This window comes from Podarcis bocagei, assembly GCF_964188305.1.
Source record: "Podarcis bocagei genome assembly, chromosome: 1".
NCBI lineage: Eukaryota > Metazoa > Chordata > Lepidosauria > Squamata > Lacertidae > Podarcis > Podarcis bocagei.
In genome coordinates this window covers 138,597,972-138,730,664 of record NC_138125.1, presented here as the reverse complement: position 1 = coordinate 138,730,664, position 132,693 = coordinate 138,597,972, and the positions used below count along the sequence as shown (strand labels likewise).

The following is a 132,693-nucleotide window of genomic DNA, read 5'->3' as shown; positions in this document are numbered from 1 at the left end:
CCCTCTTTTGGAGGGGGGGAGAGTATTAAAAATGCAACAATGATGCGGTGAAATATGGTATTTCTATTGCACTCTTCGAAGAGCAAGTTACAATTGCTAATAAAATAGGTAAAACAAAACGTAATGCATCAGCAAGCATTAACAATATAAAATGGTAGCAAGATAAGTAAACTTCATAGCAGTAGGCATAGAGGCAAAGGCCTGGGTGGTGGTTTTAAATTGGTGCAAAAACTTAGCACTGTACAGACAGGATATTCTGAATTTGGGGTGCCTGACCCCTTGTGATGTTCACTGGCCACTCCGATTTCAGCTTCTTCTGCGGTTTCTCCTATCGTTGTTAAATATGATGATGTGACTGGCAACTACAAAACTTACTCTGCACCCTCAGCAGACGTTACCTCCACAACAGCTAAGCCTCTTTTTTAAAGGGATGGAAGGATTTATAGACCTACAAGCATGGGAGAAGCTGCACTCACACGGATAAGTGAGAATTTCAAGGGGGTCCAGCACAAGTAATATAATACATGTTGAGTAAATTTATAGAATAAATGTCGTAGTTTGTAGCCATACCATTATAAGCAACCACAATACATTCTTTTGTTAACAAGGGTTGGGGAACAACTGCAGGAGGATCTGCAACAACTTTGGTGTGGGAGTGTCTGAAGCTTTATCGGGCTCCTGTATGCTTATTCTCTGTATCCTGTACTAGGTACCTGGACACCAACTTGTGGTCCAACTATAAATATGTTAAACTCCAGCACTTGCACCGGGACATCAAAGATGCTCTGTGCAGCTTCTTCTACTCTACATACTCTCACATAAGACCAGGAGAGATAAAGACTTTAAAAAACTGAAGCCTCATCTTTCTAAATGTTTGTTTCCATTTTCAGAACTCTGAAATCAAAACAGTGAGCTACAATATGGAGCAGTGGTGCTTCAATCTGCTGCTTTAAAAAGATTTGCCTTATGCTTAGTTGGAATTATTAAATGTGAACTGTCTTTGGGGAGGTGTATTATAAAGTGATGGAAATAACTTCTGCCATGCTGACAGCAGAATATGTGGTAAGAGTAGGTAATTTTCACTGCCAAGGGGGAGGAAACTGGCAGCATGGTTTCTGCGTGTTTGGTGGTTTATTAAAAATGTCTCCACTGTGAAATACTCTGAAGCATGTTCTGCTGTGCTTGTCAGATCAGATGTGCAGTTTAAACAAAGGGCTCCTGGTGTCAGAAGTTATTTGTTACAGGCATGAAAGTGACCAAGCAACAAAATTGACTCAATTTCTAAAGGGTTTCCCCCAAAGTGTAAGAGAGAATTGTTTGCTTTTTTAGGGAGTTGGGTCAGCACTTCTGTCTCCTTTAGGAAAACCTTTAATTTGCCTGGAGAAAGAATCATTTTGGGTATATGCTCAGTGTGGGTGTCAGGGGTTTAGGAGCAGAGGCAAGGGCAAGGGAGGAAACAGAGAGCGAAGGGGAGGAGGCAGAAGAAAGGATGAGTGATGACGACGACCCGAGATCTCCGAGTCTTTCCAGTGAATCAGAGGATTCACAGAAAGGAGCACCAGTGGCCAGGGCAAGGGGGGAGTTTAGGGGGGCACCCCAGGAAGATAGAGCCAGAGGGGACTCAGAGGAGAGCAGTTGGAAATCGGGACCAGCGTCACCGCTAGGGAGCAGGGAGGAGGAAGGGAGCCAGGGGGCAAGCGCTGGCAGCTCACCACAGGAGGGGGGGCATGAGTCAGGAGTGGCCACACCTCCATCGGGGAGCGAAGAAACGGTTAAGCGGAAAGTGGAAGGTTGGGCGCGCGCGCCAAGTTCAAATGCAGAGGAAGGCGGCGCAGTAAGCAGCCCGGAAAGGGAGCCAGGTCCTAAAGCCAGGCGCAAGGAGGCAGGAGGGTCCGGGTCAGCGTCAGAAGAATCCCGGAAGGAAGAAACCCCGGGGGGCAGAGGGACCCAGAGGAGAACAGTCAGGCGGAAAAGGTGGAGCAGGGCTAGGATATTAAGTTGGTGCACAAGGGGCGGAGAATCAGACGGAGCTTCGCCGATCTAGCTACTAGACGTAGAGTTGCACGCAGCAGCTTGAAAATGGGAACTGTAACTCAATAAAGACTTTTACTTAATGATCGCTGGCTAGCGTGATCCTCTGTGAGCTAGGATCTTCGAGCAGCTCTGACAGTAAGCTCCGTCTCCCAAGTGTGGGCATCTACAGCCTCGAGGAGGGGAGAGAAGCAGGTGCCTACCAGCTAGCTCACGAACGGCAGCCGACATGACGGCTGAGCAGCAGATAGAGGAACTCAGAAAAGCAGTGTCACAACTGACTGCAGAGGCTCTCGCATCCCGGAAGAGAGAGGAGGAGGCAGCTGCCGCCTGCAGGGATCTCCAAGTCAGGTTAGACGTGCTTACAAAGCAGACACCCAGACAGGAGGGAATTGGGTTGGCGAGACGTACAGGCGGTCTGGTCTCTCACTTCGATGGGAACCTGCAACAGTATCCCAACTTTAGAGCAGATGTACTGTGCGCACTGCAACTGCTGAATAAAGACTTTAGAGATGAGCAAGAGAAGGTGGGATTCATCATGTCCCATTTGCATGGGGATGCTAAAGCATGGCTGCGCAATCTATGGAGAGATAAGGATCCGGCGCTCCGAGATGCGGATGCCTTTATTAAAGCGATGGATGGGTGTTTTTTATCAAGCATTGACGTGGATCTTGCCCGGAAGGAGGTGCATGGACTAAGGCAAGGGAGGGCCAGCGTAAGGCAATATCATGCCCGCTTTTTCGCTTTGGTCAGTGCCCTGGAATGGGACAGAGATTCGGCCCCTGTGAGAGACCTCTTTTGGGAGGGGCTGCACAGCTCGATTAAAGATGAGATCGCGAGGGGGGAGCGACCCCGGACCACCCAGGAGGTCGTTCAGAGGGCACTGGCAGTGGGGGTGCGGCTGGAAGAACGTCCGTGGAGCAGGGACGAAGGGCGTGGAGGGCGCGAACCAGCCAGGGGCTCCTCCTTCCTTCCCAGAGACGCAGCGCGGGCGCAATCCACGCCTCCACCAGGAGGAGGAGCGGAACCTATGGAGGTGGGAGGTGCAAGGGCTCAGTCAGCAACCAGAGCCCTAGCACCGGCAGCAGTGAAAGCGAAGCCTCCTAGAGGGAACAGGAAGTGTTACGTCTGTGAGGAGCCAGGGCACATGGCGAAAGAGTGTCCCCAGAGGCCCCACAAGCTCACTGCAGCCTCAGCAATGGTGACTGCAGCGACGCAGCAAGGTGGACCACAGCAGGGAAACGACGCAGTCTGGCTGGAGGAAGAGGCACTGGGGCCCAGCCAGACGTGTTAGTGCCGCAGTCCCCAGAAATTTTACAGCCCGTGAACCCCCTCCCGCCCAAACCAGTAGTGAGGCTCACCGCATCTCTCCAGCTGCCCAATGGCATCACCATGGACGTGCCAATCACCGTGGACTCGGGCAGCAACGCGGACTTTATAGGGCAGGACTTTGTCGACAAACACGCTATACAGTTGCTGCCGGCCACACTGCCCCTGCAGGTTGTCACGGTGGATGGCAGGGAGCTGCTAGGGGGGCAGGTGGTGAAGCAGACGCCACCGATGGTGATGCGACTTGGGAATCACAGAGAAGTCATCAGCTTCAATGTCACTCAGCTATCGGATACGCCCATTGTATTGGGAATGAGTTGGCTGGACAAGCACAGCCCCACGCTGGCTTGGTACCAGAGGCAGCTGATCTTCGGCTCTTCCTTTTGTGCTGAACACTGCATCGTGCCCCGGCAGGAAGGAGAGGAAGAGGAGTCACAGCTGCTGCTAGGCACGCTGCAAGCGATTCCCCACAAGTACGCAGAATTTTTGGAAGTTTTCTGCGAAAAGGAGGCGGACAGACTACCCCCTCACAGACCATATGACTGCAAAATTGACCTGCTGCCGGGGGCGGCGCTGCCTAAAAGGAAACTGTATTCCATGTCAGAGGACGAACTGCAAGAACTCAAGGAGTTCATAGATCATAATTTGGAGCGCGGTTTCATCCGAGAGTCCAAGGCAGCAGGGGGCAGTCCTGTATTCTTTGTTAAAAAGCGAGACACGCCCCAAAAAAGACTGGTCGTGGACTATCGCATTTTGAACAGTGGGACCAAGCCATCGGACTTCCCCATGCCCCGAATCGACGACCTCCTAGCGAAGGTGCGGAAGGGAAAAGTGTTCACCAAGTTGGACCTGCGAGGGGCGTACAACCTCATTCGCATGCGGGAAGGAGATGAGTGGAAGACGGCCATGTTCACGCCACTGGGGACCTACGAGTATAGAGTTATGCCTTTTGGATTGCAAAATGGCTCCCACGTTTTTCAAGCTTTCATGCATCACGTGTTGGCGGGACTTCTCTACAAGACGTGCGTCTGTTTCTTAGATGACATCCTGATCTTTTCGGAATCGCAGCAGGAGCATGACGGGCACGTCAAGGAAGTGCTGAGCAGGCTAAAGCAACATAGGCTCTACGCCAAGCTGGAGAAGTGCCAATTTGACGTGACGGAGGTGGACTTTCTGGGCTACAAGCTGTCTGACAAGGGGCTCGCCATGGACAGCGCCAAGGTTCGAGCGGTGTTGGATTGGAAGAGTCCACGCAACCGGAAGGAGGTCCAACGGTTTGTCGGCTTCGCGAACTTCTATCGCAAGTTTATCAAAGGCTTCGCTATGCAGACAGCGGCCATCATAGACACGCTTAGCTCCAAGAAAAAGAAGTTCGTTTGGACAGAGCAGGCGGAGCAGTCCTTTCAGGCGCTCAAGCGTCTCTTCGCGTCGGAAGAGCAGCTGCTTCATGTCAACCCCAGCAGGCCGATGAGGGTGGAGACAGACGCCTCGGACAGAGCCGTGGGGGCGGTCCTGCTGCAGAAGGACCAGCAGGGGGTGTGGCGACCGGGAGCGTTTTACTCCAGGAAGCTCAGCAAGTCCGAGCAGAACTACACCATCTGGGACAGGGAGTTGCTGGCCATTCATGCAGCGTTCAAAGCGTGGAGGCACTTCCTGATCGGCGCCAAGCACACGGTGCAGGTTTGCACGGACCACAAGAATCTGGAGCACTGGCGCACGGCGCAGTTCCTAAACCAGAGGCAGATACGTTGGGCTGAGTTCTTTGCGAACTTCGACTTCCGCATAGAGTATGTCCCGGGGGACACTAACATCATGGCGGACGCCCTCTCCCGTAAGCCACAGTATCTGGAGGACGCAACGCCAGCGGCCGCCATGCACATCTTCGCACCAACAGTGTGGGCGTGCGCCGCGGCCACCGTGGACCTGGAGGCGGTGCGACGAGCGTTGCAGGATGACTCCTTCGCGCAAACAAAGATGGCAGAGGTGCAAAGGGGCAAGGCTGCGGCCGACGGTTTCCAGCTACGAGATGGATTGCTCATCCGTAAAGGGGCCATCTACGTGCCGGGAGACGACCTTCGCGCCAAGGTGCTGCAGCAGCTGCACGGCGCGCCCACGGCCGGGCACTTTGGCAAGGAGAAGACGGTGGAATTAGTAGCCAGGGATTTCTGGTGGCCTGGAATGAGAGGGGAGGTCGCAGACTACGTGGCGAGGTGCGACACCTGCCAGAGGGCCAAGCCAGTGCACAGACCGCCGGCCGGACTGTTGGAACCGCTGCAAACTCCGGTCGAACCTTGGGAGAGGGTGGCTCTGGACTTTGTCACAGATCTGCCCAGCTCGAGAGGCAAGACGGCAGTGCTGGTGGTGGTGGACCTGTTTTCCAAGATGGCACATTTCATTCCGTGTGCGAAGGTGGCCACGGCGGAGCAAACCGCCAAACTGTTCATAGACCACGTGTTCAAGGTTCACGGTCTGCCACGGTCTATTCTGTCCGACCGGGGGCGGCAGTTCATCTCGAATTTCTGGCAGAAGCTGATGGGCTTCCTGAACGTCAAGATCAACCTGGCGTCGGCGAGACACCCGCAGACCAACGGGCAAGCGGAGCGGGTCAATGCCATCATGCAGCAGTACCTGAGATGTTATGCAAATCAACAGCCTGCGACGTGGGTGGATTACCTGCCGCTTGCCGAGTTCGCCTACAACAACACGAAGCACGTGTCCACGGGGGTCACGCCGTTCTTCGCCAACAATGGGAGGCACCCCAGAACCTTCCCGGGACTGGAAAGAATGGGGGAGGGGGAGCCGCAGACAGCAGATGCGTTCGCGTCGGAGCTGCAGGAAGTCCACGATCAGCTGAGGCGCCACCTGGAGCTGGCCAAACACGCATACAAGGTACAAGCGGACAAGCACAGAAGGGTTGGCGAAGAGCTCCACGTGGGAGACTGGGTCTGGTTAGCAGCCCACGCAGTGCCGGCCAGGTCGTTGGCCAAGAAGAAACTAGGGCATAAACAACTGGGGCCCTACCAAGTCGAAGAGCAGGTCAACCCGGTAGCTTTCAGACTGGCACTTCCGGAGGGTTCCAGAATGCATCCGGTGTTCCACAGATCGGTGCTCACTCCCTACAAGGCACCGCACAGGTTCCAAGAACCCGGAACGGCGCCGAGTCCGGTCAGAGACAGAACAGGGCACGCGGGAGTGGCACAGAAGGAGCGCATCAACGAAGTCACGGAGATTTTGGACTCCAGATGGGGGGAGGAGGGGGTAGAATACTTTCTCGCCAAGGAGGGCACCCCGGCCAGTGCGAACAGCTGGGTGCCGGGCTACGCTTTGGACGAACCTCTACTCAAAGACGAGTTTCACGCCCTCTTCCCACATAGACCAATGCCAGCAGACTTTTTCGACGACTGGCTTTTCACGCCCACGCTTTCGGCCAGCACTTTCCGGGGGTTCGACTCGGACGAGGACCCGACACAAGACGTACGTTCCCCGGAGGGGTCACCCTCGGGATCTGCATCAGAACCCTCATATTGGTGGGACGATCGACCAGAGGAGCAGTTCCGCAGAAAGTGGCTGGAATGCCCAGGACGAGCAACGCCGCCAGGAGGAAGTGAGGGAGAGACGGACATGGACGTTTTCGGGGACGACCCTGGTTTCGAGCACGGCGGCACAGAGATGGAAGCGGAGGTGACCGTCGTCGACGGGAGCAGGGAGGAAGACCCGGGAGCCTTCAGATGGAGGTCCGCCACGGGAAGCGAACGATATCCGACATTCGTCCCTTTGCAACAGCAGCACCCAGTTCCAGCACCGGAAGGAGGGGAGGGGGGAATGGGGGGCTTCGAGGGGGGGATGGATGTCAGGGGTTTAGGAGCAGAGGCAAGGGCAAGGGAGGAAACAGAGAGCGAAGGGGAGGAGGCAGAAGAAAGGATGAGTGATGACGACGACCCGAGATCTCCGAGTCTTTCCAGTGAATCAGAGGATTCACAGAAAGGAGCACCAGTGGCCAGGGCAAGGGGGGAGTTTAGGGGGGCACCCCAGGAAGATAGAGCCAGAGGGGACTCAGAGGAGAGCAGTTGGAAATCGGGACCAGCGTCACCGCTAGGGAGCAGGGAGGAGGAAGGGAGCCAGGGGGCAAGCGCTGGCAGCTCACCACAGGAGGGAGGGCATGAGTCAGGAGTGGCCACACCTCCATCGGGGAGCGAAGAAACGGTTAAGCGGAAAGTGGAAGGTTGGGCGCGCGCGCCAAGTTCAAATGCAGAGGAAGGCGGCGCAGTAAGCAGCCCGGAAAGGGAGCCAGGTCCTAAAGCCAGGCGCAAGGAGGCAGGAGGGTCCGGGTCAGCGTCAGAAGAATCCCGGAAGGAAGAAACCCCGGGGGGCAGAGGGACCCAGAGGAGAACAGTCAGGCGGAAAAGGTGGAGCAGGGCTAGGATATTAAGTTGGTGCACAAGGGGCGGAGAATCAGACGGAGCTTCGCCGATCTAGCTACTAGACGTAGAGTTGCACGCAGCAGCTTGAAAATGGGAACTGTAACTCAATAAAGACTTTTACTTAATGATCGCTGGCTAGCGTGATCCTCTGTGAGCTAGGATCTTCGAGCAGCTCTGACAGTGGGTATGTTCACCTGGGTAATTCACTTTAATCTAAATAGACAGGAGCTTTTGATTTTACTTTACTTTCTATACCAAAAACAAAGTCAATAGCTGGCGAGCTAAAGCTTTTTAATTTTTAATTTAGCCAATGGCAAGTGTTGAAGAGATGGTGCTGTCCAGCTCATCTAACACTCGGTGTAGTTGAGATGCAATGGTAGATGAGAATGAACTGCAGCTGCTGGAGAAAAACCCTTCATAGGCTCTTGTTAGACAGGTGTGGTGTAATCTAGAGCCCCAAGTTACGCTGGCCGTATTCAAGTGAAGTAGAACAAAACTTGGAACAGAAGAGCACCCACCTCCCTGCCTCTTGGCTCATTTCAAGTTGTGCTGTAGTTGGCTAGAGGGACACAACCTGTTCAAGCAGCACTGCCTAACAAGTTGCTCCTTTGGAAGTGCACAGCTAAAACAAAGACTTCTGTAATCATACTTGGGGGGAACCTCTGTTGGAGGTGGTGGGACTTGAATGAATCTCTCTGAAAGCAAGGTTCAACATGGCCCAGCCTACGGAGGGAATGCTTTGGGCTATTTGTGACCCTGCAACTATGCGGTTGTATGAACTGGCTTTGGGTGACAAATGAAGGTAGGAAAATGTGCTTGGTGGTTTCTCCTGTTGGCATCCATCTGTCTCAAGGGACAATGGAGTGTGCCTCCAGGGGTGAAGTCAAATGGCTGCATTTGCAGCACTGAGTGACCTCCCCAGGGCACAAGCCTTGGCAGTGTGTATGGAGGTCTTGTGCTGCCCAGACAAACAGACCCCTCTCTGCCTCACTAATGTGGCCCAAAGGAAAGCAGGACAATAGATGTGGCACCAGCTTGGTGCCAAACATACTGAACTGGTGGCCTGCATTGATTAAAAAATAAACTGCTTTTTAGGACAGTTTTACTAGGAGCAAATACAGTCATCCCCTTACTTGCGCACGATTGAGTCACATGCGACTGCATACATGCAGCATTGTGAAATAAATACTGCAATTCTAACCTGAAATGGTGGGTTAGAGCTGGAAAGTCCTTGTGACCCCCAAGGAGACACTCCTCAGAGGCCGTAGAGTATGCCAGTGAGCCAAAAGTCCAGAAAAAAAGACTCCAAGGGCTCCAAAATGGTGTGCGGATGCTCTCACTGCTGCCACACTCTCCCACTCAACGACGGGGACTTCTTGGAAGATGGTGGACCAGAGAGAGCTCACTCTGAGACACTCCCACGCTACCCAACAAATCCCGGTACCCCCACAAATGGAACTGTGCTAAAAACGCCAACAATGAGACTGGGGTCAGCAAGTTTTACCTCGCCTGGGCCGGTTCACTCCAGAGATCCCTCTCTGGGCTGGATTGCGCACACACCTGAGCACACGTCCGTGTGATTTCCAGTGTCTGCGCAGATGCAATTTCTGGTGCCGCAGAAGCGAGTCCCCACATCGTGCTGCGCCGGTTTAGCGCAGCGCACGGGGACTTGCCGAGCAGGCAGCTTGGTTTGGGGGTGGCTCATGGGCCAATTAACCCCCGTGGGCTGCTTGTGGCCTATGGGGCTTAGGTTGCCTACCCCTGAATGAGGCAGAAAAAAGGAGGTGAAAACAACCTGTCCTCTTGGAGGAAAAAGAGGAAGTCCAGCCACAAAGTGGCTTCAGCGCCAGCCATGCAAACGGTAGGAAGGGGCAAGGCAGTCTCCCTCCCTGCCCACCGCTTCCCTTTCCCACTCTGGACCCAACATCCCTGCCACCAATCAACCAAACCTTTAAACAGCTGTTGGGTGGGAAGCTGCAGTGGGTTCCCACTTTCGCTTATGCACACAGGGCCCGTAACATACGCCCCGTCCCCCGGGAAGTTTCCTGTTGTCAGAGAATGGCTAGGTGACAAACAGTGGTGGGAGGCATCAGCTGAGGAACCACCAAGGGAAACCCCAGAAGAGGAAGGCTCAGAGCCCAGGGATTGGAGATTGCACACAGGAGAGTTCAAGGAGTGGAATGCTGTTGGGTCAACAGGATTTAGTGAGCAGGGCAAGTTGGTGACAGCGAGGCTGAAGCAGAGGAGGGCAGGCAAGAGGCTGCAGAAGACGACAGGAAGCCCGCCTCTCCTGTTAGTATTTGTAATGTATTTCACAAAGTAAAGATTTATATTCAACCATTTATGTATTCAAGTATTTTTGATCACAAATACCTAACATCTACTCCGCCCCCGCCCCTTGTCTCAAAGGAGACGCAGAGTGATGCGTAGGCCAGAACAAAGATTAGAGATGCCCAGATGCAGTTTGAGACTGCTTGGAAACATCTGGCAGAGAGGAGCCTTAGAGGGGGTAGAAGGTGGGGACAATCAGTCTTGGCAAGACCTACTCAGAGTGTTGTTGAGTTTATGTTTGTTGCCTTGAGTAAAGTTAACTTCACTAACAACTGGCTCTGCTTCTTCTGGCCTGCATCAGACTCCAGCCCTGACACCTGCAGTAAAGACTGCAAACAGCAATTTTCATGATAGCAACATTAACAGTATTGCAAGCTATACTGTGTAACAAAAGCTGTATTACAGTATTAGCATTTTGTTGTTGTAATCATGGCAGTCTTGGGTTCTGTATGTTTTTAGCCTTGTGTTTCATGTTGTGACTGAAGACGGTTAAGATCTCGGGGAGTACTGTTGCCAAATGCCTTAAAAATAGGGTCAGAATCACTGGGCGTAGAGCATCAACATTCAACACCAGCCCCTCTTGTTGCCCTAAAGCAAAACCTTTCCATACCATCACCTCCTCCCCTGACTAGTTCAAATGGTCTAGATCAGAATGGGGCAAGAGTAGAGAAAAGGCCATCAAGGTAGGCTAAAGATGCCTCACCCCCATGATAAATTCAGGGTGGGCTTTCTTCACCTGTTTCACAAGACAAGCGTCTTGTAGCAATAAAGGCTAAGAGAGAGAATTTCATTTGCTGTATGAATTAGTGATTCCAGTTTCAATTTTCACTCAGCCACAAAACTCATTGGGCAGCCTTAGGCCAGTTGCCACCTATCAGCCTAATCTATCTTACAATGAGGGAGGTAATGAGCAGGGGAGACATGACTGGTGATGTTTTGAAACATAAAAAGCTCAAAAAATATAAAGGAGATGTATTTTTATGTTGGGATAGATCCACGCTTGCACCAATGGTGCTATACAGCACCTGTACTTCAGTGCCTAGAAATGGGATGTAGAAGAGCTCCATGTTCCAGTTCCAGGGATGAGCTACACAATTCAAAGAAGAGAGAGACAACTAGACACACAGCTGGATTGTAAATCTTTTTATTAAAAGAGTTGTCTCCCACAGTAGTTAAAGCTTTGGCACTTACAGTATAAAAAATAATCACTGATCATAATTATACCAAATTCCTCTGTCAATGGTGTACTAAGTTTCTTTAATATATTTTCCTGTTAAAAAAACACTGAGGGGGAGGGGAGGGAGCAGGGAAAGGAAGAACAATGTTGATAAATAACAGTACGAGATACAAACATACCGCTAGGGAAAGAAATTAGGATAATTTAGAAAGATTAGGATTGTGCATATTTTTAGATATCACAGTGATGGGGTTTGCAGTCCCTATTGGTAGCTGCGCAATTAGATGAACACAGAACTTTGGATTTTCATTCATTCCCTATGGCAGGAGCGCCCCTCCCCTTAATCCCTTATGGATACTGGTTGCTGAGCAAATTATGAGTTAGTATGAGTTGTCTTCAGGGAAAATACTGAATGGTATTGAAACACTGAGCAAAAGAGAAGACAGTATACAACTATCCTTTGTGAAAAGAAGTCTTGAGACACTCCAAGAGTGGCCTCCCTTGGAGAAGCTGTGAGTTGAGCAAAGCCGAGAAAGGCACTCGGGCCACCCTAAGCAGACCTGCTTTCCTCTAGCAGCATTCTAGAGTGGATGGTCTTGGCAAGAAAGACTTTCCTTGGCTGATGTTAGTCTCCTTGTCGATTTGGCGTCTCTGCTTGTAGATGCAAAGGGTAGAAGCACTCAATGGGGCAGTGAACATTCTGCTGGAAGAAAGGAGGAGGAAGGAAATCAGCTCAACAGGTCTAGAAGGTGGAAAGTATCTTGCTCAGCCAAAATACTTGCATCTGTTGACATTTCACAATGCAAACCCTTAACAGAGGAATTGTGAGGTGGAGGGATGGGCAGCAGTTCTGCTGAAGGGAATGGAAATGTTCCTGCTCCATTGCATTCATCAAAGTGATGGCTGTATTGGTTTCCCTTCCTTCTGCTGCTAACCTGGACATGTCCAATAAACACACTCACTCTTGACACAAACTGCATTCCAGTCTTGTTTCATACCATATCATACCGTAGGATATTGTGGGAACTGGAACCCTGTGGCAGTCAGACTAGGAACGTTTGATTAGTCATCACATGAAAGTGGTTTAGAACTGTTTTAGGCTGGCCATGCAGATGACTAACTTATTCTAAATATTTTGGTGTTGGACTAAAAGCACTTGATTCTGAAGCTCCGCATCTGATCAGTCTCTTAGATTAGAAACTGCTGGGTGACCCATGAAGTTAACAGAAGTTGCCTGTCTGTAGTGGAAGACTCCCAGGAATTTGCATTCTTAGTAACAATGGTGAGCAGTGCTGAACAGCCACTGCTGTCAGATGAATGGGGCTTCTATACTTACAGTATTTGAAGTATGTTGCTGTCTCTGTGAGTACTGTGAATAGGTGTGACCAGGAGAACCTTCAGGTGAGAGCGCAGCACCTGGCCGACGGCAATTGTCACAACGCCAGCCCTTTAAATAAACAAACACTTCATTTTAGCATGAGATTCTGAATGGAAGATGCCATATATATCACATTTCAATTTTGTCCCTGAAGAAAAGTGGCATACACAATTGTTTCCTTTCATATCCTACAAAAGCTATCTGAATGAAAGACATGTTAGGAGACAGGAACAGCACTGTGTCACCTAGGCAGCTCTAAACAGCTCATCCACAGTGCTGCAAAAGTACTTGTTCTGAAAGTGGCATTAGTATTGGTAAATCAGACTTTGTATACTGAGCATGCTTGTAAAACCAGGCAAAAATGCATAATGTCACATGTTTATATCTGCTTTAGGCTCCCCTTTAACAATTTCATTTGTAGTGCTTGTTACTGTAGAGTCACTTAAAATGTAATGAACTCTGAACCTGAGTGGGCATTAGCCACAAAATATGTCCAGATTCTGCAAGTATGTCATATTCCCTCCTGCCTCCCCCCCCCTCTCTCTCTCACACACACACCATGCTGCCTGTTATAAGTCACAGCACTGGTATTAGAATGCTTACCTGCTGTCCTCCATAGCAAGTACAGGAGCAGATGGCCCCAAGATATTCCTTCTGCCACTGCTCTCCTACATGGTACATTTTGCCCTCATCATAGCAAGTTGCTTCATCTACAAAAAAAGCCAAGGAACAAGCAATTATTTTAATTGGCATGTACTTTGCCACTTGGAGGGCAAAACATCTCAGGTTAAATCCACCTGAACAGTGCCAACCTATACCAGGAAGATTCTTAAGACAATTTAGGAGGTTATCTCCAGTGTGGTATTCATCAACAGGTTGGCAGGATTTTGTTCAGGTTTTCTCCTACCTGCCAGCCTGTGGAAAAGAGGAGGAGGGAAGAAAACCTAGTTGAGTACTGTTGATTTATGGCCACCAGCACTGGCAGTAGGGCCATGAGTTGCCAGTGCTTTCCTGTAAGAGGGAGCACCTAAACTGGGCAGAAGCTTTATCCTGATGGCAGGAACACATTTTTCTTGCCTTTTGTGGTATAAAGAATGAACAACCCTGTGCAGAACACCCTCATTGTCAGTTAAACACTCCTGCAAGAAGAATTGTCCCAGAGGACAGGAATCGGACCCCAACTTTTCATTTTAATTCAGAAAAATAAATCACTAGAGGTGAATTCTGAAAAATAAATCACCAGAGGTGGCATTTAACTATGCTTAACTCAGAGTAGATCCATAAGTTTGGCCCACTAATTTCAATGGATCTACTCTGAGTGAAACCCAGTTGAATAGCACCCTAGATTTCGCTTCTAGGTTATTTTGGGGACAAGCACGAGAAGCAGGAATGTTGTTTTATACATCAAGAAAGGTAATGTCCATACATACGAGGTTCGCATTTGAATTCTCCCTTTCCATTCCCAAGGCAAGTGCAGCTCATCATCTGTCCGTTCTCTCCTTGCCGGTCCCACTTCTCACCAATCTTATAGTTCACAGCGTTGTCATGACACCACTCTGAAGGAACCAAAGAAACGACAGATCAATAAAGTGATGCTGAATCCACACTGAGCCCTGTTTGACAGTGTGTTGGTCACTTGATGTATTCTGGGGCTTAGGGTCCCATAGACAAAAGCCTCAGGTTTGTAGAAGGAGCTCTTGACAAAGAACAATATTTCAACGATAAAGAGCTCCTATCCACTCAACTGGCAGCTAGGCACAGCTTGGAAGTAAAAAGGGGGCTGACATGTTTAGTATCCATAAAAAATAATTCCTCTGTTATTGTTCCCAGGTAACAGTCCCCGCCTATCCAAAAAATAATTCTAGGGTGTTTCAGCCACATCCACCTGCTGTTGGTCTCCTCATTACTGTGATTGCTACATGAGGCTGCTTAAACCATCACTTATTCCAGGGTGAGCTAGAAGCAGTTGATCTTGCTAAGGGTTGAGCAGTGCTTCACCACTGGAACATATCATGAACATATTTAGAAAGTGAATTGGCTGTTAAGAGAGTTGTTAAGATTATTTTAGAAAGCTCTAATGCTGCTAGGATACATATGACAAGGCTGGGAATGAGGGCTATAACTTGCAATATGATCAAGACATAGTATTTAGGTTTTATCAAATTGTCTTCAGGTTATCAGGATTTATTTAGTTGTTGATTTGGCTGTCAGTATCTGTAAATGTGAAGCACACACAGAAGAAGCAATGTTCAATTAGGTGTCTTATTTTATCGGGGGGGGGACGTAAGAATATAAGTGATTGGCATCAGGGTAGTCAGCTGGTAAAGTCCTGCAGCAAACAAAATACTGAACTTTAATTGGAAAAAAACTGGTGTATATCAGAATTAATGACAGCTCTAGCTGGATTATGTTTTATGGGTTTAAATCCAACAAATAGCAGGGTCACTTATATTTCACAGTTAATAATTCCAGTCCAGCGCAGGGCCAACTGAAAGTTTTTCCCTCAGCTTTTGTTAAGGGCAGATATTTAAACATCTCCTGAAACGATGGGCATTGCGGGTGTTTTTTGAATGTACTGGACACAGTAGAACATATTCTTTTATACTGTCCATTGTACAACCAGCTACGCAAATGTGTGCTATCCCCTTTTCTGGGTTGTCTAACATCACAGCACAATGAAAATGGTGGTGTGTTAACCAGGGCATTTGGGTGTCCCCTAGTTTGCCTTGTATTTCTTGTGTCAATGTGGGTTTGTTTTTGTAGAAGCCTGCTAGGCGGTATAAGCCTTTGGCTTGCCAGGTTTTTATCTGGAGGTTTTGTGCTGCGTGGTGGAATAGTGAGTGGTGAGCCAGGGGGTTTAGTGGGGCTGGGGTTGGGGACAGTTTACCTGCTTCTTCCTTCCATGCTTTAAGCATTGTCTGTGTGAACCTGTTTAGCGTTGTGGGGATATGTTTGGGAGGAATGGGTATGCCACGGTGGGGGTATTTTCGATTACGTCTCTCTCCAGGTGTATCCATTGTTTTGTTTCGTCTTCTGGAATGCATGGGATTATGTGGTGCACTTGGTTGGCGTTGTAGTATAGTTCTGTGCTGGGGATTCCTCACCACCCTTCTGAGGGGGGGCGAGGTGTAGGTATTTGGGGTTTATTGCCTCAAATTTTAGAAATAGAGCCAAATGAATTCAAGAAGCTACTCACTTGAAGAGTCACATCTGAAGTGTCCACTGCCAAGGCCTAAACATTGGCACCAGAGTTTAAATCCAGTTTCAGACATTCTTTCCCATTCCTCCCCAACAGAGTAGAAGGAGCCAGTGAATGTATCATAACATGAGTCATCTGTTGGTTGGTTTGATGTTCCAGGAACTGGAAAGGACACAGAATGAAAAGTAGTATGACAACATGCAGTACTTCTTAGCAAACAATCCCCCCCCACACACACACTCAAAAGGGTGCCAGTAAGAATGAAGTCTCCATGCAGCGATAAATAGCACAAAAATCTATCTTAATTATCTTTGTTCAGATAATGATCTGGATTTCATTGCTTAAACAGGCTTCCTCTCCCACTAAGATTATTTGAATATATAACTCAGAGGAAGCAAAAGAACAGGCAGAAATGTATGCTGAAAGACACACAATTGAAAGAGGAGTTTGAGAGCTAAAATGGTGCAGTGGTTAGATTGCAGTAGCGGGGGGAACAGGGTTCAAATCCCCGGTCAGCCATGAAGCTGGCCAGGGTCACTTTCTCTCTAACTAACCTCCCTGGGAGGTTAAACTGGCATGTGGCACGGAGACCCCTATGCATGCCATCCTGAACTCCATGAAGGATTAGTGTGATACAAGTGTGAATCCAACCAAACAAGGACACCATAGTTATCAGCGATCCTAAACCAAGGTTATTACACAAAAGAAGAGTGGAGCCCTTCCCCCAAAGTGCTTCCTTTCTACTTACCGACATTGCCCACTGTGACCACCTCTTCAAGGACTTTGTGCCTTCTCCTATTTTTAATTGCCTCCACTATGATGTTGTAGGTGGCACCTCTAGTAAGACCAGTGAGTGTAGCACTTGACGATGTGCCAGGAACTCTGAGCTACAATTTGAGAAGATGTAGAAACATGTTGAATTTTGCTTTCTTGAAGAATGAGACACTGGCTCTGAAATGGCTGTATATCAAGTCGATTCTCTAGAGAGCAGGGTTCTGGGGTCCAATCCAATGAGGATATGGCTTCTCTTTACCCAAATAGAGATGAGACAAGTCTCCCTTATTCCAGCACCTTTCCCCCTTCTTTTACAGATGCAGTGATGTGGCTACCTAGATCTACTCAAGTTGTCAAGAACAGGGTGAGATTTGAGCAGTCAATTTACTGCTTGGCCACTTTTTGATGCCACCTTCATGGTGAGGAGCTGCCACAAAGTCTTCTTCCTGTGCAGCTCTAGTCATGTTGAAAGAGGAGCTCACAGTAAGTCTCTTTCCCACGCCAGCATTTGCCCCAGTTTTTTGCAGGAGTGATAAGCCCATCCTGTTTTTGACAAGGCATTTCCTATCCAATAGGACAGAGATGAGGAACCGGAGTGGCCCCACCAGATATTGCTGGACTCCAATTTCTATCAGCTCCAGCCAGCATGGCAAGTAGTTAGTTATGACAAGTGTCATAATCCAGCAACTTCTGGAGAATCACAGGCTCCTCATTTCTGCCTTAGACCAAAAAAAACCCCTCTTCACAACCATGGATTCCCATCTGTAGCAGCAAAAGCATGTTACTTTTGAAGTATTCAACACATTTCTCCGGTATCTTAGCTCTCATTTCTTCTATCTGTTCTGTAGTCTCTGTTCCCTATAGCTCTACCATTACCCTAGCAGACTAATTAGCTGCCTGCAATGACTCATTAAATGACCTATTTTCCATTACTGCACCTTATGCCAGGAATTTCCTCCCTAAATGTGTATTAATGCCATTTCTCTGCTTTCCTTCTCCTTCATCCTCAGGACCACAAAACCTCAAGGACTGCCTCTCCCCATATGAACCAACCTAGACCCTGTGGTCATCATCTGAGGTCCTTCTTTGTGTGCCTCCTCAGAGGGTGGCGACACAAGAACGGGCCTTTTCTGTCATGGCTCCCCATTGGTGGAATGCTTTCCTCAGGGAGGCTTGCCTGGTGCTTTGCTTACTTATTTTGAGGCAAAAACATTCCACTTCTCCCAGGCCTCCCATTAAACCACCTATTGCCTTTTAAACTGGGGGGGTATTGTTTTTGTTTGTTATGACATGTATTTTTGTGTTTTTATATTGTAAACCGCCCTGTGAACTTCAGTAGAAGGGTGGTATAGACAGAAGATTCCACCTAAACATTAGGAAGAACTTCCTGACAGTAAGAATCATAGAATCCTAGAGTTGGAAGAGACCACAAGGGCCATCGAGTCCAACCCCCTGCCAAGCAGGAAACTAGAAGAGCAAGAAGAGCTGTTGGACAGTGGAATTTGCTGCCAAGGAGTGTGGTGGAGTCTCCTTCTTTGGAGGTCTTTAAGCAGAGGCTTGACAACCATATGTCAGGAGTGCTCTGATGGTGTTTCCTGCTTGGCAGGGGGTTGGACTCGATGGCCCTTGTGGTCTCTTCCAACTCTAGGATTCTATGATTCTATGATTCTATTCTATGAAATTTAAATAGTAGTAGTAGTAATATCCAACTGAGATTAAAGTACGTGTAACTTCAATGGGTACATTTAACCATTACCTTTAGCATGCCATCCCTGTTTTCATCACTGTCTCTATTAGATTGCAAATTCCTTGAGAATGGGGTCTTGAAGACAGTTTGCCTATGAAACTTGGTAAAGTGCCAGTGAGGGCGTTATCTAAACAAGCACAACAGCAACAACACTTTTCCAGAATTACCACTACATTTTAGTAATTAACAAAACCAAGTTACCTCTACAGGCTCTTCCTCGGCACCAACAGGTTGACAAGAGATAATGTATTCCGTGGTCTCTGAATAGGGCGTCCAAGAAATGGTTGTCTGAGAAACTGCTTCCTGGGGCCTCGTGTGATTATTCTTGGGCAGAAGGTTGTGGGGATAATAAGCATGTTCATCCACGTCTGGTAGGTCTCCAGGCTGCACATGTGGCCTACGCCCCACTGGGGTGGTAGCAGTCGTAGGGGTCCGAGACCCATATACTTCCACAATGACTTGTTGGCCTGGCTTGCTCAATATAGTCTGCTGACCAGAAGTCCCTGGAAGTTGGATACCATTTCCATTATCATGCGGGTTGTTGGTGAGATAAGGCGTGTTCTCCACAGTGCTGGGCACATCCAGGTTCTCTGACACACCGTGGCCAGAGTGTGGCAGCGTTACCAGCTGGGGAAGCTCATCTAGCCAAAGAGAGGTTAGAAGCAGTCAAAGCCAGGTTCTCCAGCCCCCTTCAGCAAGCGCTGCTTTCATTAGGAAACAAACTAAGCAGCTGCTCCATAAAACACTGCCTAATTCAAGCAATTAAACGTTAGCAGCATTCTCAAGGGTCCTGAAAAGTCATCATGCAGTTTCTCTACAGAGGCTACTTAGAGCACTTCAGCCAGAAGGCAAAAGCATGTGCCCACAGAACTCAAGATGAGCCAAAGTGATGACAATTTTTGTACCTTTGAGACGATCCCCTATGAAGCAAAAGAACCTTCTTGCCACAAATGATCTTTTGCTGAATGAATGAATGAATGAATGAATGGCAGGACATTTCTATCCTGCCACTCTTCCACCATGGAAGGCAGTGTGTACATGACTCTCACCAGGCTGCATTACGTACCCTCACATTATGCCCTGGGACCACTATATTCAGTTCCTTTGATGTAATGTCAGCTAAAGGCGAGAAATATTATATACTACATTACTCCTTACACCTATTTCCAAAATCATTTAGCTTAGGATGATAACACCTGAACTCCCCTCTACTTTACAACTACTTACCACCCACTTCAAAGGTGAATCTGGTTTGAAACTAACAGAGTTATGTCAATCACCCATGACTGAAGCTCTTGACTCCCTTTCTTCTGAGAAAAAGCAACTCTTGTGTCTTAATAATGTATGAACAAGTCACTCAGACCCGCATGCATCAACTGATATCTACTAGGCAATATAGATTTCTCCTTTTGAATCTATAAAAAGCTAGATGGTTTACAATCCAGTTCAAATCAAGCATTTGTAGGTTCCACTGATTTACAATTAAGGAGAGTTAAGCAAGTGCTTACCTCTCACCAATCAAATTAAATGTTGAGGATGCAACCCCATATACTATTGAATGTTGTGAAGCTTAATTTTGAGCAGACATGTTTAATTTGGATTGGAGTGTACCTCAGTTTCTAACAGATTCAGATGTAAGCAGCAATATTAAATCAACCATCTTAAAAGTAGGAAACAGGAAAGACAAAAAGTGAAAGGAGGTTTGTCAACCGCAGCCAAATCTATTAAACTGCATTAGTACTTTGCAGGTCAGGATTACCAACTTATCTGAATATATACCGTATTTTTCGCCCCATAGGACGCACTTTTTCCCCTCCAAAAATGAAGGGGAAATGTGTGTGCGTCTTATGGGGTGAATGCAGGCTTTCGCTGAAACCTGGAGAGCGAGAGGCGTCGGTGCGCACCGACCCCTCTCGCTCTCCAGGCTTCAGGAAGCTATCCGCAAGCCTCGCGCGCCCGGCGGGAGGTCCCACCGGGCGCGCGAGGCTTGTGGGTGGCAGCCTGTTCTGGGGGCTGGGGTCGGGGGAAGCTCGGGCTTACCCCGCGCCAGCCCTGTGCCGGGGGGGGGGATAATTTTCCCCCCCTTTATTTCCCCTCAAAAAAATCTAGGTGCGTCCTATGGGGCGAAAAATACGGTATATACAGATTGATGAGTGTCTCCACTTGTGTCCACATATATAAAGGAAATTTTAAGCAATGATGTGCCATCAGTTGTGTGGCAATGGCATTAACTGAAATTCAAAACAGAACTGCACCTAGCTTCTCTTTCGGGCTCAGTAAGATTGAAGGTGTTTTACCTGTTTTTGTCCTTCCAATCAATGGTTCACTCTTCTGATTATTTTTCACAGCAAATACATAGATGACATATTCTGTTCCTGGCTCCAGACCTGACAAAGGATTGGCAGAAACCCATTTTTAAAAGGAAGCAGTATTCAAAAGAAGGAGTATTCAAGGTCTGCACAACAGCTTGCAGTGCAATCTTATGCATGCTTACTCAAAAATAAGCCTCGTTGTTTTTCATGGAGCTTACTACCAGGTAAGTGTTTATAGGTTTCTAGTTTTGTACTCTATACACACACTGCTCCCATGTACTACCATCTAGTTATTATTCAGATAGGCATTTATCTTGCCAGGATACGGTTTTGCTTGTTTAACTTCTTATATTTTAATATGGTTTCTCTGTTTTTCTTGTTTTATTACTTTCATCTCTCTGTTATTTAATACTGTTCATCTGTTGTCCTGTTAAGTTCAGATTTTGTAAATGCAGTCACAGTGGAAAGGTGGGATATACATGTTTCTAAATAGATAGATAGATACAGGCAGGCTTCTAAAGGTTAGAAGTGCTAATAAGGTTCATATTCTGAAACAACTGAACGAAAGTGGTCTATTGGCCTGCTACATTTTAGCATGGCCAGGATACGGTCCCAGACTGTTGCTATGCATGTAGGAGTAGGCTTAGTTCTCAACTGCTCCTATTCAGGTCTTTGGGACAAAATGCACAAGTTACAACGGGCAAAACTGTTGAGTCAGGGTCAAAAGTTGTCATTACCAAACCCCCAACCCACCAGGGATGGTCAAGCAAGGAACAGGCTTACCCCACCTCTCAGCTGAGCAGCTGACTTCTCTGGGGAGGGGTACATACCTGTAATGGTGGCCTCCGTAGTGCCAGGGCGGGGACGGGGAAGCACTTCCCTAGGCTGCCCCCCAGCCTGCTCATATTTGATGATGTATCCTGTGATCTTGGCCCGGGGTGGCTGCCAAGTGAGCAGCAGGGAGTTGCTTGTGGTTGTAAGGAAGCGGAGGTTGGAGGGGGCGTCAATGGCTAAGGAACAAATAAAACCATTGAGTGCATGTATTTTAATGTGACATCATATCCCTCAAGGGGGAAATACAGTTTCCATATGTTTCAGCTACAAGTCTGAGAATATTCTGCTTCTTCCCCAAAGCCGAAGCGGCGGGAAGAGAATCATTGCTGTAACATGCCACAGATGATTTACATGATCAAAGGAAAGGAAACCACCATTTCAGTTAATATGAGTTTTTATAAACTACCATTACCAGTGGAAGCATCAATCACTACTGGGGAGCTGCGAGCATTGCCGTTCAGGGTGTAGATGTAAATCTTGTAGTCAGTGCCGGGCTGCAAGCCTGTGATTCAAAGTGAAATATTAAAAATAAAATAAACCTTCCTCATATAAAGTACTGTTCTGAACAGCATTGCACCTCAAGTCAATAAAAACATGTTAGCAAGGGCTTCCAAGGAGGTTGGCTGACAAGCCCTAAGGGTGGCATCACCATGAATGGCGGGGATGGGAATTAGGGCCTATTGTGCTGCTTCCTATTGAAGGTGAGCAGAGTTTTTGTCGCAGACATCCCTGCTGCATTCTGAAATCATACTGAAAAGTAGTGGAGGTATGGAAAGGAAGAGCCAAGGAGACTCAAGACTCGGAGCCTGGGCGCAGATGGGAGGATGGGCAGTCACAGAGGTGGTGTGAAGAAGTTCACATACCAGTGATAGTGTAGGGTTTAACATCAGGGCCAATTGTTCGTTGAACGGGATTTTGACCATTTGCTGGGACAGCATCAATATGGAAACCAGTGATTGCCTCAGTCTTGGTACGCCAGACGACTGTGATGGTCCTCTCTGTGACATCTGTGACACGTGCCCTACGGGGAGGGCTGACATCTGCACATACACACAAACACCAAAAGTCAGGCAACTGTCCGTTAGCACAACAGTCTGCTAGTACCACAGTCATACACAGCTGTTTGGAAGACTGAAGGCTGCAGACACACTATACCTTTAAAGCACACTCTACACATATTTCTTCTCTCAAAGAATTTTGGGCACTGTAGTGAAGGGTTGCTGGGAACTGTAATTGTGTGAGGGGTAAACTACAACAGTCAGGATTCTTTGGAGTGGAGGATAGTGCTTCAAATGTGCTTTAAAGGTAAAGGGTGCATTGCAGTCTTGCAAACATGCATTGAGGCAAATTCCACTAAAAGGCCGCTTTAGAACTACCACTTATTTATACCTCCAAACCCAATCTGCCTAGTTCTCACTCAGGATTAGAACCAGTGATTCTAGGAACCCATTTCCAGGCACTCCCAAAAAATAGGAGAAGAGGGATATGACCAATCTAGAATAGCATCTTGTATTCCAACAATGACCTCAAGTCCAACTGTCTGTGGAAAGGAAAGAAGCAGGACACAACCAGGGCAAGAGCCCCATTGGTGCTCCCCAATGACTTCTATTTGGAAACCTGCTGCCTCCAACCCTCCGACAGCCATCATGACTAGCAACTGTTGATAGATGTCTTTAAAAGAGGATTATTCATGGACTTAGTTGGTGGGCCTCACAGCAGATTGTGGTAGGAAATTTGCTATTTGTGGTGTGATCTTCCTTTGGTCTCCCCTGGGTTTTTCAACGCTCAGCCTTATTTGATGGTCCTGGGTTCTAATACTGGGCAATTGCGGGGACTTATCTATCCTCTTTCGTCACACCATGCATAATTTTATGCACCTCTATCATGTTCTCCCACTTCCCACTTATTTGCCTTTTCTCGAAACTGAAAAAGCTCCAAATGTTTTTGCCTTTGAATCAGGGACTCTATGGTATCAGGGATCAGGGACGCTATTTTGAAATGTTGAGTAACTTACTCTCTAGGGTAGTGACCACTCCCTGGGCAGGTCTGCTGGTCAGAGAGTCCTTCAGAGCATAGATGCTGACTTCGTATTTGGTTGCCACCTAGATGTAACAAAACCATGGACTGTTAAGAGATTTACATCCTTCAGGAGGTCACAAAAAGCTGACGCATAAGCCACTTCAGTAAGCCTGCACTTTGTTTATATTCTCTAATCCAATGCATTGTGAAGTGTTGGGAGCCTTACTGAGCAATCAGAAAATCAGATGGAGCCAAATATTCAGATGACACAAAGAAACGAGCCTTTTTCAGTGACTTGCATTCCTTGGTAATTACCTTTTATCTGCTCTTTTGGAGAATTTCATATTCCACATGTAGAGCTTTTTTCTGGGGGAATTCAAGGGTATGCAGTACTAGCCCTCACCCACCCCCAAATGTTAAAACTATGTCACTTACTGTAACAACTTCATGGTGAGAAGCACCACCTTCTTTCAAAAAAACAAAACCCCACTGTCCCTATGCATCTTTTATGAGATCTATAGAATGAAAGTTACACACGGCAACAGTGACTGCAGTCCCAGGGCCTGTCAGGAGATAGACCCATATCTCTCTGTCTTCAGTGGAAACCCCTTTTGGAGGAAGGGGAGGCGGTTTCAGTGCCTATGCTGCTTGCTGTAATGTATTTATTATTTGCTTCATTCAAATGCAGTTATGAGAGAGCGCTGAATGTGTAGTCAAGCTCAGTAGAGGTTGAACTTCTGCCCCAAATAATGTTGTGGCTTCAAAACAATTATAACCAAATGCATTTAAAAAGAAGAATTTTACCACAAGTGGTGGTCATGTAAATTAATCCAGGAATTATGGGAATTAAGGGGGGGAAATACTTAAGAGAACATTTCCCAAGAAACCAGAAGTTTTTCTTCTGGGAATACGTAACAGAAGTCCCCAAGAATACTAAAAGGATTGGAAAATGTTTGTAGAGTATTTAAAAAAATCAGTGTAAACAAGTGAACAGATTAGCAGGACTTGAAAAAATTCAGCAGTGTAAGAGGAAGTAGGAGAAAATTAGTACAAAGAGTAGAATTCTGGTAACTAAGAATACGCAGAAGAGAGAGAAAAGAAAAGATACCAGAGAAGGAGAGGAAGGGAAGTCCTTAGGTGTTTTGCGTTGTGTCCTTGGTTTGTAGTGGTTTTGTTTTCATTTTTTCCATTTATTCTTTACTTATTCTTTTTGAACTGTATGTAAAAACACAAATAAAAAATCCTTTCAAAAAAATAAAAGAAGAATTACCATGAGTCCTGAGACAACAGCCGATGTGCTATCTGGAGAGAGGTTAATTTCTTTCATTGGCCCGTTCTTATCCTTGGGATTCACTCTGATGCGGTATCCAGTAAGCTGAACATTAGGTGCAGTCCAGGTGACTGTCAGGCTGGTTGGAGCAACCTGAAGAAACTTCAGGTTCATAGGAGGTGGGATTGCTGTCAAATTTAGGATTAAAATTTTAGATTACTTCGGGAGTAGTAATGAGTACAGAAATGGCTAGCCCTGCTGTGAAGTCACCGGTATCATTTCAGGTGACTGCAGTTTGGATGATGTGATCAGGTATCTTTAAAAAATCTAATAGAAAGGAAGTTTCAAAATCCAGGTGCCTTGAACAAGACAAATATGTACTGAAATATTTTTATACATGGATCATCAGTAATGGAAGATAGTTGCTGGAAAAACAGGGACCAACTAAACTACAAAGTCATCTTTAAACAATGCTGCCACAATTTAACTGAATAATACACACACACACAGGTGTGGAGGTGATTGGTGCTGTTTTCTAATGTCCCTGGTTACAGATTTAGAATTTTAAAGAGTGGTTATAGGTATAACCAGGCAGCACTCTGCTGTGCCTGCCCCAAAACAGGGTCAATTATGTGATTTTGGAAATATCATGATGATTTTATAGAATCAACAATAATCAAGATTATATGACGGTAACACGTTGCAGAGACATTTATTGACTAGGCTGACAAAGGATAATGCCCAAAATCAGTCAAATTCTGTGCTCAAATGTTGTGTGCGAGTACTAGTGAAATTAAAAGGATGTGCAAGGAAGGACTGTGGGCATAGGCTGCAATGGTGATCAAACTGGTGAGAAAGGAAGAAGGAGAAGGGCAAATGGAAGTGTCATAGGGGACCTTCAGAACCCCTGCCCAAGGCTTTTTTTAAAAGTGAAAGCTAATCACCTTTTCTTTTATCAAAGGTAATCTTTTTAAGGGAGGAAAAGGCTACACGTCCCTTGATTCCAAAGTCAGTGTGTGTGTGTGTGTGTGTGTTGCTTCTGATATCCTTCATCTTCCATGCAAAAGAAGCCCATGTCTCTGTGTCCCCACACCAAAGGCGTTCCCCCGAACTGGGGGTCTCATAGATGAGAAACCAGCAGCACTTGGAAACTATTCTGGCCAGCCAGGCAACGAAGGCAGCAGCTGCCCTGGCCACCGGGGGGCGGCATTGCTATGTGTGTACCTGTGGACTGGGTCCCAATCAGAGGTAGGCTCTCCAAGCCATTGTGCAAGGCAACGATGCGGACAGTGTACTCAGAACCAGGCCTGAGGCCATGCAACTCTGCAGTGTCGTCTTCGCCATCTGGAGCAGGGAATAGCTCATGGATTCCATCCTCAGGGGTTGAGTAGGTCACCCTGTACCTGGTGACTTGCCCCTGTGGGCTTTCCCAAGCAATTTTGATGGAATCGACATCCACCTCAGTGAATGTCAGTCCTTTAGGGCGATCAATGTCTGTTAGGCAAATTAATGATGAAAGATTAAGTGGAGGGGAAGGGTGGGGAAGCAGGTTTGGGGAGCACAAAGCACTTTGTTATAGGCATGCAAAGCAATCTTCTATTTCTCCACATCCCGAAATAGAAACTATTTATTTATTTATTTTATTTTGCAGCCTGCAGAGCCATTTACAGCAGCACAATGGAGGTGTAGCAGTTAAGACTTGTACCATGTTTTTCAGCTGTATGTTATGCTATTGCAAACAGCAATCAGCATAAAGCACAAGCTTTTTGGGAATCGAATGGCTGGTAGTCACAACAGCACACCTCTGATGGTTTCAGCTGATCTGACCATTGCATTGATGCTTTTGCTGCAACCCAGAAAACCGGACAGGCAGAAGCAAGGAAGGAGCCTGGAATCTGGCAAGCTCAATTCAGAAAATAGCCTTGGCTAAAGACCCTCCTCAAATACTGTTCCCACAGACCTGCAACTATTTTTGCTAGCCCAGAACCTCTTTGATGTGTTTCCCAAAAGCGCTCTACACCAGCCAGATCAGAGAATCAAGCTGATCATTGTCTTGTACTGCTGTAAGTGACTGCAGAAAGGCCTCAAGGTAGCTATTTCAACAAATTAACATCCACATATCAATTTGTCAAAAAACACACACCATTCTTGCAAATTATTGCCATAAGCATAGATAATATGCATACGAAGCTTTATCTTTAAATTAAAGATAGTATTTGGCAGACCAGGATGTTACTTTTGATGTAACAATTTCAGCGTATTAGTGATTCTGTTTCCATGACTGAAAACAGCCTGTTGGTGTCCAATGGAGCCCTGCTTTCCTCTCCTTCCCTAAGCAGGAAACAGAAGATCTGCTCACACTGCCCATGTCTTCCTTATGAGCCTCCCAGATGCATCTGGCTGGACAAGATGGACCTTTGGTGTGATCTAGCTGTGCTCTTCATAGATTATTATCCAATCCTCCCCCTGCTTGTTCAGTATGTACAGGCAAAGGAAGGAAGGCTGGATGGGGATATGGAAGGTGCACATAGACTTCCCATTCTCCTGTGAATACATTGAGTGGGGGGGGGGGACACAAATAGAGCTATGTTGATCCCACACAGCCGGAGCGCTTGGACAGGGAAAGATCATACCCTGACTGTATTACTGTGGGCAAGACTGCCCTGATTTGTCAGGGCACAGAGCACATGGCAAGCAGTAAAACTCACCAGCTGATGAATTCACCAGGAAGTATTTGTGCCTCAATGTGCATTGCTAGTGTGCAGATTTACTTCAGGGTTGAAAATGCTGGATTGTGCTCCACGCAGAGAGAGAGCTAGTCTCCTCCTTCACTTTGTTTTTCATCAAAATTTGATATGCAGATTTCTAACTTTGAATTTATGCTTTCAAGTGACTTAAATTAATTTCACTGTTATTGCTTATTTACCTTCCCACAGGCTGCTGACAGGAATCAAGAAAAGAAATAAGCAACCTCAGCATTAGTATCTTTGTCAGATAGTATGTAAAAGGAGTTTGTAATCTCCTGCTGTCACCTTTACTATCTTACCATAGAAAGTACAATATTTCGCACACATTTAAAAGCAATTAAGAGTCAAGGTTTTTCATTTTTTGCATTGACCATTTTTAGCCATACTCAAAGCACATCTTCTGAGACTGGGGTGAGCAACTGAGTTTTAGCAGCCTCTCTAGGTTGTATCAGTGGGAATGATGCTGTTTTCTGTGTTTTGCACTGATTTCTGAAAGTAGATATGTCCAGTGAATTCAAGCATTCAGAGACACTGTGTTCCTGCTGTAAAACTCAGAAAATGCAAAATACATACTTGTAACAGCTGTCTCAACCAGAGGCTGGCTTTCTCCATTTTGACCTTGGGCGTAGACACTAACTACATACTCAATTGTAGGTTGCAGTCCATCAATTGTAACTTCAGTTTGATCTGCAACAAAAGGCCAATAAAACATTAATCAGGAATGAAATGTTATTTATGGATGGCCTCATTCTGTCACAACTGAGACCCTTGTGCAAGTATTCATTTGTGCTCCAAGTGGAAAGGCGACTTGCTCTAGATTAACACAAATAGTTCCAGATCAAAAGATGCTTTGTTAATGGATTCCACACTCAAATTTCTTCAGAATGAAAAATGCAGAAATTCTTTGCTCTATAAGCCAGTTCCAATGAAATATATTGTACACTGGGGGCTTTTAAACAAACATTTGCAAGGAGGAAATCAGATGTCTAATTAAAGGTGAATAACAATATTTGCAATCTTGACAAAAATACTCTTAGGATGTTGCCAACACATCTCAAGACCATGATGCTTGTCCACTGCTGCAGACTTGTTCTGTCATTCTAGAAGAGGTATACTAAACACCAGGTTGGTCCAGAAGATGTTACCTTTATGTACAGTGCCTTAGTCTCACGTGCCTATTAAATGGACTACAACTCCCATCACCCTCAGCCAGCATGCTAGAGGGGCACCAAGTTGGGCGAAGCTGTTCTAGAACTAAATGCATGAGCCAGAACAAACCTGAGCAGAGCCTCAGGTTTGGGCTCCTCCTCCTGTTTCTCCTAATCGGAGTAGAACTTGATTTGTATGAATGGGGGAAGAATCAGCGTCTGTAATAAACCATGATTCCTAGGTTCACACACATCAGTGCGATGGAAGGAGAAGAGAGGCACGCCTCCCTGAAGCTCATTCCAGCTTGTGCATAGAGCATTATACCATAATTTAGCATTAGATGCAAACACACCTAGGTACGTGGAACTAACTGCGTGGTTCTTTAGGTCCTGGCCATTGTGCCACGTTTTGCCTCAGTCATGTACACAATTCTGATTTTAGCGAGTTATCTCAGCCCTTTGTGGAATTCCATGGAACATTTTCGTAACTGAGGAAGACATTGCTATTCTGCCAAGGCTTCTTATGACCTGTAGGCTTTTAATTTTTTTTATTTCTGTTCATGCTAGTGCATTCTGAAAAAGCACAAGAGAGAGAAGCTGGCCTATGGGGAAGGTGCAGTGGTGACCCAACATTTTGGCTTCCTAGTAAGTCAGGCTTAGATTATGGACTTTTCCTTCCCTAGGGTGTCCCTCTCTGAGTTTTCTGTATGCCCTGTTCTTACCTGCAGAGAGAACTCTGGTTTTTGTGGGACCGTGGTTATCTTTGGGAACAGCTGTCACTCTGTAACCAGTAACTGGGGAAGAAGAAGGCTGCCATCGCACAGTTATGCTGCTGTCCTGAACATCAGTCACTTGTAGCTGGGATGGTGTATCAATCTCTGCACATAAAAGAATTAAAATCATTCATCTCTACACTACACCAGTGTGGTGTAGTGGTTAAGAGCAGTAGTCTCGTAATCTGGAGAACCGGGTTAGCGTCTCCGCTCCTCCACATGCAGCTGCTGGGTGATCTTGGGCCAGTCACACTTCTTTGAAGTCTCTCAGCCCCACTCACCTCACAGAGGGTTTGTTGTGGGGGAGGAAGGGAAATGAGAATGTTAGCTGCTTTGAGACTCCTGAAGGGGAGTGAAAGGCGGGATATCAAATCCAAACTCTTGTTCTTCTTCCTCTCTCATTGGTTTCTGTGACAGACCTTAGAGAAGACTGACCACCTTGTGTTCAGCAGAAGTGTAGCCATGTTGGTCCTCCAAGGGCTAAAGTAACTCAGTTAGAAGACATTTCTCAACGACACTAAATAATATTCTGAATTTCATATGGAACCTGCAGTGATAACACCAGAGCCTTGTTTCTCCATGATGTGGTCTTGGGGAACAAGCATTCAAAAACTGTAGATAAGAAAGTTGGGGTGAAGAAAGTGGGAGAGGGGGAAATCAGCAGAAAGCGCTATTTGAAAGTGTTAACATTTTAGTCTGCAAGCTAGATCTTGGGATTTTTACAGATAAGGGGAATTAAATAATGGGATATATATACATTACTCCTTCTCCGAGTTTTCTTCACACACAAAAATGTTATGGCAAATTTGAACCTGTGTGCCAACTATGATAATCATTATAGGCCTTTATCTTCCCCATCAGAAGGGAGGTGGGTGGCTACGCCCAAAACAGCTCTATTATGGACCCCAACTCTGGAACACTCTTTCCACGGGAAGCCTGCCTCAGGCTTGGCCTGTTCAGTTTTAGGTACCAGGCTAAGATTTTATTTAACCTATAACTGAATGATTCAACAGCTATTGCTCCTGAGACTTTATTTGTTACTTTATCATTTTAGCTTTTGCACTGATGCTTAATTTGTCATTTTATACTGGTGCTGCTAAATTTTAAATATTTTATGTGATTTATTTGTTCCACTTTACTTCATTTTATGCTACCTTATGTTATATTTTTAGAAGGGTCCTTTTTCTGAGAACTTCATTTTTGAGAAGGTGGGGTATAAATCTTTCAAAAATGCATATTAACAAAATTAATATATATGGTTGAGCATAATATTGCTTTAATCCACAGCTGTGTTAGCCACTTTTGGGATCAAGCATAATCCTTAAAACCATGGATTGACACCATAAGGGACCTAAATTTTTGCTCCTCTGCCAAATCACTGGTGCTGCGCTTTCCTTTGGCTCCACCCACTCAACCTCACCTATCCCATGTTACCCTCTCCCATGCTCTACAATAATTGAATAGAGCCTCCACATGACCACAACATAGTGAAATATCACATGTGGAAGAAGACAAGGGGCCACTGTTGCCCTTCTCCTTTGGTGATTGGTCTTCCAGATGCATTTGACTGGCCAGTGTTGGAAACGAGCACTAAACTAGATGAATAAGAATGCCAACATTTACTGCCTGCCACATTTGCAACGTATTTGGATTCAAACAAATGGAAAGCACTGTTGTGTTACCATCCTGATGTAAATCAAGGAGTTGTAGAAGCCATAGTTTTTGCCAGCAATCTCAAGCTCATCAAAAAGCAAGATGCAAGTGTTTTAAATGGGTTAGAAGTCTTTTTGCAAGATGGACAGAATTCTTGAATTAAGCCAGTGGGGTGAATAATTTGGTTTGTTCTCCCACCCTTTAAAAAGAAGAAGAAGAAGAAGAAGTGAGCAGATGGAATAAATAGTTCTTCAATGTCCATTTGTCCTGGTCTTACCTATTCTGTAGTCGACAGTGACTGGTTTGCTGCTGGCAGGACTGTCTCCACGTCCAGTGACTGCATACACAGTGATGGTATAGTCTGTTCCAGGCTTAAGTCCGGGGATCGTCGCAGTGGAGACATGTCCAGGTACAGTGAACTCTTGAACAGGCCCACTGCCACCTATGAGCAATAGCACAAGATGGTCAAAAGCTCACAGCTCTTGTTAAAATGACGATGGTGGTAGTACATAGAATCATGTAATGCGGGGTTGGAAGGGGCCATGAGGTTCATCTAGTCCAGGGGTCTGCAACCCGCGGCTCCGGAGCTGCATGTGGCTCTTTTACACCTTTGCCGCGGCTCCGGGGCGGATACTAGCGAGGGGAGGAGGCGCATTGTGCACCCCGACACTCCCCACTGTGGCGGGCGCTGTACTGGCTGTGACATCGCATGGGGGCGGTGCGTACGTTAGTCACGCACCATCCCGACGTCACCTTCCCGCCCGCCCGCTACATTGTAAGGGGCATGTACGCTGGTCACTGCATTGAAAGGGGGCATGTACGCTGGTCACTGTTTTGAAGGGGAGTGAAGAACGCACACACACAAAAAGGTAACTTGTTAATTTAACGTTTATTTCTATGAGGAGGAGTAATTCTGAGGGGTCAAACAAAGAAATAATAAAAAAGTGACAAAAAAGTTATTTTTATAATGACGAGTTTTGCGGCTCCCAGTTTTTTTTCCTTCGGAAACGGGTCCAAGTGGCTCTTTTTGTCTTAAAGGTTGCAGACCCCTGATCTAGTCCAACCCCCTGCAATTCAGGATTATTTTGCCCAAACCCACCACCCTGAGATCAAGTGTCCACCAAATGAGCTATCCTGCCAACACCTAGGAGCCGAGGGGTCTTGGCGCCCCCTAAAATATTTGAGGGGGCTTCCCCTCTGAAGTTGATGGGCATTGCCATTCAAATGGTGTGTCTGTGCACCACATCAAGTGATCAAGTATTTTATTCAGTTTGGCATTCCTGTCCCGGGTGATGACCTAGCCGGTGGGGCCAGTGGGAGTGACATGCAGATCAAATTTAATAACTAAATTTGCAAATGGTCTTTATCCCTGAAAAGGGTTCAAAGCAATTTGCAGAAAAATTAACAAGTAATAAAACAATCATGTATAAAATACATAGAAAGTAGCATTACAACACCCCCATGGCAATTAATGCCACCAGGATGCCTAAATTAGATCCTTGTAATGCACATGGTGTGGGACTGCCTTGGAAAACCCATGAAGATAACTGTCTCAGGTTGTGTTTAGTACCAATTAATATTGTGTATAATGATGACAGATCAACAGGTGCAGAAAAAGTCCTCTTAAATGTTAAGTTTTCAATACTTTCAAATTAAGGGGTACACAAATGTCCCCTCCCACACATATACAGCCCCCACCACTGACATTCATCTTTTTAGCGTTAGTGTGAAAGGGGTTTGATACCCACAAGATGCTCCGTGTAAGCATCATCCCCTTTTCCTTGAACATGCAGCTGTCAGGGCTGATCCCTTTTACCTCCCTTCTAACTTGTATTTGAATTGTAATTATCCAGTATCTATCAGGGCCACAGCAGTCATTCAAAGTGTTGCAGTGTTTTTAAGTCACTTAAAACCTTGCCTCCAGAGTCTTGCTTTAACTTCTAATATGAGGTATTAAGACCATCTAGCACTGACCTGTTTCGCCATATGTGATCCTGTAGTATCTGACGGTAACGGCAGGAGCCTCCCAGGTGATGACCAGGCTGGTGGGGCCAGTGGGAGTAACGTGCAGATCTCTTGGAACATCAGAAACTAGACAGAGGGGTTTAAGAAAGGGAAAATTAGGAATATTCCACATCCTCTCAGTTCACATGTCATACTGTACAGTGCAACTGCCCAGTAAAGCTTTTAGATTCCTTTTGGAGACATCTTTCTAGACAAGGTAGTATTTTAGAACTACCCGTATTTTTCGCTCTATAACACGCACCCGACCATAACACGCACGTAGTTTTTAGAGGAGGAAAATCCGTAGGCATGCCACCCGTAGGCATTCCCTCCATAACACGCACAGACATTTCCCCTTACTTTTTAGGAGGAAAAAAGTGAGTGTTATGGTGCAAAAAATACGGTATATTCTGCACTGGTTCCAAGGCAGGCAATGTTTCATCATTGTATTCCCCCTCTGAGATGCATCACTAGCACTTGCAGTTTATTGGAGCGGAAATAATTCTGAAGGAAAGTAGCTAGCCAAGCACCACCCTGCAAGCCCACTAGAAAGCTGCCATTTAAACCCATATCTGAATGTTCAATTGGGTTTTGATTCTGTGATTGTACCAAGAATCCATGGAATTGGGTACTGGACTTGTGATATTCAGCACTTTGAAAACCTATGGCCCAAAGCAGACAATATAAAACACTGAAAGTCACTGAAAGTCGGGGGCGGCATGTCCTGTTTCACCGCTTGAGGCAAATGCCCTGCCACTGCCGCCACCACTTCTCCACCTGCCCTGCCACCTCTGCTGCTGGCAGAGAAGTGACCCCGGCATTGGCGTCAATTTCAAGCAAGATCTCGGCAAAATCATAAGATATCTTTTCATGCTCCGCATGATCTCCCACAATTCCATCTGAAATTGGTGCCGATACTGACACTGCTTCTGCACCAGCGACAGAGGGGCCCTGGTGGGGCTGCCGCCTTGAAGGTTTCTGCTGCCTGAGGCTGCCACCTCAGTGCGCCAATTGTAGAGCTGGCTCTGCTCAAAGTCCTGCTTACTCTCTTCTACTTTTTCCAGAAATGCTGTTTTTTTCTTCAAAAATGCAGCAACTTGAAAAATCACTGTCTGCGTGTGTCCCTACCTACACATGAAGGGAAACTCAATACAATGTCACGTATTTTGCCTCCATGTTACTGGGAGGAGCAAGGGACATGAAGCTGCTGCTTTCAGCATCGTGTACATATGCTGCATATTGTTTAGTTCTGTTTTCTAGTCTTTTCTTAACACCTGCCAAAACTTTCTAGTTCTGGAGGCCACACTGATTGACAATGTGCCTGAGGAAATCTCAGAAAGGATGAAGAGAGGCCTTGACTGGGTTCCTAGCAGTTGGCTGCAGTCCCTTCCACAACTCCATGAGTAGCAGAAGCATAATAAAACTGAGAATGATTTCTATAACTCTTGAGCTGCCATTCAAAACCATCCAGTAAACCTGTAGGTTCTTACTGTTATATGGTCAATGCCTCACTTGCAATCCGTAGTTAAATTTCTTGACTCAATTTCTTCCCCTGAGCTGTTAGAGGAATTTACCATATCTAAGTTCCATTTCAATTAACTCCGTGACCTGGTCTCAATAACTTAAAAGCTGTATTTTATTTTCTTACCTGTACTTTGCTGTCCCATCAAAGGCAAGCTCTCCTCTTTGCCATTGAATGCAGAAATGCTCACCACATACTCAGACCCTGGAACCAGGTCAGTGAGTGTGATGGAATTGCGAGATGGAGCAATGCGGACTTCTTTGGGTCTGCTTCCCCCTTGCTCAAGGGAATGGCGTATTTTGTAGCCAGTGATGGTGGCACGAGGAGCAATCCAATGGACGGTGAAAGAATGGGCTGTTATTTCTGAGAAATCAAGCCCAGTTGGGGAATCAAGGCCTATTTTCATAGGAAAATAAAGGAGATGTAAACCAGCTGAACAATAAAGTCAATGTCGTTTTTTTTGTAGAAAAAGCATGCATATACATTGGATATATATTAAAATAGATGGGGAACATTCAGACAAACCAAAGTCCCATCAACCACAGCTCTTAAAGATGTGGGCCATAATAGGTTGTTCAAACACCAAACCCTTCCTCCACTGAAAGGGGAAGGAATAACAACAGTGGATAGGGCTATGAATGTGGAGTCCTGAAGTTATGAAATTGTATTGGACCAACTTCAACAGAGCCATCATGGCATGATAGTTCTTTCTAAAATGGGCTTGCTAAAACCAATTTGTAAAGCAAAATCTACACAAAAATTTTCAAATTCCTTAATATTTTTGAACAACTGAAATAGCAGAACAATCTTAATAAATTGCTACCACACAAATCTCATTTGAAATAAAACTAGTAGAAAGAAAGTGAAGACATTTTCAATATTTGTCATTCTACAGACCTGTTTTCTGCTCTCCGCTCAGAGGTTTACTCTCACGTTGTTCATATACACTGTAAACCCTGATCAAATACACAGTGCCAGGGAGAAGATCTGAAGAGTTAAAACAGCAACGATTTAGGATATTTAAATTTCTCTAGAAACAATTGCAAATCTCAGCTTTTTACCCAGCAGAGCTCCTTTGCTAAACAAAAATGGTCATTTCCAGCTATGTTGTTTAGCAAAGTTCTAAATGTTACATTACCTGAGCATGCAGCATTATCTGCTGAAAAAATTGCTGGTTTCCCCCGACCCAATGGATCTTTCCAGCCTACAAAACAAGTTTCTCACTCTCTGACAGATTGGCCTATTGCCATTTATTCACAAAGCATTTCCAGGTAGAATTTCCATATTCTTTACTGCTCTGAAGCTTGTACTGTTTCCATATCTACCTCCATCAACAAAACTCTTTAATTTTTTCTACCAAGGCCTTGTCCAATTGTGTACTTGTCAAAAATGCACATAAGAACTAAAGTACAAATGGCAGCAACTCTTTAATTCTGACATTCATTTTCACTGTCTGGGAGAGATGAGAAACACTGCCAGCAGAAAACGTTTAACCTAAGAGCATCTCAGAGAGTTTAGGCTGGGTCAGATGTGTCATGTACTGTTGGCCTACCAGGACTTAGGTACTGGTGACAGAGCTCATATTCTATTGTGGGATGGATAAATTCCAAACAAACAGAAACATAATTTTCAGGGCTACCCGGCTGTGTATTTATAATTTAATACAACATGTTTCTTCCAGTACATGATTTCCTCATAAGACTTTTTGCATAGAGTTTAAAGTAGTAACTACAAAGAGAAAAATGAAATAGAGGCCATCAAAATGAGATTTGGTGAATTGAGGGGAAAACAAATGAAAAATAGCCATAGAAAATGCATATAAAGAGTGACAGCAAGAGTCTAAAGTAGACGTCTAGCCAATCATCTCCCCCAAAGTCTACCAATTCCAATATCAAATCACATCAGTTTGATGACTGGATAAAAGGTATCAATGAAGCAGTCTCTTACTTGTTAAAACCACTGCATTGTCAGATGGTGAGATAGACAGCTCTGCAACATCCTCCTCTTTCTTCACAGGTGAGAAACGAACGAGGAAGTTGGTTAGTTCAATGGATGTTGGTGGAGTCCAAGTTACTCTTATAGTGTCATGGCCCACATTGGTAAAACGCAGATCAGTGGGAGGAGGGACAGCTGAGGTAAAAGGACAATATTTTCAGTAATTTTAGAAGCACTGGAATTCGATTCAATAGTGTTTCAAAAATATACAAACAATCCCATGCAAAAAAAAGGGGGGGGAATCCATTACAAAATCAAACCCATGCAAATGTACTACTAAACTATGTTTCATTCCATGAAAGTAAGCTGCAGTAATCTTTCAGTCTTTCATTACACAGTTAAAGCTGATGTAAAGCACCTTTAACCTCTCAGCAAAACCGTTATGGATTCCAAATGTATTCCATAATACTACTTTTTTAAAAAAGAAAAAAGACAAGCAGTGAGTTCCCGTATTGTTGTCTTTTGCCTATGGATCTTGCAGTCCATCTCAAATCAGAGAGGCCCAATGTGCTCCACAGCAGCTCAGAGACGGGAAAAGGCACCACTTCCATAACACTAACATGCATACAGAGGGGAAGATGAACAATAGCTGTGAAGTCTCTAGGACTCTACAACTACTTACATAGGAAAAGGTTATAAAGCCTTACCCAGCTAAGGTGAACATACTAGTCTTTCCATGCAAAACAAACTCCCAGGTCATTTTCTGTACATGCACTACAGAGGTTTCAAAGACTGCCATGCCTGTCACTAGCGTGATTGGAGGATGCCTTCTTCCCCAAACCATTTTGGGGAAATCACTTGAACACTTGGGCCACTAACTGAGGATTAGGACAATGGACTCCAAGATATTGCTTTTGGATTTGGATTATTTCATTTATCTCCACTGTGGCTAGGAAAGCCAATGTGGATACGTCACATAGGTTCTGAAACTTCTGAGATGTGGGTTCAAGCCCAGCTCAGATATGCACTGTGAAATGATAATAAAGCTATGAGAAGAAATGTTAAAGAGAAATGTTTTCTAGCCACAAAAACATTAGGAGATAGAATTGCAAAAGCCAAATAAATTATCATCCCCTGAGAATATCATCCCCTTGGCAGGGGGTTGGACTCGATGGCCCTTGTGGTCTCTTCCAACTCTATGATTCTATGATTCTATGAATTTGGCAAGATGCTTCAACCTGCTATTTAGATGCAAGATTCAACCTCAAATTGGTGGAAATACTAAAAGGAAATTATGTGTATAATGCTGTATATCTGTTCCCATTGAACTTCCAAAAATGTCCCCTGGCCACCTCTCCCTAAACAAAGCAAGAGGCCCATTTCTCCACTGAGAAAACCAGTCATCCAAGCAGCTAGTGACAGCATGAAACAGTCCTCTCAACACAGGAGGTCTTCAACAATCACCAGTTTGCTGAGTCAGCGTAGCAGGGGCACTCTCTCCGCCATTAATGAGTGTGATTACGCTGATCTCATAATCAATGCCCGGCTCCAAGCCTGTGACCGTATAGTGTCCCTCTGAAGAGTCCACAAAATCTTCAGAAATGGGGACACTTTCTCCTGCTGCAGCTACTGTGATGCGGTAGCCAATAATGGTGGAGGCATTTAGTGGGGTCCACCTCAGGCCGATGCTTGTATCAGTTACGTCGACAAAGCTTAAGTCAGTGAGGTGGGGCACCTCTATTGTGTTACAGAGCAAAACAGGGAGCCAAAGACAAACGGAGGCAAAATACAACAGGAAGGAAGAGAGAGAAAAAGCAGTGATCATCAGTGAATTCAGCAGTGAATTAAAAGTGAAGAACTAGCGAAGTAATTGTGGTGATATGCGATATTTCCCTATGAAAAGCAAGTCCACCATTTACAACATACAGCAATGGGTTAGATAGATAAACCCTCTTACAATACCTGCAAAACATCTCTTCTGAATGTCATTAGAGATGTTCTGCAGGATTTGCAGCCAATTCTCATGAAACACTCTGCCAGAAAATATGTTTTCAGGATGGAGCAAAATGGCACCTGCTCCGGTATATGTAAAACAAAAAAGGAGCCCATCTCTGGGGGGCGGGGGGAATCAAATTGGCAGGAATGTATGAGACCCTATCAACTAATGATTGAGCCCCACAGTCTTAAAGTTTGCTTCTCCAACTAACACATATGCTTGCCCGTACCAAGTTTTCCTTGTACAAATCATTAGCGGTTAATGACAGCTTGCCTGGGTTATACATGTTCCACACAGATAGTCAGGTTCAGATTGTTTTGCCAGATGCAGTATTACTCGAAAGAATTTCCTTGGTTAAATATTCTACTTTCAATTAGGATAAAGTGGGGAGGAAACAGTTTCTATGTGTCATGTCACAGACCAGAAGGCTGTAGACTTATGGGTGGGGGAAGTTGCCAACCAGTACACAACCGAGAAGGCACTTTAAAAAAAGAGCGGCTAAGGGGACTAATATTGCTTCTTTCATGCCTGCTTTTTTGACCTGCACTACAGACGTTCACTCCTATCAACTTCAGTATCTAACAAAGCCATTCTTTTCTGAGTGCAAACTTTTAGAAAGATCATAGCCTTGAAACATAATCCTACCTCACTTTGTGTTTGAATGTAAGCACAGTTTTGAGGCGCTTACGTAAAATATGTTATGTGCTACTATACTATAGAGGGATGGGAAGGATGTTGAAAGGGACACAGCCTGTTTCAGGGCAAATGTGTGTTTTAGTTTTCTTTGGTGGGAGGAGTATACAATTCTTAAATTGATAAGGAATCTTTCAAAGGTGGTCTACATCTGGTGCAAAACATTGGTTTAATAATTGCAGAACCTTTTTCCATTCTGTTATGGAAAACCACTGAGCAGAACTGAAAAAGAAAGTACCAATTTTCTACCAAATAACCACTTATCTTTGTGGGATATGCTTACCATATCACCTGTAAAGAAAGCACTAAAGACATACAAAAAGTTTTCCCCCAGTGCTTCTTTGTGTTAGAAAGTGGCACTGGGTTAAGGACCTGATTGTTGAATTAACTCAAACCAGGGTGTTAGTTGCCCCTAGGAGCAAAGAGAGACTCAACAAGAGCACAGAAATGCCAAGCAGTGTTAATGGCAAGCATCTGTGAAACACAGGAGCTGGGAGCCATTGGGGTGGGGGTGGGGGTGGGGATAAGGCAAAATCCCATAATGACAGGTTTGGGGTTTTACAGCACTACAAACATAAGGCTAGACTGAGACATCCCAGACCATCATCTTCTACAACAGAAGAAGGGCAGGGTGTACATTTTCAGTCATAACACATACTTCTGAGCACAAATAAAGAGCAAAGAGATACTTTTTCTTGGTCTATAGCTGCAATCATATGCACATTTACCTGTGAGCAAGTCTCGCTGTTAATAAAGTAGGGCTAACATCTGAGTAAACATAGATGAAGGCTTAATATTTTACTAGGGATCAACTTGCTCATTTTGTAGTTCATGATATCTGGGATCAGCATGGCAACAGCTCAATACAGAGACTGTACACTTGACTCTTGAGTGAGCTTATCCAGCAGCAGAGAACATTGGTCCTCCACCAGAATCTTTCTAAACCTCAAGCACTGTTGATTTTCAATGGGCAATGTCACCTGAACAAATAAGAACCTTATTTTCTAAAACATTCTTCACACCTCTGACCATTATTAACTGGCGCTTGATCTGGTTTGTCTAGATTTGATACAGCAACACGGAAACCCACACAAAATGTAACATATGAATAAACCCAAAATGTTTAGTGATCCATTTCCCCTGAGTCAGAGCCAGCGAATCCAAGGCTAGACTGTTCACCACTGTTGTATACCTATGCAAAGTAAGACAATAGTATAAAAACCATATGGAATGAGCAAGTATGTTTGTCTTGGTGTCCAGGGCTGTGATCCTAATTAGAAGTAAATCGCAATGAAATGAACAGGATTTATTTATGAATAAACATGCACACAACCAATGAAAAATCTTCACCGAAAGATGTTCAGGTACAGCTTTCATAAGTACAGAAATTTATAGGATGGCTCCCTGTGAAATTTGTCAAATCTGCTGCTCGGTTTTTAAATTTTACCTTGTGTGATGGTTTCAAAGATGGGCGAGCTCTCCTGGTCATCTTTGACTGTGTAAACACTGACATTGTATTCCACTCCGGGACTCAGATTCTCAAAGATGCAGGATGTCTGTTCAGCATCAACTTCTTCCTCCAGAGTGAAACCTTGTTGTCCATTTGTAGGGACAGTAGTAATTCTGTATCCAGTTACATCTAAAGCACAGAAGTAAAGGGCTTAGTTGGCACTTATACTGTACTTCCTTAAAACTAGAGAGGAGCGCAGCTATTTAAAGATGTTAAATGGTCTTAAAATCTGGAAATCTGACAGCAAGAAGGTCCCCTCCAATTGCCTGTGACACATAATTGTTTTCACAGAATGTGGGGCAAGTATGAAGCATTCTGATGTTTCCATTTGTTATAGACTTATAGAAATTGCAGGAATATATACTTTCAATATAATCCAATGAGATGTGCACAGCGGTCTTCATGAACATACTGAGACACAGATCTATGGTGTGTTTCAATGTTAATTTTCCATTTTTCTGCTAAAGACATTATTTTTAACACGAATCTTGTGAAAGACAACCTTTTAAAGGTGTTTGATAGCTTTGAGGGGGGCATTCACAAAGAAATGCAATACATTGTAGAAGAGTTACCATATTCTTACCCTCCTTGTTTTCTTAGTGGTGCTATTCTTTTTCAAAATGCCCTCCTTTCCTTCTGTACTAGAAATGGCACTATAACAGATGTACCCAGTATCTGGTTAACAATGCCCCAAATGACAGCTCATCTTGGTATAAACCAAGCAAGTAAATGAGCAGGATTGCTGAGGATCTTCAGTCAAAAGGGCAGTTCCTAGCCGTGCACAATATAAATACCTGGAGATGTGCTTCTTTCCCATGAGACAGTGAGGATTCCAGTTTTGGGGTTGGAATCAAGTTCCAAGTTGGTTGGTGGTGACAGAGCTATAAGTAGTAAAATCATTGTTTTAAGATTTCACTAGATAGGCAACAGAAAGAGTTTTCAGTATTAGTTGCTTTTTTCAAAAATGAAACTCAACGTGACTTACAAAAAAACATTAAAAACAATGATTAAACAGCCCAAACTACATACATATAACATGTATAAATAGAATAGACTCAAACGCCACCCCACCCCACAAAAAGAGAAGCAGAAAGTTAAGATCCAAAGGTATGGATAAACAAGAATGTTTTTGCCCAGCGCCTAAAAAGAGATCTTCCCTGGGAAGATCATTTCATAAACAAGGGGCCACCACAGAGAAAGCCTATTCTCACGCTGCCCCCCTCTGCACTTCCCTTGCAATGCAGGGCGCAGATTAGATTATGTGGGGAGAGACAGTCCTTGAAGCATTGGGGTCCTAAACTGCATATGGCTTTAAAGGTAAAAACCAGCATTTTGAATTGGGCCAGGAAATCATCTGGCAGCCACTGCACACAGGCCAGGATTGATGTTATGTGCTCAGACCATCATGAGCAACCTGGTTGCAGAATTCTCCAACATTTGCAGTTTCTGAAACATCTTCAAAGGCAGCCCCATTACAGTAATCTAACCTAGAGGTTACCAGAGCAGAGACAACACAAATATATCCCTGTCCATATAGGGTAGGGGTGTTGGGGCCAGCAGCTGAAGCTGATGGAAGGCATTTTGCACCACCAAAGCCACCTGGAAATATAAAACCTGAACATCAAGAGGTTCTTCCAAGAGCTATTCTTCCAACTTACACTCATGGACTCATGGACTGCCCTGCTCTCTAACCTCTAACCCAGCAGCACCTCATGGCAGTCTGATCCTTATGGGCTGGTCTGCTGGAGGTGTCAGGATGTACCAGGCCCAGGTTAGCAGGAAACAAGTCTTGTCTGTGGTAGGAATACACCTGTGCTACCCCCTCTTCCACATATACTGGCTCAAATCTGCCCAATTTATTTTACAAAGAAACCACTCCAAAATAATTCCACAGACTTCTGTGGGGGATAATGGCTTTGGGATCTTTGGCCTAAAAAAGCAGTGTTCATTATGTGATAGTTAAAATATGTCATACGTGTAACTATTGTCTTGGTGATGGGTGTGATCCTCTCTTGACCATCCATGAGTACTGTGATGGTGTAGTCGTAATGCACCCCAGGAGTCAGACCCGAGATGACAATGCTCCCAGACTCAGAGATGACCTCCCTTGGAGCTTCTCCACCTTGGCTTGGTCGCACACCCAACTGCAGTAGGAAAAGAATGAAGAATTATTCACAGCCAACAATGGCTGCTGTAGTATGGACTCCTGTGAAGAACACCAGTATAGCTTAATGTGGATGATCAAAACTATTAGGAGTTGAATTCTGCAAAGATATATGCATGGTGGAACCCGAGCTTTCTGAGAACTTCAGGATTTCATTTCAGAAAAGTAGATATCTAGTCCTCAGTATTGTAGAGAGCAGAGACTAAAGCAGGGAGGAAAAGGGAAAGAGTTCTGTGGCTCTAACAGCTTCTGGTTTCTCTGCTGACTTTCCATTCCTAGCATCTTGCCTCTGCTGCCCCTTCTCCCTTGGCTTCTTAACCACTCTATCAAAAAAACCCACAACAACTCTATCTGCAACCAAATGAAATACCAAGTTTGGAAATGTTTAATTATTTCTATTAAGCAATTTTATGCGCTGTAGAACTGTTCATTCTGGGCTCAGAGCTAAGAGCTTTCTTGAAACACAGCCTGGACTTTTTTGGCACAAGAACTACTAGAACTAAGAATGATTAACAACAAACATGAAATCTTATGCACGCTGGAGCAAGGTTCCCTTTTTGCACCAAGGCCACATTAGCAGGATAACATATGCTAGACAACATTTTCACAACTTCATTTCATCAGGATGCTGTGTGTGTGTGTGTGTGTGTGTGTGTGAGAGAGAGAGAGAGAGAGAGATTTCTTGTTAATTTTTGCTTCTTTGTTAGCTGCTTAGGATATTACATTCAAACCACTTTTAACTGTGGATTTTATAAGTTATAAACAAATGTTTGTAGCTGCTCCAGGAACCTTTGAACGAATGCCACCTCCTTTAACTTCTAATCTGTTACATCAGGCTTAAAACAAATGACGTTCAGCCAGTGTATCAATTGCTACTACAAGTTGTCAAATAGCCACGAGCCATTAGTTGTAATAAGCCCTTTTGAACCAGGGGTCTCTCCCAATGCTGAGGTAGATTGGTTTTCATGTCTGTTTAAGTGATACCTAAAGTACTGGTAGGGTGGGAATTTGTGGCTGTTTTCTTACCTTAAACCCAATTCTTGGAGCTGGTGTCCAGGTAATAACAATAGATGTTTCTGTCACTTCAGTGGTATAGTGAGGAACAGAGCCTGAGGGCTGTACTGTAAGATGAAATCACAAAAAGAGCTCCCATTTAAACAATATCACGACACTTAGAGATGCCAGCTTGCCATGAACTGTATTTTATATTTTGCCTCTTATTGTAAGAGTGTCACATACAACATCTGTTGCTGTAATATTTTTATTTGTAGTATGGAATTTCCTTGGACTAGTTTATTTATTTAATTTGTCAGTCGCTTATCTTGCCCAGTGCAACCCAAAGTGACTTACAACCAAGCAACTAGTCAAACCCCGCATAGATACTGTACATTGAAACCAAAAAGAAAGAGAAATACATTAAAAACATCACACCCTAAAAAGCTGCAGATAATTAAAGGCCAAAGCCCTGGTTACAGAGGAAAGGTTTTGGCTGGTGCCTCAAGAGATATAATGCTGGAGCCAGGTGGTGCTCCCTGGGAAGGACACCCCACCCCAGAAAAGGAGGGCCTGAGAATCTGAGCACAAGGTCAGAGCTGGTTCCTATGGGGAGAGGAGAGGCGGTCCTTGGACTATTGTGGTCCTGAGTTGTTTAAAGCTTTATAGGTCAAAAACCAGGACTTTGCGTTGGCCTCTGACACTGATTGGCAGCCAGTGCAGTTGGGCCAGGATTGGAGTTACAGTGGTACCTCGGATTGCAGATGCTTCAGGATACAGATGCTTCAGGTTACAGACTCTGCTAACCCAGAAATAGTACCCTGGGTTAAGATCTTTACCTCAGGATGAGAACAGAAATTGTGCGCCAGCAACGGGAGGCCGCATTAGCTAAGGTGGTACCTCACGTTAAAAACAGTTTCAGGTTAAGGACGGACCTCCAGAACAAATTAAGTTCTTAACCCGAGGTACCACTGTATATGCTTGAACCGTCCTGCCCGGTTAGCAACCAGGCCACTGAATTCTGCGCCAACTGGAGTCTTCAGAGGCAGTCCCAAAGTTTGCAGCAGGAGGCAGGCATTCTCACCAGGAAATTAGTCCTGTTATAAAGAGTAGTCTACAAACTCTGTGGGCCTAATTAAAGAGAGCTGGACTCTAGTCCTGTCAGCTGGAACCCAAATTCCTACAAAGATGGTCTTTAAGCATACTATGTGGGTAACCAGAGAGGCATAGGAGCATATTCCATGCCCAGCAGTTATCTCTCCATGAGAAGGAAAGAGGGTTTAGCATTCTCTCAGCTCTTCCACAGGTTCATGGTGCAGTCAAGTAATTTGAGACTCTGGGTTTGATGGTCTGGTGGTGGTGGTCTCTTTAGATAGGAATGTGTACAAAATGTGAGAAGCCAGGTCTGCTATGTTTGAGAGTTGTCCTCATTTTGCTGAATGAGGGCCCAGGACTTTTACCCCCATGGTCCTGATAGCAGCACAAGCTCTTTAGCAGGCTTCTCCAGAAGTCCTGAGATTCCTCCTCCTTGGCCTTCCTATCCCCACTTTGTTTTGCAACCATTATTACCATGCCTCCCACCACCTCCTTTCTTTCCCATGAGGAGGAGAGTTCTTGTGACAGCACAGGGAGGCAGCCATCCCAGAAGCTGAGTCCACCCAGCGCTCAGTAGGCCAGGCTCAACTCTTTAGTACCAGGATAAAGAGTTTGCATTTCATCCCAACTCTTGCCTGCCAAAGCAGATTTAGTCACTGCCATAGTAACCAGGCTACTCTCCTCAGGGTCATGGGCTAACCAAAGGAGATGGTTCATTCCAACAAAACACGTTTACGTGTATCAATGCATATGAATCCCAAACCGGCTCCTGGGTGCAAAGCTGGAAGCAGCCGGCATAAGGCCTGAGCACTGGGCATTACTTCTAGTTTGCAAAGTAGAGGGATCTCATTATTTACATCAGCTTCAAAGTGAGTTCAAAGTACTACCCAGCAGAGAAAACAACAGCGCATGGCTACCAAAACAACGGGTTCCCTTCCTCTGTAAACAAGTAAAATGTTGCCAATTTGGGATAAAAATCCCTAATTAACTGCCTCTGAAGGAATGTCTGCAAGACACACTGGCTGTTGTGTAGTAGCAACTTTAAGTATACACCCAAATGCACTTAATTAAATAGACTTAGTATGTGGCTCCAAAGTTAGGTCTGGTGAGCCAGATGAGCTAGTATAAAAATGTAGCCAGCTGCCCAGGAATCAAAAGCTATATTAAAAAGACACCTATATACCAAGTGTGTCCATCCCTTCCACACAGATGACAGGGTGACAACTTCTAAAATCTGTCGCTGGTTCCTTCTGGTGAAAGCTTCACACCACATCTGAGTCATAGCCTGCTATCACTTCCAGCAGTGCTAGACCAGAATGACTCTACTGGGGGGGGGGGACTGGAAGCAATATTAGAGTATTAATATGTAACTTAGATCCTGGTTATCAGGCACATTTAACTTGGAACAGATACAAGCCAGCAGACAGCTAATAAAAAACCAAGGCAGCAGTTTTAAGATCAGGACTTTTCTAAATCAAATATTCTAAAACTCTGAACCAAATATGGCTCTTTTGTACATGTACTATGTCATTGATCAACTCAGCTTTGGAATCAGCCTGAAGCTTTAGTCTCATCTCAAAACAAATTGCAGAGACACCACCTACAGGTGACCAGCAGAGTCTACTCAAGTCTACATAACTTGTGACCCACCAAAACGAATGCAGCCTACAAGTCACATATTGTGGCGTGCAAGTTGGCTCCAACAGTGCATCACCGCCACCCTGACCTTGCCACTACCCTGCCCCAGCCTCATAAGGTGATAAGCGATGCCTGCGTTGGGTGTGCTACTCTGACCCACCACACTAGCCGCTGCTGGAGAAACCTATACCCATGCTTTGTTTTTGCAATGCCATGAAGGCAACAAAATCAGGAGATTTACTGAGCCCCAGGTGAGCTGCTGTTGCATGGCCAATCTGCAATCATATTGCTGGATCACAAGTGGTTCTGATTGGCATTTTCAGTGAGGCAGAATTTCCCTTGAAGAAATACAGCAGGAATCATAGAACTGTAGCACTGGAATGACCCCAAGGCTCATCTAGTCAAACTCCCTGCAATCTCAGCTAAAGCATCCATGACAGATGGCCATCCAACCATTAGTTCTGTCTATCACAGTAGAGTCAGGCAATTCACATAATGATTCTTGCACTTCAAGATGGCTTTTGGATCTTGTGGTAGAAATCTGCATTTCATCACACAAGGTGGCAATATGTATCCAGCAAGGTTGATCTTGCTGAGCTGTGGTCATCAGATTACTACAGGCTATGATATGAAACCAAAGCTTAGAACTCTCTCTTCAACTAACAGGTAAGTAATCCCCAAAACGTGTTAGGCAGAAGCTATGCTCAAAATACCAAGGAACGAAAGGGACCCTGACCTACTCCTTTGCCTTTTGTACTGGCCACCTTAGCTACTGCTCTTAAGGAGGTTCCAGTGGAAGACTCACATAAAGGAGTAAAAAATGGGCGGCAATTTCCAATGCTAATGGAAGGTGATCTTGAAGTATTAGGGCACAGGGAGGAGCTGGCAGATTTATTATTATTATTATTATACTCCACTGATGACAGCAGGTATCTCAGCACACACAACTACAAACCTTACTACGTGTAACCTCACACAGTTCTATACTAATAAATTTTTCTTTCTTTTTTTTTTAAGACACAACCTCATCATAAGCCTGGGAAATATCAGGATAACTGAAACAATATCCAAAGCTGCTTCTTGCTTACAAGTTGTGAAGATTCCTGTTTCCGGGTTGCTTTGCTGGTCTCCTTTGATAGCCACTAGGGACACAGTATACTCAGAGGCAGGCTGCAGGTTCCTCAGCTGGTATCTGGTGACTGAGGGCCCCACGGTGAACTCTTTGGGTTGCCCTCCTGTTGTGAGGCTCACAGTAAGCCGGTATCCTGCAATGCGGCTACGAGGGGGCCTCCAGGTCAACAGCACAGTAGAGTCCGTCTCATTGACAAAACGCAGGTTAGTTGGGCCATCCAGTCCTAGAAGAGAAAGCCAAACAATCATTTTACATCTTCTTAGGAAGCCATTGTTCTTCCCTCCTCCCTGCCTAAACATATAGAGCAGGGCTTCACACCACAGTTGCTACTGCTACCACTAGTCAGTATTTATTTCATAACAGCGACCTCACATCTTATGCCAAAAGTTAAGATCAGAACAGATAAAAGAAAGTACTTCTTCACACGGTGGAACTTGCTCCCAGAGGAGGCAGTGATGGCCACCAATCTAGGTGGCTTTAAAAGAGGATTAGACAAATTCATGGTGGGTGGGGCTCTTGAGGACTGCTAGCCACGCTTTAGAATACCAGTTGCTGAGGACCACTGGATGGGATGGTGCTCTCCTGCTCCAATCCTGCTCCCTGCTTTCCCATAGGCATCTGGTTGGCCTCTGTAAGAACTGGATGCCATTGGCCTGATCCAGCAGTCTCTTCTTATGAACCACTGGAATCTGGGCTCTTATCCAAGTTGGCACCTGGATATTTAGAGGTATTTTAAAGGGGCGCAGGTACCTAATCTTCCTTCCTTGGGTTTGTTTCTTACATAAACACATACTGTGCCAACTATTGTACTGTTCCCTATATGCAGAATTTCTTTAGTTACAGCAATTAACAACCATGATCACAAAATCTACAGTTCTATCCCTTCATTGCATAGCAAAGAGGCAATACTTGTATGTTTCCAAAACTTTTAAAATAAATTGTGATTATATATATTTATTTGTTGTACAGATGAAAAGGAAAGATCCATAGATTTCAAAAGCAAGTATTCAATTGGTCTGAAGGACTAGTTATCTTGAAGGACTGGGGGGGGGGGTTATTCATTGGAAATCTTGCCTGTTCTCTTTTCCCATATATTTCAATTATAGCACAGGATTTATGTGAATGTTTTTCAAAATGTGGTTTAGATGAAGCAATTCTGGCCATGATCATAATGAATGGAAAGCACAGTTGCAAACACCTGTTACCAGCTCATGCCTATTAAGAATAGCTGTACTCAGCACTACTACATTTGGGATCTGGTCCATCACTGCCCTCAAAATACACAATTTTAAAACTGTATCACAATGACAGCACAGTAGATTGCTATTTTGCTTTACCCTGACAAGATCATGTGAACATTCTGCATTAAGACATGTTTTGAGTTTTACAAAGACAGTGGCTGTGACCAAGGATCCTTCACTAAAGGTTATGTGTGAGTGCCTATGTTATGTGCACAATATTTAATTCAACAGTCTCCACCACCAACTCATGGTCTCAAAAAAAAAGGAAGTTTGAAGTTCAGTTGGAAGGAACTCCTGAACCAGAAAAGCAGCTTTTGATAAAGAAATTCTCTTGCTGAACTATCCTGGCCACTAACGTCCACATTTCTAATTGTAAATAAATATTTGTGAAATATTGAGTTTTCTGGCAGGATGAAGTTGGAACAAATATATAAACATAGTTAAAGAAAATTTACTTACTGGTTGTTTGTTCTCCCGTCAGTGGCTCACTTTCTGTGCCTTGTCCGAGGGCATAGACCTTGAAAACATAGGTTGTTCCAGGCAGAAGCTCTGTGACCTCAGCAAACGAATACCTAGTAACGGGCAGCCTCTGACCATGTTCACCAGGGCGGTTAACTGGGATCACTTCTACGCGATAGCCGGTCACAGCACTTTCAGGGGGGGTCCACATGATGGTGACTTTGACATCTGTGACTTCCACAAACTGCAAATCCTTGGGTGAAGGAATCACACCTAGCCAGAAAGATGCACAAAGCACACCCCTTACTGAACTGCAAAGTGACCGCAATGACAAGGGGGGGGCTAACCTGGACCCCATATTACAACTGCCCTTTTCATGCTGCCACATTTTGAAAGTAGCTGCCAGGTGGGAATGGTTTAAATGTAACCAAAACTAAGTAAAAAGAATGCCCATTACATCCCACTACCATATCACAGAGGAATTGATGTTCCCTTTTCCAATGTCCCTCAAAAGTCCTTCCCATTGTGTCACTCAAGAAAACCAATCAGCTTCTGGTGGAGTTGGATGAATCCAGGAAGTCCAGTTTCTCTTTCACATTTGGAGGGTGATATAGCTTTGGAGGGACATAGGGAAGAGCAGTGGAAATATAGTAGGCATTACCTTCCTGTGGTGCTCCTGTGGTTGTCTTCTGGATGAAAATAGGAGAGCTCTCCTGATTCTCTTCCACAGCATAGATGCTAATATTGTATTGAACACCAGGCATCAAGTCACTGAGCGTCACCGAGGTAGCAGACTCTGGTAGGTTGAGTTCTGTACTGCTGCCTTCCACAGATGGAGTATAGACAATTCGGTACCCTAAGGTAGCCAGAAATGCATGGTTAGCCCATGGCACAGAAACAAAACCAAATGGGAGACATCTGCTCATCCCTATGTGGAATTAGCCACCGTTATTAATCAAGCCTTTATTTGATCCTGCACATTTCAGAAACTGAGGACTAGTGAGCCTGCATAAATTAAAATTTAGGAGGACTATAACATTATGAATCACAATACTTCAGAGCCCTCTGTTTTTATTAGCAGGATTGATAGTCACCTCCTGCATGCCTGAAATATATGCCGTACTTTTTGGTGTATAAAGAGTTTATTCCTCGGCTATATTGCCATGTGTTTGCCTCTCTTACAACTGAAGAAAAACAAAATGCACCAAAATTTAAAAACCAAGACAAGTAAATGAGCCAGACCTGTGATTGGAGCTTCTGGTCTGTTCCAGCTCACGACTATTGAAGTGTCATCAACCTTTTCCACATGGTGCTCAGGAGGAGCATCAGGTGCTGTTTAAGGAGAGAGAGAAATATGAAAGTCTAATGGCACAAAAAGGAAGCGACCAGCTTCAAAGGGAAAATATGGTGGCCTGGTGTCTTTCCTTGCCAAATATTGGCAACATACCTGTTGTCTGTGTGGTGGACAGAATTAAATCCTGCTCTCCCTCTTCTGAGACCTCATAGACCTTGACGATGTAATTGCGACCCGGAAGTAAGTTGGAGATACTAACTGAATTGACTGTGCTTGGTAGATCTTTAAAAAGAAGAAATGAAAAACAGGGGATGTTTGTTATGTGCAAACAAACAAACAAACAAACAAACAACCAGGATTCTAGTGCTACAATGCCATGCTTTGGTGTAAACCCCAGTGAATTCAGCAGGAATTCTTTTGAAGAAAACATGTATCAGATTGGACTGCACTGGGCACTTCTGAAAACTCCAGAAAACTGAAGTAAAACTCACTTGGCAAGAAATTAAGAGGTGTGATCTGCCTGAATGAAGCCTCCATACACAATTGTATGCAGTTTCAGAAAATTCTAAATAATTCATATATCTATAATTATGAGACTTATATTTTCAATAGCAGAACAAAAGTTAGGCAGCAATCCTTAACATAGCTGGGAGTTCAAAGGGACTTACTTTTGAGTAGACATGGCTATGAGGACAACCATACTAGATAAGCTTTATAGGCTGAAATGAAATTATCCCTATTTATGCCATCTGCGACTGATGCTCATCCAATCTTACCCAAGTACTTAGGCTTATCCCCATCCTCACTCAGTTGATATTCCACGTGGAATCCTGAGACCGTGTCTGAAGCAGAAACCCAGGAAACCACAAAACTATTGGCTGTAATTTCTGTGATGGATTCCGAGATAGAAACCACAGAAGGAAGTGCTGTTGTTTCTCCTACCACATGAGTACCTGCAAAGCAAAATTAATATATAAGCAATAGTTTCATGGAAGAAAAAACAGGAGAAATCAAGAGCTATTGCCTTACATAGGCTTTGATTTTATACAAAAGAATGTTTTAATACAGACTTTTAATACTTTTTTATTTTTGTTAATTGTGAGTTAAAACTGATAGCAAAAGGGCTGAACAATGGGGTGATTTGGGGGTATTTCTCCCCCCCCCCGAATGAAACCATGACATCAATAACCCCTTGCAACGTGGGGTGGGGTGTTCTTGGCTGGCTCCCTGACGGCAGAACACTCAAGACCTCTGGGTTGGTGTTGGGTGTTGTCGTTGTTAAAGCACAGCAGTAGATTATTTTTTTAATAAAAAAAAAGATTAAAGCTTCATTTATAAATCCTACATAGTTCTTTTAGCAAAAAACTGCAAAACCCCAGAGCTCTTGAGAAGTCCATAGGCAGCGTTCTAGGTAGCCTCACATTGTAAGGCCAACGGAAGACACAGACATGCACTCGAAAGGGCAGACCAAAGGGAAGCTATAGATTTTAAGATGTACAAGCAAATATGCATACCACTTGGCGACCTCTTACTTTAAGGTAAGAAAGACCAGGGAAACAAATACCCCCTGCACCCCTCCACATAAGAAGATATTACGGTGAAAAGTGAACCGCTTTGACTTCACCCACAAAAAAGTTCTGCGTTTGCTTGTTTGCAATTTGGCAGGTTTAATCCATTGTGGAGGAGCTTGTGTGCCTATGAATCTCATCCACTTTAGCAAAAAGTTGAAAACTTTACAGCCATTTTTAGATTCCACATCATAGTGAATGGCGAACACAGAGGTTTGTTTTATACGGAGGGCCTCAGAACCTGAAACAGATCAAAGTAGGGCTGGGCGCGCGTGCGCGCACACACACACACACACACACACACACACACGAGTGATATATCAGTATATCACAATGTTATTCCAGTGATATGTGTCACAATGTTGAAAACCAGATATCGCCCAGCCCTAGATCAAAGCAGAGAAAGCACAGAGTGACAGGGAAGCAGACTGGTATTTTTTTAAAAATGCACAGAAACAAGGTGAAATGTGAGGCTACTGGATACTGTTCTATGCCATTACTGTTGGTATAAGAAATATTATGGCCAACAATACTATAGAACAAAGGCTGGCCGTGTGCTAGCAACACAGCAACTATCAGAAGTTCTAATATATGCCTGTCACCTGTTTCAAGACTGAAATACATTAAAGTGAATACTACCAGCACTGCAAACCAAATTTCTTTATTATTATTATTTATTGAATTTGTATACCGCCCTGTACCTGGACGTTAGCATCTGTCTGTCTTGGGAGAGAATGAAATAATACTTACTTGAAATAGCTGTGGTGCTTGAGGTGGTAAATTCAAAACGGGTGACCTCTCTCTGGCCATAGTGCTGAACACTAATAAGCTGCCCCTCATAAACGATACCAGGTTTCAGGCCTGAGATAGTGTAAGAATTATAATAGCCTGGGATGGTGGCCTCTTTCCACTTCACTCTAGAATTTTTCTAAAGGAGCAAAACACAGGATATTAGGACAGGAATATGGCAACAGAAGAAGTCCGTGTGTTTCCTTCATTATGAGGAAGATTCTCATTTGCTTCCATTTCTAAATATCATCTGCATTTCCTTTATGGGACAATGATATGGAAGGAGCAGGTGCTGCTTAAAGGAATGCAGAACAAAAGCTTCTTTCAACACTTATCTCATGGACCAAGCCATATTTTGAAGAGCAAGTGGCACAGGTACCATTTTGAATGCATGGTTTGTGATATATCCACTGTAGTTCACACATGTCATGGGAGCTGGTCCAAAGACTTTGGTGAAAAGGAGGAATGTACCGTAAACCAACTAAACAAAAAACCAAACCAAACAGATCCTAATAGTTCATATATGGCTTATTCTTTTCCTCATGGTGCATATTCCGTCCCTAAATTGGCCAGAGAACAATGTACGCAAGGCTCCTGCAGTTTGTTTGTAGGAGAGGAAATTGCGTAGTTTTAGCTTGTGTGACAAGCAACACCTGCCGAAACTCTCTTCAGTCCAACTATTAAATGTGCAGGAGCACATGCCCTCTTCTTCATTTGGTCCCCAAACAGTCTTTAGCAATCTCTTTCATTAGAAGGCTGGATCTTTTGAGGTGCCTCTATGTAACCCCTTGGAGGCCTGACGTGCAACGCATCCATTAACTGCTGCATGTTTCCTATTGCAGCAGGAGTGAGGTGAAGCAAGGAACCACTAGACTTCCATCTGACCCCATGAAGCTGGTGGCTCTACCCCAGCTCCCCCGACTGAGCCACTCATTGCCAAATACATGATATTTGGGAAACTTTGCTTGTTTCCAAGACCTAATCCCTGCCTCCCTTGGCAGCTACTTTGACACCATTCTTTTCATCTCAAAAAAGGTTCCTTCTTCGCTATACAACCCAGACTAATTATGGGTCATTGGGTGGATGTGATGGCACAGTACCACTCAGCCAATCAGATTTAGCCGCATCTCTTGCTTTTGCTTGAAATGACGAACAGGAACATATTCCTGTAACTATGGCAATGACGTCACTGCAATGACGTTACTGACTTCTGCTTAGGAAGCATCAGCCCAGTGATCACAGCAATGGAAAAGGCTCCCCTGTCTACCATGAACATTTTCACCAGTGCCCACAGCCCTCCCCGCAAAATCCAGCTGCAAAATTGAGGATGGGTATTTTAACCCATCTCATCCTCTTGGTTTAGGCTAGGCCACTAACCTCGGCACACTTACAGAATATATAGATTGTTAAGTACTGAAATGAATTAAGCCTTAAGAGTAAAAATTACTTCTATTGTATTGCCATGGTAGATTGCAATAACAAATTTCCATCTGCTTGCAAGACTTCTAGATTCCTGGGACTAAGAAAAAGTTGTTCCACAAATGAAACATGTGCTTACTGGTTTCCATCGGATGATGTACTTGGAAATGTGAGAGGATTCAGGTGCAACCCACTGGACAGGATGAGAATCAGGATTAATTGGGACATCTGTGATAATAACTTGGACAGGGCCAGTAGAACCTAAAATATAATTTTTTCCATTAATTTACTTGCAGCTACATCTATGCATCTTTTTCAAGTAAATTTATTTTCATATTTCCCTCCTGTCTCCAATAATCATAACCCACCTACATTGTACAGTAATATAAGGATTGTGTTCAACTTTTTTTCCTTTTTGGCAAAACACAACACAATCTTCAAGAGTTACCGGATTTTTCCATGTATAACACGACCCCTATTTGGGGGGACTTAAATTTATGAAAATGAGGGAATATGACCCCCGTGTATAAGATGACCCCTGTTTTTTAACATTCTTTTGGAGTAAAAAAACCTATACATGGAAAAGTATGGTATTCTTATGGTGGGATTCACCAGGAAATGAAATGTGGAAGCAGGTAATATATACAAGTTTTTGTGATGTTGGCACATCACAAAAGGAGTGTGATATGGCTGCTGCATTACACATGCAAGGGCTTTCCAAATGTATTGCATTAATTTCCAAATCAACTCACACTCAGAACTTATTGGTTCCCCTTTTCCCTCTTTTATGCTCATAACAACCAGGTGAGGTAGGTCAGGCTGAGAGTTAGTGATCTGCCAGGTCACCCACGAGCATAAAAAGTTATTAAATTCACAGCCCCTGTTTTTCATTTTATTGATGCTCAACTCATTTTAACCTTCAGTTTGTTTGTTTTGTACCACCTGCATCAAATTTCCAGTTAAATGCTGATTCAGTACAGCTTCTGAATGAGTATATGGTGTTTAGTGAGAAAGACTTAAATCCCCACAGCACATCAGCAAGGAACTGTCTGGCTCTGTGGAACCCTCTGTTATTTTAGCAATTAAATTCTTCCTTTTAAAGAAGTTTCCCTTTGCAAACTTGTTTGGACAACTGTACAGCATACATACCTGTGGAAACTTTTAAAAGCTTCAATAAAAACAAGCCCCCTCCCATGCTGGGGCTAGCTTTGAAATGGTCTCAACTGCCAAAGAGATACTCAGGAACTCGGTTGTTTGATTTACCCCCACATTTTCCATCCATCGTGTATCTAAGAAGAGGCCTTGGCTACTATTCTGAGGGTACACATATTTCACATAACTCCTTGAGATGGGTTGTTGTAACAGTCGCACAAGAATACCGGGACTCAATTATAACTGCAAAAGCCAACCAGAGGAACCTGAGGACTTGTGTTTTCATTTCACATGCCTCAAGATATACTATTTCTCTCAACAGAATACTATCACTTTGGAGTAGTGACTCTCGTGCAGGCCACACTCCACCTCATGTTCTATGTCCTGAGTCTCACTGCTCAACCAGCCCCAAAATAAGTCTTGCTATTTTCAGGGGTGCTATCTCAGAATTGTTATCCTGAGGTAATAGAACACTGCCTACAGGAACAAGGAATCCCAGGGTGTTTCAGCCCTGAATGCATGCTGACCCTCCAGAGTCAACATTCTTGTTCCTCTGGTGAACTGTGAATCCCACAAAGTATACTTTGTCACAAAGAAGGCCTAATCTAAGAAAATCAGTCCTTAATTTTCCATCTACTACTGCCCCTCAAAGAATGTTAACTGGCAGCAGTCATGGGAAGAGTCAAATCCAGTTCTCCAGCTTCCTGTGGGAACCATCTTCCATGTGAACAGTTATAGGAATTGTTTTGTGCAACATTGTTAACTGCCTTGAACATGCCAATGGAAAAGCAGGATATTAACTCAACAAGTAGATAATCTTGAGTGGGGCCATGAAATTGGTCTGGGCTGCATCTCATTCAACATTTACTGTTCCCATCTCAGTACAAAACATACATATTTTGCAACAGGTGGAACATAGTGCATGCATGTTTAAATGTATGCCACTTTCTACTCCAAAATTCATAAAAATGGAACCCAGTTCTTTCCTGATTACTATTTACTTTCCCAAGAAAAGTTTGTGTTACTATGCCATTCTCAGCTGGTGCAAGTTATGTGTACTCAGTTATCTATACCAGAGAACAAAATGTACTTCCTTCTTCAACCTCTTGGACATTCCCTTGAATAAACAAATTAGAAGCTCCAACAAAATTATGGACTATTATCTCAGAAGAATGACTATAAACCATTCCAAAATTGTAATGGACGGAAGGAAGGAAGGCAAGGTGGAAAAAAGGTCCTTAATTTTCCATCTATTACTGCCCCTCAAAGAATGTTGAGCTGGGAATGTTTTTCCCCACAACACTGGAGTTCCACATTGCTTAAGGAAGGGAGCCATCCACTTAGTAGGCAACATCTTACCTTCCACTTCGAGCACATACTAGCTCTGGATGGTTTGGGTCAGCACATGATAAGCACATGATGAATGGATAACCCTGCCTTGCAGTGATAGGATTTAACTACCTTTTAGAACTTTCTGGCCATATAATCCTGCAGCCAAGTTCACTGACCCACAGCAAAGCAAGACAGCAAGACTGTCTAGGTCTCTCCCTAACAAAATACTGTATATTCATCACTGACTCAGCCTGGAACAGAGGTGTCTTTTGTTCCTTGATCTTCAATGGTGTAGGATAGGCAACTATGCTTGAGTTGCACACAAGTCTTCAGACAGAGCTCCAATCCAACCTCAAACCCTGTCTAATCCTATATCAGCAAAAAAATTGGGAAGTAAAAAGACACACTTCCCAAAGCAAGTCTTGCAATTCCAGGGCTATAATCCCAGAATCAATATGCGGAAGCAATAAACTCCTGCTTACTCACAAGTTATTTATTTTATGGGATAACTAGGCCACCACCTACCACTAGGCACTGTGATGCTCATCCATAAATTTAAAAGCTAGTAAAAACAAAGCTGCAAATGCGGTTTGAAAGCCCAAAGGTCAACTCAGCAGCCTCTCTTATCAATGTATGCGCATAAGGCTGAAGCTGAACAAACAAACTCGTATCAACCACATCTATGCAAAATTCCTGGAACTGGATGATCAGGACAGTTCAAACATTTTGTTCAGAGAGCTGGTCATGCCAGGTACTAAAAGCTATCATCCTTGCCACGAAGCTGTTAGAAGCAAAGAAGCAGCCCCACCAGGAGAAAAAAAAGTATCTAACAGTGAGCTTCAAAATCCATTAAAAAAAAATTCAGTCTGGACAGCTAAAAGAAGGAAAGGTGTGTGCAAGTAAAGAGTAACCATTGCCCTGAAAATCAATATGGTGAAGAGGCAGCTGGAAGGATGCTTAAATGATAATAATTTAAAAATCACAATGTGAATAGTATAGAGACCTAAATGTACAATTCAATGGAAATAACATTAAAGACATGCAAGTTTGATTCTTGTAATTCATGGGACACATGTTTTGGACCTGATTACTTTCTAACTTCTCTCTCTTACATTAAAAAATGTGATCAAAACCATAAAAGATAAGATTCTTAGGAAACAGGATTCTCTGCAAGAGAAAAGGGTCTTATGCAAAGTTCTGCTCACATGGAATCACTGAAAACAAGAAAACATGCTCAAAGGATACATACTGGATCCTTTAAAAAAAACCAACCGATTGTTCATCCCACAGCTTCTTACCTGTGTATGCGGTCAAAGGCTGGCAGTGCCACTCTCCAATGCCACGGCCATAACAGTAGCACTGATATCTGACACCATGAACGTGCTTCTCCCACGAATCCCCAATCTGGTAAAAGGTCTGGCTTTCAGAATCTTGGCACTGGTCTGGAAGCAGAAAACCAAGTGGGGAATGTGTGGTTATTTCACAGAAATTTCAAGTGTGGGGTTCTTCAGGCTTACAGACTCGACACTCCTGTTTCCACATTTCCATATGACCCTTTGAAATTCCCATATTCCGCCCCCAACTTGCCTGTGCTCTTCACAAGAAGTGGGGTTTCAAAGTGGGCCCAGCTGGGGCTTCCCCATCTGTTGCAAATAGCATAGCCTTGGCATGTCTTTTAGAGGGGCAACCCATCAGGATCCATTTCTCACTTGAGTCACTGGCCCAGGGTTGGAACCTTATCACCAGCAGGTTCCTGTGCCTGAATGGAATGAATTCCATTCAAAACCTTGCTCCTTCCCACCTATTAAGGGAAAGTCACATGCCCAAGGCCAGATAGAAAGACTACAGCAGAGAACCCTTCAACACAACTATCACACAAGTTACCATTATTAATTCTATCATGCAGACTGAAAACTAAAGCTGAGAGGAAAGGATTTAGTCAAGGAGTCTGTGGCTTTCTGATGTAATGTCTGATAAGTAGGACACATGTGCCATAAATAATTGTGTAGAAGGGAATCATTTCGGTGGGAGCAGATTTACTCTTATTTCTCTAGGATTCTATTATGAAAATGTGAAAACAGCAAATAGTGCTTTTGGGGTACGTGACAAATATACATCCCATTTGTATCTCCACCAATGGCCAAAATTTGCTTTCTTTTAAATTCAGTTCTGCTTCTGCTGATAACATGAAATAGCAAAATTTCAATGTATTTTAGGGGTGTAGAATCATGCCATTTCAATATTTAGATCTTTGTATTCTCTTATTCACTGTCCCTGTAATTCTAAACTATACTATTAGGAGCAGAGTTTTAAGTGGAAAGTAGATTCTGAAATTCCAGAATACTTAAATGAGCCTTAATCATGTTGCTTCACATTTATCTTAGTGCATTGCAGATGGGAACTTTATTAATAAGTTTTACTAGGTGCTAACTGCAGCAATTTCCCCCCAAAAAATGCATGGCAAAGATGGAAACAGCCCATTTTACAGAACTTTCTAACTCATTTTCAAACAAAACTCCCTTTCCCCCAAGCAGCCATTTGCAACAGCCTCACATTTACTAAGCTGCAGAATGTGGTTCAGTAAACCTGCACAGATCTATTTTAAATGAAGAAGAACTTAACCACTAGGACTTTATAAATGCTTGCCAGGAAAAACATTAAAGCTCCCCAGGGATTAAATAACCAGCTATCAAACACCCAGGCCTAAACATGCAAACAAAATTAGGAATGTTTCTTTGGTGAGAAAACAGCCATGTGTTCATTCTTAGAAATAGTCTTAGCTATGACCAGGTTCAAGAGTGCTGTTCACACAATTCAAATCTTCATTAGTCCTAGCAGAGTACAGTCAGCCAAGTAAAACAGGCTTAGCCTCAGGTAAGATAATATTTGCTAGAACTGCCTTTGAAGCTTTTGGTTCAAGAGACTAGAAAAACTTCATGGTGAAAATTTCAAACTGTGTTCCCATATGAGGAGAGGCTATGCTATTTTGGGGCTTTCTAGTTTGGAGAAAGGTGAGTAAGAGGGTGGATCGGGTCAAAGAGAAACCAAAGTCATCTCAAAACGCTCATGGGAGTAGTTTTAAAAATTATTCCAATTTGCATCTTTGGAAATTAAATGCTATGGCCCCAATTCATGGGCAAGCAGGGAGATTTGCGTATACTACAGGCTTATAAGCAACCTACATTCAAATGCTGTGAAGAGGTGGTATATACTAGTTACATTAGCAAAGTTTTAGGTAGGCAGTATTTGGTAACAGATTTTTGTAATAGTTTTACAGAGAATGCAGCCTTTAAAAGATGGCATGATCTGACTTTTAACATCAAACATAGCTTCACTCATTTATTATAATACCTGCTATCAAACTGGGGTTTGGCAAAAGCCTTACTGTTCCTTCCCCCTCTCTCTGGCTCTCGATATTTCAGGAAGTTCAGCTGAGAATGGACTTACCCACAGGATCACATTTCCATCTTCCCCGACCTTGACCAAAGCATGTACAGTTCAACATGTGTCCTTCCTCATGGCGTTTGTGGAAGGTCTGGTTTACATCATAGGTGACCCCATCAACTATACACTGGTCTGTTTTAAGATACAAGTACAATATTTGTGCTATTGATTACTTTGAACAAATACAGGTTACTGAGCTCTCACCCGATTAATGGTGCTCTATTGTGAAACAAGTTGCACAAGTTTTTCCAAAGCACAGCAAAGTCACCTACAGAGAATTAACCAATATCCACATAAATACAGAAAACTATAGGTTTACACAATCAGGTTAAAATACTCCCTGATCCACAAGCTTGCATTTTTTCTTGGCACTGAGCTTCTGATGCGAGAAATAAAATCTAGACAATATGCAATTTCTATAAAGGGTTCATTCTCTAAAACCCCTTAATCAAATCTCTGACCACTATATCTCTGACCACTATCCTGCTGTTTCTTCTACAAGGCTATTAAACATCAGGCAGCAAAGTACTACTACTAAATATAACGAGTATTATATTTGGGACCAATGTGCTTTCTCTCTTGCTTCAATCCTTAGTCTTTGTTTAAAAACCAAGCCGGCTAAAGAGAAGAAATAGAAACAACTGCAATTTGGAAGTGGAAGGAAAGAATATACAGAACCCAGTGGAGATTAGAAATTGTTTCCAGAGGTATTTTAAACAACTATATACACAAGGATCACAGAAAGAAATTGATATAGATTGATTCTTGAAAATAAATGGACTACAAAAAATCTCTCAAGAAAACAAGCTAATGCTGAATTATAAAATAACTGAACAGGCGGTAGAAGGTGCCATCCAGAATATGCAATTGGGTAAATCTCCAGGGCCAGACGGTTTAACTTCAAGATACTATAGATCCTTGAAAAATTGGATAATACAACCACTAAAGGAAGTTTGTAATGAAATTTTGGAAGGGAAAAAAGCACCAGAGTCGTGGAAAGAAGCTTACATTACACTTATACCGAAAACTGAGTCTGAGAAGACACAGCTTAAGAATTACCGCCCCATATCTCTGCTTAATGTGGATTATAAAAATTTTGCAGATATTTTGGCTAAAAGATTTTTAAAAAGTACTAGTGGAAGAGATACATAAAGATCAAGCAGGCTTTCTCCCGGGCAGACACTTGTCTGATAATACAAGAAATATAATTAATATTTTAGAAAAATCACAAGTGAACATTAATACTAAGGCAGTTTTGATATTTGTGGACGCGGAGAAAGCTTTTGACAATATTTCCTGGAGTTTTATGAAGAAGAACCTACAGGGGATGGGGGTTGGTCAAGGTTTTGGAAATGGTATAAGTGCAATATATTCTGAAGAAAAGGCCAAACTAATTGTTAACAATGTGGTGACGGAAGAATTTAAGATAGAGAAAGGGACACGACAAGGTTGCCCAATTTCCCCATTGCTTTTTATATCGGTCCTGGAGGTCCTCTTAAATATGATTAGAAGGGACCAATTGGTTAAGGGTATACAAGTCGGAGCCAAACAGTACAAATTGAAAGCATTTGCAGATGACTTAGTATTGACATTACAGGAACCAGAATCTAGTACTAAAAGAGTATTGGAACTGATTCAAGAATTTGGTCAGGTCGCAGGATTTAAGCTGAATAAGTCAAAAACCAAGGTTTTAGAGAAAAATCTAACAGTGATTGAGAGAGAGGGGTTTCAGAAGGAGACAGGTTTAACATTGGTTAAGAAAGTGAAATACCTGGGGGTTAATATGACAGCTAAGAATGTGAATTTATTTAAAGATAACTATGAAAAATGCTGGACGGAAGTGAAAAAAGATTTAGAAATATGGTCAAATTTGAAGCTTTCATTGCTAGGCCATATCGCTGCAATAAAAATGAATGTATTGCCAAGAATGTTGTTTTTGTTTCAAACATTGCAAATTTTGGACAAAATGGACTGTTTCAAGAAGTGGCAGAGAGATATCTCTAGATTTGTCTGGCAGGGCAAGAAGCCCCGTATAAAATTTAAGATATTAACAGATGCTAAAGAAAGAGGTGGATTTGCCCTGCCAGACCTTAAACTTTACTATGAATCAGCCGCATTCTGCTGGCTGAGAGAATGGCTGCTTCTTGAAAACACAGACATTTTGGATCTAGAAGGTTTCAACAATGTATTTGGGTGGCATGCATATTTGTGGTATGATAAGGTTAAAGCACATAAAGCATTTAAAAACCACATTGTCAGGAAAGCATTGTTTAATGTCTGGACAAGATATAAGGATCTACTTGAAAATAAAACCCCAAGGTGGTTGTCACCGATGGAAGCGAAGGCTCAGAAAAAGCTCAATATGGAGGCCAAATGGCCAAAATATTGGGAAATTCTGGAACAAGAGGGAGACAAATTGAAATTGCAGAGCTTTGAAAAACTAAAAAACAAAGTGCGAGATTGGCTTCATTATTATCAAATAATGGAGGCATACAATTTGGATAAGAAAATTGGTTTCCAGGTGGAAAAATCAAAATTGGAAACAGAACTGTTAGATCCCAAAACTAAGACTCTGTCAAAGATGTATAACTTGCTGTTGAAATGGAATACTCAGGATGAAACGGTGAAATCTGCTATGATTAAATGGGCACAAGATGTTGGACATAACATTATGATGGCTGACTGGGAACGGTTATGGACCACAGGTATGAAATTCACGGCATGTAATGCCTTAAGAGAGAATATTATGAAAATGATATACAGGTGGTACATGACACCAGTCAAGCTTGCAAAAATCTATCATTTGCCCGATAATAAATGTTGGAAATGTAAAGAAACTGAAGGTACATTCTTTCACCTTTGGTGGACATGCCCAAGGATTAAGGCTTTCTGGGAGATGATCTATAATGAAATGAAAAAGGTATTTAAATATACCTTTCGGAAGAAACCAGAGGCCTTTCTCCTGGGCATGGTTGGCCAATCGGTGCCAAAGAAGGATAGAACTTTCTTTATGTATGCTACAACAGCAGCAAGAATACTTATTGCAAAGTACTGTATTGGAAGACACAAGATCTACCCACCCTGGAAGAATGGCAGATGAAGGTGATGGACTATATGGAACTGGCGGAAATGACTGGAAGAATCCGAGACCAGGGAGAAGAGTCGGTGGAAGAAGATTGGAAGAAATTTAAAGACTATTTACAGAAATACTGCAAAATTAATGAATGTTAGAATGATGTCGGAATGAAGTTAAGTGGTTTTAGCAGCAATGTTACAAAGGAGTATGTAAAAATGGATTGTTAACAGGTGAGAATCTAAAGTTATAATATATTAAGATAAAGGATTAAGATAAAAGCAAAGAGGGAAAGGATTTGCTGAATTAACTAACTGAACCGGAATACAAAAAAGGGAGGTGTGAGGAGGTCAGGGAAACAAGTAAATGAAAGACAAGACATGGAAAGATTGATTTGTATTTAACTGTTTTTATTTTTCTGTATTTTGTACTTTCTTTTTTCTTTTTTTCTTTTTCTTATTTTTGTAACCTTTTCTGAAACTTTAATAAATATCATTTAAAAAAGAAATAGAAACAACTGCAAATCCAGACTATGGCCTTGCACATACCCATACAGACCTTTGACCTGAATATTAAAGAAAAGCTAGTTTTATGGGTGCAAAATAGCTGTATGCATCACTTGCATCCTCACCAGCCTTATAATCTCCTTCATGCATACTGTAATAGAACCCTGTTTCATTCGATTGACTGAAATGTTAACAGCTGACACCCTAATGCAGAGCTGTGAATCGACCGTATTTCATCTTTAGAGGAAAGTGATTCAGGCATTTAAACCCTACCCAGCGATGCTGCACAGCTTCCCTGCCCTCAACATCCAAGTGCTGAGAATGGACAAAAGGGAAAGACACTCACAATATCACCGAAGGTCAACTCGTGTGGAAGTCCATGCAGAGGATTCCCCCTGCATGTGTGGACTGAGGAAGTGGTGCAACAAATGGGCTGCAGGCAGTGGCACCCCCCTACAGCCCCTTTTCCTCACGGAGCCAGTTGCATGTGGAGGGGCTTCTGTTCACCCAACGCTCTTGTTGGTGTGTATGTGTGTTTTAACATTGGTTCTTTCATGCTATAATTACTCTCAGTATCAGTCTTAGGCCTGGGTGATATATCAATATATCACCCAGGACTGGTATGAGGGGCAGACCCCAATAATGGTTTAACTCAGTGAAACCGCCCCACTCCTGAGTCCCTCCAGGGCCCAGTATGCTGAGGGAGAAAGAGCTGCAGCTGAGCAATAGAAGCAGATATCCTGCTGAGTAAAACCACCATCACAGTCTGCCCCTCATGCCAGCGCAGAGGGAGAAGCAAGCTGTATCGCTGGGCTCCCTCCATCTTTGGGCAAGTGTGTGTGTGTGTGTGTGTGTGTGTGTGTGAGAGAGAGAGAGAGAGAGAGAGAGAGAGAGAGAGAGAGAGAGAGATGCCTCTTTCTCCTGAGAGAAGGAGGTTGCTTGCCCACCAACCCGCCCATGCTAGTAAAGGCAGAAGAAGTCCTGCAATCGGAGTCTCTCAGGCTCTATCACAGGATGGGCTCGCTCAGCTGTGGGGCAGGAGCCCTCCTACCCCCCCAGCTGAGTGGACCTGGTTCAGCTGCTTTGGCCCCGACCAGCAAAGCACTGGGGACAAGGCATCTTTTTTCAACATCACGGTATATCGCCCAAGCATGATGTTTGGCTGGTGATACACCCCAGTGTTGAAAACTTAATATCGCCCAGCCCTGTTCCCAATTTCTTTACAAAGGTTTGAGGGGGGATACTGAATTTCATAAAAAGACTGAAAAGCCAACACAATTCAAAATCTTAAAATGTATTTTGCTTTCCTTCCAACACCAATCCCTCAGGTGTACAGAGAATAACAACTGGATCGCCTAGTGGCAATAAAAATCAGCTTTAATTCTGAATCACCACTTCAGTGGAGAGTACAGTAGTGACACAGCAGGGCGAGCTCAACTAGAGATCACTCTAAGCCTACCTACACTTTGGGCAACACTAACACAGGGAACTGGGAAGTTACGGAGCTACATAACGTGCCAAAGAAAAATCAGGAACAGACTGTCCCCTATAAATTATATTCCATTTCAGCAGCAGCTGGAAGTCTTCTCTCCACCCTGTTTCTTCTAAACAGTAATCCACTGGTGTGAGGCAAATGCAAGATGATGAAATGTCTGCACTCTCACCTTCTTTTATTTTTCTTTCATGCTGTCTAAGCACTTCTCTATCCATAGACTCAGGAACTTTCAGTAGAATTTCCTACCCAGTTTTCCTGTAGATTAGTGATTCCTCCTCATCCAAGGAAGATATCACTGAAGAAGGGGCTCCACACTTGTCCTTCAGCACATCTGTACCAACCAAACTAGTCTGGGATTGGTGTCTACATGGTACCAAAAGGGTAGATACAGGAGATCCTATACTAAAGCACCTGAGATTCTGTTTATGCAAATTAGTATGCATGCATTTCATCTGCTTTATCCCATTTCAAAGGGGATGTAGTATATTTACTCAGCAATTCTTTTCTTTTTTCAAGGTCAGAAGTCTGAATGCTGGCTTTGGGCACCATCCAGCATTGGAGTACAAAGCAGCATTTGCGAAGCCACAAGATCAGCCTGAGATCTCAAATTGCTTGCGGTGCGTATGGCAAAGCAGCAGAGAAATGAGTGCAGGCCCACTGCCATGCCATATTGTGGAGCTGCTGCAATTTACACCATCCCAGCAGACTGGCAGAGGACCACCAGCGTCACCTAAACTTCCACCCCTTCATGGTGGAGCCAGTTTGGCACTGCCTTGTGCTGACCATCAGATTTCCAAGCCCAGCCTCACGCTCTCCTGTGGGCAACCGCAAGGAGACAAAAATGGTCTGTACCAGGCCTCAAATGCACAAATGGTAAAGAAGGATTCAAGAAGTTTGTGTGTGAGATTTTTGTCTCAGAGCAAATGTCTATGTGTCTCTAGCAATTTTCAGGAACTGAAATTTTCCCCCAGAGACTACTACGCTCCTCATAAGATTTCGCTCAGGAGAGCAAAGAGCCTTGCCCATTATTACTCATAGCTGCACTAAATGCCCTGAGTTTTGCAGGGATTGCCTCAATTCCCAATGAAGCCAATGGAATAATACGATCTAGAGATTAATAAAGAATCAAGAGAGCTTTATCAGATCTGAAGAAAAGCAATGACAAACCTAGACAGCATCTTAAAAAGCAGAGACATCACCAGAGACATCACCTTGCCGACAAAAGTCCATATAGTTAAAGCTCTGGTTTTCCCAGTAGTGATGCATGGAATGAGAGCTGGACCATAAAGAAGGCTGATTGCTGAAGTATTGATGCTTTTGAATGATGGTGCTGGAGGAGACTCTTGAGAGTCCCATGGACTGCAAGAAGATCAAACCTATCCATTCTGAAGGAAATCAGCCCTGAGTGCTCACTGGAAGGACAGATCCTGAAGCTGAGGCTCCAAGACTTTGGCCACCTCATGAGAAGAGAAGACTCCCTGGAAAAGACCCTGATGTTGGGAAAGAAAAGGGGACAACAAGGAGAAGGGGACGACAGAGGACGAGATGGTTGGACAGTGTTCTCGAAGCTTTTGTTGTTGTTGCTTTAGTTGTGTCCAACTCTTCGTGACCCCATGGACCACAGCACGCCAGGCACTCCTGCCTTCCACTGCCTCCCGCAGTTCGGTCAAACTATGCTGGTTCTCGAAGCTACCTATCTTTAAAAGACATCTGAAGGCAGCCCTGCTTAGAGAAGTTTTTAATATTTAATGCTGTACTGTTTTTAACACTTGATTGGGAGCCGCCCAGGGTGGCTGGGGAAACTCAGCCAGATGGGCGGGGTATAAATAATAAATTATTATTATTACCAACACAAGTTTCACCAAACTGTGGGAGGCAGTGGAAGACAGGTCACAAAGAGTCAGACATGTCTTAATGACTAAACAACAACAACAACAAAATCATATCTGAAGATTACGTACCCCCTTGCACCCACATCATATGACCACTCTAATTAATCCTTGTCATACAGACGGCAAATGACCGTATCAAGTTGAGCATACAAGCAGAAATGGGCAAATACCTCTAAGCTGAGAATAAGCAATGCAGGTCCACTCTCCACGCCCATTTCCCATACAAGTGCACCTCATCATATGGCCCATGTCATGCTGTTTGTCCCACTGGTCTCCAACACGGTACATGACTCCATCATTGGTGGTACAGATTTCCTCATGAGCTGTTCAAGGAATAACAAAGAGTGAGGTTTGTTTGTTGGGGACTATGTTTGTGTACGCCATGCTTCATATTAAGCAAAGTACAGTGGCAACCTTCTTTTTTGAACAATTTCAAACAATTTTGTTAAAATATTTGAACAAATTTTCATTCTGTCTTACTGATTCCATAAGAGTTTTGATATCAATGTGTTTGCTAAAGTTGTAATGTAAAACTATTTCAGCAACGCATATCAAATGAGATTAATTTACATTGGGAGGGGGATGCAATTTGGAATTTGAAGCTACTGCTGAAGCTTGCACTCTTATTTTGAATTAAGGAAAAGATGCATTCCCACAAGGTTCTAGATTCCAGAATGGAATATTGGCTGAATATGATTGAGGCTAATATTTATAGACAGCTGCTGAGGCTTAATTAGTGATCTTTCAGCATCACATAGACAAAATTCTTTCACAATCTGCAAAGAATTAGAGCACCAGTCAAACATCTTAGTACTGGACTCTCACTAAATATATGTTCAACATACCTGCCATGGGACAAAATCCAAATTTTTGATCAGCGTCATAGTTTGGGGTGGTTCCACACCACTTCATACTGTCTCTCCGTCCCTCAGAAGTGCAGTCAGTGTAATTCTGGTTGTTGTAGAGGAAGGGGAAGTGGCACAGGGCACCATTGGAGTTACCACCACGTGTCTGAACCAAGACTGAAAGACAGAAATAGCCATTCATGGAAGTGGACATTGCAAAGCCTTATCTTGACTTCTTAGCATGACTGCCATTCACAGAGACCCATCTCCATAACATCACAATATTCAGGATAGTGGTGTTTTTGATATGTCACTTCAGAGTATGCAATTTGCTGCAATACAGAGTCTTTGCTCTTAAGAAAGCTCGATTTGAATTCCAGCTCAGCAGGGCATTCCTTACAGAGTCCTAATCCTACACAAGCTCAAAAAACCTATACAGAGTTACCCTCAACCAAGCACATGTCCAATTATTATGCCCATCACTTTATTAGTTATAATAATAATAATAATAATTTTTATTTATACCCCGCCCTCCCCAGCCAAGGCCGGGCTCAGAGCGGCTTACAAGCAATAATAAAAACAAGATGAGTGATTACAACTTAAAAACAAAAATAAAATACAACATTAAAATAATGGAACATTAAAATATTAAAATGGAGCCTCATTGCAGGAGAAGGGAAAGAAAAAAGAAAAAGGGGGCGGAGGGAATCAAATTGGCTCCAATTCAAAGGCCAGGCGGAACAACTCTGTCTTACAGGCCCTGCGGAAAGAGATCAGATCCTGCAGGGCCCTGGTCTCATGAGACAGAGCGTTCCACCAAGTTGGGGCCAGTGCTGAAAAGGCCCTGGCTCTGGTTGAAGCCAATCTAACTTCCTTAGGGCCTGGGACCACTAGGGTGTTGTTATTTATGGACCTTGAGGCTCTCCGTGGGGCATACCAGGCGAGGCGGTCCCGTAGGTACGAGGGTCCTAGGCCGTGAAGGGCTTTAAAGGTCAAAAGCAGCACCTTAAATCTGACCCTGTACTCCACCGGGAGCCAGTGCAGCTTGAAAAGCACTGGATGAATATGCTCCCATGGCAGAGACCCTGTGAGGAGCCTCGCTGCAGCATTCTGTACCCGCTGGAGTTTCTGGGACAGCTTCAAGGGCAGCCCCGCGTAGAGCGAGTTACAGTAGTCAAGCCTGGAGATGACTGTTGCATGGATCACTGTGGCCAGGTCGGGGCGGGAAAGGTAAGGGACCAACTGCTTGGTGCGGCGAAGGTGGAAAAATGTCGCCTTGGCTGTTGCTGTGACTTGCGCCTCCATGGAAAGGGAGGCGTCAAGGATTACACCCAAACTCTTAACGGAAGGCAATGGCACTAATTGGGCCCCCGCAAGAGAAGGGAGTTGGTCCCTCATCCCCATGCTATCCCGACCTAGCCATAGGACCTCTGTCTTCGAAGGATTTAGTTTCAATCGGCTCCCACGAAACCATCCAGCCACAGCTTCCAAGCATCTGGTCAGTGTGTAAGGGGCCGAGTTGGTGTGGCCATCCATCAGTAGATAGAGCTGAGTGTCATCAGCATATTGATGACAGCCCAGCCCAAAGCTCCGGATAATCTGGGCAAGAGGGCGCATAAAGATGTTAAAAAGCATTGGGGAGAGAATTGCGCCCTGCGGCACTCCACACACCAAGGAGTGGCGTGACGACATTTCCCTCCCTAGTGCCACCCTCTGTCCCCGACCAGAGATAAAAGAGCACAACCAGTTACGGGCTATGCCCTGTATCCCCACGTCTGCAAGGCGATGGTCCAGAAGATCATGATCGACCATGTCAAAGGCTGCTGACAAATCTAAAAGGATCAGCAGTCCTGACCCGCCTCGATCCAGTTGTCTACGAATATCATCTGTTAGGGCAACCAGAGCCGTCTCCGTCCCAAAACCAGGACGGAAACCGGACTGAAATGGATCTAATGCCGATGTTTCCTCCAGAAACCTACCAAGCTGTTCAGCAACCGCTCTCTCAATTACCTTACCCAGGTATGGAAGATTTGAAACTGGGCGGTAATTGGATAGGTCTAAGGGATCTAATGAAGTTTTCTTTAAGAGTGGACGCACCACTGCTTCCTTCAGTTCCCCTGGGAATGTCCCCGTGTCAAGGGACAAATTGATAATTTCAACCAGGGGGGTCCGCGCAACATCTGGACACTCCCTAATCAGCCAAGACGGGCACGGATCAAGGAGGCAGGTGGTGGGCCTACCAACTTGGAGGAATCTATCCACATCAGTAGGGAGTATCCGATCGAAATGGTCCAACACTGGACCTGAAGTGTTATGTGATTAAGTTATGTTCTTTCTGAAGAAAAAAATAATAAAATATTAAAATAAATTTGCGAGAAGACTTCATGTATCTTCAGCCACAGCCTTTGGTTCCAACACAGGATTGTTGTGAGGGTGAATGGAATAAACTTGCAAAGCATCTAACCAATATGGTCTACACTCTTGTTAAGTTGCAAAAGCAGTGCTCCACAAATGGTTTTCTTCACCATCTCAAAAAAAGTTCCTGGCGAATGTGAAAACCAAACTCTGGTCTCAAGAGTTGAAGCCAGATATGACTCCTGCTCACCCAAGAATTGTGAATCTAATACAGTCATCATTTTCATTCCCTGATGCTTCAGAAATGCAGCTGATCCTCAGGCTTTTTTTAAAACAGGGCCTCATCTATGCTCTAATCTAGAGACTGGGCGGGAAAGATAAAGACACATCGCTGGAGCACTGGGAAACCGGAGCAGAAGATGTTCACTAAGAGACATCTCTCTGCTCTTTTAATTTTTGAATTTTTCAAATTTTACAAAACAATAAAAAAACCAACGCAAAGTACATATCCTTTGACTTCCCTCCCACCCCTTTGTGGGTCCTTATGTTATAATTATCCCCCCTGCATCTCCTTTATACTTCCAATTTTTACTAATCCTTAATTATTCCTTATTTCAATTCTTTAGCTACAAGTTTACATCAAACCTGCTAATGAATTTAATTGTTTGCAATAATTTTTCAAATTTTTGAAATAAACTATATATTTTCCCCATTTATTAAAAGTTAACTCTTCCTGGTTTTTAATTCTTCCCATGAGTTTTGCCATTTCGGCACAGTCTATTAATTTTATCTGCCACTGCTCCTTGGTTGGGGCTGTATAACATCTCTCTGTTCTTAATCATTTAAATAAAGGAGAGGGAGAGGGAGATAGAGGGCTATTTTAAGTTGGAGGCAATGGGAGGTCTTAACTCACTGACTTTACAGCTTCATCATAGTGCAGAAGTAGCTGCTAGGGCAGGGCAGGGACAAATTTACTCAAATCCTGGAAAATCAGTGGGATGGTGGGCAGATTGCCTGAGAGCAGAACCACTCTCTAAGCCTTTAAATAAGACCTTAACTTATATCCCTAATTACAACCCAATGGTTTAAAATAGCCAGTAAGACTAGGCAAATGCTTGTGTGGTTCTATTTTAATTATTCTTTCCCCTCTTCCATGTGGACCTTGACATGGTAACATTATAATCAATGCCACTCCCAGTTGCTAAAGGAAGCTCATTCTTTAAAAAGATCAAAGTGGGATAAAAGTAGGTGCAGCATGAAAGTAATGCCCCAATTCCTGGCCACAGAGTAGGCAGGCACATGAGAACTTGATTGTATTGAGTCCGGTATGTTGTTGTTAGCAGCTGTTGTTACTTTTGGAAATGAAAGTGATGAACAAACATTAAGTAAACAAAGGAATGAAACTCAGAAATGATGGGGCAGCAGCGCTTACCTGACCACTGGTTGGTTGTATTGCTGCTGCTTGCTGAGATGGAGGTTGAGGAGGAAGACCCAATTGCACTGGTGGAAGCACTGGACTGGTTTCGCTGGTGCATTTGCACCATGCCAGGCTTGCCTGCTACCTCACTCCTCTCCCTCCCAGTAAGCAGCTGACCACTGGTCCTGTCAGTCTTGCGTGCCACCAGCTATTGCAGTTCTTGTTACTAGAAAGCATCAGCTGAGCTCTAATGCTTCCAGGGTTTTTTATTGCAACTAAAAGAGCTAGGAATATACTCATTTGAAGTAAGGAGGCAGATTACTAGCGATCCAAAGTAATTATTAGATTATGCACTGGAGAACACATTTTACACAGATCATGACATTTACAAACTTTGATTTTGATTAACAGTGCAATCACATCAGGTCTCCCTTTCATGTGATCTTTTAACCAGTGTGCTTATTTATTTATTTAGGTATTCTATTCCTTTCCTGCCTTTCCTCCAGGGAGCTTAAAGTGATGAATATGGGTCTTCTCCCTGCTTCCTGCCCCTTATTCTTACAAACCTGCAAGGCAGTGAGCTGACAATGTTTCAAGGTCATTCAGAGAGCTTCATGGTCAAGTGCATATTGGAACTGTGGTGTCACCAGTGCTAGTGCAATATTCTATAAACACTTGTGCACCTTGATAGCCTGTAATGGGGGACTGGAAACTGGAAGCTATAGCAAATTACACCAGCTCAGCTTCATTAACAATGGAAATAAAAAATGGAAGAAAGACACATTGTGGAGCAGCACCGGCACATTAGCAAACAAGATCAATTAACTGAGAACCCTAAAATCTGGGGAGAAATTCAGATAAGGAGACTCCAGCTGGCATCCTTTATCTGAAGCACTTTTGCACTGGGTGCATTTCTTTCGTATAATGGACAAATGAATTGTTTAAAAGCATTAACATCATTTGGACAGGCAGCTTCTGGCTTGGTATGATAAAGCTAGTAGCTCCACTCCCTGCTGCACTATTTCGCTCTACAGGCAGATCCCTGCTTTAATGCAAATTTCCCTCCCCATCTCAGAGGCAAAATGCTTTGGGGTGGGGGGTGGGGGGAAAGGCCACATAAGACTCAGGTTCTGTTTGCTGCTATATATGGCAACCTGGCTGCAGATTCAAGATCTAAGGAGTGACATCAGAGCATTGCACTGATCATACTCATGAGGCATCTTTCCCCTCAAGCCTAATATGGACATAGGTCTTAGTGGAATTTGAAAAAAGAAAAAGAAGCCAGTCAGACAACTACAGAGAAAGGGCCCTGGATCAAGGATGCAGAGCTCTATTCCGAGTATCAGCTCCACGTCTACCCAATCTCCTTCCCCTACAAGACTAGAAGGAGCAAACTGCCATCGTAGGGGCTGGGGTATTCTTTGGGAGGGGAGGGTTGCTGCTGTTGGTCTCTTGTATCTTTACTTTTGAATTTGTTGTGATTTATGCGGAAATTGTTCGGCTTGGTTTTGTATTTGTTAGTGTTTTATTTATTGTTTATAATTACATTTTATGTTGTAGTTATGTAATTTTATGTTGTAAGTGGCCCTGAGCATGGTATGAACTGTGAAAAGGTAGCATACAAATATACGTAACTGCACATGCACATATATCCTAACTTCACATACTACTTCTTGTGCATTTCCAGGAACCAGCTGATGAGACACAGGGCAGAAGCACATGAGTGAAATTAGAGAGTAATTTCCAAGCATTCCTTAGCCAATCATTCCTAAGAAGAATTTTCCAACCCAATCTCTGGAAGTGCAGTTTTCCCAAGAAGAAACCAGTTGTGAACCTGAGTGGCGGATTCATTTATTTAGATTTACATTCTCTTCAGACTATGGTCTGAGTGCCAGTAAACTGGTGAGTCATGTTACTGTTAATTCCAGTCTTATAAAATGGAAACATGCAGAATAAATAACCTGCCTGTGGCTATTTGGCAAGGACAAGAGATTTGAACCTAGGTTTCTGGTGTAGAAAAATATTTTCTCTATGGCACTGAACTGGTTCTATTATGAGGTCATTATGATTCAAATCCTACTTCTCATCCCACTCTACCAACACCCACCAGACTTTTATATTCTGTATTTCTTGCAGCTGTGTCTTCCTCCATCCTCACAAGTCACGTTAGGGAAAAACAGTCGGTTACTGAATTCAGTGGAGCAATGGCAAATTTCAGTTAATGGGTCTGTGCCTCCGTGGACAGTGCTAGCCTCCCAAAACCTTATTTCTCCCAAGTATGTATTCCTTTTAAAGAATTTTACCATTTTGTTCTGTGCAGAAAGAGTATTTCTTGTCCTGATCGAAGTCTGAGGTGGTGCTGCACCAGAGAGTTCCATCAGTTCGGCCTTCAGAAGTGCAGGAGTAGAAAGTCCTCCCATTATAGGTGAATGGCAAGACACAAGGCTCCCCATTGGCGTTGCCACCGTAGGTTTGGGTCACAGCTTTAGAAACAAAACTTTGCATCATTATCCTATCATCTAATCACAAGTACAATGCAATGCAATGTCTTCCTTAACAGTGAGCTTTTTTCTCCTTTTCCCTTTTCCCTACAGCTTGAAGCTATCATAACTTACTCTACAGCACCATCCAACTGTTGTATTCAATGCTCTTGTATTCAATGCTCTCTCTCTGAGGAGAGATGTTGAATGGGGAGACTTGCTTCTCTAAACTATGATCACATCGTAGCAATAAGTGTTACATGGTGACACACATGGTGACTCAGGCATAGTAGTCAAAGGAGATCAAAGAAACAGGCATGGCACCTCAGTACCTTTACATGATCCAGTTGAGTCCTACTGCGGTCGGTAGCAGTGAAACAGCTAAGGTGTGATCCATTCTCCTAAGGTGCGCCAATCTTTGAAAGACCTACCTCAATCAAACCTAGCCCCTACCATTAGTCTCAAGTATCCCTAAGTGAACTTGAAATGCCTCGTACCTGTTTCCTGGCAGCTGACTCCATTGCCCAGACAAGTACACAGCATATGCTGGCTCCCCTGTGTCTTCAGCCATTGCATCCCCCAAGAGTAGACCATGCCATTGTCAGTCATGCAGTGCCCATAGGGAGTAGGCTGGGACTGAGGTTGGTAGAGCGCCGTTCGCACATCTGTGATGGTAGCAGACGCAGTTCCTTCAGAGGAAAGTGTGATAGCAATTAAACCCTGCAGCTCACATTGCATAAAGCCAGGGCTGTCCCTTGATTAAATCACCTTTGCCAGTTAATTATCCCCTTTGAGTCACTTAATCAACCAATTAAAGTTTCATTAAATCTGCAAAATTTGAAATGAGGAAATAAAAGTCATTAACTGTTCAGCCTATTTTGTTTTTAGAACACGTTAAAGAAAAAGTAAAGGCTTCTCCTCCCCAGCTTGTGGTATTCAGAGGCACATTTGCTTCTATTCCTGTGTCCAACTTCCTTGCTGGAACAGACCAAGGGTTCTTATCTTCTATGTATTTTGGGAAATGGTTTGCTCATTTGTTCTGTGTGTTCAAATGCCTCTCCAGTTATATCCCATGAGGGTTCTCACTTTTCATCAATGTTGGGACCCCGGCTGTTGTTCTGAATCAATATGGCGGTCCAAAATGTGACTTTGGCACAATGAGTTCAAAATGTGCCAATTTGGAGACCACTGAAAATATTGTTGCCCAGTTTGGTGGTACAGTTCCAACCTGCGCATCCGCCTCTTGAGACATCATTGCCAAACTTGGCACAAGGGTTTCCAAAGAGAAGGAGGTGGTCTTTATCTATGTTTGCAGGCCGGGTGCCATTTTTTAATCAAGCTGGTGGACCAAATGAACCCAAATTAATCATTAGTTCTTCCATCCCTAAAAAATTATTCAGGGCAAGGTCACGTGGTCAGAGTCCTGGATTGGTGTGTGGGTGTATGTATGTGCACACAGCCCAAACTCTCACAAATTACACTATCAATTTAAAAGTCATCATATGTTTGGGTTTCTTTGAATACCTGGGCCGCTCCAGGAACTCCCTGCTAGTAGTTTATATACAGTGTAACAGAGGACAGCCATGGCACCTGAAAAGCCCATAGGCTTTGTAATCTTCCAGCCCCCATCCCCACTCCTGCTACACACAGTCTGCAATTATTAAGAGAACAGGTGCCACCGCCTCCTACTGCTCCTCCCTTCTATACACAATCCTAGCTTAACCGACTTCTTCCCACAAGTAAAGGTAGAAGGTAAAGGACCCTGGACAGTTAAGTCCAGTCAAAGGTGACTCTGGGTTTGCAGCGCTCATCTCACTGTCAGGCTGAGGGAGCCGGCGTTTGTCCACAGACGGCTTTCCAGGTCATGTGGCCAGCAGGACTAAACCACCTCTGGTGCAATGGAACACCATGATGAAAACCAGAGCACATGGAAACGCCATTTACCTTCCCATCACAGCGGTACCTATTTATCTACTTGTACTGGCGTGCTTTTGAACTGCTAGGTTGGTCGAAGCTGGGAGAGAACAATAGAAGCTCACTCCGTCATGGAGATTTGAACTGCCGACCTTCCGATCGACAAGCCCAAGAGGCTCAGTGGTTTAGACCACCCGCGTCCCTCTAAGTCCCACAAATAGAACAAGGACTCTTTTGTGAGAGGCTGAGGAAGGCGTAGGAAGAGGCAGGAAAAAGAAGCAAATCAGTTACAGCACCAATGTGATGCATTTAGATTTCATGATCATATCCAGGTTGATCACCTACCTATGCCTGTGGTTTGGAGAGATGAATGCCTCTCGCACTTCCATTCCCCTCTGCCATTCCCTGTGCAGATGCACTGAAGTAGATTCCCTCTGTTGTCTTTCTTACTCCAGGTATCTCCAATTCTGTAAGATGTTCTGGTGTCCTGATCATTGCACCTGTCTGTAAAGGAAATGAAAACACACAATGGGGAAATGAAGCCCTTGCCATTTCAGCAGCCCGTGTGCTACAGATACCTTGATCCACTTGGACTGGTAAAAACATTTGATTTTTTTTCACACAGTCATTGATCTGTCATACAGATTGATCTAATTAAACACCAACAGTCTATTTTAGTTGCCAAGAATCAAGCGGAATTTATTTTTCTACTACTTTGAAAAATTTACATGCTAGTTAACAACGGATTGAGATAAATCACTATTTTGATTTTGCAATTATAGGATTAAAACAGAGAGATGAGTCAGTTGCCCAGTGACAGTTGTGGATTTTTTATCAAAGCCCATATGAGCAACTTCAACAGCCTGCTGCAGTTTGGACAATTATGAGAGGATAAATCCTGCCATCCAGATACACAGGCAACCCTCCCAGTAATGGCAAACATATGTATGAGACTATTAAAAATATACCTTAGGGCCAAAGAGGGGCATACTCTGCCCCTGGTCATGTACACTGGAAAACATACCTCCTGTGCCCTAGGAAGCAAGTGCCCAAGGAAGATACAAACTGGTCCATCCCTTGGTCAGTGAATAAATATTCTGTTCCAATGCTTGCCTTCCTCTACTCTCCTCCCGCCACATGCTGATAGCTTCAAGTCTTTCTCCTGCACGCATTACCACACTCACCGCACCTCTCTGTGCAAGCACACATCACCATTCATGCAGCTGCTTTCCCTGAAACAAAGTGGCACCAGGAAGTTCCTGCCCGCTGTGCCTGACAGCTGAAACCCACCCTTGAGAAATGCAGGGTCATGGGGTGGGCACCCTCTGGAGATACTAGGGCTGGGTAGAAGAAAACCTCTGAATCACTCCAAATGGTTTCTCAGCTGTTGCACTTTGGCCACAAAAACCAACATGTGGGAAATACTTGAGAAAACCATGAGATCAGATTGACAGAATACCATGGCCTAGCAAGGAAACTGGTCTGTGGTTTTATACATCAAGTTCATGTGTGTGAATGGAATCCTGGGAAAGCACTTTTCAAAACATTCAGAGCTGGGAAACAAGGAAACTTCTGTGGGAATAAAACATGGTGGTTTGTTCTAAGAGGCTTGCTCATTTACAAGGAGATCTCCATCCTTGGGTGGCCAGCAGCTGCATGCTTCATAAAAAGGCCAGAAAAGCTTCAATAAAACTAAGCTTTCTAACCGTACATTCCATCGGAAGTATGTTATATTGAGCTCAGTGGGGCTCACTCCCCAGAACTGGTGCCTGAATTTGGGGGGATCCCCCAAAATGACTACAACAGTGTGGCAAAATGAGAACAGAGGCTATGTTATTGTGGATGGTGGAGCAACTCCATAACAACACACAGAAAGGGCTTAAGTCCACAGATCTGGTTATCAACATAGACCAGGAATCAAAATGCCAATCCATCCATATAAACAAACCCAATGCCATCTGCAAGCAGCTCTTCCACATGCCATATAAGGATGGGGTCCATTTTCCAGCCTGTGGGAGACATTCCCTCAACAGCAAACTTTCTGGGGACTACACAGCAGCGGTGGGCTGGCCAGAGGCAAAAATGGACAGTGCAACGGATGTAACCCTTAGTTTTGTACAACAAGCTACATGCCAACCACCAAAGTCAGGCATTTCTACAACTCCTCTACAATCGCTCGGTATCTCAACCTCCATCCAAGAAATCAAGAGCCATTATCACAGCTAAAGCCAGGCAAAAAAGTGGTCAAAGGCAGCATGGAGCTGGGCCAGTGAGGTATGTGGTCTGGGGAAGTCCCCAAAGCCACATACTGAGGCCCCAAGAGCCACACTGGGCCTCTGAGCCAGAGGTTCCTCATGCCTGCTATATAAACCCAAGAATTCGCCTGCCTACGAGGAACAGTCACTGCCTACTCCATAGGGCTATTGAGATAATCTATGGGGCAACACTGTAAAACCTGTGATTATTAGCAAAGATGTATCTACCATTTGTACTGAATCCGTTGTTTCCATTTTAGATTTGTAGAAGATGCTTCATTAACTTTTTGAAAAATACTGAAACTTTCTGTTCTCTCTTACAGCAACCCGTCGTAGAAAAATCATGATAGACAAATCATGTCATGAAACAAATTATATCAATGTCAAATAATTGGATCATGTCTTTTTACTGGTACTTGCAAACATTATACCTCCTGGTCTTCCCCATTTTGTAATGCATATGTATTGTCACCACAAGTCAGACTGCAATTACAAATGAAAGGTTGTCTTCCAGGGCTTTAAAGTTTAATCTTGTATGAACGTAAAAACATAAGACCAGGTCAATGGCCCGTCTAGTCCAGCGTCCTGTTCTCACCGTGGTCCTCCAGATGCCTGAGGGGAGCCTACAAGCAGGACCTGTGGAGAAGAGCACTCTTCCCACCTGTGGTTTCCAGCATCTGGTATTCAGAAGTATCATTGCCATGGAGGCAGAGCAAACCTACTTTGAGGGTTTGGGCATTATTAACTATTGTTTATGTTAGTAAAAAGCCATGACTTTGCCTCACCAATTAAAAACTAAAAGAAGCTATCTCAAAACCTACCAGACACAAGGTTTAGGAGACCAGATGTTTCCAAAGTCAGATTATATGGGTTTTACATTCAGTCAGTGATCTCACTTTTAAGTGGCTTTTTTTTTAAAGGAAAAAAAAGAAAAATATGGAAGCTTTTCTTGTAAACATTTCACTGGTTCAAACTCCAGAATAAAAATGCTTCCTATGTATGCCAATGGCTCCATCACCTATACATGGGATTCCCCCCACCTCACGGTAACTGCTCCATTTCAGAGCTGTTAATACAGAAGACTGCATATCTACAATGCTTGAGTAGCAGGCAGTTCACTGTTTTGGTTATCTTTCAAATTCCAGTTCTAATCACAATGTGTCCTCAGATAAGTTAACTTAAGTAACTGCATGGAAGGAAAAGTACCCATTCCCTCAGTCCTCAACCTGCCCCACACTGTTTAGGAGGCCCCCTCACCACCACCACGTGGAACAGGTACTGGGGAAGAGGGACACAGGTGGCTGGTGCAGAGAAAGGCCAGGAAACTTTCCTTCAATGAACTTCCTCACTCTCAATTATTCCAGGTTCCAAGGCAGTGCCTTCCTAGTAAATTCCAATGAAGACAAAACCACAATTTCCAACCAATGGTTTCCTGTAGATACTTTTAGGTTTGTGGCAAAAATAATTGATGCAGCACTAAATTATCTGTCGGTAATTCTTAGTGTATCTGGGAAACAGCATTAGGAGAACACTCTAGCTGCTTCTGAAGTTCACAAGTCTATCTCCAGTTTCTCTAAAAGAGAAAGGACTGGTTACAGCTTTCCTGATCAAATTTTACAATATTCCAATATTCCAAGACCAAAGCGCGAGCAGGAAAATTACCCTGAGGACAATTAGTGTGAATGAAAGGTGTTACATTAAAAGATAAAGCATGATTAGCACTTCATCCACAGTCTTATGTACACTTAAGAGCCACAGGACACAGCAGGACACATGGTAAACATGCACAAGATTGCACTGGTGTAGCACAATCCTACTCATGTTTACTTAGAAGCAAGCCCCAGTATGTTCAATATGGCTTACTCCCAAGTAAGTGTGTGCTTAGTCTTGCAGCCTGTGCATTCCACTTAATACTTTACAGCAGGTGTGGAGGACCTCCACACCTTTGCCGCCCCCAAATACTGCTGGACTACAACTCCCATCTTCCCTACTGGCCATGCCGTTCAGAGCTAATGGGAGCTGGACTATCACAAAAATCATACTGGTGCATGGCCACCATTCTGCCTTAAGGTGATACTTACTTCTGGAAGTGCAGGTAATGCGTCCACTGCCTTCTCCTAAGCAAGTACAATCCACCATCATCCATCCCTGATAGGGCTTCTCCCAGATCTCTCCAACAACATAGGAAGTCCCAGCAGCATTATCGTAGCACCGCTCAGCTACAGAAAAATATTTGTGAAAGATACTTTGGTTATTAAAGTTCTTCAGTCAAAAGATGAAACAAGATTTCTTAACTGAGGAGGGGAAGGAGAAATTGCTTCCATTATCTCCTTCCAAACTGCACTAATAGGTGAAGTGAAAAAACAGAATGTTGATATCTAGAAAATATGTCAAACATGAAGTCCAGTTCTCACTACAGTGTTCACCTTTCACTTCAGACTTCATGTGCAGGAATCACATGAATGAATCCTTTTCCATACAAAGAAAAAGTAATGCTCTGAAGTAGCTTGAATGCTATATTCATTTTCTATGTGGCAGGAATTGTTTTGTATTCGATAGCATTCAATCATGACTCTCCCCAGATTCAGGATGACCGCCTGAGTGAGAAATAGGCCCAATCGCCATACCAGCTACATTAAGTGATTTCCATATATAACAGCCTAAGGATGTTAGAACATACTCAAAGCACTAAAATAGGGAGGACAAATAGATATGTGTGTGTACACACACATACACACACATTTATCTTTGAAAGAAAGTATCCTGTCAAAGAATCAAGAGGCCAACATCTACCTCAAACCATTGCCATAAAGAGCTTTGTTTACTGAATCTGAAGCACCTGCAGATCCATATTTGATAACTCAGGAACAAACATAAACCAATACATACCAACTGGTTTGCAAGTCCATTCGCCCTTCCCATTGCCAAGACACACACATTCCAACATGTAGCCCCCTGTCTCATGAGGCCTTCTCCAGGTATCCCCAATCTTGTAAGACTGACCTCCTTCATGACAGCGATCTGTAAAAATTGCACATAGAATTAGACAGAACTCCTTTATACCAAGACACTGGATTGGTCCATCCAGTCCAGCAATGTCTACTCTGCCTAGTGGCAACTCTCCAAGTTTCTAGGCAATTATGTTTTCCAACCTTACTACCTAAGACCTTTCTAACTAGTTCTGCATGCAAAGCACATGCAGGGGCAGAGGAAGGGGGTACAGTGGGGGCAGGCCGCTCCGGGTGTCTTCGCTGAAGGGGGTGACATTCAGCATGCCCGCAACTCCCAAGCCATCGGGGGAAGGGGGGAGCTGTGCTGCTTTGCCGGAGGCATTCCCCTCTTCCCCTTTCATTTTGACAGCTGGGGGAGGCTTGGGAGTCACGGGCGGGCGGCGTGCTGAATGTCTGCCATTGGTGGCTCACTCCGCCCCTGGCTGCAGAGCACACGCAGCGCTCCGTGCACCCGAGCGGCTATCCCATGCCTGGGAGGGCACCCTTCACACTGCGCCCCCCTTGGGAGGGTGCCCGCCCTGGGCAGGGTGGGCATATGCTCCAACGCTGAGCAGATGCCCTACCATTGAAAGATGGCTCCTCCCCATAGATGAGCAGAAGCATCAGTGACTCCCTAGAATCCTGTATCCAATTCAGTTGCCCTGCAGACCAGTGTGAGGTGTTATATAAAGCAGCCATTTTCCTCAACAGTCCTACCAGGCAGTCCTTCTTAGAGGAACAGTCTGAGCTCTTTTCCAAAATGGGCAACAGAAATAAGCATCACTTAAGTTGAAGAAATGTCTAATGACCACAACTTGGCAAATTCCTGTAATATCAGAAATGTCTTATGTTTCAATCTGGAAAACCTTACATTTGTAGTAGAGATTGCTGTGTTGCCAATTAACACTGCAGGTTCTTTATAGGATCTTTGGTAGACAATATGTAAAAGGGGGGGGGGGTTATTTGAACAGAATATGAAAACCTCCTCAAACAGCAACAACAAAAAACTCTCAAACAGTAAACCTTCTCAAACAGCAATAAAAACCCTCTTACACTGATAAATGACCCCAAAGAAACTATTCCCCCACAGGTCTTCACCCACATACACCACCCAATTCAATTCTATGGAGTGTTTGGTCCGTCATCCTCTCAGATCACGTTGGCCTGCACCATTCGCACCTGCCGCAACCAGGCCGATTGGGGCTCCCAATCTGGGCACTCAGCCCCAGTTGGGTCACCCTCTAGGGCAGAAGTGCTCCTGCGAGGACTCACAGGAAGGGTTGACTACACAAGGCCAAACCTACACCTCCTCGATCTTCTTGCACATTTTCCACTACAGAGAATCTCTCTGCTCTTGGTTTTTTTATGCATGTTACATTACAGTGAAATTTATGGTTCAAATTCTTTGCACCAAATGGAAATGAAAGCTAATCATTTGATAGAAAGAATACCTATAAGTATCCACTAAAAAGAAATAATTGACTCAATAAATATTTTCTTTTATGTATATCAACAAATAAAAACACTTATTCATAAAGTTTGCATGTCATAAAGGCAAGTTGCTTCTCTTTACATAGTAGTTATAATCATGAATAACTCCTTATTCTGATATTGGGGTAGACAATGGAAACCTTGTGGCTTCTCTATAGCATTCACATGCTAAGTTCCTGACTGAACTGTGAATTTTTCCACTGAGAAAATTCCTTACCGACTTGTGACATTGTTTGCTATTCCTGCAATTTGGTGGTGGGCAATGGTGGACTTCTGTAATGCCCCAACAGTGTCAGTAAATGTCTTGAGCACATAAGACATTTGCCTTTGAGCACCTAGGCACCTCTCCATCTCCAATACGTACTTGCAATAGTGCAGCTGATTCTACCACGGCCAGCCCCAATGCAAGTACAGTCCCAGATCATGGAGTCCTTCGGTCGTTCATAAGTCTCCCCGACTCGATATGTAGCTCCAGTGTATTTGTCAAAGCAGGTTTCTTCCGCTGAGTGGGAAGGAAAGAGTAGATCACCATAGCAGAATATGTAGCAGGCAGGTTCATATCCCCCTCCCCAACCATTCAAATTGTCGTGCATAAAGGGATCAGGGGTGGTGACTGGGTCACCTAGGAGGCGAGACAGGCAGAAAAGTCTCTGGCTGCACTTGGCTCGCTTCTTAGATCCTAGAGGGCCTAAGACAGAAAGAGCAAAAGAAGGGAGCCCTAGAAACACACAAGTTGGGTCAGAGAAGGAAATCTGTATGGTGGAGTGAAAGGGAAGAAGAACAGGGAGGGAATGGGCAGAGATCAAAGCAGGGCCCACCCACAAGTGAAGTTCACATCTTGATTTGAATGACTCAGCCCACCTCAGGTCCCCCGTGGCATAAGATGCGATCTCATGGACTAGGAGTCCTTCTTTACTAGTAATATCCCCTAGGTTTTCTTGCAAGAGAGGCCATGCATTCCTCATTGCCATGGTTTGTACTGTCCTGGTTGCTCTTAAAAAGTGCATAGCCATCACTCCATTAGGGAGAGCTTCTTGAGCTCCAGCTAATCTGCTTTCTGGCTGTAGCTAATATGCATGCTGCTCCTCAACTTCCCCTTCTTGACTGCTTTTTACCCCTCCTGCCAATCTTATCCCCAAAATAAAAAAGCCTGACTCAGCTTTAACACTTTGCCATCTATTCCACACTGTGTGCGCCCCCCCCCCAAGTTCCTTCTAGTTTAATACTATCATTTCAAGTGTCCTCTTGCACACAGTGTAACCAAAGCACCTGACACCTGCATTCCTAAGAGGAACCCAGCTGGATCAGACCAAGAGTTTGCTGTTCCAGAACCCCGTTTCTCTCCATGTCCAGTCAGAAGCTTCCAAGAAGCTGTCCAAAAGGGCACAAAGGCCCAACAAGCCCTCTCCCATTGCCTGTCTCTAGAATCTGGTCTGCAAAAGTAGACTGCTTCTGAATCTGGAGGCTCAATTTAGTGACCACAGATATTAGCCACTGATAGACTTGTCTTTCCTTCCCCTTTAAAGCCAAGTAAGCCAATCCACACGTTTAAGGCAAAGGTGGCACCAACACCAACTCCTGGAGAGAGCCTGCCCATCCCCACAAAGCTTTTTCTGCAACTGAACGCTAAGCATTTCCAGGCTACGCTTCTGGAGACTCCTCAGACAATGAGGCCCAAAGTGTTCTGTGTGCCCTAGAACATCTTCTACAGCCCTTGCTGAGAGCGGCAGGGAAAGGAACATTCTCTGTTGACCATGCAGAGATTCCCTGGCAGACACATCATTGTAAGAGAGGGTTTGCTGCCTGTAATTCGTTTGAAAATCGCTTCACTAGCAGCAGTGCAGAGCACAAAATGTGGTTGGCCAGAAGACTTCCACATGACAATAGACAGGAGAAGCAAAGATACACTCACATAGGGTTGCCATATTTCAAAAAGTAAAAACCAAGACACCCCTTAAAATTGCTGAGCTTTCTTTTATGAAAACGCAAAAAACCTGATTTTCCAACTGACTTGCCTAAGATCCAGGACAAAGTGCCACCTTGCCTTTTGGAATTTCCCCCGGACATCAATTCCGCCTTTGAAATCCCAGTTATGTCTGGGAAAATCTGGAGGTATGGCAGTCCTACACTCAGAGGTATCAAAGCCAAACAAGGTTGTGGGGAGGATAGTCAAGAAGTAAAATGAGTTAAGAACAGGCTACCTTTAAAGATACTTTCAGACAAAGTAGCTCTGTTTATCTCAACATCTTTTGTTTTGAAAAAATGTCTAGTTTCCCCAGAATATTGTTTTTGTAGGAGTGGTGGTGGTAGTAGTAATAGGAATCTTCTGCTTACCCTCAGGCTTGCTTTCGCAGTTGAACCCTCTGCTCCCTCCATAACAGGTACAGACCAGAATTTTCCCCAGGTAAATGCGCTCCCATTGCTGGTTTATCTGATAGTGCTGCCCATTATCATAGCAGCCAGCTGAAAAAGAAAGAGGAGTCTTCAATTACATTCATTTGTCTGGACCACAAATGGTTCTCCAAGCAAGGGGGAGATGTATGTGCAAGGGGGTGGGGCGGATCTTAGCTTCGGCATGCATGGAATATACATTAGCTCCAGAGGCTGCATTCCTTTTGCATCCTGAAACCTCAGTGAGAGGATGAAGGTTTTTAGGTGCATGATAATCAGCGCTCGGCTTGAATTTAAAACGATTTTGTCTGTCTCTTTTCCACCATGTTTCAAACTGAACCACGGGAGGTTTCAAATTCTGAAGCAATGCATTAACAGATGGAAAAGATTGCTCAGCTAGGAGGCCTGATCCAAATTTTCATGCAAGACAATGGAAAGACCCCAGTGCAGTTGGACAAAACTCTAAGACTCTCTCTCCTAGGCAGGCGTGTCTTTGCCAAGACACAGTCCAGTCCTCCAGTTCCAAGCATTTTCCTCACTTTTAGTTTTACATTAAAAGCACTGACACTTCCTAGGGTAGAGTGACACTTTTTTCAAATAACTTTTATTAAAATGAAAAACAAATGTTACATCCTGCATTTAACTTGTAAAACGTAATTTGTGGCATTCTAACAAACTCACTGCCTTAAAGGCTGCTTTTCTAACCAGAAGAAGAAAATCCATAAGGAACAATTATTTGATTTCTGAGGGAAGCATTATAACAGCAAGCCGGATATTACAGATATTTAAGCCTATCAACTAAACAGCGTGGATACAGTGGTACCTCGAGTTAAGAACTTAATTCGTTCCGGAGGTCCGTTCTTAACCTGAAACTGTTCTTAACCTGAAGCACCACTTTAGCTAATTGGGCCTCCCGCCACCGCCACGTGATTTCTATTCTCATCCTGAAGCAAAGTTCTTAACCCAAGGTACTATTTCTGGGTTAGCAGAGTCTGTAACCTGAAGCGTATGTAACCCGAGGTACCACTGTAGTTCCTTTCCATTTCATGCAGAAACACTGTTTGGCTGAGCAGCTGCAGACTTTGCTTCTTGAAAGTTTTGGACATTTGCCCCACAGACCAACACACCTGCAGTGGACCCTTATCTTTGAGGAAGTAACCTTGCTTGGTGTCCTTTCATGAGAAAACAGACCCAAACAGAAATTTATGGATTTCACAGTGGCCTCTCTTCTCTCTAAGCATTTATTACTGTGTAGTTCAATAGCTTTATGGGCTGCATGAGTAGTTGGCTTAGGCTCCTAGATAGCTTGGAGCCTTTATTTAGCCATCTACTGTCCTGTTTAATTGTTGTAGCAAACAATTAATATGCACTCTTGTGTTCAGGAAGTGCGTGAATTTAAAAAATGGGAAACTTGAGTTAAATCAACACAGTGCAAATCTAAACATGTTTACTCAGAGACTCCCTTTAAGATCAATGATATTTAACTTTAGCTTTCTGACTTAAGTGGACCTGGGTCTTGTCATGGCCTGGAGAGGAGCCTGTCTGCAAGCCCTGTTTATACCAGGAGGCAAAAATGAGGGGTGCAAATATAATAAGCCTCCTGGTATATAAGGGTTTGCCTCCTGCTAATGAGGTTATGGGTAAATTCTATTCACCCTATTTCCCTAGAACGAGTATTTCATGTTTAACAGACTGGAGTGCCAGAAAACATTCCCCTCACATCCACCTCCTTGAAAGCTTTTTCTCCCACTTCTGATGGTTTTAAGTAGAAGGACTTTGGCAAATGTCTCAATTCTTTAGGCAGAAGCAAATATTTCAGGATTCTGAAAACCCCATGTGTTGAATTCCGCACACACACACACACACACACTGCACAATTACTTTTAAAGCAATAAGAAAACAGGTAGGGAGTTGGGCAAGAGTATCCTTCCCCAACCTGGTGCCCTCCAGATGTTTCAGACTGCAAGGGGACTTTTGAGAGCACAAGGTTGGGGGGAGGGCTGAGGGAGAGGAACAGGAAGACTTCCAGATCAATTCACACCTCTGCTCAAAGCACAATAGGATTGCCAGATGTCTCTTCTCTGAAAGGACCCTCCATTATTCAGCAACACCCCAGACCCTACCGATATTTTTAAAAATAGCCAGAGCCCCATGCAAGGTACTGGATGCGTCTTGCTTGAGACGCTAAACATCAGGATTTAATTAATTTTTTTAAAACAACACCAACTAATACTGCAATTCAGTGAGTTCACTGGAGCTCACTCCCAGGTAATCCATTACAGGATTGCAAGTTTACAGGATGGGAGGATGGGATAAGGAACTTTGGGAGCGCATTTGGCCCAGGCAGACTTCCTGGGCTCTCCCGAGTTTCTTAAACCCTGAGGGAGAAACGGGTGTAAAACAGAGAGACCCTGGCAGGAGTTTCTGTCTCCTTCCCCCGCCTCAGATTTGGAGGCGTCCCGGTCCTGGCCCCGCGGGCTCTACCCTGGCCCCCCTCGGAGCACTCACGCTTGCTCTGGCCGGCCGGCACCGGGGGCTGGACGATGTGCTGGGCTTGCCTGCGGGTCTTCTCGGTGCTCTGGACTCCGGCCCCCCAGGAGAGGCTCAGCAGCACGAGCAGCAGCCGGCGGGACGGGCTGCCGGGCATCTTCGCGATCTGATGGGGGGAAGCAGAGCGACCTCGGAGAAAGCGCCTCTTCCTTGCGCGCCTTGCTGCTCGCCCCTCTGGCCGCTCGGGCTGCCTCTTGCTCCGACCTTGCAGTTGGCGAGAAGGGCAGCGCGCTGGGTCCCGGCGGGCTTATATGGAGGTCCTGGCGCCGGAGACCCCGCGCGGGGAAGGGGGGGCGAGGAGGAGCCGCCGGGACACCCCTTCGGAAGGGCCAGCCGCTCGCTGATTGGCCCGGGCCGGCGGGTGACGTCGTGGGGAGTTGCATTCCAGGGCGAACAAAAGACGCGGCGGGCGGGCGGGCGGGCGAGGGGCGAGCGGAGTTGGGGGGCGGGGGGGCACCCTCGCCAGATCGCCGCCTGCAGCCCCGCCCGAGGGATCTCCAGCCTCAAAGCCGCCCAGGTGGGGGGGGGGCAGAGCACAGCATCGGGACACAGCAAGACATTGTGGCACCTGAGCCGGACCCCCCCCCCAAGGGCCCCTTCCCCCCACACCTTGCCCTGTCCGGGAAAAGGGCTGAGAGAACAGGAGGGGGGCGGGCAGATCGGCCGCCTTGCCCCCAGCCAGACCACTGGCTCCATCTAGCTCGGGGCTGCGGACACGGGCTGGCAGCAGTGGCCCGGCGGGGTTGGGGACCAGGAGATGCCGGGGGTGAACCCCAAGACCCTGTGCTGGCAAGGCAGGAGCTGCGGGGCTTCCCCTAGAACCCCCCCCCCAGCCCAGCCCCCCGCCTTGCACAATCCCGCCCAAGCATTGCGAATTTGGGTTGCCCTGCGCCCGGGATTTCCCGGACACAGACGGAAATCGGCCGTCGGAAACTGGGTGGGAATCGGGGTTTTTTATGTCCGTGAAAATGTGGGTGTATGGCAACCTATGCCAGAAGTGTCGATTTTGACGAATGTCGTTAAAAATAGCTCGAAAACTTTTCTATTTTCCTACATTTTGCAAGAAAGCAAACTTTGGGTGAAACTTTAAAAAGCTCAACAGCTGGTCAACTGGTCCAGTTCATCTCAAAAGTAATATACAAGCTTATGAGTTGCGCAGGTAGAATGCCCACAAAGCAACAGAGAAGGAAGCGGCATTCCTCCTCAAGTTTCTTTCCATGTTACTTTGCATTCTCATAATAAACTCAAAACCAGATCAACTTCAGAACGTCATTGAGTACTTTGAAAATATTGTTGAAAATGCTCCCACCAAGCAATGTGTATGACACATTTATAATTCATTGCTTTGAGTGGCAATTAATTAATTAATTATAAATTTGGATACAGTCCCTAGTATGTCATTCAGTTTGACATAAGCCTTCTGTCAATGCAATCCTCGCGTCATTTTTATTTTTATCTAATAAATAAGAGAACTGCGAATGTGGTTTGTCCCAAGTCATGCCAGTGAGGGAATGACTGAGAAGTGAACCTCATGATTTGGTTGTAAAATAATTGTCAGAATCCTTTCCAAAATTGTATTTGTTCTAACACAATTATTTCCAGTTGTTTTTGCCAACTGTGCTCTAATTCAAAATAATCTTCAAAATATCTTCAAAAGTAGACATGTAAAATCATCCAAAACTGGAAATACCTCACATATTCATATTCAGGATTAAACGTTCATTTGCGGAATGGAACCCTTGCTGTCTGGTTGTGTAATTTTCTGTAAAAAGATGCATAGTTGAACATCTACCCATGTATACTGCTTATACAATTTATTTAAAACATTTGGTTAGTGGCATCTACAAACTCTGAATCTGAACATCAAGTGTCTTATGGGAAGGCATGTGGAAAGGCTACCAGACGCTACACCTGCATGTGTGGATCATAGCCCTAAAGGAAGAGGTGATGTTACAGTCTGGTCATGCAGCCACTTTCTCCCAGAACTGAATTGGGAGGGGGGGCGGGCGTTCCGGAGGATTGGCTAGCAGACAATGGAGCTCCATTCATAAATACAGTCAACAGCAGACTGATCTGGCCAGACTTTCAACTTGGATACCAGATGGCTAGGAGGTTCAGAACCCATGAATTACCCCAAAAGGAAGCATAGAGATTAGCAATATAGAAATATTTTCTAAAGAACCTGTGATGCCATTCTTAATTTCCCTTGGTTTTTCACATGTTTCCTAATATACAAAACCATTCATTTTGGAGAAATTTCCGATATGAAATGGCTTGATATTTTTCTATATGTGTACCTTGCAGACACTAACCATGTCACCTCAGAAGTAATTTCTGTTCCATTTAATAAGGCTTACTGTCAGCTAAATGGGGTTAGGATTGCAACCTTGGAAAACTTTTCCTGCAAACTAATTGTTAACAGCAACACAATTTCTTTCCTGGTATAATGTTGAAACAGCTAAATAATTATGTATTTTTTGCTCTATAAGACGCACCAGACCACAAGTTTTTGGAGGAGAAAAACAAGAAAAAAAATATTCTGAATCCCAGAAGCCAGAACAGCAAGAGGGATCACTGCACAATGAAAGCAGCAATTCCTCTTGCTGTTCTGGCTTCTGGGATAGCTGCGCAGCCTGCATTCACTCCATAAGACGCACACACATTTCCCCTTACTTTTTAGGAGGGAAAAAGTGAGTCTTATAGAGCAAAAAATATGGTAAATTCTAATATCAGGTAAAGTCTTTAAACAGCATTCGTGAATATTGGTAAGTCCATATTAGACATGTCTGTCAGAGGGAGAGAAAGGGATTCAGCTTGCAAGGCAGGTCACTATTGTTATTTTCCTGTTGTGAGAGGCTTGGCTGAGACAGGGTGGGTTGCCTAAGGCCACCAAGTGAGTTCATGGCTAAAGTCAGAGGTGAACCGTAGTTCTCAGCTTGCCTTGTGCCTGCCACGCAGCAGTTCACTTCACTCGCACTCATGTGAGGTGGATGTGATGCAATGGATAAAAAGATGGGCTGCCCAGCAGTGATGCTCACTGGGCGAACTTTGTCAAATGTCTAGCCTCCAGCAAAGATTTAATGGGGAAATCAATGGACAAAACTAGAATTGGAAAGCTCTTCCACAGTGAATACTATTTTAGAGATGATTAATCTGATTCTTAAATTACATTTTTCACATAGGTATGGGTTCAACTCACAATAATGAATCTTTGCCTTTTAAAAATCACATCTGTGACCTGACTTTTGCATTCTTCTGCTGACATTATGCTAACTCATTGTCCTTAGATTGAAAACCAATGTAATGTTTTGATATTCACAAGCTCGACCATCTTGGCTTGGGTCTGTCAAGTCAAGGAGATCCCATTAATCTTTAATCTTTACACTACAGCAAAAGCATTAAGTGGGAAAATGCTATGGGCTGCTAGACATCAGATTTTTCTCCTCCCTGTATTATAAAGTCAGTAGTGTGTGCTCTGGTTTTCAACTGGGATTTTAATAAGCCAATGGAGATTAAAAATAAGTAACCTTCTGTATCTTTGCTTAATGGTAATGTTTAACCCAAACATTTAACTGCCTTTTAGTTACATTTCCTGACCCTTAATGGGGTCAAATGCCCTCCGTTTCATCTGGTTACAAATTCTTGGGCTTCAGACAGGACAGTCAGAGGGACTCTTTAAAAAAAGTCCTTTTCCTTTTAGATTCCTTGTTTATTCTAGAAACCACCCCAAGCATGCTTAAGATATTCTCCTGACTTGCCTTACCCAATGGGATTGTCTGCCAATAAAACTCACACCCAGTAAGATAAATTCTTCTCTCTTACTCACAGTGGACAGTCTTATTTACTTGGGATTACATGTGTGGGTGACTGGGAGCACAATTTGTTCCATTGATTAAGCTACTCAGGCTTGCATCAATTCCAGGCAGTATTTGGGGCCAGATGAGTATGGGTGAACTCCCACTTATGGTTTTCCTTCAGAGATAATATCTCTTTGTAGACGCAGGGCATCTGCTTTGCCTCCTCAATCACACCCCACTGGCAACCATTTCCCCACTTCACGTAGCAGTGAATGGTCTCTCCCAACAAGGAAGGGAACACAGATAGCGGTGCTATGGCCATCAGTCAACTGATCTAGTTACTCAAAAGCCTAGAACCTTGTGGTGATTCCCATAATGTTGGTTGTCTAATTATTTTATCCTCAATACCAGGCAGCAGACAATTTTAAACCTGAGAGTGGAGGGGCAACCTTATGTCTGAACTGAACAAGCACAGGAAATCATTGTGCAACGTGCAATTATTGTGCAATCACTGATTTATCTGCTATCTCCTTCTTCTCCCTGTCATGTGGAAATCTCACTAAAACAGGATTTCTTCCCATGACACATTGAGACCCAGCAGTGCTGCCTGGAGTTATCAGGTGTTTTGCAAGAGCCGCTGTTGTGAGCTGGAAGTGAAACTCTGTGAGGCCAGGAGCTGAAATCTTTGCATTTCTGGTGCCTGGCAGTGGCTAACTGAATACTGAATATTCAGCAATAAACACCAGGTTTTCATGGGGAAAGTGGCAGGATGGGCAGTGTGGGGGGGCACCACTCAGACCTGTGATTTGAAATCACTTGAAATCATAGGGCAAACGGAAGTTAGGTTTTGTAGAACTCAGCAAGGAAGAAGCATAAGGACAAAAGTCATTGGCTCTGGCTCCACGTACCGTTGGGCTCCCTGCCTTCTGCCCTTCCAGTTCCAATGGACACCAGCCACCACACAGTGATGTAAGCAAATGTTTGGTTTTCTGGTGTTCCCAGAGCTCTGTTGTACTAGAACTCTCAAATGCCATTATGCTACCACTCTGAATTCAAGACAAAACTAAACATTACAAGGAAGACAAGGGGGGTGGCTGCTGCTGCAGCACCAGGTCCATATTAAGTTTTCCCCTCCCGGTCTGTAATAGCCAGTACAGCTTACCTCATGTCCTGACATCATTACAGTGTACACTACCAGGGACTGCAAATAATGCTTAATTGAGGCATGGAAACACACAGTGGAATGACATTCGGCCATGGAGTAAGTTGTGCTAGACGTTATGGTGGCATTCAATTTAGCTTGGTCCTTTTGGGAAATAGCTCTGGGTTCCTTGCAGTTAGCACTGCATGCAGATTAAATGTTTTGCTGGAACTATGTAGTGTTGGTACCGAGAGGGATGCAATAAGCATTTATATAACACAGTTTCTTTATTCAAAGTGCTTCATGTACATTATCCTGGTGTAATCCTCACAGCTCTGCAAGCAGAATGATTGTCCTAACATTAAGACTGAGAGGTTGAAACAGAATGAATGACTTGCTGCTTAAGGCCAACTAGTCTGTTCATGGCAGGGATGAGAACTGAACCAGGGACATATCCTGATTTATTACTTTCTCCATTACATTACCTCTCTAGAGCTTGCCTTCTGATGGTCACATTTCTTGCATGTTTTGACTAAACCTAGAAGACTCCTGACTTGCTAGCACTCACAACCAGCAGAGTGCTAATGTCTCTGCAGGCTATATCCGTTTATCCCTTCTTGGGTGGGCAGCTTTGCGGGTGGGCCCCAGGCCTGCCTTGTGAACTGGCATACTGCAGGCCAGATCATCCCCCACCGCCAAATGGTGCCAGGAATTGGAGGGCGTTCCCTGGGCATGAAACCACTCCCAATAGTGGTACTTGGCCCCGCAACCCAGGACCAGGATAAATTCCAGGCTTGCCAGAATCTTGGCCTCTTTTTTCACTGTGCCGGTTCTCCTACCCACACTCCCTCAGATTATAGATGTTGCAGATGGTACAACCTTGCTATGGATGATGTTGGTCACCATATTTTGGGGCCAGGCAGCAATTTTCCCCATCTGGCAGATTGGCACCAGCCATTTGGTTTTTGCCTTCCTCATAGCAATCGTCACAACTTTGTAAGGCACTGGGTAAGCATAGGTCTTGGTTGGAGGGGAGGTTTAGCCTCTGCCTGCCCCTCCACAGGTAAAAGTGTATCCTGTTAAAAGTATCTGGGAGGAGTGGCTCCTGTCCGGTGCTCAGACAGGGGCTGGGGCCAGACCACTCCTCCAACTTGGGGGCTGCTCCGATTTGACGCAGGTCATAGGGCATCCCTTCCAGCTGGCTTCACCCTTAGTGACACCACCAGCAGACGGGCTGGAGTGATATATACACTTGCTTACCCCAGCGCCTATAGCCAAACCTTCACATCTTAATAGGGCAGCCCCATTTTTTTTTACAGTACATGAGATTCTCTGGCGATACCCCCCTGGGACTTCACCCCACATGCAAATGTGGCTCTTAACGTATTTTCTTTTTATCTGCCTGCAACTACAGAAAAATGTGGCTGCAGTTACTTACTGTTTTCTTCTACACCCTGATGTGAAACCTCTGGTCAAATTCTCCCCTGCAAATAAGCAGCAGCAGTGTAAAACAGTACTAGCAGTGGTGGAGGAAGAGGAGTGCGGGGGCGACTGCTCCGTGATCCCGGTGGGGTGCCATCACGGCTGCCCCCCACCACCACACTGGGCACCATGCCCCTGCATGCCCCCAGGACTCACGTCGCCCCCCTGGTGCCGAGCATGAAGCTCCACCACTGAGTACTAGGCCTATTATTTGAGAGCAAGTTTCCTTTGTAACTTAGTAACTGTAACTTCCATATAATGTTTAAGGTATTAGTTACAGTTGGAGCATATTGGAGTTTGTATTGATGAAATCTAAGTTTTTCTGTGACATCCAAAATACTTTTAAAAAGCTGATCTTTGATTTAACAGTGGTTTGCAATAATAACTAATATTTAGTTATTGCAACAACTGATTTCATCTCCCAATTATACTCAAGTTGTAGAATCATAGAATCATAGAGTTGGAAGAGACCACAAGGGCCATCGAGTCCAACCCCTTGCCAAGTATGTAAGGCACCATAGCCCTACTGATCTCAATGGAGCTAAAATAAGTTTGCCTTAAGTTATTTGTGGATTAGTGAGCTACGTGGAATTAAAACTCAGCTAGGAGTGAATCCTGAACCTTTAAAAGTAATTGGACTTCTCCAGTCAATTTCAGCAGGAGCTGGATTGCTTGCTAATACTTAGGTTAAGAACAGTTAAAGGAAATTATCTACTACCATGTACTTAACAGAAGTGAAGTCCAACAGAGTTCTGCTTGTTCAGTGGCAGCCAAAAATCCAGTCCTGTGCTTCAAGAAAAGAAGCAGAAGAAAAACAGTTCATCCCGTGTCACAAGTGACCCTGGCAGATGTCAGTACAGATGACATTTGAGATCCGGCTATTGCGGTGCTACTGTTGAATTAAATGCTGGCAGTTCCACTTGAACAAAATGATTAATATACAAAGTCTTTGACTTTTTTCTGTAGCACTTGAACATTTTGGGAGTTGAAATGGTTCAGGATGTTTTGTCAGTTCTGCTGCCTGGTAATCTTGAATCCAGCTGCAATCCAGCCATTAGTTGCCAAACACATCAACTTTATTAACTTGCACCACTTTCTCTGGGGCAAGACTAAATGTTATAATTCTAAGGCACTTAAAATATGTCTACTTTGTCCTATTTAAGGGGTGCTTAAAATAATTTTATAGAAAGGTAACATACAATAATATGTAATCAGGCTGTAGTCCTAAATAAGCTTCCTGTGGTGTGAACTTAGATCAGCATAGTGGACTTTACCTGTGAATAAATATGCATAGGGTTATGCTGTTAAAAACCCCCAGAACCCAACCCTATGAAGATCTGTGGCAAAAAATAGTTTATACATCCTTCACCACCCAAATATTTATGATTGCATACAAATTTGTAAACAATGCTAAGATTTGGAAAGAAGATCCAGGAATCCTTTTCTAGGGTCACATCTGCATCATACATTTAAAGCATATGATTCCCCCCAAAGCATCCTGGGAACTGTCACCTCTCACAGAGATACAATTCCCAAAAATTACAGTTTCCAGGATTCTTTAGGGAAGGTTTTCAAACTTTTGGAGTCCACGGCTCCCTTGACCAACTACATTCTTTCTGCAGCACCCCTGTGGGGCTCAGGAGCCCAGTTATGTCACCCTTGCCTGCAGAGCTTTCAGCCTCTCACCCTTTTTTGAATTTCTCCCTTGTGGAGTGTTTCCTCAGCCTCCTCTCCTCTCCCCTCTCCTTGGGAGTCCTCCAGGCAACTGCTGCTGCCCCTGGTCTCCCTTGCTCCAAAGAGAGGTGCCTTCCAGAGCCCCCATTCACCTGTTGAGTTTATAGTCAGGGCTGCTACAATAAATAGCTGTGCAAGCCTTTGGGAGGCAGAGACAGGAGAGGGCATCAGAGGAGGGAGGGAAGGAAAGAGGGACAGAGGCCAGTGTTGCCCATGGCACCCCTGACCATCATTCAAGGTACCCCAGGGTGCCACGGCACACGGGTTGAAAACCACTGCATAGCTAAGGGAAGCCTTGTGGATGCAGGACCAGCCCAAGACCTTTTGGTGCCTGAAGTGGCACCCCCACCCCAGCCAGGGAAGAAGGGGTGAGTCAAGATCTACATAAGGAGCAAGTACTACATTGGGATCCACTGCCCCCTGCCGCTGAGGCAGTTAGGAATCTTGCCTCACAAATGGGCTGGTCCTGCATGGATGTGACCTAAGCGTGCACTTGCCATGCCTTCTACATGTAATTTTACAATGACATTGTAAGCCAGTTGTAATCCTTGCATGTTTTCCCAAGGTTCGTCCATCTTTTTTCTTACAGAATAACCTCTGAGATTCATGTAGGTTAAGCTGCAAGACTGCAATTTGCTAACCTCGTGCTGCAGGCATTATTGTAATTTTTTAATCACACACAGCAGAATAACACAGTGACCAAGAAGAGAAAATTAAACTGAAAAGTTTTGTAGATGGATAGGGAAACTGAGTAGATATGACTGGATCCAGCTGCGCCATTGACTAGCTCATCAGATGTCCAATGGGACACCTTTAGTCTGTTTTATATATGTTTTTATTATATTGTAAATCACTTAGGGATGCCTCATGGTAAGTGATTCATAAATAAATAAACAAATTGTTCAGACAAAATCATGTGAAATTCAGATGGGATTTACAGCCCAATTTGTAACCGTGTTTACTAAGAAATCATCCTAGCTGTTGTCCTTTTAGTCTTTTTAAAATCAATACCACACACACGCACATGCAATTTTACTGCTTCACAAATTGTAAATACATACACACACAAGCACGCACCAAAAACAGGGTGTCAAAGTGTCATGGAGAGGAGCATATTGGGATAAAGGTGTATGTGGCAACCAATCGAGAAGGGGGGGGTCAACTCTGCCCCAGCGGTTCTGCCATGCCCAGCATGAGAATGGAAGATAGCAAGATACCCCTAAGTGTGGCTGGTGGTGCATTAAAATTCCTCTTGTAGCCTACAGTGGAAGAACAATTGTTGGACCCCCCCCCCCTTACTCATATTGGTTTATTACAGATGACACAGGGGGGGAAAGAGAGTGGAGGTAGCCTTTCTGCACATTGGTTCACAAACCTAAGAGGGCCTTTAAGCATATACATGTGTCGTAACAGTTGACTGTCTTTTTCCCCCTTAGCCACATCTGTTCCTCCAATTGCCTCACAAACCACTGAAGAAATTCAGGCAAGTTTTGGCATGATGAGCAATATGCCCCTCTGAGTTAGGGAAAGTTCATGTCCAGTTCACAGCTAGGAACCCTTCTTTCTCGAGTCATCATCTGGAGTAGCACTTTTTCAATACATACTTTATTGTGAAGAGACTTTGTGATTCAGTCCAATGGAGCCAAGGAGCTGGTTTGTATGCTATACTCACTAGGGAGACTGGTAGCCTCATTATCTCTCCCTCTCGTTCAGTTTTCCCATTCAAAAAGGGGAAAAAATAAGGCCACATGCAAACATTTAGCCAGGGCCAGCCCAAGACATATCGGCAACTGAGGTGAACCTCAAAATGATGCTCCCTCCTACCTGGGAAGAAAGGGTGAGTGAAGAAGAGGGGTGGGGAGGAGACCAGCAGCACTTTCTATTCACCAAGAGGCCTCTGTAGAAGCAGCATTCCCTGGGTGGGTGGGGCTGCCAAGGAGGGGGCAGATCCAGCCTTAAAGGAGTGCGCTACACCTGTTCCTGCCAGCTGCAGCAGCTGCAGCATTTCTTGGAGGCTGGATCTGCTGCCCCTGTGGATCCTTCTGCCCGAGGCAATTGCCTCACCTTGCCTCATGAGTGGGCTGGTCCTGGATTCATCCACATACAGTGCAGAGTGGAAGAAACCAAAAGTCCCGTATACAACTGGAGAAGATTTCTACATGCATGGGATCCATTCATTCATTAATGCAGGGCAAGCATCATGCACAGGCAGCCTAGTATATACTTCTTGTTGTTTAGTCGTTTAGTTGTGTTCGACTCTTCGTGACCCCCTGGACCAGAGCACGCCAGGCCCTCCTGTCTTCCACTGCCTCCCGCAGTTTAGTCAAACTCATGCTGGTAGCTTCGAGAACACTGTCCCACCATCTCTTCCTCTGTCATCCCCTTCTCCTTCATCTTTCCCAACATCAGGGTCTATTCCAGGGAGTCTTCTCTTCTCATGAGGTGGCCAAAGTATTGGAGCCTCAGCTTCACGATCTGTCCTTCCAGTGAGCACTCAGGGCTGATTTCCTTCAGAATGGATAGGTTTTATCTTCTTGCAGTCCATGGAACTCTCAAGAGTCTCCTCCAGCACCATAATTCAAAAGCATCAATTCTTTGGCAATCAGCCTTCTTTACGGTCCAGCTCTTACTTCCATACATCACTACTGGGAAAACCATAGCTTTTACTATACGGACCTTTGTTGGCAAGGTGATGTCTACTATATTCTAGTGTATACTTATGGCCTGCTTTGCAAATAACACCTTGAACATGTAGAGGCCAAGGTCTGAGCACACAACCCTCTGCCCTACCTCTACACATTTTTACCTGGGCTAGGTTCAGAAGATAGTCAAAATATTTCTATTTCTAACTCACTCTTCCCCCAAAGAAGGCTTTCGAACTCTAACCCTAGCATATCTGCTCTGTGATTTGTGCATTGAATTAGTCCTGAACTTTTAGATATTCCTTATGGGGAGTTCAAGTTTTCTTTTGTTGGCACTGAAAGTTGATAATTGTTTGCACATGTTCTGTTGTAATCACTGCAGCACTCGTTTGGATAGCTCTGCCAAACGTATTAACTCATAACTCATTTCTGTGTTCACGAAATGAAATGTCTTGGTAGCTTGGCATGCCCAAAGTGGGTATGTTCAGCATGTGGCATGTTCAGCTTTATGGGGTTTATTGTATTTTGTCAATATTACGTTTACACAGCAATCCTAAGCACATAGATGCACATATAAATAGGTTGGATATAAAACTGAAGGGTCCTGCTCTCCCATTAGCTTTTAAATGCCATAGCAAGTCAGGGCTTTCATTCTCTCAGACGCCAATCCCAGGATTGCCAGTTTAATGCTCTCTTTCAAATGCAGACACCTTGATGTTGTCATCACCTGCAGCCAAGGGAGAGGAGGATAAGGACCCTCACAAAGGATCCCCAGCTATTTCGTTTCTGTGGCAACAAGTTTCTTGTACTTGGCCAGCTCTTTTGTTTTGCAGGCAAAAGAGATTTTAAATATGAAGCTTATCTACCCTATCTGACCTTCTTAACACTGTCTTTCTGTGATGAGAATTACAGGGTTGGGGCCACCAAAAGCCCATTGAGTCTAACCACAATCTCAGAATGTTACCCCAGTGACTACTTGGTTGCTCCACTTTCATCGAAGAGCCTGCATGAACAATATCTATTGTAGTACATAACTTCATATTGTCTGATATGGCAACAGGAAAATAAGCCTTACCATATGCAACTTGTCAGGTGCATTTGGCAATTCATCTAGCTAGATTAGTTAATCCCTTTTTGCTGTCTGTTATATGTTTGTAAAAATTATAGAACGGGGTAAGAGCTTTGGAGCCTGAATATACAGAGTACTTCTGCTTTGAATTAACTTGAAGATACATGACTTGGAAAGACAGCAAATCTTATACTCTCCAGTCCAAACTCATATTTTCCATCTAGTCTGTTACTGTACAGTAATATCATGGACATACTAGGTAAAAACAGAATTCCTTAAACAGTGTATCTTACAGATCTTCGCATTCATGTATTAAAAGGTAACCTGCTAAGTATGAGAAACGGTGTAGCGAAATATGTGAGGGCAGCATGCAGCTCCTGTTTCTATTTCTGCTGAGAAATATGGCACTTCTTTTCAATGACTTTTCTGAGAGGTGCAATGAGAGGAAAGAGTACCAGCCCTATCAATACTTTCCAATTAATTAGGAACATTAAGCTGTAGTGGGATTTTAGCAGCCTAAATGGGCACCGAATGGTAAGTGCTGAGATCAAACTTTTAATCGAAATATTCCTTGTTAAATTTCATGTTACACACCCACCCACAACCACAGGCTGCTGCTTCTATGCTGGCCTTTGTCAACCTGGTGCCATCCAGATGTTTTAGACCAGGCATAGGCAAACTTGGCCCTCCAGATGTTTTGGGACTACAACTCCCATCATCCCTAGCTAACAGGACCAGTGGTCAGGGATGATGGGAGTTGTAGTCCCAAAACATCTGGAGAGCCGAGTTTGCCTATGCCTGTTTTAGACTACAACTTTCATCAGCTCAAGTCAGCACCTGTTTTCCATCAGCCACAAAGATTACTTTGGGACAGCCAATGTCTCTCTGCCTAGCCTACTTCACAGGGTTCTTGTGAGGAGAAATGGTGGAAGCATATATGCTGCCTTGAGCTCTTTGAAGAAAGGGGGGGATATATCTAAATAGTAAAAATAACAACTATAAACATCATTAATCCCCCATATACTTTCCCTCTGTGCAGGGTTTTTCTGCATTGGGAGAGGAACAGCTGGGGTGACTTTGAGAAGAAAATCAGTTGTCAGGAGAAGGGTCAAGGGCTCCTGGCCTCATCACCACATCTACTTGCTCTTTCAGAAGCTGCTTTGCCAAGAAGAAGCCACTGGGGGTTGTTACGTATCAGTGATCTTGAATCAATGGGGATTATTTCCATGTAATGTCTACAGTTCATAAGTTAAATGGAAACTTACATCAGGGAGCTTATCTACGTGTTGAATTGTTGTCTGTTTGTCTAGGGCTGGGGGTTGCAATTCCATTTTATGCCTAAATTCATGTTCACAAGTGTCATTTAAATTTTTAGCATTTGCCACATTCATCATTCAATAGAATGGACTTAAACCCGTTTGCTTTCCACTTGCTATCCTGTGTGAACAATGTTCACAAATGTGATGCACGAGTTTGAAACAAGTGGTTGGGTTTAAGTTTTCACTACGAGAAGCAGAGTTGCAGCACATAATCTTACAAATCTGACAAATTTCTCTGGTTAAATACAGGCCTTGGTTGTGCAGTCTCATGTGCTCTTGTTGCAGGATTATTACATCTTTGATCACAATGTTTAGTACTGGGTACAGGAGTTATTTCTCCCACTGCAAGGGCTGAGTGGATATTGTTTGCACCTTGATTAGTGCATCACTGCCTAAGGCGAAACAGGTAGGTGCCGCCTTGCACATATGCTGTGCACTGCCACCTCCGCCAAAGCCTGCTGTGGCTTCAGAGCTCCAGTGAGATCTCGTGAAAGCACTGCAATATATCACAAGGTCTTGCTGGAACCCAGAAGCTGCTGCAGCCGCTTCACTTCACTTCTCTGGTAGCAGCAGCCCTTAGATTCCCCCACCAGACTGCTCCAGTCTGCCTCACGGATGGGATGGCCCTGATCTTTAGCTTTAGGTTATGATGAATCAGAAGCTGTTCCTTACTGTAGAAGTTTCCCAAGCAGAAGCAGGCATATAAGCAAGATGGTTCTATCCCTCACATGTGGACGCATCATTCAAACATGGCGCTAGAGGGGTTTTTTGTATGCTTTGAAAGTTGTGCATGCCCTGTTTAGCCAGATTTACCGGTACTTAAAAGGGAAGGGGAAGCAAACAGCTCTGTATGTCTCCCCAACAGCAAAGCAACTGCCATTCCATTGCACTTGGGCGGCACGTTGTTGTGCTGTCACTACTGGAACTGGGCGTGCAAGAGCGTTGTACCAATGACAAAAACCCACAGATTTATTTATTTATTTTATAAACTTTGTATTGTAACTGTAATTGTGATTGTAACAAACTCAAAATGGTTTAGAAAAGGTAAAACAGTAAAATCAAGAAAAATGTACAACCCTGCCTTAAAGCATACAAGTTTTTTAAAAAAACTAAAGCACATTAAAATGACCTCAATTTCCTAAGCATCTGGGTAGTAATTCCATGCAGGGCAGCGGAACCACTGTCCACATCTCAAAGCTCCACCCCAGGTGCTGGCAGACCTTGCTAGTCTGCTGGATGGGTCACACTTTGAATGTGTGAAAATGCTGAGGGTGGTATTGAGCTAAGTTTTATTTAGAGTGGAGCCACTGAAATTAATGGGCCTAACTGAGTCACGCTCCTTAATTTCAGTGGGTCCACTCTGAGTGAAATTTAGTCGATTACCATGCTTAATCTCTAACTTGGAAGACTTCAAAAGATATGGAGAAGAAATCTATGGGTCAGTCTTGCACTATCCATAATATGGAGCTGATAAAATGTAATTCATTTAGAGTGTTCCCAGGGTTCTTTGGGGGGAAATAATGTGCTTTAAATGTATGGTGTGAATATGACTCCCATTGTGTGATCCTATGCACACTTACCTGGGAGTAAGCTACACTCTAAGTTTCCTTGGACTTGCTTCCAAAGAAGCATGCCTACAATTGCGTTCCTAATCATTTATTGGAGATTTAGGTTTATCAGAAACTCTAATGACTGTTTTAATTACATTCACATGTGTGAGAAAATCTTTATTGGATTACCATGAAAGGGAACTCTTAAATGGAAGTCTCTTATTAAGATAGAAGGGAAGTACGAGATTCTTATCTGAAGCATGCAGATTGTTGGCTGAAGCTTCCATTGTCTGCTTTTAGAAACAAACACACTCATCTCCCACATAAATATCAGTTATCTTGATTAATTATTAGAGAACAGCAGGCTCAACTCCATTACATATTGTAGACTTTAAAAATAATAATAATTAAGCAGATACAGAACCTTCTCATCAGTTTCATGAACACGAAAAGCAATGTATCTTTGGTTCACCAATTTTATCCATTCAAATCATTGAATATCAAATCAATTATGCTTGGATGTAGCATAGTAGTTTTCAGAATTGTTGCACTTAAAACTGTTCACTTAAGACTCCAACCCATAAGCAGCCACAGCATGAATTAGTGTCTGAAGCTGCCAGAATGTTGAAAACATTACTTGCTGCCTTGTTATACCTAGAGTTGGAAAATGGCCAGTATCAAACGTGCGTGTGTGTGTGTGTGTGTGTGTTGCACATGATAATTTAATAGCAGTGAAAAGGAAGTCTCTGAGCCATAAGCAACATTTTTTATAACTGCATGAGGATAGCACTGAATGTCTCACAATGGAAAAAGAATGTTTAATTGCATGTCCACTTCATATGCATTTAGTGAAATTCTTCTGTTGACCATCTTTCTTCCAAGATTTCAAAGACAGTACACTGGATTCTTGCACTGACATCATCAACAGTGTCCTCTTCTACTACCAGTAGCCTAGAAATGTCATTGCTAGTGGTTGAAGTTTACAGATTTCAAATGTTGGTATGAAATGTGAAGTTTTGATACTTCCCCAAAGTATTGTGAAATTCCTACTCAGCTTCCTGACTTCCACATCTCCTTTGAAGAACCTGGAATCAACATCCAGGCTGAAGGAAGGAAGCAGCCATCTGTATTCCTGTGAGCATTTGTCACATGCATCTGCCAGATGCACTTTCATTAAAAATATGGTTGTTCCCTTGTGATGATAACTCATCCTGACTGCTGTTGGACTAAATGCCATGGTGGATGTCAACAAACATAAGCAGCCACAGCACCACCCGATCACATTTAAGCACTTTATATATTTTAGCATATATTTAACTCTTCCATTCAAGCCAATGGGACTCCTGTTAGATTGTGCCTCTCTTGTTTTATACACAAATTCACTCTGTCTGCTTGGAAGAAGAGCCAAATATCCTACTGTATCTGCTGCTGCTGGCCTCCTCCCTTGGACAGCTCTTAGCAACTGCTGGAGAGCGGGCAAGGAGGGAGGTTGCTGCCGCCGCAGCCCAGACCCATATGATGCACCAGCTCTGAGGGGCAGGCAGAAGACCGGGCCGCCCTGAGTGGGAAAAAAGAGGGAGTGGAAGACAAGAAGTCTTTATTTTTTAAAAATAGATAAATGCTTTGTGCATCCGCATCTAATCTTGCCCCTTTCTAAAGTTTATTTACCGGTGTGTGCTTTTCTTTATATAAATCTACCAAATAATAAAATAAAATTATAGTCCCTATTTTAATCTGAGGAATGTTGGAAGATATGTGACTGGTGAGGTGTGTTCATTATTAATGGCTCTCTTTATGGAGCCACAGCCATGGAAGTAGCTGCCTCTAAGGGGAGGCCTGTAAGAGCATATCAAAGTTTTGATCAAGCCAGTAGATCTCCTGTAAAATGACTGTAACCTAGTTAGGAAAAAAATATGTGCACTGAAGATGGCTGTCAGCTGGCTCCACCCCCAGATGGATTTAGGCAGCAATATTGACTGACGCCAGGCTGGGGTCAATATTTACTGACCCCAAATCAATCAAGTCAGTCAATATTGACTGACCCCAAGAGAACCTGTCTTTCAGCCACTGCCACCATCAAGACCCACCTTCCTTGCTGTGGCTTCATCACTTCAAGATTATCGTGGAATGTGAAGTGTCCATCTAAAGGAAAACTGCTCATGAGGGCAAAAGTGGGCTGCTGCTTCTAGCTCTTGAGAATTGAAGCATTTCACATCTTTCAAAGACAGGGTGGAGAACAGGAGGAAAAGGCACCAATATTTAACCAATAATGGCATACAGTCATACCTCGGCTCCCGAACGCCTTGGGAGTCGAACATTCCAGCTCCCAAATGATTGAAAACTGGAAGTGTGATTGTTCTGGTTTTCGAACGTTCTTTCGGAAGCTGAACATCCAGCGGGGCATTCAGAAGCCGCACTTTGGAAGTCGAACGTTTCTAAAGTCGGACGGACTTCTGGAACGGATTCTGTTCGACTTTTGAGGTATGACTGTATTGGAATTTACTGCTCTGTGAGGAAGACTTTCTCCTCTGTGGGTGACAGGGGTACTGACTTTGGCCCCAAGTTATGGGTGCCCAATGACGTCTGTGACGTAACGTGATGTAACATGACACAGCATGACATTGAAGTGGCTGGGAGAGATCATTAGGGGGCTTGGGCTGGGTGTTCACCAGCATGCAGATGATACCCAGCTCTACCTGGAACCAGTGAAGGTGGTGAATGTCCTGTGTGAGTGCCTGGAGACAGATGCAGGATGGATGGCAGCTAATAGATTGAAGTTGAATCCTGACAAGGCAGAAGTATTGTTCCTGGAGCACAGGGGGTGGGCGGGGTGGGAGACTCTCTAGTCGTGAATGGGGTGACTGTGCTCCTGAAGGATCAGGTGTGCAGCCTGGAAGTCATTTTGGACAGCAGTCCATGGAGTCACAGGTTAATTCTTTGTCCAGGGCGGCTGTCTACCAGCTCCATCTGGTACGCTGGCTGATTAATTTCCTTTTTAAAAATTATGTGCCTTGTCTTCTTGTGAACTCTTTAGGGAACATGGTTATTTATCTATCATCTATCTCTATCTATCTATCTATCTATCTATCTATCTATCTATCTATCATCTATCATCTATCATCTATCATCTATCATCTATCATCTATCATCTATCATCTATCATCTATCTATCTACCTATCTATCTATCTATCTATCTATCTATCTCTATCATCTATCTATCATCTATCTATCATCTACTAACTGCCCTGATCTCTTGGGATGGGATAAGATATAAAGAGTGTATTCAACTAAGTTCTACTCTGAGCAAACCCAAAGAAATTAACAAATCTAATATCGCACATCTATTAACTCTACTGGATCTACTCTGAGTAACACTAGTGCTGAATACTACCCAAACAAGCAATACTGGCTGAAACAATGCTTTGTTAAGGTTGTAGAGTACATTTTTTTTGTAAATTGCAGTTTTTACATCTAATCAGTTGTGTCAGCATAACAGTAATGTAAGCAATGCAATTTGGACTTCCATGAGTTATCAAATTCCCCATGCCCTTTTTCTAATGTGCATCAGCAAGTTTTGGGTATGATGCAGCGGGGGGCGGTGCACGGAAAGTAATGTATTAGTAGACACGTATTAGTTCACTAAAAAAAAAAAAAAGCCCAAATTGCTTAGTCTGTATTAACCAAATATTATTGATGATCATATTCTGTATGGGACAATGACAATAAAGATATTGTATCATATCCTGGTTCAGATTTGCAACCTAGGGATAGAAGATGATCTTACCCCACAACTCTACAACTGCACTTGAAATGGCAAACAAAGTTCAGTGTAAGCAAGTGTAAAGTGGGCCAAAAAATAAAATGATCCACATATAGATCCCATGGAACTGGTAGATCCTGGGTTCTGGTAGACAGCTGAATGAAAATGTCAAACCAGTGTGTGGCAGCTGTGGGAAAAAGGCAAATTCCACGTTAAGGATAATTAGGAAAGGAAACTAAAACTGCTGTTATACAAACTGCTGTGGTGTGGCTACCCTTGGAGTGCTGTGCACAATTCTGGTGCTGTACCTCAAAAATAATATTCCAGAGCTAGAAAAGGGCAACTCAAATTTACCAGGCAGTTGAAGCAACTCCCCTACCAGGAAAAAAATTCAACACCTGAAGCATTTTATCTGTAAACAAACATGAGTACAGGTGGGAGGAAAATTAAATGAGTAGTCATCCAGAACTGACAGAAAATCATTACAACTACTGTAATGTTGTAACACAAAATATACCATGTAGATAAATTCCTGAGGGGCAGCAGTCATAATCTGCTTGGGAAAAACAACATATGGGGCCTAACTATACCTTACATGATGGTTATTCCCAACTTCTTTTTGAAAAGCAAAACTCCTATTGGTGGCTTCAGGTTGAGTGGCAGGTAAGGAGGATATTTTTTAACCTTCATCTTGCCAGCCATTTGTCCAAGTCCCTTCAACCTGCTCCAGCGGGAAGGATTTTGGAACAAGGGATGAATTTTGAGTTGACAAATAGCTGGCAAAGGAAGGATTAAACATCCTACTCTCAGCCCCACCTCATCCACCCATTTTCTCAACTTGAGTTGCTTCACTGTATTTTTTTAAGGCAGAAAAAAACCACAATTATGGAGTTACATATGATAATGTAGTTCAATTACTCAAAAGCACTCTTTGCCCTGAACGTGCCTCTAAAGACAAAGTTAGCCTGCTGGAGCAAACAAAGCTTTGCAACAGACATTTGCCGTCTTCCTCCCTGCTTCCAGAGAATGAATTGGTCTTCATATGTGGAAGTTTTTGTTTTAGTTCTCTAATTCAAATTGCTGATTCACAAAGTGAGGCCAAAAGTTCAAGCGATGCAGCAGATAGCGATAGGGTTGTCGCCATCTTGCAGAGCACAAATTAATATAGAATCCCGGCAAGTGAATGTAAGATCCAGCCAACATGGGTGAGACTCAAATCCTGATGAAAATCTAGTGGTGACAAAAAGACACGGCAAAATCAATAATGTTAAAAAAAAATCAGCTCATGGGAGGTGGAACAATTATTTTCTGTAGGGAACTAGACAGTCTCAGGATTTCTTAAGATCAAGAGCTACAGTAGCTGCATTTTGACATGAATGTTTGAATGGGTCCAATGTCACATTTGCTAATAGATTCCAGTTCAGTATGATACAAGATGCCCTTTGTTCACATGAGGTATTTTACTGGTATATTGAGCATCACTCTGAGAACTGAGGTGTAATGTAACTTAGGTGTAATGCAACAGAAACTAGGTCAGAATCTTCATCTACCTTTTTAAAGTTAAAAGCAGAAATGTATTAGGGAGGGAGAGCAGATCTGGGCCGTGGTGCTGAGAAGGGAAAGTTTAATCACCACCACCATCATCCCGCCCCCAAATCTAAACTACTTCTCAAAGCTGGTCTTTAAAATGTGGGTCCATGTTTGTTTTCCCTCATACAGCAAGCAGCTGTTTCTGGGAGAGGTTAAGTGTGGGAAGGTGGCATGGAAGGAAAGGTTTAAACAACTCCCTACAGCACCAAGGCTCAGAGCCCAAATCAGAGCCCAATTCAAAACATGTACAAAACACAGTTTTCCTGCGTCTTACCTAAGCATGCACCCCAAAATATGCTAAAGACCCTCCTGGGGCTGCAAAGTTGATGGCCGTTGCGGCAAGTTGTCTTTCAAGGAAGTTTGCCTAACATCATTACTGGTTGCCTCGTGGAGATTCGAAGGAACCTGGTACACTTCTTGAGAAGCACTGCTGAAATTTGGCCTTTCTTGCCATTTTGCAGTCCAGAGGGTTTGGACGACAACTTCCACCAGCCCCCATAGCATGTCTGGAGGGCCCCCTGTTAGGAAGGCTGCTTAACTGGTCACGCCTCTGATTACTTTCTGAACTATTTGTTACTCATAATTTAAACCAAATAAAATCAAAATCCAACAAACAAATCAGAAAAATCACAGATCTAAACGGTTATGAAGGCAGCATTTTATTAATGGATATGAAAGACATTATAGACCTGTGGTGCAGAAAGTCAAGGGCTCCAGAATGTCTGTCTACTGTCAGGGCTGGGGATTTGTAAATTATAACAAATGGCAGTTAAATGTGGCACACCTCTGACTTCCCCGAAGATAAACTTCTAATCTTCTTTGTAGTGTTTGACTGAAACAATACCAAATAAGGAACAGCATGAAAGTTATAGCTACATGAGAAATGATCTCTTTTTTTTAAAAAAAAAACCCACTTAATTTCAATTACAGTGAGGTCAAATAACTAGAGCTAACAACTGCTGAGGTCACGCTCCGACTTTCAGCTATTTCTCTGGAGAAGCTTTCAGGTTTTCCTTTTTCTGTTCTTTTCTTGCATTATTGTAGATAGCCAGCCAGATAAGATGTCTTTTGAAGAAAGAACAGCAGTGCAGACTTAAAAGATCTTTTGTCTGCTCAAGTCAAGACCAGAGATAGGAACCTTGGTACACAGTTGTCTAGCTGTCTGGAATTTTCTTTTTCCTGTGATAAAACATACACTTCATTCTCCCCGATTATTATTAACACTGAAAAGCAGACAACACTTGAGAGCAATAATTTTCTTAGTATGGAATTCTCAGGTGCACAAAATAAAGGAGTAAGCCAATTTACACCATTTTGCTTCCCCCAGTTTCCCATTTCAGCAGGCAAGTTTCTTCAGTTTGAACTTGTTCCTGGGATTTGTTATTGTTCTCCCAACTCCTGTTTCTTGACTACATTTAGCAGCTAGGAGTCATATTTCTCCTGCGCGCTATGAACCTCAGTATAATACAACAAAATCTATTGATTGGCAAAATGCTTAGAGAGACCTTACATTTTTCTGTTGTTTTCTGGACCACTTGGACTGACCACATCAGAATATAAACCTGCATTACTTTGGAGTTGGGTCTGCTATAGCCATTTGGTAACCCACTTAAGTCATTGGTATTCACAGGTATGTGTAATATGCACAAAGAGTAATCCTTCCAGTGGTGGCTGGTGCCCATTTAGGTTGGTAGGGCAGAAGGCAAGGAGACCATTTATCTGCCAGTGACAAACAGAGCCAACTAATTCTAATGTTGCCCCATCTTGCACCTTGCTGAGTTCTACAGGGCAACACTGAGATTAAGGATGAGGAAGCCGATAGATTGGTTGCAAATAAGAATGGTCAAGGGCAGAGTTAGTTTGGGCAGTGTCCCATTTCCCCCTGATGGACCTGCATCCACTGCAATCTTCTCATCCAGAACAGCTTCATCATCTCAGATGGAAAAGTCCACTTGGGATATTCAGAAAAAGAGGGTGACAATAAGGTGAATTGCTTCACAAAATAGAGGGGGATGGGAAACAGAATTGTACCGAGAAAGTCATCTGCTTCCGTGTACATTCCAATGAGAAACTGGGACCTGAAGATGGACTATATCACTTTGGAGCAGTGATGGGGAAAGAGTAAACAGGGAGGGTTAGAGCTGAGAAGTAAGAGGAGGCATCAGACAGACAAGCAAAGGGACTGAAGGTATCTGCCAAGGAAAAAAGAAAGGGAGAAGAAAACAACACCAAATTAATGAGGTTGCATTGTCTGGAGGAGTCCAAGTGCTTTGGAGGAGCCGGCCGCTGAAGCTGTGCTGCACACCACGTGCTGCGTGTGATGTCTAAATTGAGGGGTCCCTGGCCCTTTTCAACAAACATTGAGAGGGGCAAAGACTGGTAGGAAAGAAGAAAAGGATGGCAAAAAGAACCATAACATATACAGTTCACATTTCCCACACATGCCTGTTGGGAGTTGTCAGGCAGAGCAGGGAGGTCCTAGGGGACATTTCTGTGTCCCCTCTGCTGTGGTGGTGGAGTCATTTTTTGATGTTTTGGAAGGATGATTTTGAACAAAAAGAATGGCAAGGGAAAGAGTGGAGCTGCCTGTGCTGCTCTTGCTCTTGCACTCCATTCCTATCCATTCAAACAAATCAGTCTGGTGCTGTTCACATATTTACTCTAGTTTGTCCTAATTGGGCTGAAAGTTCAAGTCTTTATCAGCAGTTTTCTCTTTATCTTTTTATACTGAGAGTCAGTGAGAAAACTCCTAATTCTCCACCAGTGTTGGTGATTTATACTTACTGTTGCATCTGCTAATATAAAGAGGATGACCTAGGACTTTTTTTTTCAATCTAGGAACATTTTCCTTTTGTACACAGACCTAAATGTAGCCTCTCTGTCCCAGGTCAGCTCAGCAATTGTGTTCTCTGGATACAGAACAAGGCACATCCTGTTTACAAAGCCTCTCTGGCTGGATGCAAACAGCTGCTAGCACTTAAGTGTAGAGGATTCCTTCAGGGCTGATCTTGCCCCCAGCATCCCCCTCAACACTGTTCTGCTTCCCCTGTGCCTCACTGACACAGATATGCAAATTTGACTAGCTTCTTACTAATACAACTGTTGGTCCCAACTTCTGAATTTAAAGTGATTGCAATTGGTGCTAAATGTAAACAAGAAGTGTAAGCACAGATGGAGAAGCAAGGCATCAGGGATGTACAAGCAAGGGAATGTGAGAGCCACAGATTTGTGCCATATAAGCTGTACATCGTGTATAGTATATGGAAATGCCAGAAGGGTAAAGTAGCCAATGATGAAATTGCCATGTGATAAAAAATTTGAACCTAAGTTTGCTAACAGACAAACAGACAGACCCACGCCTCTCTCAGCCAGTGGACACTTGCATATAGACTTAAATAGGAATTTAATTATGTTGGTGACCTTCCAGTGAATTGAATTTATGATGCTTTTGCAAGAGTAATGACCCTGTGGAGACAGAAAATACATGGATACTTTAATGGCATAATCAGCAAATGAGCTGTTAAACCTATGAGAATGAAAACAGATCTCCTGCCAGGATGACAACATTTAACAAATGTGACCTTTCTTCACGGTATAAATGTTCTGACTTTGGATACTTTGTGTCATACCATCCGTGGCGCAATGGTGCCCAGGTGAGAAAAAGTGGATGGATGCCAAATGAAGTTCAAAACTAGGCTATTCCCCAGATATAAGGAAATTCTTCACTTGCACGAAAGGTGTGTGGAATTGGCAGAGCATTTGTTGTATCAGCTGCTCCTCCCTGCTGCTTAGGGAGAAGGCAGGTGGGGGGCAAGAAGGGGCACATAGAATGGCAACATTTTCTCATGCTGACAAACCAGAAAGCGGGAGGATTTCCTGACCTGATAGCCAAAGTCCAGCATTTCCTTGCCAGCTTTTTATTCTGTCTCCTTCAGAAACCAAAATCTCATCATTCAGAAAAGAACTGCATCGTATTTTTTGCCCTATAGTACGCACTTTTTCCCTTCCAAAAATGAAGGGGAAATGTGTGTGCGTCCTATGGGGCGAATGCAGGCTTCAGGCAGCTCTCCGCAAGCCTTGGGAGCCCAGCGCGACTTACCGCCGGGCTCCCAAGGCTTGCGGACAGCAGCCTGCAGCCCGAAACCCGGGGAGCGCAGTGGAGAGTGCCCTGGACTTTAGGCTGCTATCCGCAAGCCTAGGGAGCCCGGCGCGACTTCCTGCCAGGCTCCCAAGCCTTGCGGATATTGCTGTCTTGCAAGGCCTCAGACAGCATCTCTGAGGCCTCAACAGGCCTTGGAGGTGATGTCTGAGACCTTGCAAGACCTTGGAAGATGCATCTCACAGATGCTTCCCAAGGTCTTGTGCCACTGGAAGCCAGGTTCCGAGGCTGGGGGTGCACTGGGCACCCATAACCTGCAGCCCAAATTGGCTCTCCCGCCCTGGGCACAGTTTTGTTGGGTGGGGCATCACAGCACCCTGCCCCGACATGAGCAGTTCTGTCCAGATGGAGGGCGTCTGAGAAGGGCACAACAGGCGTGCACCCTGGACACTGTGAGACCAGTGCTATGGCGCTGCTCGCAGGGGCCAGGGCACGTGCCTGTGGCCTCCTTCTCAGCCACCCCAGCTGGAGGGCACAGTGAGGATGCAACAGCCCACTGCACCCTCCCTGCAAGTAGTGCCGCTCACAAAAGCAGCACTGGGCTCACAAGGGCCAGAGCACATACCTGCTCACGGACCCCACATACTCTGTGTCATTTTTGCATTTTTTCAAGTCTTGGAAAATGATGCAGGGCTCCCAGGGCCCCTTACTCACTCTGGGAGGCAGCAGTAGCAGCAGCAGATGCCGCCAGGCCTGCGTGGCAGCAAGGCTCCTCTACGGACCCGGACACTCAGCTCCCAGGCAGGCCTTGCACACAGCAAGTACAAGAAAGGCCAGGGCGGCGTCTGCATTCCTGCCCAGCCTCCCACTTATCCGCCCATTCTCAACTGGCTGGCGGACGGGCTGGCTGGGCTCCCTCACCCACTTGTTTGCCTACTCAGAGGCCACCTCAGCAACCGGCACCCCACGTCCAGCCCCAGGGGCACCGTTTGCCTGTGCAGCTTGTAGCCAGGGCCACTGCAACCGCACAAGCCTTTGGGAGGCAAAGACATGAGAGGGCATCAGAGGAAGGGAGGGAAGGAAAGAAGGACAGAGGCCTCTCTCTCTCTCTCTCTCTCTCTCTCTCTCTCTCTCTCCACACACACACACTTTATATATACTACATAATGTATTCCTTGCACATAGAAAACTAGAATGTCAGCAAGAGGGCTGGACTAGAATTCTTATACTTTGCATGCTAGTTTTCTACATGCATATTAATCTATTTTGAGGGTATGGAGGAGCATTTAATCATGTGAACCCTTACTTGTGGTCCTGAAGTGGTCCTGTCCAGACACATCTTTGCCAACTATAGCACAGCATTATTGGCATAATTATTTACAAAAATTCCAAACCTTAATTATCAACCCAAGCTTGTCAAATAAGTAGATTTAGGGGCAGGGATTGTGGGTAGATTAAGCAGCCAGAGCTCAGGATATTGCTTTATCTCAGATACATAGTGATTAGCACTGTAGTGACTAAATGCAATCCCTACAGTTTAAGAGGCATTTCTTCTTTGTTTATTATGTATCAGGTGTTTAATGGCTGGCTGAGTCTAGCATTCTTAAGATAACTCTGTGTCAGCTGAACAGTATCTGCTGCAAACCAGTATTTCCATGCCCTAAAATTAAGGAAATAAACAGTTTTGGAACTTGTAGTGTTTTAGATTAGACATTAATTTTGGATACATGTATGCAAATGTTAGTTTGTGAGTCTTGGAGCCGCACTGCAGGTTTTGTCCCCACACATTAGAATAAATAAATGCCAAGGACATTTACTCTCTCCCAAATCCAGGATAGAGTTTCAGCCTCAGATTCTGGAGTTCCAGAATTCCCTCAGAGGACTCTGGTCAAGCTTGACTGTACTATGGCTGAGGCACAAAGGTCTCCTTGGGAACACTTTGCACTGGGGTGGAGAGGTTTATTGAAGATGTATTTTCCAAAGGCATGAGTAACATTAAGGTTACTTCCCTCAAGTAATAATAGTAAAGCCTCTCATTCCAAATTGGTTAATCCACTAGTGTTACAACCACAATATTATTGTCATTCCCATCATTCTTATCCAGACACCTTATGAACACACTTTGGCTTCTAGAAACCAGCCATATTTAATAAATAGTTTGAAATGCAAGTGGATGAAACAAGACCCAAGTGACTCAATGAGCATAATAGTTTTCTAAGCTTGGAGGAGTGCCAGTCATTCCTTAGTCCGCTGTTTTCCATGAGCCTGGGACATTTATAAATCAAACTCTATATAAGCAAAGCTAACAGGCAAGCAATACAAAAGAATTAGAGTGAAAAGTAAACTTTGCTTGGAAATTTTCATTAGGCATACAGCTTAGCAAAATGAAAATTGTATTTGGAAAGTGCCGTTAATGTTCTTCACATTTAGGGTACACTTGTGTTGGGGGTCAGCTGGTGATATGGAGAAATGGGCATGTACTTTTGGGGATTAGTTTGGGTGCAAAGTTATTTCCTCCTGCTGCTTTGTGCCATTGTTGTAAAACTGTGTGATACCACTCAGGGTTGAAGAGCTGCTACAATCTGGTGTCACCTCCGAGGTCTCCCTGGCTGGCAATAATATCTGTAAGTAATTTCGTACAGCCAATAATGCCCATCGTGGAACCGCTTGAAACATAATGGTGAAATGGATCAAAAGTTTAAATCAGAAAACAGGCGGGTATCATTATGCACGTATGGCTATGGCATTGTTTCACTGCTGAGTCACAAATTCATTTCAAAGAAGTGCAGACAAAAAATGTTGCGTCTCGACAGAGCCTAAAGTAGTGTTCAAGTTGATTAAATTGGGTGAGCAGTTCTAGCTTGCCTCTTCCAGTGGATCCTTGTGGAACCCAGTTTCAGCCAATGGGGTGGCCTTCATGCGGAGAAAATAATGTTTTTGTGCATGGGCCATTGATAGCAACCATCTGCCAGCAACAAATGGTAAAATGTCAACAGTTCAAAGTTCTGCAGATCTCTGCATGCAGAAATATATTCAGCGACAGCTCTTCCTGCCTTCCATTTATTTCATTTATATCATCTTACGTTTGGAAAAATCTGAGAAGGAAAGGATGAGGAAGCATGAAGAAGAAGAAAGCAACTTTGGCTCCCATGGACCAGATTCTCAGAATAACATCTGTTTGCAAAGTATTTAGCCAAAAGTAAATAAAATAGTAACACTGCAGGATGTCATGGGAAGATTTTTCTTCTTATACTGTGAGAGAAGAAGGTTGTTAAGAGATTCATATTTTTATTTTTGAAAAAAAGCTTAGTGGAGAAATGAAATGAAATATTTAACTCTTTAGTTACTCATTCCATTTTCTGGGGATGTTTTGCAAACCATATTGTTTACTTTGAACATTCCTTCTCCCTTCACTTGAGTGAGTTGGATGCAGTATCAGGTGACCCTGCATCCATTGGTACAGTAGTCATAGAATCATAGAATTGGAAGAATTGGAAGGGACCACCAGGGTCATCTAGTCTAACCCCCTGCAATGCAGGAATCTTTTACTGAATTTGGGGCTTGAACCCATAACCCCAAGATTAAGAGCCTCATGAAGCACTGACTGAATTGCCCAGCTGTAGTTGCTTAATTGTGTATAGCCTAAGGCCTTTGCGGCCTTAGTCCATATGCTATGTTAAAAGTTTGTTACTAAGCATTGTAACAGACATTAACTATACATTCTTCATAAAACTGGACCTGATTAAGACAACATTTTAAATACAATCATTTAAAAATCCATAGTGCAATAATTGCTGCCTTTGTGAATCTATTGTTTGATCAATAACATCATTAGTTTTTTAAAAGTATACATATAGCCTTTATAATGAACAATTCCACTATGATTGTGGAAGATTCAACCTGTATCTATAGTTTTGGAAAAGCAACACAGACTGTTTTGGAGCCAAAATGTGTCTTTCCAATTAGATCTGTTATTTCGAATCAAATTAAATCTATCAAAGATGAGGGTCTGCTCCCCATCCCCATTCAATATAATGGTTAATCTAAAACCTACTATTAATTTCTCCCCTTTTCACTATGTACAGAAAAAGGACTCATGGCGTCCTCTCTCTCCAGCTCCAAGAGAAGAACAGGAACAAGTAAAAGCAAAAGTACAGTACAATAGTACATACAGTGGAAGAGATAAGACTGTCTTCTGTTCCAACACTCTTCCCAGACAGGCATGTGATTTACACCAATCTCATCTGCAGCATCGGAGGCGTGGAATACTAACACAGATACATTGGGGTGGGTGCGAATCTGCATGGCCACCCCTGATGAGGCAAGCAAGCCGACCACTCATATGAATCTTAGGGTGGGTGTGGGTTGGGTTTCAGTTACTAGGGATACAGCCTCTTCTCCCTAAGAGACAAAGCTCTCTCCCCTGACTTGCATAGGGGGTGAGGATGGCGGGGGAAGCAGCACAAATCCTCAGGAAAGACTGAGCAGGGTGTTACTCCCTCTTCAGCATAAACTCCGTTACCCCAAGGTTTGGTGGCTCCTGCCTTCCCATGGATTGGGGGGTGGGGATCCTACCATTGACTTGCATAGGAAAGGTATATATCCATGTTAAAAAACAAACATGTTTACTATGATTGGAGTGTTCTGGGGAAATAAGTCCCCGTTTGTTGATCTCTGGTTTCATTTCTTGGAGTGGGGTGAGGAAACAGCCACGGACACAGAGCCTTTCAAAAGCTCTGAGGGAGTCCCCCAAGATGCCTTCTTATCTGTTGGAGTGAACTCAGAAACATGAGAACCTTACCTGAATCTGCAATGGGCAAGAGACTTTGGGTATAAAATAGTTTGCTACATGGGAAAAACTATGGAGAGAGGATTTGAAATTTACAGCATGTTATACCTTGAAAGAAAATTACTGTATATGAAAATCATGTACCGCTGGTATTTAACCCCCAGGAAATTAGCGAAAATGGACAGGACAAGTTCAAATGTTTGTTGGAAATGTAAGGAGAAGGTGGAACGGTAAAGTGTGGTGGTGGAACATGTGGTGGAATGGTAAAGTGATAAAGGAATTCTGGGAAATGGTATATAATGAATTGAAAAAAATGTTTAAAATAATAAAAAAAATGTTTAAAAAAATGTTTAAAATGTTAAAAGACCAGAAGCCTTTTTGTTAGGAATTGTTGGTGTAGAGATATCGAAGGAACTGAAAAGACTTTATGTCTGCTACAACAGCTACAAGGATGCTACTTGCCCAGAGCTGGAAAGATGACAAGAGGGTGGACTGGTGCATGAAATTATTGGACTATGCAGAGATGGCAAGATTGACTGGGAAAATCAGAAATCAGGAGGATCAAAACTTCAACAGAGAATGGGACAAATATAGATTACATTTAAAAGACCACTGGAAACACTTGGACTCTTTGGCAGCCTTTAAATAACTTGCAATGATGCAAAGACTTTGGATATAATGGAGGACTGTAAACTGGATGGACGTATAATATGCAGTTGAAAAGGTTACTTAAAGAATCAACGGAGGGGAAGAGGGAAGTCCTAGGATCTTGTGTAAAATTCTTGTGTAAAATTCTAATATTTGTAAGAATATTATTTGTGTGAATGAATTTTTTTAAGAGAGAATCTTACCCCAGGAAATACACAAGGAAAACACTTTCTGGTGTAACTTCCATGCACATGTATTCATGAGTCACCTTTATAACATGGCTGCCTGGACACTAAATTTTCTTTACAAAGTTGAGATATGTCAACAGTAATTAAGATCTTGAGCCTATTTCATACGACTTCTCTATACAAACAATGCAGAGAAGTTAAAAAGTTCTCTGTGTAGGATTCTTTTTTCTAAAAAAACCTTGTACTGATTCAACTGCTGAAGCACTCTATACCCCTATTCATCTACTTTTGCACAAAAACAGATGATGAAAGATAACATTACCTAAATACATTTGCTAACAACGATTTTCCTCTACATATGCAGGTAGGGAATTTGAGGAAAATATGGGATTGAATTTCATCTGGAAATACAGTAATAATGGTCACAATTTGAATGCTGGAGAAAAACCTTATGTAATGTAATGTTTTCATATGACAGCTCTGAAATAAAACTCAACAGCAGTGGGGAGCTAATTCTGCCCATTTGTGAAAGTTAAGTGAGCTGACATTTGTCTTTTCCCCTGGCTGCTAAATGCTGTCGCCGGCATGCAGTCTCTGCAAGCTAAAATTGTTCCCTCCAATTTGCTCTGTGACTGCTATATTGGATCCCCGTATCCAATGAAGGTGACAAATTCCAGAGGATTAGCCTGACTTAGTCATTGGGCAGCAACATTTACAAAAGGTTCTTGTGGCATCTTCAGGACTAAGGCTGTGTACACACACTATACCTTATTTCCTGCAAACAAATCTGAGGCTCCCTGTAGTTAGTGAAGTGTTGCTGGGTGTTCAGAATTTTTAGAGGGAAATAATGTGATTTAAGAGTATACACCCTTGTGCAAATTAATTGAAACAAAGCATGTTTTCTAAGCCACATTGATCAGTCTGCCAAGCACCCACAAAAGAAGATATTTTGGGGATGCTTCAGTTATTAAGGTGTCGGAAGCCTGCAGCCAATAGAAGGAATGATGTGCTCACCACAATATATTGAGGTTCTATGAAAGAGAGTTATTCCAGAGCTGGAAAAGAGGTATCCTGACAGTATATGCAAATTAACTGAAACAAACAATGAATTTAGTACCGTAGTTTATTGTCCAAAACTCACATATACATGTACAAAACTCAAATATACGTACATTAGTAACAGATATGACCTCCGCTATTTTTAAGCAGCATTTGAACATGGTTTGGCATGGAGTCTACTAGTTTTGAACAGTCACTGTTGATTTTCGGATCCCTGTACCACACTTGAATCAGCACCAGAATGAGCTTCTCCATAGTCGTACAGTCTACAGCACGGAGGCGACTTTTGCCTGTAGCCCAGAAATTCTCAATGGGATTTGCGTCCGGGGAATTCCCTGGCCAATCAAGTACCTGTATTTGCTGCCATTTTCGATGTGTGACAGGGGACTAGGTCCTGCTGCAATATCCCAGTACCGTCAGGATACCTCTTTTCCAGCTCTGGAATAACTCTCTTTCGTAGAACCTCAATATATTGTGGCAAGTGCATCATTCCTTCTATTGGCTGCAGGCTTCCAACACCCTAATAACTGAAGCATCCCCAAAATATATTCTTTTGTGGGTGCTTGACAGACTGATTGATATGGCATAGAAAACATGCTTTGTTTCAAATAAATTGCACAAGGGTGTAGTGTGTACACATGCTAAAACTGCAGTCCCAACTTCATTAACCTGGGAATAATCCCCACTGAACTCAAAAGGACTTTCATATGCATAGGAATGCACAGCCATTGAGATAATAAGGTTCTGGTGAGCAAATGCATGGATAAAAGTATATTGCAGTGAAGAATGTGAATTATTGCAGCTGAGATCCAGCAAAGAATGTTCACAACAGATCAATGAAATGGATATGATGGAAATACTGGAGTGCAAAAATGGTTAACTGGAGTTGTAACTCACTCTGGACTCACCTTTTGACTTAAACACACCTTTCTGACAAGTCCAGGCTCACTAGTAAGAACATGAGCTGGTTTTGCCTGCATCTGGCTCTGAACAGTGATCAAAGAGCACATCTGGGAAAGAAGAATGCTGGTGTGTTGCTTGTAATACCTTCTTGCTTCTTTCCCCCAGTCTTTGTCTGAACAAACTAGATTTATCTAGTTTTGATCTAGTTTTTAATCATTTGCAATTCCTATTGAGAACATCAATGGCAAATTTACTTGTATCTTCTGTCTGAAAAATAAACAAATTCATAGATCTGAAATCCAAGTAGAGAATTTATGTGAATTATTACTGGGCATCTAAATGGGAAGATCAGATTGGTTCCCTGGTAAACATGTATTTAGTTGCTTTTTTATACAGGAAATAAGCAACTAAATACATCAAAACATGATTGATGAATGTTTTTGTTCTCATAAAAACATTCAGAGTGCCATTGTTGGGATGTTTCATTGATGTATTCAGATATGAAATTACCCTTTTTTTTCTTGGCAGCTTTTGATGTCTGGAGGTAAATGGACATTTTACGATTTCTTTTTTTTATTGGGGCTTATTGGACATTGTTCTTTCCTCTTCAGGAATTAGACATATTAACATAAGTATTAATGATGGAATTTATAGGCAGTAATAGAGTTCAGAAAGAATTTTGCTAATATATTATCCTTCCAGGATCCTGAAAGATTTATTTATTTATTTAGGATTTATTTATTTATTTATTTATTTATTTATTTGGGATCCTGAAAGATTTATTTATTTATATATATCACTTAATTTTTTTAAAAAAAATTAGTGTACATAAAACAATATTTTATTTTGGGGGGCATAACCTTATGGGCTATCATTAGCAGCTGGCTGTTCTAACTTCAAATATTCTTAGGCCCATGGTTTCAAGAGCTCGAGTTTCTGCATTTGTGTGACACCTTAAAAGGACCTACCTTTTCAGAGACTCCTTATTATGAAGCATCAGTCTTGGTGGCTTCAAATTATACACTTTCCAAAACTCACTATTTTTCATAATTATAGCTGAAGTATATAAGGCGGTAGATACTGATCCAAACTGTCCACAATATTTGAATAGATTAGATAGATAGATAGATAGATAGATAGATAGATAGATAAATTTATTGTCATTGTCCGTATATACACAGTATACACAACAACGAAAATCAAACACCCACCCAAAGACCGGGTTCACATATACATTTGCACGTATCTCTGACACTCTCATCCTATTCAGACATAATCTATAAAACATAACATAATCCAGAATATAACATGACCTATTAAGGCATAACATAACCTAAAACCTAAAACCTAACCTAAAATCTATCTCATTCCTTCCTACTCTCTGCTTGCCAGTGGCGTAGCGTGGGTTGTCAGCACCCGGGGCAAGGCAAGTAATTTGCGCCCCCTAACCTGTGGATTTTACCACTCGAGTGCGAGCACGCCCCCCAGATGTTGCACCCAGCCCCCCTGCACCCCCACGCTACGCCACTGGGGCTGGGGGCGAGCGAAGGAGCCAAGGACCCCCCCCCAAGGCTCAGCAGGAATTTATTAAATTTATTATTTGCGGAGCCCCCGCGGGCCGAGGCAGCCGAAGCCCCCTCCCCTCGGGCGCCTCCCCGCCCCCTCCTCTCCTTGGGCTGTAGGTGGAGCTCCAGATCCGGGCTTGGCGAGCGCCTCTCCTCCTCCCGGCCGGGTCCGGGGGCTTCCAGCCGTGCTCCGTCCTCGCCCCCCCCCCCGCGGCTCAGAGCCGGAGCCAGCGGCGCCCCCTTCTGCCAAGAGATCCTCGCCCGCCCGCCGGCTTCCTCTCGGAGGGTTTTGGGGAGCGCAGGGCACGGCGAGGCCCTCGGAGCTCTCCTCCCTCCCAGTCGGCAGAAGCAGCCGCCCCCTGTGGCTGGGCCGAGGGGATGGCGGCGGCGGGGTGCGGAGGCTGCCCGTGCCCGGCCAGGCTTCGGTGGCGGCATCGGCGCTGCTGCAGCGGCTGCTCCTCCTGCGAGCAGTGAGTGGAGCGCAGCCGCAGCGGCGGCGGCGGGGGGCACGCGCGCTAGGGCGCAAGGCTGGCGGCGGCGGTGGGGAGCCCGGCGGAGGAAGGAACTTGTCCCTTCCCTCTGGACTCGCGCCCCCCCAGATGTTGCGCCCGGTGCGGCCGGCACCCCTGGCACCCCCCCACGCTACGCCACTGCTGCTTGCTAAACCTTGCAACTGGCCCTGAGATCATTATTTAGTGCAATCAGAGCTCTTGGATAGAAACTATTCAGAAGGCGTGTGGTTCGTGTTTTCATTGTCCTATATCTTCTGCCCGAAGGCAATAGTTCAAAGAAGTTGTGAGCAGGATGGGTGGGATCTCTCAGGATATTATGTGACTTCTTCAAAATGCGAGACGTGAAGATCTCATCCAGGGTTGGTAGTCGGAGCCCAATAACATTCTGGGCAATTTTAATTGTTCTCTGTAAAGCTTTTTTTATCCGTTTCAGAGCTGCTCCCATACCACGATAATATACTATAGGTTAAGACACTCTCAATGGTACTATGATAATAGGACAGGAGTAGGTGCTGGGATAGATTCAGTCCCCTGAGCATTCTCAGGAAATACAACCTCCCCTGCACCTTCCTCACAACCATATTAATATTTACAGTCCATGAGAGGTCCTCTGAGATATAAATGCCCAGGTATTTAAAACTACCAACCCTCTCCACTTCCTCGCCATTTATGTGCAATGGTAAAAATACACTTTTCTTTCTCCTAAAGTCAATTATGAGTTCTTTGGTTTTTTTGGTGTTAAGCATAAGATTATTTTCTTTACACCATTGAATTAACCCCTGTACTTCTTTCCTATAAGCAGTCTCATCGTTCTCACTGATGAGCCCCACCGCTGTTGTATCATCCGCAAATTTGATGATTGTGTTGGACTTATACAGTGGGGTGCAATCAAATGTGTACAGGGAATAGAGAAAGGGACTTAGCACACATCCCTGAGGGACTCCTGTGCTTAATACTAGAGTAGAAGAATAGTAAGGTCCCATTCTCACTGTCTGCGGCCTATCAGTCAGGAAATTCCTTACCCACAGACAGATCTTCTGATGTATACCCAAATTGGTCATTTTAAGAAATAACCTGTCTGGCAGAATTGTATTGAAGGCAGAACTGAACATGACTAGATCACTAAAGTGCCTTGAAATGATCTGTGATTTCCTCTTTTGTAAATATGTCTTCTTCTTCAGCTCATAGCCAAGTAAGATTGTCTTCCGTGAACAGTAGGTTCCAAATTTATCAGCAAACTGCAAACTCATCCTCTCCTTTGAAGTGGGCTAAGAACTTTTCTAAAGCACTGTTTCCAGGACTGTCACTCTTCAAGCAAGATTCTTCAGATCTCAAGACGATTACAGATAAAAGGCCATTGGTTAACGTCACACTCTTGGATGTCATAGTAAATCTAAAACTTTCCCTGCAAGGAACATACCAGATGGCAGATGTGATTTCCGGAAGTGTTTATAGTCACTCCAGCTTGTTTAAACGTATCTTGATAGACTGCCCCAGGGTGCAAGCTTTCTTCTGGGTAAATGTTAATTAAGATAACAAACAGCCATGCTTAGCATGTCTCATTGTGTTCTCTTCAATTGGCAAAATATCCACTCCCCCAAAGGTTGATGTCTCATGAAATTCTGCTGTGAAGCCATCCGGGCCTGGGGCTTCATGTGGTTTCAGGTTTTTAGAACCACCTCTATTTCCTCCAGGGTGATAGGACTATCCATGAATTCTTGTTCCTCTGTGGTTAAGGTTGGCATGGTCAGCCCTGATAGGAAGTTTCTGATTTCCTGCTCAGATGGGTTGTGGGAGGTGTATAGAGTAAAATCCAGCAAATTCTAAGGTTATTTCTTTGGAGGAGAATGTTATGTTACCGTGTTTTTTTGGTTATGCAGTGTATTCTTGTTTTGAGTGGTTTTTTCCCTGCACCTGTTTGCCAGTAGTTTGGAGTTTCTCCCTCCATATTCATAGAAGTGTTGTTTTGGGTATAGGATGTTGATTGTTGTTTTATTGATTTTGAGTGAGTCGGTTTCCCTTCTTTTTTGTTCTATGAGTTTAAGGAGTTTCTTAGTTTCTGTTTGTAGCATGATGAGAGGGCCAGGATGTCTTGTTCTATTTTGCTAATTTTTGAGGATGTTTGTTTTTTAAGGGATCTCAATGCAGTCAACCAAAGGTAACCAGCCATGCCCTGGGCCACCCCAACCTTTCTCAATGCCAAGGAAAAATAATAAATGAATGGAAAGAGAACCTACCCAAGTGATGCTGACGCAAAAACCTCACAGATACACTAAGTAAAAGAATGTCAATTTACAAAAAAAACCCTCTTCTCCCCCAACCTTATACTGTATACAACATTAATGGCTCACATTGAATGCAACTGATCTGTAGAAATGAGTTCACGACCTGAAAATAGAGACAAAGCACATACTTTTGTAACCCAAGAAAATCTTTAATAATTAAATAAATAAGATTTTGTGAGAAAATGAATGGTGGCTGCAGTGTCAGGGGCAGGCAGAAAGGAATGCCAAGAATGTCAAGAATGCGAAGACAGAACAGCCATTACTAGCAGAGCCTAAATATAATTAACCATGTTGGGCCTGGCAGGGTTACAAGATTTATGCCAGGAACAGAGAGAACAGATGAAAAAAATTATAATGGGCAAAACCCTTGAAGTTTCTGGGGAAAATTATTGGAGGTGGAAATCTCTCAGGGTGAGAGGCTGAGAGAAGAGAGGGATGCTCCCAGATGTGAGCGGCAAGGGCACACCTTTTTCTGTATGGGACGACAAAATTTCAGATTTAACTGCGAGAGGGAATTCTGTACTTATCTAGCTCTTCTATCTTTTCTCTGTTCTTTTATTCTAATTATTATTATCATTATTTATGTATTTAGTTTGTCTTTTATTGTAATGTGAAAAGTATTAATAATTACTTTATCAAAAAGAAATGTCCCCTATTTTCATCTGAGGAATGTTGAAGGGTATGTGAAAGTGTGTATGTGTGCAGTCGGAGTACAATATACATCATGAAAATAAATAAATAAAATAGCATTATCAGAACAAGAATCCTGGATTACAGCTTTCAAATGTAGAAGCAAATATTATTCAGAAATAAAAGAGTAAGTTCTTTTTAAAAAAATTAAATATACAAAATGGCCACTTGGTGCTCGACACCCTGTACTCAAAATCATATGATGTTGTTGTTTATACGTTTAGTCGTGTCCGACTCTTCGTGACCCCATGGACCAGAGCACGCCAGGCACTCCTGTCTTCCACTGCCTCCCGCAGTTTGGTCAGACTCATGTTTGTAGCTTCGAGAACACTGTCCCACCATCTTGTCCTCTGTCGTCCCCTTCTCCTTGTGCCCTCATCTTTCCCAACATCAGGGTCTTTTCCAGGGAGTCTTCTCTTCTCATGAGGTGGCCAAAGTATTGGAGCCTCAGCTTCACGATCTGTCCTTCCAGTGAGCACTCAGGGCTGATTTCCTTCAGAATGGATAGGTTTGATCTTCTTGCAGTCCATGGGACTCTCAAGAGTCTCCTCCAGCACCATTATTCAAAAGCATCAATTCTTCGACGATCAGCCTTCTTTATGGTCCAGCTCTCACTTCCATACATCACTACTGGGAAAACCATGGCTTTTACTATACGGACCTTTGTTGGCAAGGTGATGTCTCTGCTTTTTAAGATGCTGTCTAGATTTGCCATGGCCTTTCTCCCAAGGATCAGGCGTCTTTTAATTTCGTGACTGCTGTCACCATCTGCAGTGATCATGGAGCCCAAGAAAGTAAAATCTCTCACTGCCTCCATTTCTTCCCCTTCTATTTGCCAGGAGGTGATGGGCCCAGTGGCCATGATCTTCGTTTTTTGATGTTGAGCTTCAGACCATATTTTGTGCTCTCCTCTTTCACCCTCATTAAAAGGTTCTTTAATTCCTCCTCACTTTCTGCCATCAAGGTTGTGTCATCTGCATATCGGAGGTTGTTGATATTTCTTCCGGCGATCTTAATTCCAGCTTGGGATTCATCCACCCCAGTCTTTCGCATGATGAATTCTGCATATAAGTTAAATAAGCAGGGAGACAATATACAGCCTTGCCGTACTCCTTTCCCAATTTTGAACCAATCAGTTGTTCCATATCCAGTTCTAAGGGTAGCTTCTTGTCCCACATAGAGATTTCTCAGGAGACAGATGAGGTGATCAGGTACTCCCATTCCTTTAAGAACTTGCCATAGTTTGCTGTGGTCGACACAGTCAAAGGCTTTTGCATAGTCAATGAAGCAGAAGTAGATGTCTTTCTGGAACTCTCTAGCTTTCTCCATAATCCAGCACATGTTTGCAATTTGGTCTCTGGTTCCTCTGCCTCTTCGAAATCCAGCTTCCACTTCTGGGAGTTCTCTGCTTTAGCCTGCCTTGTAGAATTTTAAGCATAACCTTGCTAGCGTGTGAAATGAGTGCAATTGTGCGGTAGTTGGAGCATTCTTTGGCACTGCCCTTCTTTGGGATTGGGATGTAGACTGATCTTCTCCAATCCTCTGGCCACTGCTGAGTTTTCCAAACTTGCTGGCATATTGAGTGTAGCACCTTAACAGCATCATCTTTTAAAATTTTAAATAGTTCAGCTGGAATATCATCACTTCCACTGGCCTTGTTATTAGCAATGTTTTCTAAGGCCCATTTGACTTCACTCTCCAGGATGTCTGGCTCAAGGTCAGCAACCACACTACCTGGGGTATACGAGACATCCATTTCTTTCTGGTATATTTCCTCTGTGTATTCTTGCCACCTCTTCTTGATGTCTTCTGCTTCTGTTAGGTCCTTTCCACTTTTGTCCTTTATTATGGTAATCTTTGTACGAAATGTTCCTTTCATATCTCCAATTTTCTTGAACAGATCTCTGGTTTTTCCCATTCTATTGTTTTCCTCTATTTTTTTCCATTGCTCATTTAAGAAGGCCTTCTTGTCTCTCCTTGCTATTTTTTGGAAATCTGCATTCAATTTCCTGTATCTTTCACTATCTCCCTCTCATTTTGCTTGCCTTCTCTCCCCCGCTATTTGTAAGGCCTCGTTGGACAGCCACTTTGCTTTCTTGCATTTCCTTTTCATTGGGATGGTTTTAGTTGCTGCCTCCTGTATAATGTTACGAGCCTCCATCCATAGTTCTTCAGGCACTCTGTCCACCAAATCTAAATCCTTAAACCTGTTCCTCACTTCCACTGTGTATTCATAAGGGCTTTGACTTAGATTGTATCTTACTGGCCCAATGGTTTATCCTACTTTCTTCAGTTTAAGCTTGAATTTTTCTATAAGAAGCTGATGATCTGAGCCACAGTCAGCTCCAGGTCTTGTTTTTGCTGACTGTATAGAGCTTCTCCATCTTTGGCTGCAGAGAATATAATCAATCTGATTTCGATGCTGCCCATCTGGTGATGTCCATGTGTAGAGTCGTCTCTTGTGTTGTTGGAAAAGAGTGTTTGTGATGACCAGCTTGTTCTCTTGGCAGAACTCTATTAGCCTTTGCCCTGCTTTGTTTTGAACTCCAAGGCCAAACTTGCCAGTTGTTCCTTTTATCTCTTGACTCCCTACTTTAGCATTCCAATCCCCTATAATGAGAAGAACATCCTTCTTTGGTGTCATTTCTATAAGGTGTTGTAAGTCTTCATAGAACTGGTCAATTTCAGTTTCTTCAGCACCAGTAGTTGGTGCATAAACTTGGATTACTGTGATGCTAAAAGGTCTGCCTTGGATTCGTATCGAGATCATTCTATCATTTTTGAGATTGCATCCCAGTACAGCTTTCGTCACTCTTTTGTTGACTATGAGGGCCACACCATTTCTTTTACGGGATTCTTGCCCACAGTAGTAGATGTGATGGTCATCCGAACTGAATTCGCCCATTCCCGTCCATTTTAGTTCACTGATGCCCAGGATGTCAATATTTATTCTTGCCATCTCATTTTTGACCACATCCAACTTACCAAGGTTCATGGTTCTTACATTCCAGGTTCCTATGCAATATTTTTCTTTATTTTTCTTTACAGCATTGGACTTTCCTTTCGCTTCCAGAAAACAAAGTTGCTGATCACAATGATAGAAAGAGAGGAATTAAAATGGGATGCACTTTTGAAAGATGAAATTTTAAAAATTCAACAAAACAGACTGCAGCTAGTCCAGGTTCACAGCAAACCTCCTATTTAGAAAACAAACTGTGTGGCACATACAAGGCAACATCTAAAAAGAGATCCAGCTCACAGAGCCAGTCCAGCAGGATACCATGGTTGATGGCAACAAAATCAACTGAGGCACAAATCAAATCAAGAGTGACACACTTCCCTCCCCCACACAGCATCCACCGGGGTGACCAAGGCCTGAACCCAGAATGAAATGGGTCTATAGATATCAATATACCATCCTCAAAGTATTCCAACAATGCAAAGGAGTATTGTTGTTTAATTGACTTTTTAGTATTTAGGAGTTCAGCAAACTCTAGACCCAAAAGTAAGACATACTTTTTTAGTTGTTGTTTACCATGAAATTTTGTGAACCATCCAGCAAAATGCCTCGTGAAGTGAAGTACAAGATAAGTACTGTATAGTTTTGTGTGGCCTGCAAATAGTATGTTCTGTTCCATCTTGATTCTTCCCGGGAAAGCAGCTGAGTCACTTGGCTCTTTAAAAGGCACATTCTAAGTGAGTTTTCCTCAACACATTTTAGTGGCTATATGTTTTGGTTATCTGATATATTACTGTCGGGGCTTTTTTTCAGCCAGAACTCACAGTTACCAGCCACTCTCAGGTGGGTGCTATTGCCATTCTAGGAGAACAAGGATGAGTTCCAGCACCTCTTTTTCTAGAAAAATAGTACTGATTACAGTTACCATGGGATCTTCCTCCCCTGTGGTGAAGAGGACTCAACATGAATTGCAGCTCTGTACAAAAGGCCACAGCCTTGCTTAAAATCAGCCATGCAATGAGTCATCAATAATAATATATTTAATTCAAGCAGTATGAACCAGCGTGAGAAAATAACATGGGAGAAATAGCTAAGCAGAGCACCAGTCTCGTGGGATCCACTTTCTTCTGTCTGTTTCCCATTGTCCACCACTGTTCTCATTGTAGAACTTGACACTTGACAGACAGGAAGGGTCAGATCTATATTAAAACTGGCCCTCATACACAGAAGGCTACAAGTCTTCTCTGAATATTTTATAGAGGTTAGAGGAGACTGAGGAGCAAACTCTTTGATAAGAAGACCATCTCTCATACTTTCCATGTCAATCAATAGGAACATAGAAAGCTACCTAATACGGAGCCAGACCACTGGTCCTTCTTGCTCAAAACTGGAAACAGGATATCAATCAGGGATCTTTCCCAGAGGTACATGGGAATGCCCAGGATTGAGCCGGGAGACTCATAATAATATGATAAATGATAAAAATGATAATAATTTTTCCAGGCAAATTTCTAGTTTTTCATCCATGATTGAGTGATATTGTCATGTTGGGCACCCTTGGCTCAAATAAAGAATGAACATGGGTCATCAACTGGATTTTACCCATTACTTGTTTCAATGCTTACCTCAGCTTTCCTTTTAAAAGATTATTTCATTTAATTTCTTCATTATCATTATTTTGCCACTTTTCACTCATACGAACCACAAAGCGGCTTACATACAATAAATAATAACAAGGTAGAACATCACAATTAAAACACAAATCATAAAAAATAATTATCAAATCATCAGTAAAGCAACCACCTTCTATTAACACTATTAACAAAACAACTTTAAAAATAGGCTAAACAGCACAACCACAAGAAAAGTCATTTTATAAAATTCACAAAGCATTACAGGCACTCATAATCCACAAAATGATATTAACAATACTAACAAACTAACAATCCAAAGCAAAGCATTGTTGAATTCACACACACTCTCCCAACCTGCGTGACTCATAATCTTCCACTCAGTTCTTCAAAAGGCACACACACAAAGTGTATTTGGCAACAACTCTGTTCTGGAGGCTTCTAGGGCCCTGAGGGATGGAGGGTGGGGCAAGGCAGGTGGAACAAGCCCTTGCCTGATGGGCAGCAGAGAGACCCATTCAAGATGATCAAGACTTATGATGAATAGTCGATGGAGTTGGGTATGCTTAGCCCTGGAGACTGAGAAGAGATATGATAACCACCTTCAAATATCTCAAGGGCTGTCACATGGAAGAGGGAGCAAGCTTGTTTTCTTCTGCTCCAGTGAGCAGGACCTGAACCAATGGCTTCAAGTTACAAGAAAGGAGATTCTGACTAAACTTCAGAAATAACTTTCTGACAGTAAGAGGCGATGGACTCTCCTTCTTTGGAGGTTTCCTAAGCAGAGATTGGATGGCCATCTGTCATGGATGCTTTGGTTGAAATTCCGGCCGTGCAGAGGGTTGGACTAAATGACCCTTAAGGTCCCTTCCAACTCTACAATTCTATGATTCTTTGATTCATTTTGGACACAGGCATACCATAATCCAAAACCATAATTCATGTAATCTTGAGACAGGGTTACTGTTCAGTGTGGATTTGAACTTGAATATTTTTCTGGAGCTTCATCTAGTGTCGATAGTAGTGATTTGCCTCTTAGTTGGACCTCTGACCAAGCTCAAACTGTTTCTCACACTGACTACCTGATATTGACAGATGGAGATTCAGCCTGAATGCCTCCATCCATCTGTGACCAAAGAAAGGAACTGAAGGGAAATGCCTCTGCCTGCCAACTTTGGCTATACCATGGCTTGCCTTCCCTCAACTTTACTGCTAAAAAGTTAAGTGTCTTGGTTACTTATATACTTATAGGTTTGCCACCCTTGTTACAGTTGAGTCAAATTCACCATAATTCTCTCATAAGTATAACTCCCTTGAAGAGACAGATATGCTTTGGATCCAAACAGTTTAATAAATAGCTCTAAGAAGTATTAATAATAATAATAATAATAATAATAATAATAATAATAATAATAATAATAATAATAATAATAATTGCTAGTTGCTTTATCTTGCCCAGGGAAACTCAGAGTAACTTGCCCAATCAAATTGGCATTACTACATTTGGTATATAAGCTCAGTTTCAAAATTCTCTTTTCACCTGGGGATTTTTTGTATGAAACACAATAACATTTGAACCCAGGAAATATTCTCAGTACAAGTTATCTCACTATCAGGTAAGAGGATATCTTTTTCTCCCCAGCTACACAAATCATCTATTAGCAGCAAAGACTTTTAAAACTATGGTTAATTCTGCAAAGGTAGCAGGACAAGGAGGTGGGACATGAGAAGAACTCACAGCTACCGAATATTAGAAAAACTTATTCTAGCCTCCAGTTGCAAAAAACGAACACCCACTCAAATGTCCTCAATCAGCTTGAGAACTAGAAACTTGCAGCAAAAAAGATAAATTTCAAAGCATCAGGGTTTCACAAGTGCTGCCAGACTTTGTTTTGATTTTCAGTGCAATAACAGCTATTCGTATTCAAGTACCCCCATCTCTAGTGCCCACAACTGTAAGGGAGCCAAATTTTTGACTGCAAAGCACTAAAATAATTTAACATTAAGCAACACCCAGCAGAGCTGAAATGAGTCTTTGAATATATTTTTCCATCGCCTGTCTGTTAAAAGGGTCTTTGATAAAACCATCTGTTGATGTGTTTGAGAAATCATCTTCAAGAGCAGGTATTTGCTAAATCTTTAAATATACATCCTGACTAATTGAATCTTATGAGCGCTGTTTATGTACAGAAATGTGCTGCTCCTCAGAATTAATGCACTAGTCACTTGCCCCTCTCTCCCTGCGACATAATCCTACTTGCATGGATGCACGAGATGGGAGAGGTTGCCTGGGGCAGCTGCACTGCATACACTTCTGGTTTCTGAAACACATTCCCCTTCAGCCAAAGCTACTGTCTGAGCCCTAATTTGGGGCCATTGGGAGGAATTCAATGCAGTGCTGTGATGGTTGTGCTAGCAGCGCAAGCATTTCTCCTCCTTCTGTGGGTCGTTCTGGAGGGGCCTCCTGATCCCCCCTGCCCTGAGCCAAGTGGAAGGGCACATGGGGTGAGGAGAGGGGGAAATCCCCCTTGCGCTGGTGGGAGATCTTGTGCAGGCTTCTGCTAGTGGGACTCATGAGTGGACTCTAGGTCTTTTAGTTTACAAGGAACTAAATGATGAATGAGGGTGGTGCATATGGGAGCAGAAATGTACAGTGGTACCTCAGGTTAAGTACTTAATTTGTTCTGGACATCCATTCTTAACCTGAAACTGTTTTTAACCTGAAGCACCACTTTAGCTAATGGGGCCTCTCGCTGCCACCGCGCTGCCGGAGCACAATTTCTGTTCTCATCCTGAGGTAAAGTTCTTAACCCAAGGTACTATTTCTGGGTTAGCGGAGTCTTTAACCTGAAACATATGTAACCTGAAGCATATGTAAGCCGAGGTACCACTGTATACAGATTCTTCACCCTTAGCTCTCTCATACAATAAAGGTAAAAGGTAAAAAGGTAACCATAACTTGAGATCAGCCAATGAAACTACTTGGCAGTGGATTCAGGAAAGGAAAAGGGAAGTACAATTAATGTGTAGAGTTCTCCTCCCCCAGACGACATGATGGCCACTGGCTTGGGAGGCTGTAAAAGAGAGGAAGAGGAGCAGGTGG

At 43.7% G+C, this 132,693-nt stretch overlaps 1 protein-coding gene across 5 annotated transcripts; it reads right to left on the bottom strand.

The window, feature by feature from the left end:
• Nucleotides 1-11,240: 11,240 nt before the first annotated feature.
• Nucleotides 11,241-88,316, bottom strand: FN1 (fibronectin 1). 5 transcript variants are annotated; one of them, XM_081191187.1, is made up of 46 exons: nucleotides 88,136-88,316; nucleotides 85,571-85,699; nucleotides 83,601-83,738; nucleotides 81,645-81,776; nucleotides 80,837-80,974; nucleotides 76,846-77,004; nucleotides 75,084-75,275; nucleotides 74,410-74,589; nucleotides 68,335-68,511; nucleotides 67,660-67,812; nucleotides 60,527-60,655; nucleotides 58,378-58,521; nucleotides 54,735-54,856; nucleotides 53,138-53,315; nucleotides 51,596-51,772; nucleotides 50,973-51,101; nucleotides 50,768-50,857; nucleotides 50,187-50,381; nucleotides 49,526-49,798; nucleotides 47,782-48,048; nucleotides 43,994-44,088; nucleotides 42,779-42,947; nucleotides 41,598-41,684; nucleotides 40,741-40,932; nucleotides 38,069-38,341; nucleotides 36,617-36,799; nucleotides 35,567-35,656; nucleotides 34,796-35,065; nucleotides 33,118-33,234; nucleotides 31,421-31,585; nucleotides 29,440-29,595; nucleotides 28,143-28,256; nucleotides 26,047-26,316; nucleotides 24,823-25,010; nucleotides 23,548-23,635; nucleotides 22,397-22,573; nucleotides 21,946-22,035; nucleotides 21,530-21,709; nucleotides 20,685-20,774; nucleotides 18,589-19,028; nucleotides 16,615-16,753; nucleotides 15,864-16,028; nucleotides 14,098-14,223; nucleotides 13,271-13,377; nucleotides 12,626-12,736; nucleotides 11,241-11,992 (listed from the first exon to the last, which is right to left on the bottom strand). In XM_081191187.1, exons 1-46 carry the CDS (start codon nucleotides 88,272-88,274, stop codon nucleotides 11,915-11,917), a joined length of 7,401 nt encoding a protein of 2,466 aa, XP_081047313.1. In that variant the 5' UTR covers nucleotides 88,275-88,316; the 3' UTR covers nucleotides 11,241-11,914. The 5 variants fall into 5 exon arrangements, with proteins under 5 accessions (XP_081047313.1, XP_081047314.1, XP_081047315.1 ...); XM_081191188.1 differs by having other exon boundaries at nucleotides 11,241-11,989; nucleotides 88,136-88,315; XM_081191189.1 differs by lacking the exon at nucleotides 26,047-26,316 and having other exon boundaries at nucleotides 88,136-88,315.
• Between the last annotated feature and the right edge of the window lie 44,377 nt (nucleotides 88,317-132,693).

Bases quoted from the DNA above. Each gene is read 5' to 3' on its own strand.
- FN1 (XM_081191187.1), bottom strand. From the start codon at position 88,274: ATGCCCGGCAGCCCGTCCCGCCGGCTGCTGCTCGTGCTGCTGAGCCTC. The intron at 75,276-76,845 runs GTAGGTGATCAA...TTTCCTCTGAAG, and splicing joins TCTCCAAACCACAGGCATAG to GAACTGCGTCTGCTACCATC. The intron at 67,813-68,334 runs GTATGTTGAACA...TTCCTTGAACAG, and splicing joins TGGATTTTGTCCCATGGCAG to CTCATGAGGAAATCTGTACC.